General features: G+C 37.2%; 2 protein-coding genes and 1 non-coding gene across 7 annotated transcripts; 1 reads left to right on the top strand and 2 right to left on the bottom strand.

Moving 5' to 3' along the window:
* Nucleotides 1-2,993: 2,993 nt before the first annotated feature.
* CEP57 (centrosomal protein 57) lies at nucleotides 2,994-50,508 on the bottom strand. Of its 3 annotated transcripts, XR_010946246.1 has the most exons (12): nucleotides 49,989-50,508; nucleotides 37,694-37,850; nucleotides 20,938-21,117; nucleotides 20,457-20,578; nucleotides 16,955-17,071; nucleotides 15,763-15,840; nucleotides 12,876-12,983; nucleotides 12,257-12,334; nucleotides 6,848-7,086; nucleotides 5,891-6,035; nucleotides 5,226-5,381; nucleotides 4,067-4,205 (listed from the first exon to the last, which is right to left on the bottom strand). XR_010946246.1 is itself a non-coding variant. In XM_067750764.1 (11 exons), the coding sequence occupies exons 1-11, from the start codon at nucleotides 50,031-50,033 to the stop codon at nucleotides 3,975-3,977; spliced, it is 1,500 nt and encodes a 499-aa protein (XP_067606865.1). In that variant the 5' UTR covers nucleotides 50,034-50,268; the 3' UTR covers nucleotides 2,994-3,974. The 3 variants fall into 3 exon arrangements, 2 of the variants coding, with proteins under 2 accessions (XP_067606865.1, XP_067606866.1); XM_067750764.1 differs by lacking the exon at nucleotides 5,226-5,381 and having other exon boundaries at nucleotides 2,994-4,205; nucleotides 49,989-50,268; XM_067750765.1 differs by lacking the exons at nucleotides 5,226-5,381; nucleotides 16,955-17,071 and having other exon boundaries at nucleotides 2,994-4,205; nucleotides 49,989-50,268.
* Nucleotides 21,964-22,036, bottom strand: TRNAD-GUC (transfer RNA aspartic acid (anticodon GUC)). Its single transcript has one exon. It is a non-coding gene; the product is annotated as a tRNA-Asp (tRNA).
* A 401-nt stretch (nucleotides 50,509-50,909) lies between the features above and the next one.
* Nucleotides 50,910-71,037, top strand: FAM76B (family with sequence similarity 76 member B). Of its 3 annotated transcripts, XM_067750769.1 has the most exons (11): nucleotides 50,910-51,320; nucleotides 52,151-52,215; nucleotides 53,108-53,162; nucleotides 54,214-54,369; nucleotides 56,157-56,356; nucleotides 59,507-59,554; nucleotides 59,744-59,824; nucleotides 60,467-60,602; nucleotides 63,574-63,675; nucleotides 66,337-66,465; nucleotides 68,392-71,037. In XM_067750769.1, the coding sequence occupies exons 1-10, from the start codon at nucleotides 51,234-51,236 to the stop codon at nucleotides 66,421-66,423; spliced, it is 1,017 nt and encodes a 338-aa protein (XP_067606870.1). In that variant the 5' UTR covers nucleotides 50,910-51,233; the 3' UTR covers nucleotides 66,424-66,465; nucleotides 68,392-71,037. The 3 variants fall into 3 exon arrangements, with proteins under 3 accessions (XP_067606870.1, XP_067606869.1, XP_067606868.1); XM_067750768.1 differs by lacking the exon at nucleotides 66,337-66,465 and having other exon boundaries at nucleotides 60,470-60,602; XM_067750767.1 differs by lacking the exon at nucleotides 66,337-66,465.
* The last annotated feature ends 52,316 nt before the right edge of the window (nucleotides 71,038-123,353 follow it).

Below are 123,353 nucleotides of genomic sequence, written 5' to 3'. Positions count from 1 at the left end.
ATGAAATTGGATGCCTAGCTAACACCATTCACAAAAATTAACTTGAATAGTGATAAGTGCTGTGAATAAAACAGGCTAATTGGATAGTAAATGAGGAGATGAGGGGGCAATTTTTGATAATGTAATCAAGTCCTGCTTTGAATATATTAACAGAAATCATAATTTAAAAAAAAAAACTTGAAATGGATCAAAGACTTAAACATAAGACCTGACACCATAAAACTTCTAGAAGGGGAGAAGCTCCTTAATATTGGTCTTAGCAATGATTTTTTGGACATAACGCCAAAAGCACAAACAAAAGCAAAAAACAAATGGGACTACATCAAACTCAGAATTCTGCACAGCGAAAGAGACAAAAAATGAAAGGATAACCTACTGAATGGGAGAAAAATTTTTGCACACCATATATTAAATAAGGGCTTAATGTCCAAAATATATGTAAACAATACATACAAATTAATAACAACAAGAAAACCCAATCCAGCTAAAAAATGGGCATAACTAAATGGACATTTTTCCAAAGAGGATATCAGAATGGCAAACAGGTACATGAAAAAATGCTCAACATGCCTAATCTTCAGGGAAATGCAAATAAAAACCATAATAAGACACCTCATACCTGTTAGAATGGCTGTCACCAAGAAGTGACATAACGGGTGCTGGTGAGGATGTGGTGAAAAGGGAACCCTTATACAGTTGACACTTAACACAAGTTAGAACTGTGCAGGTCCACTTAGATTTTTTTTCAGTGAACTCTGAGTTTGGTTGAATCTGAATGCAGAAATGCTTTTGTTCAAGTGTTCAACTGTACATCTACAAGGTTCAACTGTACATCTACAAGTACAGTGTTCAACTGTACACTGTTGTGGGAATGTAAACTGGTCCAACTACTATGGACAACAATATGGAGGCTCATCAAAAATTTCAAAATTGGTCTTCCCTGGTGGCGCAGTGGTTGGGAGTCCGCCTGCCGATGCAGGGGACGCAGGTTCGTGCCCCGGTCCGGGAGGATCCCGCATGCGGCGGAGCGGCTGGGCCCGTGGGCCATGGCCACTGGGCCTGTGCGTCCGGAGCCTGTGCTCCGCAACGGGAGAGGCCACAGCAGTGAGAGGCCCGCGTACCACAAAAAAAAAAAATTTCAAAATTGAGCTAACATACTTCCAGGTAGATACCCAAAGGAAATGAAAATAGAATTTCAAAGAGAATATATGCATTCCCAGGTTTACTGCAGCATTATTCACAATAGCCAAGATATGGAAACAACCTAAATGCCCATCAATAGATGAATGGATACAAATGATGTGTTATATATACACAATAGAATATTATTCAGCCACGAGAAAGGAAGATATCCTGCCATTTGCAACAACATGAAGGGACCTTGAGCACATTATACTGATATAAGTAAGTCAGAGAAAAAGACTGCATGATCTCATATGTGGAATCTAAAATAGTCAAACTCAAAAACCAGTAAAATGGTGGTGACCAGGAGATGGAGCTTAGAGGGATAAGATCGATGTTAAGGGTACAAACTTGCAACAAGCAGTAAATAAGCCATAGAGATAATGTATAATATAATGAATATAGACAATATTATACTATAATTATGTGATAAATATCACTACAGTGGCAATCATTGTACACCTTGAAATTTATACAGTGTTACATGTCAAATTTGTTCAATTAAAAAGAAACCCTTATAATAAAGATGTTTCTAACACAGCTACTTGCAAGCTGTGTTCAGCACAGTGTCATTTTAGGGACTGGAAGTGATACCCACCCATTTTGTAATGCATGTTAAGAGGACATAATAAAGATACTTCCTGCAAAGCTAGCTGAAGCTGTGTTCAGCAGTGTTATTTCAGTGCATGCAAATGATACCCATTCTGTAATGCATGTAATGAAGAAAAACACTTGTAATAAAAGTGTTTCTAACAAATGTAAATCTAAAAAAAAAAAAGATAATCCATTGAGGTGTGTGGAAGCCTGGGAGGGTGGTCTTAGCACTTTTTATATATTTACACAAAACTTCTGAGTTGAGAGTTCTGTGTTTTATAACTAACTTTATATTTATCTGTGAGTATTGGTTGCATAGGTGTACCTTTTTCCTTTATGATCAGGGATATAAAATTTAGAGGCCTGTGTGGTTAAGTCGAAGCTCCTGAGCCTCCTGTCACTTGTCTGCTTACCCTTCTATTCTCATCAGCATACCTCAACTTTTATGTACTAGTACTGCTCAGCTAGTCCCAATTCTCCCATATAAGGGGCAGACTCCTGCCTCCTTGCTTTTGTTCATTTTACCTTGTTGACCTGGAACTGTTCTCCCTTGGAGTTACTCCTGTTTTGTAGAGTTTAGGCATCATTTCCTCCTCCAGGATATGATCCCTGTTCATCACTCCCTTCTCTGCCATGCCTCACCTCCCTCTGTGCCACCGCCTCTGTGGTACACATGCAACCACCACACTGTACCGAAACGTGTAATTCAGGTGTCTACAGCCCGCTTGTAAGCATACCTTGCTTGCTAAGGAAGAAAACTGTACATGTAAGCAGAGGTGTACACACAATTTTAGGAGATTCACAAATACCCCCAAATCTAAGGACACTTAATTAAAAACTTTGTAGACAATGAATTCAGTAAAAGGCCTAACAAGCTTAGTGCCCAGACAGCCACTACAATTCATGCTGTTGTCTAGATAAAATCCTAGAACTCCATTTCAATCCCAGGGGAGGCAAAAAAAGGAATTGCTTTAATATCTAGTTAACATGTTCATTAGTACTCTTAAGAGTATCTTAACATTATACCATGAGATAATCCAGTTTTGTTGGGCCTAGTATCTATGTAAGCATGAAAAAGGCAAGTAAATTATGTAGTAAATACCATATATTCTTACTGTTCCTCATAATACGTTAATGTCCTATTTAAAAGTGTATTTTTTTGATAGAATGCAACAAATAAAGCCTTTATTAACAGGCTGTTAAGGAAAATTTCAGTGTCCTTAAGAAAGCTGCTTTATTGATTTCAGTGGCAAATTTATAAAAAGTTAACATGTCTTGGTCTATTCAAAATTGCGATTTACATTATTAACACAATGACAATTGCATGTGTACAGTTAATATTGCACTCACACTGTACACCAATAAAAGTAAATAGCCAAGGGGTTCTTCTAAGTTTTAAGATTAAAAACCATAATGCCTTGAAATAAATAGCATGATTACAAACAGGTATTATCTAAAAATACAAACATAAATGCTTTACAACACCTCCCGTTCTCTCTTCATTCTAAAACCTCATTTACAATTTGTTTATAGTTTTAAACATGCTTTTGTAATCTTCACAGTTAACTGATTTAAAATGAATGCTTCGGTCTTCAAAAATTTTTAATGGTGGATTAACATCGATAAAGGTGTATTTAACACTGATCAATGTTTGAAGTGTCAAAAGAAAACAATCCTCTTAAATATGTATAAATATTTAAATATAGAAAACCTCCATCAATAGTTGAAACAAAGTACATTTAATGGTTGCATTGAAAAGGAGAAGTGGGCAATTCACGCCAGGGGAAGATTTAAAAATGAGACTTTTCAAACACTGCCTATGGGACAGCCTCATACTTTGATAATTTAAACCTCATTTTACTTAGATATATAGAGCTATTAAAAAAATCACACCCACAAGTAAAACATTGGTAATTTGTTTACAAAGTGCAATATCTCAGTACAGCAAATTCATCTCAAACAAGGAAACAGAGTACGTGTGGCTTCTTGGCCTTTAAAACTTCCCCTGGTTTCCACTTAGATGGGTTAACATTTAGTTGTGATATGTAACACAAGAAGCCTATGTAATGAAGCTTGGGCCCCTTAATACCTGCTATTAATTAATTCCAACGTAAGAGTATGAGACCTGGAAAGTAAACTGTCAACATCTGATTGATGAGGTACGGATTATGTGAGTAACATTTATGACCTGGTACCAGTCAGTAATCCCAACACAAACTATTGCTCTGTAATGAATTCTGTATGGTTTGCATGTCCTTCAATAACTGAAGATTTTTCCTGCTTTTTTCTCCAGGTCTCGGTTTGGCAAAGTCCTTCTTATTTGTGGTCCCTGTGGTTGCAGAAGAACGGCCACTGCTGTTTCCTTCTTCAAGAGTCTTTTTGGTGGTTCTTAATCCCCTCTTCTGCTTCTCCAACTTCTGTTTCTCCAGCTATACCAAAAAACCAAGGCAGGGAAAAAAGGAGAAATTAATGAAAACATATTTTTCTGAAAACTGTTATTTCTAACTCTCATACTAAAACACATATAATATATTCTGGGTTTATATTTTTAAAGGCTTCAAAAATCTATTGTACTAGTCATTTAACAGTGTTTAAAATATATAGTGACATAAACACCTGTTATCAAGAGTCAACACATCAATTCTGGTGCTGTATCAGAAGTTAAGACTTGCCAAAGTGCAGCACAGGGTGAGTGAGAAGCAAGGGAGTTCGGGGGAAGGTCTCAGGGAGGCGGCAAAAAAATCTGACATGGGAAATGGAAGACAAGATTTTAATACACGAAGGAGAAAGGCATCCTAGAAACTAGTCTGCACAGACAAAGAAGCACGTTGCAGATGGATGAAGGGATGTAATGGTAATGTATTAATACTATGAAAAGGATTTTTAATTTTATTATTTCACCTTTTAGAATAATTTAATTTCAAATAGGGAGCTTTATTTTTACTTTAGCTGCTGGCACACTGGTGTTCCATTAGAATAAAGTTAAATCTAATGTACAGGAAACAAATTAGATCATTACTCCTATAGGAATCATTTGCTTGTATTTATTGTTTTATTTTTAGTATGTGAACTTTGGAAAAAAATGCTTATAAAGCTAGGTTTTGGACCCCAGTCTGCATCATACCTCTGCCATTTACCAGTGAGCCAGTATGTCCTTGGGCCAGTTACATAGTTTCATTTTAGGGTATGCCCACTTCCCAGGACCTTGGCTCCAGTTTCCTCATTTGTAAAATGAAATATATACTCACCTCATAAGCCTTCCATGAAAATTAAATAAGATGACATAGAGCACTCAGCATTGTGCCTATTACACAGCAACCAATTAATAAATGTCTGCCAACCTGTTCTGCTACCAGTCTTCTCCGTTTCAGTCAGCTGTACCACCGTCCTCTCCCTCCACATGATACCCAGCGGCAAGCAGCCCTGATAATTCTATTTCCAAGACTCACCTCAAATCTGTCTACTTCTCCCCAACTGCAGTCACCGGTGACCTCTGATCAAGATAAGCTTAAATGGCGTAGTTGGTCTCGCAGCCTCTCTCCTGTCTCTACCCCCTCCCGGCAGTCACAGTCTTCTCTTAAATACACCAGTCATTACACTTCTCTCTGGATGGAAACCCTGGAGTGTGACTTCCCATTGCACTTAGTAGATACTAAATACATGGTTGTTTTATTAATATAATTAGTAACATAAATGTAACTAAAGATCTTTTTCACATATTTACATCCGATTTATTCCTTTAGAAATTAAGAATTTCTAGGTGTTTTTAAAAAGACTTGGGTAAACTCGGAACCATTTAAACTCATCACAGAGGTAAAGCTTGTTCATATAAGAATATGAAATATATTCAGTACTTGGAAGATGTATTTTAGATTATAAAATCTACTCTGAGACTTCAAGACAGTGTCCTCTTTCTTAGCCTGCTTAACACCATTTCTTAATAACTAATGCAATGAATTAATAAGTGTCTACAGTGAAAAATACTTCCTGTAGCTTTCTTTCTATGATACACTTACAAGGGCATCAATTAACATATTTGAAGAAAAGGGGTTATTTTGTTGTGTTTTACTCTTGTTTTTTTAATTATTAGAAACGAGTTAAGGAAAACAGTTACCTGGGCTTGATATTTTCGAACTTTAGTTATTTGATTGGCCTTTGCCTCCATCCTGCCCACTAATGCCTCCAGTTCGCACTCTAGGTTGTCTTTCAGTTCAGTGGTTGGTGATTCTTGGATAAGTTTCGCAAGCTGCTGGTGGTCACTGTATAAAAAACAGGAGAGCCTGGTTAAGTTTCCTGTGTCAGCTGGTTAAGTCCACTACATCTCACTCACCATGGGACCACTGCTCTGCGCATTAAAAAACGACTCAATTTTGGGACTTCCCTGGTGGTCCAGTGGTTAAGACTTCGCCTTCCAGTGCAGGGGGTGCAGGTTCGATCCCTGGTCAGGGAGCTAAGATCCCAATGGCCTTGCGGCCAAAAAACCAAAACATAAAAAAACAGAAGCAATTCTGTACCAAATTCAATAAAGACAATGGTCCACATAAAAACAAACCTAAAAAAAAAAAAGACTCAACTTTTAAAAATAGAGCAAAATTTTCCATATTATTAGTGATAGTGTAAAAGTTTAAAAAAGGTACTGGATGCAAATGCAAGAAGAGTTCTTAATTTCAAAGCACTTATTATTTATATCTCTACCTCCCCCACAAGAGCATTACATATGTAGAAAAGGAAAGTCTAGAGAAGGATCTTGTTCTTCAAACACTCAATTCCTAACTTATCAGTTACGTATAGCCAAAGTCAATGTAGATCAAGCTCCCAAACAAGGAAATAAAACTTAAATGTAAACCTTGGTCTCCAAAACATTTAACAGTTATAGAAAAAGGAGAGATTTCACCCAGAACAGTTGTATTGGTTAAAGTCCTAGTAACTTGTTCAGTGGTTGGTGCAAGGACTGTGTTCAACAAATATTTCTTAAAATATTGAAATATGACAGAATTAATAAAGTCACCAAGAAGTTAAATGAGGTTTTAGAACTAAATATAACTAAAAAAACAAAAAAACTGAAACTCACAAGCTCATTTGCCCAAATTCATCTTGTAAAGTCTCTAAGACTTCTGCCAGCTCTTCATTAATGCTGCTAGAGGGGGAAGGCGTTGCTGACTTCTTGCTTTTCCCACTTCGTGAAGACACTTGCTTTGCCAAAGGAACACTGCTGACTACTCGGTCATTGCACAAGACTTTACTGTGTTGCTTCATTAGATGTAAGACATGCTGAACATTGGCTACCACAGCATGGCTAGGGCTGGTGGACTGAAGGAAAATGAAGAGAAGTAATTGAAGCCACATCCTCTGGAAAAATGTTTTCTCTTTCCCCCCTAAGCCTGGGTAAAAACACCCTCTCCGCCTCTGCAGAAAAGCCTGTGATACAAACCTCCTGGTGTACAGTGCATCTCCAGTCTCCCCTTACTCTCCACCCTAGTGTTATCTACTACACACCCATCTCTATTAGCTATGGACGAACATCCCAGCTGTCCCCTGCTCCCAGTCTCTTCAGTCTCTAACTCCATAGTTCTATCAGTTATCCTCCAAAAATATTATTCTGATCACGTTCTTCCATTTGACACCCTTTAATGTTAAGCTCGTTGACTCTAATGTCCAAACTCCTCAGCACAGAAATCAAGGCCCTATAACACTAAGCTGCAACTTCTACACCTTGGCCTCATGTCCCACTATCTCCTACCTGCTCTCCACTATTTGAATGAACTGTATTTGCACATGCCATTTCTTTTGTGTGCCAATTTTTATACCTTTTTTTTTTTTTTTTTTTCAGTACGCGGGCCTCTCACTGTTGTGGCCTCTCCCATTGAGGAGCACAGGCTCCAGACGCGCAGGTTCAGCGGCCATGGCTCACGGGCCCAGCCGCCCTGTGGCATGTGGGATCTTCCTGGACTGGGGTACAAACCCATGTCCCCTGCGTCGGCAGGCGGACTCTCAACCACTGCGCCACCAGGAAGCCCCTATACCATTTTTAAAAACCCAGTTCAAATACATGATTTGTAAAGACTTTCTTAAAACATCCAGGTAATTAATTGGTCCATTCTCAGATCACCTATAGCATTTATCTCGATCACAGGATTTATCACAATATATTGTAATTGTGTTTGCATGTCTTTTTCACCTATTAAGTAGTGTAAGCACTTCCAGGTGGTACAGACTATTACCGTATTCATTTCTCTGTCCTCTAGTAGGAAGCATTAAGTTCATGTTTGTCACATAAGCAACGGGAAAAACCTGGTAGCCCTCTCAAAATTTTTGTTTTTGTTTTGAACACTGAACAAGTCTCAATGTGCAACTTCAATTTATAAACAGACGGTTGGGCCAACTTGGCTCCATAAGCTAGTTTAAAATGCAGATTCCTAGGTAGCATGCCAAACTCAATCAGTGTGTGGTCAAGGCTTAGAAATGTACATTTAAAAGTCTGCCAGTTGATTCTAATCAGCCAGGTTTACAAACCACTCAGCTAAACTAAACAGATGCTCTTTTTATCCTAGTTTTTGTTGTTAGGTAGCAAACTGAATTTAGTAATATATATACAAAGATGTATATACCACATCCAAGTGGGGTTTATTCCAGGAATGCAAGGCTAGTTCAATGTTTGAAAATGAATCTATGTAATCCAGCATATCAACAAGGTAAACAAGAAAAATCACATAACCATATCATTTGATGAAGAAAAGCATTTGAAAAAATCCAACACCCATTAAGGGTATAAACTTTCAGCAAAGCAGGAACAGAGAAATTTCCTCAAGTTGACAAAGAGCACAAAGAACCTACAGCTAATATCATACTTATCGGTGAAAGACTGAATGCTTTCCCCTGAAGATCAGCAAAACGGCAAGGATATCCACTCTCATCACTCTTACTTACAACATGATACAGGAAATCCTAGCCAGTGCAGTAAGGCAAGAAAGGAAATAAAAGGCACACAAATTAAAAAGGAAGAAATAAACTACCCTTATTTACAAATGACATGATTCTTCACATAGAAAAGCTTACGTAAATCCAAAAAATAATTCCTAGGACTAATAAGTGAATTCAGCAAGGTCACAGAATATAAGGTTAATGTAAAAACTCAAATATAATAAAATGATCATGTAGAAGCTGAAATTAAAACAACACAATTTACAATTGCTCAAAAAAATTTGTATATAAATCTGATAAAACAGGAATGGGGCTAGTATGATGAAAATCCTAATGAAAGAAATCAAAGATCTAAATAAGTATGAGATGTACCATTCTCATGGGCTGAAAGACTCAACAAGGATGTCAATCCTCCCAAATTAATACAGTTCCTATCAAAATTCCAGCAAGACCTTTTCTTTGGTAGAGAAGTTTTTTCTAAAATTCACATGGAAAGGCAAAGGAACTAGAAGAGCTAAAAGAATCTTGAAGTTATTTTTCCTGTTATTTTTCCGACTCTATTTATTAAGGAAATTTTATGTCTTGAATCTAGTAATTAAAAAAATTGGAACGTGTATTTTATCTTTTAAATTTCATTTTTTCTAGTAATTCACCTTTATTTCACTTTACAAATGTACTGGTTTATGACTCTATAAATAAAAATAAAAACTGGTCCTCCACAACAGATAAGTTTGGGAAACGCTCAGATGACAGCACATTCTTAGCTGTTTGAATATTTCACAAAAAGTACAAATTACAACTTCAAAAGAAGACCTCAGGCTGAAAAGCCCTATGTTTGAACCTGTCCTGTTCAAGTATTAATGACTTCAGTGAGAATTACCAAAGATAGGCAAATTAAGTTTGGGGATAACACATACATAACGGAAAACTGAACTAGATTCCAATCTAATGTGGGATAGGGTGAATCAATTCCTGTAGTGCTCCATTTGATTAAAAATTCCGTATAAAAAAATCAACTCCACAAGTATAGGACCTAGATAGGCTGATGCTAAGACTAAGTAGAAGACCTGTTACTTCAGATGACTCTAGAATTAATGAGTGAAAGGGATGCTGTGGCTTCCCCATAACATTAATGTGATACTAGGCTGAGTTAACAGACTATCCAGAACATGACCAAGACTCTCTATCCTGTGCTAGACACACCACATTTAGAGGACTATATTCGATTCAGGAAGGGAGTGAGGAGATGGTTAAGAAACTCATAAAGGGCTTCCCTGGTGGCACAGTGGTTGAGAGTCCGCCTGCCGATGTGGGGGACACGGGTTCGTGCCCCGGTCCAGGAGGATCCCACATGCTGCGGAGCAGCTGGGCCCGTGAGCCATGGCTGCTGAGCCTGCGCGTCCAGAGCCTATGCTGTGCAACGGGAGAGGCCACAACAGTGAGAGGCCCGCGTACCGCAAAAAAAAAAAAAAAACAAAAAAACTCATAAAGCGTATCTTATGATGAATAGCTGAAGAAAAAGAATTATTTATAACCTAGAATAAGGAGATGAGAATAAAGATACAGTTATCTGGGACTTCCCTGGTGGTCCAGTGGTAAAGAATCCGCCTTCCAATGCAGGGGACGCAGGTTCGATCCCTGGTCTGGGAACAAAGATTCCACATGCTGTGGGGCAACTAAGCCTGTGTGCCACAACTACTGAGCCCGGGCGCCTCAACTAGAGAGCCCACGGGCCGCAAACTACAGAGCCCACATGCTCTGGAGCCTGCGTGTTGCAACTAGAGAAGAGAAAACCGGCACACCACAATTAGAGTGAAGCCCGCACACTGCAATGAAGAGCCTTTGCACCACAACAAGATCCTGCATGCCTCAACAAAGATCCCACATGCTGCAACTAAGATACAACACAGCCAAAAACTAGTTAATTAAAACAAAAAAAAAACCCCTTAATCTATTATCAATATAAGGTTTAAAAAAAGATACAGCTATTTTCTAAAGTTTTAAAATTTTCCTATAGTTAAGGGTTCATTTGGTCTATGTGGCTCCCTGAGAACAGAAAAAAATACCAATGAGTAGAATTTATAGTGACAGATTTCATCTCACTTAAGAACTTTCAAATAAAGCTGTCTAGAACTGTGAAGGGCTGTTTGAGGGTATAATGAGGTCTCATCAGTAGATGTATTTGGACAGAGTACATGACCATTATTCTGGATGCTTACATAACGAAAACATTGGACAGGGAACTGTACTAAGTGGGTCCCAAATCTAAATGAACATTAGATTGAGACTCGGGAACAACTGACTATACTTTCTAGGTCCCACACCCAGAAAATTCTGATTTATCAGAACTGTGGTGGGGCCTCGTAATCTGCTTTTTCAGATGCATAGTCAATGATTCTGATGCAGCTGGTCATCCTTTGAGAAACTTTCCAGCCCAAATCAAAGATTCTGTGGCAAAGTAGAAGAACCTTGGTTAGGAACAAAGGTTCAAAGATGAACCTTTTGACCTTGGTAGGTCAAAAGATGGTCTGCAATCTAAGAAGAGGTTAAATTTAGGGTAAAGGAAAGCCAACGACAAAACTTTTTAAAAGTGATTTGGCCGCACGCATCTACAAAGGGCAAGTGGAAAAGCTAGGAAATAGTTCATTCCCTAAGCTTTCACTGAGGATTTACTGTGGGGTTAAAATAAACAAATAGGGCCTCCCTGGTGGCGCAATGGTTGAGAGTCCGCCTGCCGATGCAGGGGACATGGGTTCGTGCCCCGGTCCGGGAAGATTCCACATGCCGCAGAGCGGCTGGGCCCGTGAGCCATGGCCGCTGAGCCTGCGCGTCCGGAGCCTGTGCTCCGCAACGGGAGAGGCCACAACAGTGAGAGGCCCGCGTACCGCAAAAAACAAAAACAAAAACAAATAAATACCTAAAATTAAAATTTACTCCTCAAGCTTCTCAAATTCACAATCTAGTTGGATACTCAAGGCATCTATAACCAGCAACACAAACATTAATGAAAAAGTGGTATAAACTAACACAATGTTAAGCACTTCTTAGAAATCACCCAGTACTTGCTGATATTTGATAAAATTATCATCTCCACATTTTTAAGCACTAAAGGAACTTAAGATTCAAGTCTATGTATGACTGCTTCTTGGAGAATGAATCCTATACGTAATAAGCATGTGAGGACAAAGAGGATGTGACTTCTTTTCATTTAAATATCTATCTATATCTAAATATAAATCAACAGGGCTGATCCTAAAAATCCAGTGCTACAAATATACTACTTCCTATCTGCAACCACACCTTCTGCAAACCAGAGTCTCTGCTTTTGCTCCTAAGTTCCCTTCTGCATAGACTCTACCTGCTTTAAAGTGTCCCCCCAGTCTCCTCCCTGCTCCCCCAGTCCCATAAAACTTTCCTTCATCTCATTCTCACATCACTATGATCCAACTGGTAAAAAAGCAGAAAAATATTTCCGCCGTTTATAGGTATACAGGCAGATGAGTGGATTTAATTCAAAGATCTAAGTTGTACAAAAAAAGCCAGAGTTCGACCAACTCACCTTTCCAGCTACAAATGGCATATCACCCAAGCATAATCTATAATGTGGTTGTGCGGCAAAATAGTTCCTAGAACCTTTCTGCATGGAAAAGAAAAAAGAAGAGCAATTTTACTCACATGATGATAAAAGCTGGCCATATAGGACTAACCTGAAACTTCAGCTTACTGCTGGGCTACTGCTTGTTTTATCTCTATAGGCATTATGGTCTGGAGTTCCTAATAATGCTCGTCACCACATATCCTAGCCTAGGAAAGGCTAGGAAAGAAAAAACAGTTCCTGACAAAACATCAGTTACAGTCTCAGTAGAGAAACTGTGTGTGTGTGCACGCGCACGCGTGCATGTGTATATACACAAACTTTTAAGTGCAAAAGATAATGCGATACTGAACAATAACTAACATTTGTGCGGTGCTGTGTAGTTCTAACACTTTCATATATATTATCTCAGGGTGAAAATTTAGAAGTAGGTATTACTTATCCCCATTTTCCCAATGAAGAAACTGAGAATGAAAGAGATTTACTCATCCAAGGTTGAAGTACCACATGGTTTATAAGTGTTTTCACATAAACTACGCCAAGTAATAACCAGCACTTTGACTTAATGGTTATTTTTTCATACCTTTTCTGGTGGTTTTGACTTCTTTTTTTTAATTCTTTTTGCATTGGGAACACATGAAGTTGCCTTATCTTCAAAGATAAGTCTATTTCTTTCTAGACCAATCTGCAACTAGGAAAAATATGAGAGCCTAAAGTTAATACTGTAGAAATAAAAGCTATGATTCAAATTTGAGATCTGCCATGTAAAGGCCTGTTAAAAAAACCTACAGTAGTATCGTATAGTATAGAATGAAAAACCCATCATAGCTGTGTAGCTATATCTGGAATCAATCCGTCAACATTTATCCAATATTTTAAATCAATACCACTCTCTCAATTTACTTAAAGTGCTGTCCTATAATTTGTCCTTTCACTTAGCCTGGAAACGTTTAGCTCCTTATTTGAGGTTGGTCCTTAAATTATATCTAATGAGTTAAAGGCAGTATTTCTAACTCCAAACCAATGTTTCAACATTTTCTTCTTGTCACGCACAGCATATACAACAGCGTTAGACACAAAGCAGCTGGAGAACAAAGTACAATTTCTTCCTCTTTTAAAAACTCATACACTTAACAATGTAAGAAAAAGGAACTGGAAATCTATGTCCAAAACAACTGGGAGGTATATCAGAGAATGTTATCAAGCCCTTTTCTCTAGAAGCTTAGTAACTACATTAATTTAATATGGTAGAAATTCCATAAACAATTACTAAGGATTTCAAACAAGGACTGCTGTTTTCAACTTTCCTTAAAAAATATAATTACATACATATACACAGGTATGTGTGTGTTCGTGTGTGTCTGTGTTCATGTGTATTTGTCTAGAATAGTGGTTTTCAAACCTGCCTATGTATCAAAACTGTCTGGAGTTTATGAGAAAATTCAGATTGTTAGGTGCCTCTCCAGACGTCATGATTTTAAACATTCCAGGCTGAGGAAATTTATATTTTAAAAGTATTTTAAAGTTCTTCAGGAAATTATGATGGAGCTCAAACACTCAGAACCAATGGATTAGTTAAAAGAAATCCTGAGATCATTACTAATGCTTCCCACAATGACTGCATTCTTTAGGGACAGAATTTATTCAGTGACAAAGGAACACAGGGATTCCTACTCTCAGGAGTGTCTACATTCCCACACATCTAACGATGCTTTATACGTAGTAAACTGAATGGACATAATTCCATGAACATGAAATCACTACTCTGGAAGACCTATGAAGCCAATGAGTTTGAAGAGTATACAAAACAAAAAAAATGTGAACTATTTTAAGTTCCTAAGTTCTTCCCAGTAGCTGTCATATATTTGTGTGGCAGAGTTTTAACATTTGTAAGTGCTTTCATTATATTTCCTCTTGTTGGAACTCTCCAACATTAAGAAGATGTAAAATAAAGACCAGTATCAGTGGTAAAATCCCAAGCTCCGAATGGTTACATATCTCGCCCAGGACTACACAAATTATGGTTAGACTTGGAACCATGTATCAACCCCGGCCCCTGTTCTACCACAACAGTGTTCACTATCAGAACTCAGAACTCAAAACCTTTACTGATATATTATCAGTAATAACTGATTTGTCCCAACATTTTGCCTGCTAAATACAAAATAAAACTACCACAAAATAATTTTTTAAATTCATAAAATAATGAACTTGTTAATTCTGTATTCCATGTATAGTAGAACTCACCACCACAGTGTATATAAAGCATAACTTTAAAGTTTGCATGTTATGAGTGAGGAAACAAAGGCACAGTAAAGTGGCCTACCTACCCTAAAAAGTGGAATGGGGAGAGAAATCAAGTAATTTCAAAATTTGTTGGTGGTCAAAAATAAAGCCACATGACTATATAACTCAGAAAGCACAGAGAGGTAAAAAGTACATACGAATTGATCAGAAGGTAAATATTTGAGAAAGAAAATATATCGCGTTTAATAGAAAGAGAATATGTTAAGTCAATGAATTCTGGGAAGCACTGGAAAAAATAGACAAGATAACAAAGATGAGATAATAGATGTTTACAGTCCTGCGAGCACATTTATGAAGTGAGCCCAGGACACCGTTGGCATCTGGCCACAACCTGAACTGCAGAGCCTCCTCTCCTAATTGTTTTGGAATCAGGACCTGCTTTTTGTGTTAATATTATGAGAAAAGATACATGTAAATGTTATAAAACTTAAAGACTTTGGAAGGGGAGGGGCAATAAACAAGAGGTATTTGAATTAATAAGCTCACATGGGGAGAGTCTTCAGTTATAAACAGAAGTATTTTATTTAGCCTGTAAGATGTGTTGGATATAGAAATGTTGCTATATCTTCTAGAAATGCAGTTCTAGTTGGTATATATAAACTCAGTGATTCTGTGAATTCACACTGCCTCACCTATTCTACCTGGTGGCCACTGCATGGGATAAAAATTCAAGGCTAGAAATGAGGAGAGCTCATTTTCCTTATATGGTGGCTTTTGTAAATTAGTATGGGTCACCACCTGTTGTGTAGCCCACTACCTCAGCTACTGTCCTGGTGTCTCGAGGCCACCAAAAAAGGGAAGCACTTACAAGCAGGATACTGAATGAGGCTTTCAAACATTTCCAATAGTGACTAATGTGAAAAGTTTTAGATGATTACATATTATATTATGTACACAGTCGCTGATATTTTTTAGTCTATTGATTTAAAAAAAAATAAAGCTGATAGAAAGCCCACAATTTAAAAAACCCTAAAGAATTGCTCAGCTTTTACTTTCTGTCTGTAAAAATATGTTTATAGTTTTCCATATTAAGCTAAGCCTGCAAATTTATATATTGGATCATTCCAAATTATAAATAATCAAAGCAGCGCACATCTACATCTATTTATATATAAAGAGTAGCATGAAATGTGAGGAGCCTACCTGCTCACATTTCAACTTACCTGGGCTGCCTTAGCTTGCATACGTTTCCTTTCCTGTTCTTCTTGATGGAGTTTTGCTTCTAACTCTTGCATTTTTTTCTAGTGATAAAAATATTAAAAGTGATAATAGTGAAAAGAGTTTCAGTGTCTATTTGTAAAATTTTTATCCATGACTCTCCTTTGCAATTCCACAGAATTATGGGTAAAATTCACGGGCAAAGAACACAGCCTCTGTATGAAGCCATATAGGCTACAACAGCGGTCCCCAACCTTTTTGGCACTGGGGACCGGTTTCTCATGGAAGAAAATTTTTCTACGGATGAGGTTGGGGGGGGATGGTTCAGGCAGTAATGTGAGCCACGGGGAGCAGCAGATGACGCTTTGCTCGCTCACCCACCACTCATCTGCTGTGTGGCCCGGTTCCTCATCAGTTGGGGACCCCTGGGCTACACGGAAGCTGAATCTGAAACTTTATAGTCTCAGTGGTATTAAATACTTCCCAAATGAATCAATTAAGACTAAAATTAGGACTTCCCTGGTGGCGCAGTGGTTGGGAATACACCTGCCAAGGCAGGGGACACGGGTTTGATCCCTGGTCTGGGAAGATCCCACATGCTGCAGAGGAACTAGGCCCATGTGTCACAACTGCTGAGCCTGAGCTCTAGAGCCTGCGAGCCACAACTACTGAGCCCACATGCCACAACTACTGAAGCCCGTGTGCTCTAGGGCCCACGTGCTGCAACTACTGAGTCTGTGTGCTGTAGCTACTGAAGCCCGCGTGCCTAGCGCACATTCTCTGCAACAAGAAAAGACACTGCAATGAGAAGCCCGTGCACCACAAGGAAGAGTAGCCCCCGCTCACCACAACTAGAGAAAGCCCGCGCACAGCAACAAAGACCCAATGCAGCCAAAAATAAATAAAAATTAAAAAAAAAAAAAAAAAACTAAAATTAGTTCAGAGAACAAAAACGAAGTGATACAAGCCTTAAGGATACTCAAAAACACTTCATCTTTCAACATTTTCAAAACGAACTCCTTCCTTATGTACACTAAGATGATAAAATGTGAACTTTCTCTCCAAATTTACATTTCTTCCTTTAAAAAAAATTCCCATATGTTTCTTTGCTAAAAGGTCATTTTTTTCCTATAAAATATCCAATTTTACATAAGAACCAATATTATGCATTGATGAGTATAAAAGATTCTCACTGACTTCTGCAAGGGCCTGCATTGTGGTAAGCTTGTTATACTCCTGTTCAAGAAGATCCAATTTTTCAAGTTGGTTTTGAACATGCGTTTGATCATGTTGTCGTTCTCTTTCTAGGGAAACCTGGGAAACAATATTAAATACAGCATAATAATTTGACAAAAAACTGAAAAACTAACACTGAGAGTACTATGCTACTTGTCTGGCTTTTATTTATTTTTGATTATTCAAAGTTCTTATATTTTTAGTGTACTATTTTATACTTACATATATGTTATTATACTACAAGACTATAAAACACAATCACAGTAGTCTCTGATTTTTGTGGTCTCCACTTGCCTAGTGGAGTGGCTATAAATACTTGTTGGACAAGTGAAAATAATACTTTTAGAAAGGTGTTCCTATGAATAGTTTTTCATTCATGACGTTTCTATCCTAAGTATCTGATCTACAGGTCTTAATCAAAAGTAATCTAAATTCCCTGAAAAAATTAAAAGGAATCTGAGATTCCTTCACCATATAAAGCCTTGAAACGTAACCAGGCAAAAAACCCAATAACCTAAAATGAGACTAACCAGCTTTACTTGAGAAAAGGTAGGCTATGACCATGACAATTGTAAAACTGACTTTTACAAGTCAGTCCTTTGAAAAATCAAAAAAATACTAAGTTTCTTCAGACTCACAGACTTAGAAAACAAACTTATGGTCACCAAAGGGGAAAGGTGAGGGAGACAGATTAATTGGGAGTTTGGGATTGACATGTACACACTTCTATATTTAAAATTGATCACCAACAAGGACCTACTGTATAGCATATGAAACTCTGCTAAATATTCTATAATAACCTAAATGGGAAAATAATTTGAAAAAGAATGGATACATGTATATGTATAATTGAATCACTCTGCTGTACACCTGAAACTAACACAACATTGTCAATCAACCCCATTCCAATATAAAATAAAAATTAAAAAGTACAAACTTCCAGTTACAAGTAAAATAAGTACTAGGGATGTTGTCTGGCTTTTCATACAACTACTTAGGTACTACAGAGGAATTCCAGGAAAACAATATTAAGATGAAACCAGAGGAAAATTAACAAATACAAGTGAAATCTTGTTCTTATTATATACTATTATAACATTTGGTTCTCTATACTAAGACTTGTTAATACGCTCTGAATGAAGGTTATTTACTAGACATATAGGCTACACACAAATAGTTGTAATTAGTCTGGTTCTCTAACATAGTTAATCTCTTAATTAAGGCAATAATCACAGTTTTGGTACGTAACATTTACACTTCCTCTGAATTCTACGCAAAACATCCATCATTTTTTTTTTTTTTTCAGGCTTAGGGTCAAGGATTTGAAAAGACTGCCACCTATCAGATTTAAGGACTGACAGCCACAGGATAAACCATTAAACTAGGATAAGAAGTGGAAGTATGCTAAACTGAGGTCTACTGGTAAAAAAGCAAAACATTAAGCACGTGAACTTGTAAACAGTGTATCTTCATATACAAGTCTAGCAATAGGTATCATACTAACAGAAATTTGAATATGACAAAGTAATACAAACCAATAAATTTCTCAGGAATTTGTGTGAACTACTAATTTCCTCCTACCTACCTTAGCGGATAGTTACTGCCCTTGAAATAATACATTGAGTTAAATGTTGGCACAAATCACACTTCACTTCCAATATTGGAACCACTCATAAAATGGGCTAATCAAACTTTACTGATGAAAACAGGGCTTAATTCAAAGACATACATATATATATATATATATATATATATATATTTGTCTAACAACTATATCAATATTAGTCAAGACATCTCACGGTTGTCTTACAGATGCTTTCTAACCCGAGAACAGAAATATGCCAATGAAGAGAACTGCGTATTACTGTACGTAACGTTTTGTCATTTCCAATCAGATTTAACTCACCATCCCTTCCCCAACCCCATCCATCACATAAAAGTGTCAGAGAAAACACAGAAATAATAATAATTGCATACATAGCAAGTTTGAAGAAAGGGAACTCTTCAGATGCAAAAAAGATAAATCAAAAGCAAGTAATACTGAAGCCAAATATTACATGAGGCAAGACTATAGCCTTGGTGTATAAGATACACAAGGAACGTGACATAAATTTCAGGCAACGTACCATCTGAACGATGCAGGAGCCCAAAGCCAACAAATTATCATAAATGCAGACCAGAACCAGGGAAACCCATCAAGCCCCAGCAAAGGCAAATCCACAACCATTTCATAAGGCTGCCTACACAACTTAGAAGTATGGAATTCCCAAGATAAACAACTCCAAAGAATAAGAGTTCATCATAAAAATATATATATACGTATACAGTTCTCATAAGAAAAAAAATGATTTTAAGACTGGGAATTTTTATAGTGTTCAAAGAGATAAAATGAGGGAATAAAAAGCAAAGTAATGGTACATTAAAATAACAACAAAAATAGGTGGACTGAAGAGGACCCAACTGGAAACAAAAAAATATGGTCACAAATAAACTCAATGGCATAGTAAAGAGACCTGTAATACAAATGAAAATTGCTGAAACATCCTCTTAAATATTGTTGTGCAATCAAATATTTCTTTGATATCTCCAACTATGACTGAAAGCTGACTGAGGTGGAAAGCATTTAATTTCTTTCACACTGCAGAGTACCTAGCAAAATATTAAGCATATAAACATTCAACTTTTGCATAATAAAGTTAAGATGCCCAGAAACTATGGTATTCATGATGAAATCAAATTCTACATTCATAATAGGAAAAGGAGGTATGTTTTAAAAAAATATATTCGAGACTGATATTGCAGATGTCCTCTCGTAAATGCATAGGTTACTTAAATTAAAATACCTCTGGTTTGACAGAGCAAAATATTTTTGTTAAAATAACAACTGTAAAAAAGTCTTTCAAAGTATAAAGAACCTTGAAATGTGCTACCTGAGTTGAGTCTTTAAACAAAATTCAAGAGGCAGAGAGGTACATAATATGCTTATTTATACTTCTGATAACGTACAAAGAAGTTAACATGACCTGAAAAGAAAACACAATTAAATGTGTAGTATTTTTCCAATTTAAGTAGAACTCTACCAAATACAGCAGTAACAATGAAGACCAATCAAATCTTCAGACACCATAACTGATCCCAAGTAATTTCAGTCCTGTGCTGTTGTACTGTTCCAAAGCAGAAGCTGTTAAAGCTGTGTGTAGAGGATATGGCAGTGTGTGTGAGGGTCATCCAAAAAGGAAACTCCTCTATTTAGCTTCGCTGAAAAAACAAACCACATTTTTCTCAAAGCTTCCACTAGCAGTTTTTCAAAATGAACTACTGGTACTATTATCTTTTAAGATGGACGGAGAATTGATTACTTGTAACAGCACCATTAGTCCTCACTGAGAAAAAAGGTCTTTATATCAACTTAATTTTCTCTATAACTAACTTTTCTTGAGAGTGACTCTATGAAGTAACATACCTGTTTCTCTAATACAGATGTCCTCTCCATTTCTGCATGCTTTATCATGTTACGCATGTATTCCAATTGTTTTTCTAAAAGATTACATTTATTTTCTGCAGCTAACAGCTGAGATGTCAGCTCTAAAAAGAATTCATAAGAAAAGCAGAAATCAGCTCACTCGCAGAAGTTTTAGTTTTAAGAACCTGCTTAACATGAATCTACAGTATATATAATAAACATTTTCCAGTAGCTCTAGAAGCCTTTTCAGATGACCTAAGTCATTCTCTTTCTGTATGTTAGTCTAATCTGCCTTGAATTCTGACAGTAAATATAATACAGGACATCAGCACTTGTTCCACAAAATGCTCCCAAATATAAATGTAATTTTGTAGTGCTCGAAGACACTAACCACTAGAAAACACTAATGTGGAATTTCTTTTAGAGTGATTTTACCATACTTATTTTGATAGTGTTTCATTTCTTTCATAATTAAACAAACCTTGATTGTGCTTTGATTCCTCATTCTTTGAATTCTCCCTTTCTTGTATCTGTTCATCCAGTACTTTCTTATATTCAATTGTTTCTTTAGACAAGGTTTTCACACTTTCTTCTGCCTGAATCCTTTCAAGTTCTAAACGTCGAATTTTATCTTGAAGATTCTTCAGAGCAGAAAATATAGCTGCCAAATACAAACATGGATACTATAATACATACGGAAAAAGTTCACTGAAAAAGAATAAACTCATCTAAATAAAAAATAAAATTGATGGAGGATCACTCTTTGGGAATTATCATCACATGGTAATTGTTTAAAAAACTCCATTTAAAGACATCTTTTGAGTCTCTGAAATGTGCTAGGTACTCAAGTAAAAAATGCCATGGTAAAAACATTTCAAAGATTTTATAAAATGGTAAAAATATTTAGCTAATCATACAAAATTCATAAACTGTCCCAAGGCACATTATTAACTATAAATATTTTGTTTTACTAATAGGATCACATGCAGAATCCAATTATAGAGCTAAAAATAGTCAAGCACATAAAGGACTATTTCTTTTTGATCTCAAAAAAAACCCTAAGCACTCTGCCCCTCAAAAAGCTTTTGATTATAAAATAACACATATTCACTGTAGAAAGCACAGGAAAATACAACAAAGAAAAGAACTGATAATCCTGAGATACTGACTATCAATTTTGGTCATTTCTTTCAGTCTTTTCCTATGTGTATAACATAAATTGAGATCAAAATTGATCTAAGTGTTTTCACTTAGCATTATGGAACTGCGAGCATTCCCTCATGCAATCAGATAGACTTAAAAGATTATTTCCTTGTGACCAATTAGTAATTGAAAAACTAAGTTACTGGATCAAAGAATATTCATATTTTATTTACTTATTTTTATTTTAAACATTTATTTATTTGGCCACAGACGGTCTTAGCTGTGGCACACGGGATCCTCGTTGTGGCATGCAGGATCTTTACTTGTGGCATGCGGGCTCTTGGTTGCGGCATGCGGGATCTAGTTCCCTGGCCAGGGATTGAACCCGGGCCCCCTGCACTGACAGAGCAGAGTCTTAACCATTGGACCACCAGGGAAGCCCCAGAATATTCATATTTTAAAGACCCTTGAGCAAAGTACCTTCAAAAAGTGTTTTATCAATTTGTACTTTCATCAGAAGTACATGTCTTTGCCAATATAGACCATCACTAATTACAATATCTCTACCATTCTGATTAAGAAACCCATACTACTCTGGTTAGTTTATTTTGCATTTCTATTAAAAGTTTAAATATTTTGTTATATATTGTTGGCCGTCTTTTATGAATTTCTGTGCCCATTTTTCATTAGTCTCCCCATTCCATTTTATTGTCTTTAATTCTACTTTTGATACAAAGATGTTTTGATTTTTCATAGCTATATCTAACAATCTTTCCCATCAAGTTCTTTGTTAAGAAGTTCTTCTGTAACCTCGATTAGATAAACTTTGTATTTTCCTTTATTATAGTTTCATACACTTTTACATTTAATTCTTTAAGTCAAATAAAAGTCAATACAAACATTTTTGTATTGAAGGAAGAACTTTAAATGGCAACTTTATCATATACCAAGTTCACACATATATCTATACATACAGATATAATTATTACTTACACATACCCAAGACAGTTTCAGGACTTTCTTTTACTCTGGTTTCATTAATATTATGCCAGTATTTTCATTACTAAAACTTTATAATATAAACATCAATTCTGCCAGTCTCCCACAGTATATAAATCTTTAAAACATTTCAAAATTATTCTTACCAATTAAATATTCAGAATCATTTCACCTAAACAATGATTTAAATAAAACTTCATGTAAATTATACAATAAGTAGGAAGAACTACCATCTTTTAAAAATCGAGCTTTCTCACTAAAAACAAGGCACCCATTCCCATGTATTAACCTAATTCATTAATTCAACAAGTTTTTCAGTGCCTAGGATGTGGCAGGCCCCAAATAGGGGAATGATACATTTTATAATATAGCCAGCTTATTCTTGCTGGTATGCAATGAGACTACAATCTAATTAGAAACAACACAGATATGAAACACGAATACACACACTCAGAAATCTGAAAAACCAACTGAGAAGACTAAGAGAATAGGAAAACAGCCCAGACATAAGACTAGTATTTAAAGGAACAATAATTCTTTGATATACCTGGAATAATCAGATAAAAAATGTAATAGATTTTTTTTGTGTGTGGTACACGGGCCTCTCACTGCTGTGGCCTCTCCCGCTGCGGAGCACAGGCTCCGGACGCATAGGCTCAGTGGCCATGGCTCACGGGCCCAGCCACTCCGCGGCATGTGAGATCTTCCCGGACCAGGGCACGAACCTGTGTCCCCTGCATCGGCAAGCGGACTCTCAACCACTGCGCCACCAGGGAAGCCCCACCCAACATAGGAGCACCTCAATACATAAGGCAAATACTAACAGCCATAAAAGGGGAAATCGACAGTTAACACATTCATAGTAGGGGACTTTAACACCCTACTTTCACCAATGGACAGATCCTCCAAAATGAAAATAAATAAGGAAACACAAGCTTTAAATGATACATTAAACAAGATGGACTTAATTGATATTTATAGGACATTCCATCCAAAAACAACAGAATACACATTTTTCTCAAGTGCTCATGGAACATTCTCCAGGATAGATCACATCTTGGGTCACAAATCAAGCCTTGGTAAATTTAAGAAAACTGAAATCGTATCAAGTATCTTTTCCGACCACAACACTATGAGACTAGATATCAATTACAGAAAAAGATCTGTAAAAAATACAAACACATGGAGGCTAAACAATACACTACTTAATAATGAAGTGATCACTGAAGAAATCAAAGAGGAAATTAAAAAAATACCTAGAAACAAATGACAATGGAGACACGACGACCCAAAATCTATGGGATGCAGCAAAAGCAGTTCTAAGAGGGAAGTTTATAGCAATACAATCCTACCTTAAGAAACAGGAAACATCTCGAATAAACAACCTAATGTTGCACCTAAAGCAATTAGAGAAAGAAGAATAAAAAAAACCCAAAGTTAGCAGAAGGAAATAAATCATAAAAATCAGATTAAAAATAAATGAAAAAGAAATGAAGGAAACGATAGCAGAGATCAATAAAACTAAAAGCTGGTTCTTTGAGAAGATAAACAAAATTGATAAACCATTAGCCAGACTCACCAAGAAAAAAAGGGAGAAGACTCAAATCAATAGAATTAGAAATGAAAAAGGAGAAGTAACAACTAACACTGCAGAAATACAAAAGATCATGAGAGATTACTACAAGCAACTGTATGCCAATAAAATGGACAACCTGGAAGAAATGGACAAATTCTTGGAAAGGTACAACCTGCCAAGACTGAATCAGGAAGAAATAGAAAATATAAACAGACCAATCACAAGCACTGAAATTGAAACTGTGATTAAAAATCTTCCAACAAACAAAAGCCCAGGATCAGATGGCTTCACAGGCAAATTCTATCAAACATTTAGAGAAGAGCTAACACCTATCCTTCTCAAACTCTTCCAAAATATAGCAGAGGGGGGAACACTCCCAAACTCATTCTACGAGGCCACCATCACCTTGATACCAAAACCAGGCAAGGATGTCACAAAGAAAGAAAACTACAGGCCAATATCACTGATGAACATAGATGCAAAAATCCTCAACAAAATACTAGCAAACAGAATCCAACAGCACATTAAAAGGATCATACACCATGATCAAGTGGGGTTTATTCCAGGAATGCAAGGATTCTTCAATATATGCAAATCAATCAATGTGATAAACCATATTAACATATTGAAGGAGAAAAACCACATGATCATTTCAATAGATGCAGAGAAAGCTTTCGACAAAATTCAACACCTATTTATGATAAAAACCCTGCAGAAGGGCTTCCCTGGTGGTGCAGTGGTTGAGAGTCCGCCTGCCGATGCAGGGGACACAGGTTCGTGCCCCGGTCCGGGAACATCCCACATGACGCGGAGCGGCTGGGCCCGTGAGCCATGGCCGCTGAGCCTGCGCGTCCGCAGCCTGTGCTCCGCGATGGGAGAGGCCACAACAGTGGGAGGCCCGCGTACGACAAAAAAAAAAAAAAAAAAAAAAAACCCCTGCAGAAAGTAGGCATAGAGGGAACTTTCCTCAACATAATAAAGGCCATATATGACAAACCAACAGCCAACATCATCCTCAATGGTGAAAAATTGAAATCATTTCCACTAAGATCAGGAAAAAGACAAGGTTGCCCACTCTCACCACTCTTATTCAGCATAGTTTTGGAAGTTTTAGCCACAGCAATCAGAGAAGAAAAGGGAATAAAAGGAATCCAAATCTGAAAGAAGAAGTAAAGCTGTCACTGTTTGCAGATGACATGATACTATACATAGAGAATCCTAAAGATACTACCAGAAAACTATTAGAGCTAATCAATGAATCTGGTAAAGTAGCAGGATACAAAATTAATGCACAGAAATCTCTGGCATTCCTATACACTACTGATGAAAAATCTGAAAGTGAAATCAAGAAAACACTCCCATTTACCACTGGAACAAAAAGAATAAAATATCTAGGAATAAACCTACCTAAGGAGACAAAAGACCTGTATGCAGAAAATTATAAGACACTGATGAAAGAAATTAAAGATGATACAAATAGATGGAGAGATATACCATGTTCCTGGATGGGAAGAATCAACATTGTGAAAATGACTATACTACCCAAAGCAATCTACAGATTCAATGCAATCCCTATCAAACTACCACTGGTATTTTTCACAGAACTAGAACAAAAAATTTCACAATTTTTATGGAAACACAAAAGACCCCAAATAGCCAAAGCAATCTTGAGAACCAAAAACGGAGCTGGAGGAATCAGGCTCCCTGACTTCAGACTATACTACAAAGCTACAGTAATCAAGACAGTATGGTACTGGCACAAAAACAGAAATATAGATCAATGGAATAGGATAGAAAGCCCAGAGATAAACCCACGCACATATGGTCACCTTATCTTTGATAAAGGAGGCAGGAAGGTACAGTGGAGAAAGGTGCTGGGAAAACTGGACAGGTACATGTAAAAGTATGAGATTAGATCACTCCCTAACACCATACACAAAAATAACTCAAAATGGATTAAAGACCTAAATGTAAGGCCAGAAACTACCAAACTCTTAGAGGAAAACATAGGCAGAACACTCTATCACATAAATCACAGCAAGATCCTTTTTGACCCACCTCCTAGAGAAATGGAAATAAAAACAAAAATAAACAAATGGGACCTAATGAAACTTCAAAGTTTTTGCACAGCAAAGGAAACCATAAGACCAAAAGACAACCCTCAGAATGGGAGAAAATACTTGCAAATGAAGCAACTGACAAAGGATTAATCTCCAAAATTTACAAGCAGCTCATGCAGCTCAATAACAAAAAAAGAAACAATCCAATCCAAAAATGGGCAGAAAACCTAAACAGATATTTATCCAAAGAAGATATACAGACTGCCAACAAACACATGAAAGAATGCTCAACATCATTAATCATTAGAGAAATGCAAATCAAAACCAATGAGATATCATCTCACACCAGTCAGAATGGCCATCATCAAAAAATCTAGAAACAATAAATGCTGGAGAGGGTGTGGAGAAAAGGGAACCCTCTTGCACTGTTGGTGGGAATGTAAATTGATACAGTCACTATGGAGAACAGTATGGAGGTTCCTTAAAAAACTACAAATAGAACTACCATATGACCCAGCAAATCCACTACTGGGCATATACCCTGAGAAAACCATAATTCAGAAAGAGTCATGTACCAAAATGTTCATTGCAGCTCTATTTACAATAGCCTGGAGATGGAAACAACGTAAGTGTCCATCATCAGATGAATGGATAAAGAAGATGTGGCACATATATACAATGGAATATTACTCAGCCATAAAAAGAAACGAACTTGAGCTATTTGTAATGAGGTGGATAGACCTACAGTCTGTCATAGAGAGTGAAGTAAGTCAGAAAGAGAAAGACAAATACCGTATGCTAACACATATATATGGAATTTAAGAAAAAAAAATGTCATGAAGAGCCTAGGGGTAAGACAGGAATAAAGACACAGACCTACTAGAGAATGGACTTGAGGATATGGGGAGGGGGAAGGGTAAGCTGTGACAAAGCGAGAGAGAGGCATGGACATATATACACTACCAAACGTAAGGTAGATAGCTAGTGGGAAGCAGCCGCACAGCACAGGGAGATCAGCTTGGTGCTTTGTGTCCGCCTGGAGGGGTGGGATAGGGAGGGTGGGAGACGCATATTTATACATATGTATATGTATACATGATTCACTTTGTTATAAAGCAGAATCCAGCACACCATTGTAAAGCACTTATACTCCAATAAAGATGTAAAAAAAAAATGTAATAGAAAAAGAGAAAATTAATACAAGCCATTTGAGTTGTTTTGCCTGTTTTGAACCACTGAGTATTTACTAAACTTTGTAATAGCAAACATTTCTTGCATTCCTTCATTAAACTGTACCTAACAGTAAATGATTTTGCTAGTATTTTATTTTTGCATTTACAGTTATTATTGCAATTGGCTGGAACACTCTTTTTTGATACATCACCCACTACGATATTGCAGGGATATGCTAGATTAACGAAAAGACCCAAAAAGTATATGCTTTCCTTCACTGCATTCTGAAATGGCTAATATACCATGGAGATTGTTTATTTAAACATTTCTCAAAACTTATTCCCTAAAACTACTCGGGGCTAGAACCTTACCGAGACTTTGACAGTTTTAAGCATTTTTTTCTAGTCAACCCCCTCCCCCTCATTTCTGTTTAAAAATATTTTATTAAGACACCCAAATTTATTAACAGAGAACTGAACTTAATAGTCCTACAGTCATCTATCATATTCTCCTTATTTCTAACTATGTGAATAATTGATTTACGTTCTTTCCTTAAAATCTTAGCATTTCTTTAGAATCTTTCTCAGAAGTTCCTTGGAATCTTCAGCATTTTTATTTCAAAACAAAACAAAAGCCAAACATTACTTCTTTCTCCCACTTGTCTTAGCTCTATTGGTTCTTTAACAAACTTGAATTAATGCTTCGGTTTTCTTTTTCCAGTTTCACTGACAAATACTTGACATACATCAATGTATAAGTTTAAGGTGTCCAGCATGATGGGTTGATTTATATGTATTGTTAAATTAACACAGTAGGTTTAGTTAACTTCTATATCTCATATTCATACAGTAAAAATAAAAAGAAATTTCTCCTTGTGATGAGAACTCTTAGGATCTACTGTCTTGACAACTTTCCTATATATCATACAGCAGTGTTAACTACAATTATTTTCATTCTTTTCTTGATCGATAATGAAAGTATTTAAGATTATATGAATTTCCTTCCAAGTACTGCAATCCATAAGTTTAAGTATGTAATGCTTAACTGTTTTCTTTTGCAAAAAATCTGAATGCACATTAAGCAGGATTTAGGAAAAAACAGAAATGAAAAGGAAAACCAAGAGACCCACAATCCTATCATCTCAGTATAATAATTATAAACATTTTGTTGAAATCCTTCTGGATTTTTCTATGCTTTTATAAGTTAGTGAAATTATCCCTTTGCTAGCTGATATCACACTTATTGAAATATGAGTATTTCTCCATGTCAATCTATAGATACATTTCTAGAATTCCATCCTTATACATACTTGTCTAGGAACTTTCTGTTCCACTAATTTCTAGTTCTGAACTGGCTCAAACCACACTTCCTATTTTTATAGCTCTATAATCTGTTATTAGTTGACATGGTGAGGCCATCCTTTATATGAGTGAAGCCTTCTATTAAAAGAAAAAAATGCAGCTCTCACACATCATTCTTTAAGTGATATTCACAATATTAAGAGTTTCCACTGAGGAACATTGCACAGCTCCATTTATTCAAGTCTTCAAGTATTCTCCTCACAGAGCACACAGAACAGGCCTAGGCTGATTTACCTCAGGTGACTTTTCTACCATGGCCTCCTTCCCAGGCCAGGTGGCTGAGCGATTCCAGTTCCTTTTCTCCAATTAGATTTGCAAAGGAAGCATTATTCCAGAAGCCACTTCACCTGGGCCTAAAGCTCTGTCTCCAGTTGCTACCTAGATTTAAAATCCCAACTTCTCCCCTTCTGTACCCCAATACCTAAATAAGGCTTATATCTAATACCAAGACTCCTCGGAGTGTCCCTGAGGCTTTTGCCCTTAAATTCATTTTATTTCTGGCACCTAGCTATTTCCCTTTCTTAATTTAAAGCTGGGTTTTATTTGTTATTTATTATCATATGAAACTGCTGATATTTGTCTATGACAATTATTCTGACAGTAATACTGCCATCATCCTTTTTATTTTTTATGTTCCTAACATGTCTTCGCCAGCTTTTTACTTTTAATCTGTGTCATTCTGTTTGGCTTAAAAAGCATATACTGACTCGAGTTTTTCTTTTTCTTTTTAACATAATCAATGTCATCACATCTGATAAATGTCACCCTATTTTTTTCACTGTATTTTATTATTTCTAATTTTATTTCCTTGATTTTTCTTTATTATTATATTTTACTGTATGAAGTATATAGCATACATCTTGGGAACTGTTTGTCTGGCTTATACATGTCTTTTCCTGGTAATTTCCTCTTACCTCAACATGCCTATAAATACAACTGATGTATTCCTTTAGTACTCTCTCACAAATATGGCCACAGCTGACTGACCCACAGGGATACCCAACTGAAGCCCAGACAATGGCTTTCTTCTTGGGACTTTTGGACTCTGGCCCCAAAAGCTGAAGCCAGAATTAGTTCAACTTAAAACTCAAGCTTTTAGTAGCCATGTTTCCTGATATGTGGAAAAGCTGTTCTGTGGCTAGAGAAAATGAAGCTAGCTAGAAGAAGAATTTAAAAAATAGATGGGGAGAAAGTGTTGGTCATGTTTGAGTCCCTGATTTCTAATGTTCTTTAAGTCCACCCGTATATCTGCCTTTCTGTTCTTGGTTGTTCAATCCTCCCTTGCATGTTTGTAAACCAAAAAGATTCTTTGCCAAAGCTAGTTCAGACTGGGAATGTCTATCACTTATAGCTAAGTTTTTATTAACTGCTCTTTGTTTTCTAAGTTTTTATTAAATAAATCCAGTACCATAAAGATGCAAAATGACTTTATTCTACCAAATGGCTAATATATATTTAAAAATGTATAAACACATAAGTACATATGCACACACATCCCTGAATACATTTTCTATGTCAAAAATGAGATTCTGTATGAAAGGAAGTTCATGTACATTATATCTTCACTTTAAGAGTTACATTTGGCATAGTTTTTCAGCTTTATATTTAGTTTTCATACAAACATGCCTGCTTTATTGAGTTAAAAACATTCTAGGTGATGAAATGATGGATCTTACATTTTTTGTTTTTCCTTAGAAAAGTATGTGAGTGAGCTCTTGCTTTTTTCTCCCTTCTACTGCCCTCACATCTATGAGGTCATGCACTGCTGCATTTATGTTCAAATAACCACATTACCTAGAAATTCCCTTGAGTGAAAAATATTCTATGTAGAAATGAAAAATGAGAGATTTTTAACTTCATATATTGGGAAGGTATACAGTGGGAAATACATTTCTAGAACAAGAAGCAAATTCAAACACTGAAAGATGGAAAAAAGTGACATACTAAAATACTGTACATATTTATTTTCACAAATAGACCTTCCACAGCAAACACTAGATTTAAAATTTTTATCCTCCTTACCCACAGTATCCCTGAACATACATTTCAAAATTAAATACATTTTGGTTAGTTGAGTAGGAGAGTGCAAATTGCCTCTGGAAAACTTAGCGTCAAAGATAGATACCGAGTTTTCCTTAAACTTTAATCATCTCTGAAATGTGAACTCCGTAGAGGGAAGAGACAACCTATTATTCATAATTCAAACGCCAATGCTACATATCATGTGTGGCACATAGTTGGTATGTAGATGTTTCAATAAACGTATCTAGGAAAGTCTCCATGATTATTCATCTAAAATATAAATTAGAAGACACGGCAGCAATCTCTTTCTAACTCTTAACCTAATAAAATTAAACCTCATCTTAGTAATTTATAATTCCTTCTTTCCCTAAGACAATCAGTGATTCCCCACCTTCACTGAATTTTCTGTACTACTTGGTGAGCTTTAAAAAATCCTAATGCCCAGAATATATCCCATACAAACAAAAACAAAAAACCCCAAAACCCCCAAACAAGCAAAAACCACCACAGAATATTTGGAATGAAAGGCAGGAGTCCAAGATCCTCAGGTGATTCTAATGTGCAAAGTTTGAAAACTTTCTAGTAACATCTAGAGCACGAAAAGAATGAAAGACTTTCTCCTCTTCTCAATCTAGCTTGTCATTCATTCAGAATTTGGGGTACATTAAGCCTAGCAGACCTCAGTATCATCTCATTAACAACAAAGTGGGGTCTATCTGTTATCTGGAATACTTCTATCACTAATTTATCAGCACAAGTTTGCTGCAGATTAAGGGGGGGGGGACATTGGGGGACCCAAATCACTAGTACACATCTTTAATTTCCCTAGTATTTTTCTGTCTTTGTAGTTCTCTACCCTTCTGACTATTCCCACTAATTTTAGCTCACTATTTAAACAGTGCTATTTTCCAAAACCCTTTCCCCCTCTACTTTCTTTCCAGAGAACCCCCTCCACACACATATAGCTTCATTTACTACCGTATCCCTGTTCATGCCTGAGTTCATTAGTGCAGAGTTCTTTTACACTTCACTTTTATTTTCATTTGCTTACTATTTCATCTCCACCTAACTCATAGGCATCTCAAATTTGATACAGCCAAAACTATATTATCTTTCCTTGAAATGTTCTAGCTTTCCTGTAATTTGTCCTAATCACACTACCATTCTCCACAATAGAAATTTTGGACTTCTTCTTCACTGCCCACCAAACTATCCATAAATCTCTCCTTAATCAGTCTCCTGTTCTCTATCTCAACTGGCATTGCTTCAGTTTAGACTAATTTCTGACCTAAATTTCAGTTCAACATTTATAGAGCACATATGATGGGTAAGGCACTCTGCAAGATGAAGAAGAGAACATAAAAATAATTAGGATAGTCCTTGCTTTCAAGGAGCTATTGTCTAGTTTCTGGAGAGAGATGCTACTATCTACTCTTCCCACACCTGGTGAAAAATATTTACATCAACAAAACATGACTCTGTATGTACTCAGAGTCTTTACTATGTTGGTTCTCAAAGCATGGGGCATGGCCCCATGGGGAGGTGTGGCTCATCACCAGGGTCTGTGAGATCAACACTATTTTCATTACACTACTAAGATTTTATTTACTCTTTTCACTGTGTTGACATTTGCAAAGATGATGCAAGAGCAACGTTGGGTAGAACTACTAATTTTAGCACAAATCAAAGAACTGGCACTAAACAATAATTTTGGCGTTGTATTTGCCACAGCCACACTCAGTAAGAAAAAACAAAGCCGCTTGTTTGTTGGCCTCGATGAAGCAGTAAAAATCATTAAATCTCAAGACTTGAGTACACATCTACTTAATACTGTGTGGCAAAATGGGAAGGACACATCTGTAAAGTACGTAACAAAGGACAATGGTCTTGATGCACAAATGTTTGACTTGTGAACTGAACAAAAAACAATTCCTTCAAAAGAACACCCTTTTTATTTGAAAGAACTTTTGTTAGACTACGACTATTCAGACTTAAGGTATTTAGTCATTTTCCTAATGAGCTTGTCCTGATTCTCAAATGACATGGGCCTTCAAAGAGCTGACAGTAATTGCTGCCAATGATAAAATTCAAGTGAAAGTTAAAATTCTAAAAAAAAAAAAAGTTATCTGTTTTGTGAGCTTTATAGTTTCCCAATATAAAGGTTTTCTTCTATTGAGATCAAGTGATATTAACAAACGTAATCTTTTTGATATTGTATAAAGAAATGTCAAATTTTACAAGTGTGTATAAGTCAATACAATTAACAAGTAATGCATGGGTAAAAGAGCCATTCAAAGTTCAAAACAAACCAATGCATTTCAGTGGAATAGCACTCAAAAAAAAAAAAAAAAGTTTACAGGCTTGAACCTTGACTAACTTCTGGGAATTGGCTTTGGGAATGTTCTCTATGTTACTAACCGATAAGGTCGTTTTGTATGACTAGGGCACTGAATCCTGCTGCAGAAGTCTGCCTAGATTGTGTAAACAATATGTTTTATGGTGAATATCTTGACTGGCTGAGCAGGCACAAAGTGTCTGTGTGACCAATCCCAAATAAAAGCCCTTGTCTCTGAGCCTAGTTATGCAGTTTATTGTTGGAGGAAGAAGTGTGTTTTATGTGATCACAAGAAAAAACTATGGAAGCCTGAATCTGGATTTCTCCAGATTCCACTGCAATAAACCACAGGTGTAATTACAACTGCTTCTGAATCTTAAATCCTTCTAGTTAATATGCAACCACGTAGGTGGTTCTGAGGTCCCAGATTATGAAAAACTCAGTAATGTTTCCATAATCCACACTGCAGCTAAATTTTAAGAAACTGTATTTGCCAAGCTGTGATGTAGTGTCAAAGAATAGCCACAAATTGTTGGAAAGGCTATTAAAATTTACTCATTTTCCAACTGCATATCTGTGTAAGGCCAGATTTTCTTTCCCACATACTTCAATCAGAACAATTTATCATCACAAGTGGAATGCAAAAGTAGATATGAGAGTTAAGCTGTCTTCTATTAAGCCAGAAATAAGAGATTTACACAGTGTAAAATAAAACAATGCCACTCTTTATAATATGTTTTTTAAATTTGGAAAAATATTCTTTATTGAAATACTTATGTACACATGTAATGGGTTTCCTGGCCCCCCAAAAATTGAGAACCAATGCTTTAGAAGAACAGATGGGCAGTAAATTGTTATCAATACCTAACACAATAGCTATAACTTGACTATAACACTGGTCCCAATAACACTGAGTGTTCCAACACAAATTTGTAATAGATACGCCAAGATGTTTTTTCTCTCAGCTCTTAGGGGGATCAAGAGTAGCTTGGGACAGTAAAAGACCCCAGATTAGTTGCCACCAACCCCACCAGTTTATCTCAGTGTGCTATATATGTATTACTATTTTATTGTCCATATGTACTATGGTATGTGAAAGGTTGGAAAGCACTGGCCTAGTAGAACCGCCTTGTAGCTACTTACCTTGTTTCAAACATCCAAGCCATTCTTCACATTACTATCATGTGAAATGTACTGAACAAGTGACATGACCTATAGGTTATACTGAAAATCTTTGGAATGATGTTACCATTATTTTAAAGGACTCTCTAGAAACATTAGTACATTTTTTGATGTCAGTAATAATTTCGAATTTCTTGTTCATTTCTTTTCTAACTGAAGTTCAAAATTAATATGAGAATTACAAGAAGCACAGTTTATCTCCTTCCATGGCATTAGTCAAATTATATTTTCAAAGTCATTTTCCGATAGTGAAGTGAAATGGTAATTTATCAATGAAAATGTTAAACCATAACTAAACTAAAAAAAACAAGTTTTTCCCCCTAAAGTATTAGTGAGAAAAAAACATTTACTAAGTATAAAAGAAAAAGTTTATCATGGCAAGTATCTATTCAAAATAAGCCGTCATTCATTCAGTAAATATTTGAGGGTTCACTGAACAAATCAGGGAAAAAGTGGGAAGAGAAAATGGTTTTGATACTGCATATGTTAAAGTAATCATCTTTGAGATTTTCTTCATCAGTTAATTTTGAATATACCTACCTTATATAGTTTTCCTGAGAGGATGAAATGAAATATATTTGCTATGTCTGAAATGTTACTGCATTTCATTCCTTTCATTCTTTTTTTAAAGTTGTGTTTAATCAGTAGTGTGGCAATTATATTTACTAATGATTTTCTAGATAAAAGAAGTGTTATATTTTAGCCACATATGCGTTAAACAGCTGTTTGTAAATTAGTTTAGGAACCCTTTTGTTTCAATTGGGAAATGCATTGCAAATATCTTAAAAATCAATCTCAGAATAACACTGGTTTGTAAACTGTGTACTGGCTGTATAATAAAATACTAGGTAGGTAACGATATCTAAGTATAGTTACCAATGTAAATCCTAGCCTGTAATGGGACATTAAAAGTGTTTGCTGAAATAAATTTAACACGAGGCCTTTAAAAATTTCTTTTAAGTGTCTTTTAAGAATTTCAATAGGTGATACTCAATTTACTAACTAGAAATATCTTATTCATAAGATACTGTATCTCAAAGATGATGATAAAGAAAATACTGATTAATTTAACGGTTAATAAAACAATTGATAAAGTGCTACTCATCAGAATACAGCAGCTAAAGACTGGCAATTCAGAAAAATAACAAAAGTTGTGTAACTTTCAAACAACATAGGTTAAAAAAGCAAAACACAAATAACTGAAGCCCACAGTGGAGCAAAAATCAGTTAAATTTTAGTAATGATTTCTTTTAAAAAAATAAGCACACACAAAAACATGCAAGAGTTCTAGCAGGAACATAAGGTCTAAGAATTAGATACTAATCCTATCACGATTTTTCATCTAGTTTTGATCTTTACGTCGATCTAAAGACTTTTTTTAAAGTTCAGAGAAAAGCAAATTACTAAAGAATCCATGAATAAGAAAAATTAAATGGGGCAGATTTATTCACAAAGCAAAGGTTAGCAAGTGTTTAACCTAGTGTGTTAGCAATAAAGCTAAATTCTGCCTGTGAGTAATTTGTGGTTTTCAGGAAAATGAGAAAGGGCAGAAAAAAGGAGAGGAAGAAGAAAGTAAACGAGAAAAAATAATGTGGAAGACAGTAAATAAGCTTCTTTTATTCCTTCAGAACATGGTGTTATGAACTGTGTAGCAATGCCCCAAGATAATCATTATGATCCATTATACTTTTACAGCGTTTCTATCAATCCAATGATACCTACTTTCAGTATAGGATGGATAGACACAGAAACCACCACCCCTCGCCCCAGACAAAAAAGTAAAGGCTATGAGGTATGACCAAAGGACCAAGAGAGTTCAGAAGAGACATCTGAAGACAGCGAAGAGAGGTATGTGTTGAGGAAGCTGGTAGAAAAGAAGACTGCTATGAAGAAATAATATACAATCCAGGCTTTAGAGAAAAGAGTATAATTTTCACCGTGGCTGGTGTGGTAGGCAAAACAGACACTCAAAGATGCCTATGTCCTAATCCTAGAATCCCTGAAAACCTGTTATATGGTAAAAAGCATTTTGGGAGATGTAATTAAAGCTATGGACCTTACAGATAGGGAAATTATATCTGATTATTTGACTGGGCTCAATCTAACTAAAATACATGAACCCTTAAAAGCTGACAATTTTCTCTGGCTGTAATTAGAAAGAAGCAGTGGGGGAAGTCAGAGAAATTTGAAGCATGAGAGAGACATGACCCACCATTCCTGTAGGGGACCATAAGAAAAGCACGAGAATGCAGACAGATTCTAGGAGCAAAGACTGGTGCTGACTGAAGGTCGGCAAGACAATGGAACCTCAGTTCTACAACCACAGGGAACTGAATTTGGCCAAGAATCTGAATGAGTTAGCAACAGGTTCTTTCCTAGACTCTCCAGTAAGGAATGCAGTCCAGTCAACACTGTGATTTCAGGAGCCTAAAGAGAGTACCCTGCTAGTCCTACAGATAATACATTTTGGTTATTTAAGACTGCGAAGTTTGTAGTAATTTGTTAAGGCAGCAAGAAAACTAATACAGATGGCAAGTTTCAGGAACAACTATATTTCAAAGCAGCCAAAGCAAAGGATGTGTGGGTAAGGAAGAATGGAAGAGTGGCTAGGGATGAAGCTGGTAAAGCAGGTAGAGCCTAAGTTATAGAAAATCTAAGACTTCATTATTTAAGCCATGGAGAGGTGCTGAAACTTTTCTTTACAGTGGGAGAGATGAGTAACAGCAAATGGCAGCAATGTTGTTAACTGGGGATGAGAGGGAGACCAAGGCAGAGAAATTGGTTAAAAGTGTATTACAATTATCTATGCAATAGATGATGAGAGCCTGAACCAAACCAATGAGAATGAAGAGACAGAGAAAACCTGTAAGTTTTGGGGATATTTCAGAAGCAAAACACAAGTCTTGGTTCCTGAGTGATGCTGGAAATGACAGAACAGTCCTAGATGACTCAAAGTTACATAGTCTTGATGATCAGGTGGATGATGATGTCTAATAATCAAGGAACAAAAGAAAGGCATTATATTTTGAGGAGGTTAAAAACAGGAAGGGGGGGCTTCCCTGGCGGCACAGTGGTTGAGAGTCCGCCTGCCGATGCAGGGGACACGGGTTCGTGCCCCGGTCTGGGAAGATCCCACATGCCGCGGAGCAGCTGGGCCCGTGAGCCATGGCCGCTGAGCCTGCGCGTCCGGAGCCTGTGCTCCACAATGGGAGAGGCCACAGCAGTGGGAGGCCCGTGTACTGCCAAAAAAAAAAAAAAATTAAAAACAGGAAGGGGGAAGTATACTCTCCTCCTCTAATTTTACAATAAACGGAAGACACAATTAAGAGTTTTTAAGCAGTGAATAAACACACAAAAGAAACCTCCATTTTGTTAGGCTCTATTACCTCTGCTGTTGCTTTCTGGATAGGCAAATGTAGGCTTATTTGGGGAACGTCGCAGATCACTATTAAGGAAAGGCTTATCAGGTGGATATATTACATATGAAGATGAGCAATCGTGACCCATATTTCCATTAGACTTTGATGGTTCTGCTAAGATGTTCTGAAAAATAAAAATACAGAAATTACCTTTCAAAATTTTAAACCACAAATAGCATGTGTATATATACATATGTTCCACTGATGGAGGCAAAAACTAAAGTCCATTGACCAAACACAACAGAATTCAATCATTACTTGAAAATAATAAAACTTTTAAAGCATTTCATATGTCTAAATGTAGCCATATGCCAAATACTATAAAAAGGAAATAATGTTCACACAACTTGAATACAAATGCTGCAGAGATACTTAAATATGGTACTCACAATGAATATTGTGAGTATAGTTTAATTAATTAGTTTATTATAAAATAAATTAATTAGTCTAATTTATTAATATAGTTTATTTTAAAAATATGTACCGTAAGATATATATTCAGAAAAGTAAATATTATCTTTTTACAGTATCAGAAACTGCTAGAAAATGACTAAATTAATCTTTCCCCAATCAACTACACAATTCCTGAGTATCTATCAAATGTCCAAAACTCTGGGGTATATAGAAAGAAAATAAGGCATATTCCTTGTCTCAAAAATTTTACATTTAGGGGGAAAAAAGGAAGAAGCCATTAGAAAACATTAAAGCTTATCGAACACATAAATATAAAACTTTATTTCCACACATACACCATTCTGCATTTGTCATACTGTTCAATTTGGGATTACATTCCACATGATAATTTTCAGTGCAGGGGATGCTAACTGTTTTGCTTTTTGTAGGTGACTTCCTTTTGGTAGAAAGACCTAGAGTGGGAAAAGCTCAGGTGGAAGATATGACTGCTAGCTGCTCAAAACTCTCAGACATCCATTTTTCTTATTCAAATAGCCACAGTAAACTAGGTTCTCAACTCTTACCTTTGGGGAACTATATAGTACCAGAATATATACCAGAATAGTACCAGAATATATCTGACTATAAAGTACCAGAATAACCTGTGTCCAGAAAACTAAAAAGGAACAATGAATATTTACAATACAGTAAACCGCCTCCTGGAATAAAACGCCATCAAAAACCATACTGTATCTAAATCTTATTAAAAATTGAAGACTATATTTCCATGTTAAAAACCATGCAATTTTCCAGTTGATTTAAGAAAGCAAATACAAAACATACACTATGGCTGTGAAAACTAAAAGAGCTTGGAAAGGGTAGGAGGTAAGTCTCAAAAGCAGTACTTAAATCCATGCTACTCTACTGTGAAACGTGTGTTCACATGCAACAAGGACTAATAGTTGGCATTTTTTCAACTTTTGGGAAAACTGACATCAAGTTTTGGAGGTGGCTAGAAAATAGGGTGTTTTTCAATTCTTAAAATATATAATACTGCCAAAGCTCTTGCAAAACACCATGCATAATCAACCATATAGCTTAACTTTAAATATTGTTCTTCACAGAGTACCTCATGTCTCCATACAACCTACTAGAATCCTATCATTTAACAACTACCATTCAAAGAACAATGGTTAGGGAGCATTTAACATATCTATGAACATAAACCATGAGCAAATTCACTTATGATTTTCAAAAGGAATTGTATTAGTATTAGCAAACACTGCACAGATATTAACAGAAGGATTATGCATAAATAATTTACCAAACCCAAAAAAAAAAACACAAAACACCCAATCAAGAAATAAGAACAAACCATCTTTGCTAAATTCATTGCCTGCTAGCTCTCGTAAAATGAACAGTTCAATATTTGTCTTTCAACAAAATTTGTTACGTATACATCATCAAAATACTGCTTGGGTCAGTTGACAAATTAAGAAAAGTCTTAATATAAAAATGCAAGTTATAATGAGACTTTTTTTTGAACAGTAATTCTAAATATATTCCATTTTCTAAGTCAGTCACCTCATTTTGAATGTCAGGGTTTAAGCAATGAAAGCCATTGTTAACTATAAATGTTTTGGATCAATGTCTTCATTTGCTGCCAGAAATCTGAAGCAAAGAACAGGAACAATACATAAATCAACCCAAAGCAAAAGGAAGAAAGAAAACAAAATGGCTTTATAAAAATTATTTACAAGAACTATTTTGAAATAAAATTAAACCAAGAAATAAGAAACTGATAACTCAATTAAGTACACATAGTGTCTATTAAAAATTGTAGAGGATAAAATGTGGTACCTACATATGATATTATTCAGCCTTAAAAAGGAGGGAAATCCCACCATGTGCTACATAATGGATGAACCTTGAGGATATTATGCTTAGTGAAATAAGCCTGTCACAAAAAGACAAATATTTTATGATTCCACTTACACGAGGTAAAGTAGTTAAATTCATAGAAACAAAGTAGAAATATGGTGGTTACCAGGGGCTGGGGGGAGGTTGCAAAGGGGAGTTGTTTAATAGAGTTTCCGTTTTGCAAGATGAAAAAGTTCTGGAGATCTGTTTCAAAACAATGTGAATATGTTTAATACTACTGAACTGTACATTTAAAAATGGTTAAGATGATAAAGTACTAGGTAAACAACTAAAGATAATAAGAAAATAGTGAGTTGTCACACCAACCTGACCTCCAGTAGAATCAGGGCAATCATATTCTATGTGATTAACTGAAAAATTAACTAGCTTTCAAAAGAGAACCCACAAACCTACTTGCATCTATTCTCACACACATAACACAGGGAATGAGCTTTGTATAATAGACCTATCTCCACTTACCTACTCAGTCTTGGTTGTCCTTTCTAAAGGACATGGTATCCCTCCAGATGCCATCTACTTCTCCCTCCCTACTAGACCTTGCACACTGCCATTTGGAAAGAAAGGAAGGGAGGGAAGGAAAGAAAGGGAGAGAAAGAGGGAGGGAGGAAGGGAGAAAGGAGAGAAAGGAAGGAGGAAAGGAAGGGAGGGAAGAGACAGCAGGGAACAGAGAAAGCGGAGGGAGGTGAGGAAGGAAGGAAAGACAGACTTTTCTGAACTTTAGGGACTCCTCTCCAGCTCCTGTCTCATTTCTCAGCTTTTATAACAAAGTCCCTCAAAATACTTGTTTGTAATTGCTGCCACTTCTTAATCACCTTCCCTTTTAATCCCCTCCAGACTTCAATCCTCACCAATTCAGAGAAACAGCTCTTCAAGTTCACCAGTGACTTTTACAGGGCTGAACTCAGTGACCTCCCAGAAGCATGTGATACAGCAGATCACTTCATCCCAATACTTCCTTCAGTGGATGGAACACCACAATCGGATTTTCCTTCTAACACCCAGGCGTCTCCCTCAGAATCTCCTGGGCTCTCTCTCCTTCCTCTTTCTAAATGCTGGAGGTTCCCTAAAGCTTAGTCCTTCCTCCTCTTGTCTTCATCTACATGGATACCTTTGATGATCTCATCAACTCTCAGGGCTTTCAAAAAGCCTCTATCTGCTGATAACTTTCAAGTTTAAATATGTTATATATAGCTCTCCCTCTTGAAATTCTATATTCAAATCAACCTTCCTACTCGCTGTCTCCACTTGGATGTCAATATGAGGACCCCAAACTTAACATGTCTATAACCAAATTCTTGAATCTATTTCCCAAACCAACTCCTCAAAGCATACCACAATAATTGGCACCACCACCTACCCAGCTGCTCAGGCCAAAACCCTTGCATGAGTCATTTCTCATACACATCTCACATCCAATCTTTCAGTATACCTGGCTGGGTCTCTGTCTTTACCATATATACAGAAAGTCTTCAACTTCTCATCAATTCCACTAATTCCCTGCTTGACACCACTGTGATCTTTTTGTCTGGACTACCATAATAGCCTCCTAACCACTTCTGTCGAGGTCCCCCAGTCTGTTCTCCAAACAGTAGGTGTTATGATTCTTTAATAATTCAAGTAATGCCCCTAATCAGAACCTTCCAAAGGCTTTCCATCCCAGAATAAAAACCAAAATTCTTACCATGATCCCACATTAACTGACCCCAGGCTAACCCTGACCTCATCCCTTACCAGTCTCTCTCCACCCCACCCCCATATTTTCCAGCCATACTGACCAACTTTTGGATTTCTAAAATGCACAGTACACTGTTCTCATTTGCTATATTTACTCTGCCTGGAATGCTCCCTTCCTCCCACTACTCAGTTATCTACTCAAAAGTTTGTCAGTGAGGTTTTCCCTGACTACCCTATCTAAAGTAGCACCTTTTGTCACTCTATCTCCTTACCCTTTTAAGAAACACTATTTCTACCTGATATATTTATCATCTCTATGCCCTGTGGAAAAATTAAAAATATATTTAGTTTTTGTCCCTGAAAGAGGTTTAAAAACTCTCAGAATTTTTAGTGATAGGAGTGTCTTTGTTATGGTAATAGTGGGGGCCCTGGATAGCTTTAGGATGAGCGCAGATAGCCAGAAAAACCTACCAGGCGATTAGAGGGTTAGAAATTTCAGTCCCACCCCGTGCCCTCAAGAGAAGGAAGAGGGGCTAGAGATTGAGCTCACTCACCAATGGCTAATGATTTAGTCAATCCTACCCACATAATGAAACCTCCCTAAAAAACTCTTTGTTCAATGAGGTCCCAGGAGTGTCCAGATTGGTCATGGAAGTCCCTTTACATCTTACCCTGTGGGTCTCTTCCATTTGGTGGTTCTGGAGTTGTATTCTTTATAAGAAAAAGTTTAATAAAAGTTTTAATTGTAAGTGTAGCGTTTTCCTGAGTTCTGTGAGTCACTGTAGCAAATTACTGAACGTGGCGGGGGAAGAGTCAGAACTCCTTAATCTACCGTTGGCTGGGCAGAAGTACAGCTTCCTTGGGGACATCTGGGACTTGCAGGTGGCAACTGAAATGGGGGCAGTCTTGTGGGACCTAGTGTCTTAACCTGTGGTGTTTGCACTATCTCTAGGTAGTGTCAGAATTGAATTGTAGGACACCCAGTTGGCATGGAAAAATTGCATGTTGGAAGAATACAGTCACCCCATTAAGGGTTTAAGTTCCAAAAAGACAATAAATATGTTTAATAAATCTGTTGAACGAATTAATTATATAAATATGTTACAAAACAGGAAAACTGCATAATGCTTATAAAACTGAATAATCCTATTCAATAAAGTTACTATAATCTCTTAGAAGACAAAAGCTTTTGGTTTCTTTTGTACCAAATAATAGCACAAATGTCATAGGGAGGCTGTGTAGAAAGAGTTAACATCGCAGACTCAAGGTCTGCCTGCAAGGTTAGTTCTTGGCTGGTATTTCGGAACTTGAATTTTGGGAAGGTTCCAAATATTGTCACCATTAGAGTTAGGGGTCCCCAAGACCATCCTCGGGTTCAATGATTTGCTTGAAGAACTGACAAAACTCAGCACAGAGTTATACTTACAGCTATGATTTCTTACAACAAAAGGATACACAGCAAAATCAGAAAAGGGAGAAGCTACAAGAGATCAGGCACAAGCTTTGAAAATTCCTCTCCAGGTAGAGTCATACAGGATGTGCTTAATTCCTCGAGCAACTAATAGAGACAGCTGTGTCAAGTGGTGTCTACTAAGGAAGCTCTTTAGACTCAGTGGCCAAGGTTTTTATTTGAGGCTGGTTATATTCCTGACTCCCAGAAGGAAAACAGGTGTTCAACATTGTTTGCATAAACAGTTTAAGCACAATAAGCCACTCTTTCCTGATTTATGTTAAAGTTCTAGATCTGTGTAGGAAACTGTTTACCACTCAAGTTCACAGATGCCAATGAAGAGCTAACCTTGCAAACAGCCCTTTCTAAAAATAACAAGTCATCTGGAATTATGGAAGATTTCAAGAGAGAATTATTTTCTGTCTTCAATGCCATATGCATCCAATCATGGTACCTGAGAACTATGGAAGGGCAAAGGATCCTTTAAGCATACTGTTTATGCTATCTTCTCTCATATTAATACTAAAAACAATCCATAAACCTCAAACTCACCTTGCACTTTACAACCTACACTTTCATTATCTGGGTTGATCTTCACAACATTCCTGACAAGTAAGCAAGTAAGAAAGTATCTCCACTTTATAGTTCAGGAAAATATACTTGGATTTATTTTCAGAACAATGAACATGGTATCTTAGATTTGTTAGCACATTGTTTTCTCTAAGCACACTCATATTCTCCTTTAATTATCACAAGAACCCTATGAAGCAAGCATAGCAAATATTACTGTCCCCATTTTGTAGGTGAAAAAAGGGGCTAAGAAAACATAAACCATTTGCTTCAGGTTTCACAGCTACTAAGGAGCCCAAGTCCAGCTCCTAATCCAGTCCTCTTTCCAAATATTTTTCTGACTAAAATGATATGATTCTAGGAAAAACTTTCAGGATTAAAGGCAAAATGTTTAACCTGACCACTTTCTTTCCTGGTAGCTTTAGTTGTTAGGGCAAACATCCTACTTAGGAACACTTATAACTCAAATATTTATTTTTTATTTATTTATTTATATTTTAAAAAGACTATTGATTGATTGATTGAGGCATGCAAGCTCTTCGTTGTGGTGCCTGGGCTTCTCTCTACCTGTGGCGTGCGGGTTTTCTCTTTTTCTCTCTCTAGTTTGGCGCATGGGCTCCAGGGTGTGTGGGCTCCGTAGTCTGCGGCACCCAGGCTCTCTCCTTGAGGCACGTGAGCTCAGCAGTTGTGGCGCGTGGCCTCAGCTGCCCCACAGCATGTGGGATCTTAGTTCCCCGACCAGGGATCAAACCCATGTCCCCTGCATTGGAAGGCAGATTCTTTACCACTGGACTACCAAGGAAGTCCCCTCAAATATTTATTAAACGTCTCTGTGTGTGACACTGTGTTAAGTGTGAAGGATGATAAAAAATGTACTATTACTTGCCTTCTTTTCAAATGTAATGTGCAACACAGCTGGAAGAAATAAAAATCAGGTACATAAAAATTTAAATACCATTTAGCAGACCATACACAAATACATAGAAAAGATAAAGCAGTATGACCAACGCGGGGTTATTCCAGGAATCTAAAACTGTGTGAACATTAGGAACATCTTTTGATGCAATCCATCCCATTAAAGTGAAAATCCATATGAGCAACAAATGCAAAAGAGTAGTCAATAAAATTTAATATCTAGCCATTATTAAATAACTTTTTTCTTATGGTAATTAGAAAATTTACCAAAAAAATGGCAACATATTTAATGGTGCAAAATTTAAAACATCCCTTTAAAATTCAGGAACAAGGCAAAGATTATCTACAAGACAACTTCTTGTCAATGTTGTGCTGTTATTTCCTAGCCTGCACATTAAGATAATGAAAAGAAATAACAGATGTTAAAACTGTAAAGGAAGAATCCAAACTTCACTTATTATGACTGTCTCAACAGAGAATACCAAGAACCCTCAATTATTAGAACTGGAGTTTAGGAAAGTTGCTGAGTAAAATTAATATGCAATAATCAATAATAATTCTATATACTAGTTAGAAAATGCAACTTATGAAAACATATAAAAAATAAAGTAACTAGAAATAAATTTAATAAATATACAAGACCTGAAACTATAAAACTTTACTGAAAAATGTTCAAATAAATGTTACTCCAAAAAACTGGAATAACATGTTCAGATAGCTCAATATCCTAAAGATATCAGTTATTCCCAAAATGAACTAGAAATTCAAATCAATTTCAATCAAAATTCCAATACGAGATTCTAGAATTTCTACTGAAGAACAGCAGAGGACCAAGAATAGCTACCATTTCTTCTGAGGAACAAGGAAGATAGTTGGCCTCTCAGACCAAAAAAAAAAAAGGAAAGCATTAAGACAACGAGTATAGAAAAATACAACAGTGGAACAAAGAGCCCAGTAACATGTTCATACACATATGGAAATTAATATACTTACAGCTGGAACTGTAAACCACTGAGGAAAGGATGAGTTTAAACAATGCTGAAATGCGTATCATAAATAAAACATCCCTACCTCATAAGCACACAAATTAATTTCAAGCAAATAAAAGACAATAGGCCCCAACTTTAAAATCTGTAGAGAAAAATATAGAATATCATTAAGGCCTTGGCTATAAGGAAGAATTTAGCCAAAAAGCAATAATCATTAAAGAAAGAATTACATTAAAATAAAGAACTCTTGCTAATCAAAACATATCATAAAAAAACAAGCCAAAGAGCATTAGAAGACTCCTAATAGTTGACTCAGAATACGTAAAGAATGACTATAAATCAGTTTAAAAAAAAAAAAGACAAACCAATTGAAAAAGGCAAAAGATACTAAGAGGCATTTCACAGAACAAGAACAAAACACACAAAAGACTAGTAAAATTATGAAAAAAAAAGTGTATCTTCATCAATGATCAGAGAACACAAATAAGAATAAGAACAGGACACCACTTCACACTCATCTCTCAGCAAAAAAAAAAAAAAAAAAAAAATTGACACAACACCACGGGTTAAAGAGGATATAGATTAAAGGGGACTGTGGATGGGAATGTAAACTGGTACAATCACTTTGGGAAACAATTCAGCATTACCAAATAAAGCCAAAGATGCACACACTCTATGACCCAGCATTTCACTGAACTATTTCCTCTCTCCTCAATAAAAAAACAAAAAAAGTCAGTCCTAAGTTTCTAAACATACACTACAAGCCATTACTAAGTTGTAGCCCGCAGTACAAACCTGTGTTTCAAAAATCGCTGCTCCTCAAACTTTTTGGTCTCAGGACGCCCTTACACTCTTAAAAATTACTGAAGACCCCAAAAAGCTTTTGCTTATGTGGGTTATATCAATTGATATTTATCACATGAAAAATTAAAACAGAGAAAATTTAAAGATATTTACTAATTTAAAAATATTAAACCCATGATGTTATCATAAATATAATTTTTGAATGAAAAATAACTATGTCATCCAAAAAATTTAATGAAAAGAGTGGCACTGTTTTACATTTTTTGCAAATCTCTTTAACTCTTGGCTTAAAGAAGGCTGCTAGATTTTATTTGCTTCTGCATTCTCTCTGTTTTGGTTAATGTACATGAAGAATCTGGTCTCCCACAAAGTGGCTGGATAAGGAAGGACACTGTAGACCCCCAAAGGTCTTCAGACCACTCTCTGAGAAATGCCACGCTAGAGAAAATTTTGCACATGTGAAACATATAGAGATGATCACAACAGGACTGTTTACAATAGTTGGCAAACAAATGAACAAACCCTAAAAACCCCAAAGCCCATCAAGATACTACACTATACAGAAATATAGAAGAGGCTCTGTCATTTACTAGTTGTGTCACCTTGACTTAACCTCTTTGTCCCTCATTTTGCTCATTTAAAAATGGAAATACTAAGGCCAACCTCATAAGATTATTATGAGGATTAAATGAGTTAATATATAAAAAGTATTTAAAATGCCTGCTGGATAGTACTATACTAGTATTATATATTATTATAATCTCAAAATATGTGTGTGTGTGTGTGTGTGTGTGCGTGTGTAAGAGTAAAAGAGAAGCAGGAAGATGCACTAAGGGGCATGAAGGTATTCATTTTATTATACTCAAAAATAAATCCTTTATATATTTAACGTTATGAAATCTATGATACATTCATAAATCACTTTTAAGAGAAATACACAGCAGGTTTGTCAATGGGCCTGGCAAAAAAGCCAGGGAGACCAATTAGGAGATTAGCTTATTAATTAAGTCCAAAGTGACCTAAGAGTGTTGACCATGGTTACCGGGGAAAATTTAAAACAAAAACAGGAAAGATATTCTGTTTCAACACTAGGCTGCCTGTACTTTCATTATCATTATGTCTGATCATACTTATTTTCCTGAGGCTCTCCACTAGTGGGTTAATACATAGCAATCTTTCAATAAACGTTAGCTGCTAGTTGTTACTCTTCTTGCTGTTGTTGCAGAGAAAGAATGCTTACAAGAACAATTCAAAAGTATCACCTACTTCCATGTTGTTCACATTTGAGATTTACATTGCACCTGCTTCCCAAAGACTGTTATTTGTGAATCTACCTGATGAAAACCCTTGCCTCCTAAAAGCATTTCCACTTACTATACCTATGCTGGGTTTATCAATGTTAAATACAATAGAAATAATTAATGTTCACAACCCTGAAATCTCATTATGAGTAGCCTTCTGAGTTCATGTTGTAGTTTTAAAAGGTCTTCTTTCGTTGCCTTATTTTATGATCGGCTATCTGTTAAGCTGGAGTGCTTTTTAAATTCTGTTGGAAATGCCAGCCTTATTTCTGACAGGACAGTTAAAGTATCTAAGCAGGGCCATTTCTTATACACTGATAAGTTAAATTTAGTCATTTTTGTTTTGAGACATAGTGACTTCCAAATTAGACATTTTGATTTAGCAGGTAAAGTTAAGAAAGTTATACTTTGATTTGTAAAGGGTCCTAGGTATCCTTAGTGTACTCTGAGTATTTCGAATCCACTTAAAGCTGAGTTTAGCATATAAAAATATATATGCTTTCCTATTAAACACTCTATAGGATTTCTGTCCAGGGTATCTTAAAGACTAAGGGTTGACCACACCCCAGTAACCACTCTCAGCTAGGTGGCCTTGGCAGAGTTCAGCTCAAAACAACACTTATAGGAGTTTTCCTTGCTCAGTCTCCAAGTACTGTTTTGAGAGCGGTGAAAAGCCCTCCTTTCCCAATTATGTTTAATTATTTTTTCTCCTGATTAAATCTGATTAATCACAACTCCTATATCATCTCATCCATCTACTTAATGACATTTCTTAATAGTCTAATAGCTCGTCTTTTATCTTCCCTTTCACTCAGCTAATTCCTGGATAACTCCAATTGTTTCCTTCCTTCCTTCCTCTTAATCGTCCCTGACCACTCTACAAACTTGCTACCCCCACTGTGCTGAAACTCTGAAGATCACTTCTGGCCTCATTAACACAAATTTTAACAACAGTCACCAAAAGCTGAAACTGAGGAAAAGTGTGTTTTCACCAGGGTGACTCTGCTTTTACTGTCCCCCTAAGCTTTTCCCCGTTAACTTCTTTGACAACCTTACCCTGATATTCTACTCTCACTATCTCTCTTTTTTCATATTTTAACCTATTTTTACAATTCATGTAACCGAACTCTACCTCCACACTACCTCTGCTCAATTCAAATTTTTACAAGTTTTCTGAAAACACCTCTTGTCTTGGCACATATTCCAAAATGCCTGCGGTGAGTTTTTCTCCTTCCTTTTCTGTTCCTGGGACAAGCATTTCCGATTCCTTCACCACCCAGCTAGCTCCACCTTCTCTACCCAAGCACTGCTAATCACTCTCGCCTAGGTTATTCTAGCAGGGTGGCATTTATCAAACTGTACTGTGTAATAATCTAATTACGTGTAGTTTCTCTTCAGTGCTTTGCTCCTTCAGAGCAGGGGTTCTCCCCTATTCATCCGTGTAATCCTAGAGCCTAAAAGTACGCCAGACACTCAGCATTTGCTAGGTGAAGAGCTAATGGCTCCAGCTTGAGCTGCTTCACATTCACATTTACTGCCTATCTATTCCCAATGCGGCAGGTCCCGCTCCAATTCCACAAAATACCAGTGACTGGATAGGCTGGTGGCTCTTGTAGAGGCCAATACAATATTTAAGATTGGCTCCCCTTGTCGCCTCTCTAAAAGGGCATTTACTACACACTGAGGTCACCGTAATATAGAGGGAGGTGGGAAGCGCGCGCGCTCGAGGTAGGATGAGCACAGATCGAAGTTACTGGGAGGATGGGAGGGGGAGGCACTGCAAGCAAAGGAATCAGCAGAAGCACTCAAGACTGCGTACAATTCAACAGCTGCCCATTAAGCCGACTAGAGCGCCCACCTGGTCTCGGAGAGTTTCCAAGAGGGGCCGTTACACCCACGAGACCCAGGAGCCCTGTTCTCGCAGGCCAAGGTGTAGGTAGTCATCCCTGCGAGTCCAGGCCACTTTCGGCACCTGGGCGGCTAGGCCGAAAGATAAAAGAGGCGGCGGGGGGGGCGGGAGTGACGGGCCCGGCCTGTCTAAATGGAAGGGTGCAACCTTGACATAGGAGCGGTGGGCGCCGAGGTAGCAAGGGGCGATCTAGGCGCCCCCCGCCGCTCCCCAAGATGGAGTGAGACTCTGGGCCGAGAGCGCTCTGAAGAGTGAGAGAAAGCAAAGGGGCGCCAGGACCGACCCGGGGCCTATTCGAACGTCAACCGCTTCTTACCGAGAACTGAGAAGCCGAAGTCTCAGAGACCGACGCTGCCGCCATCTTCCTGCCGACCTCCGCAGCCCCGGGAGGGTCCGGGTCCGCGTGCTGTTCTTCAAGATTCGAGAGCCGCCCGCCAGGGGCGACCCTAAACCGAACCCCTGATGGAAGGGGCTGGTATGTTGGCCCCGGGTCTGGAAACCCCTGCCACACACCCCCACAGGGCCGCCCACACTCGGAGTGCACACCAAAAGCGCAACACGTCCTAACAGACGTCCTGGCTAGCCAATCAAAAAATCAGACGTCTTCCGGTGGTAGGAGAATCCGCCTCTTCCCTCGGTGACGTCACAAGGTAGCGCGCCGCGGGGACTGGGGTGGCTGGCTACCGGGCGGCTCTTGAACGGGTTCTGCACAGGGGCGGGCATTCTCGAAGGGGAAGCGTGGGCGAGGCGTTGTGTTGTCTCCAGTGGCGACTGAATGGGATGACTGTAATAAAAGCGAATGCGAAGCTCAAAACACTCCATCACTTCCCTTGCGTTAATCGCCGGAGAGAGCGTGAGTTTGAATCAGGGACGCCTCTCCACGTGAGGTACTTACCTTTCGACCAATAACAAATAGGAGAGGGAGCTTAAAGATTTGGTCCAATAGAAGTCAAGGGAAAAAAAAACAGTAGGAGCAGAGAGTAAACCTCCGCAAACAACTGCCCAATTGGATTCGGAAGTTTCCACCCAAACCTGGGACTGGCTGCTAGGAAAAGCCGCGACCGGGACCTTTGGGCGGGGTGAGTTTAAAGCGGCTTTCGCGCGCTGAGAGCGTCGGGCTTTTATTGGCCAGCGACTTCCTCCCTTTGTGGGAGCTCCCTGCGTAGCGGGGGTTAGGAGTTGGGCGGAGCGACCGAGTGACGCAGTAGCCGCCCCAGCCAATCAGAGGTGGGGAAGGGAGGCCGAGGAGGAAGCGGATCCGTCGCCGCGCAGCTAAACCGCAGCGAACTATCCGCTTCGTCTCCCTCCGCCGCTCTCGGGGCCTAAGCGGGAGCTGCTGGGAGGGCGTCACTGGGTGGACTGGGGCGGAAGTGGAGGCGGAGGGAGACGGCTGCGTCTCCAGTACCTTGGTCTCTCGCGTCAAGGCTCTGGTGGGCGCGGGGGAGGGGGAGGAGGAGGAGGAGGAGCCCGCGGCCCGGGCGGCGGCGGCGGCGGCGCCCGAGTTCCCCGTAGGGCCCCGCCTCGGAGCGGGCGGCGGTGGAGGAGGAGACTGAGGAGCAGGATGGCGGCCTCGGCCCTGTACGCCTGCACCAAGTGTACCCAGCGCTATCCCTTCGAGGAGCTCTCCCAGGGCCAGCAGCTTTGCAAGGTCCGTGGGCGCTGGGTGGTGGGCGGGTGGGGTTTCCTCGACCATAGCCCGAGGGAGCTGGGTGCCCGCTGCACTGCAGCCCCTCTCTCTTCGCCGGCGCCTTGGGGGTTTGGAGCCCTCGCCTCCTCACTCAGAGACCCCGTTATCCGAGGACCTGGGCATCAGCTGGGAAAGCCCCTGAGAGGAGGACGGAACCCTGCCCTCTTCCAAGCGACCCAGGAGGGGGCCGGGCCCCAGCAACGTTGAGGGGTCTCAGGGGTGGGGCTGCGTGAGGCAGCCACCTGTCTATGCCGCAGAGACCCCGGGATGGAGATGTTTTCATCTCGGTTTTCTGTCTAGTCTGTCCTCTCCTTCCACCGGGAGGCAGAGGACGGTGTTTGCACTTTCTTGCTAGGAACCTGAAGCCGCAAAGCTGATGGCATCCTTCTTCCCTGTCCAGGAAAGCGAAGCGTCTGGCTTGGGAACAGAATGCTCTATGATTTGGAGCTCCTCCCATCCCATTAAAGCCGGGATGCTGTCTGTGAGCAACGGTGCAAAATAATAAGTAGTTTCACATTTAACCAGTCCTTGGAATCGGCCCTGACAGCTTATTTTAATTTATCTGTTGCGTACCCCCCCCATCTAATAAAGACAAAGACACATAAGCCTTCTCTAAGGAATTATGCTGTAATTGGCTACTTATTTGATAAATCATTCAATTTTCTACGTTGGGGGACAGATTTTATTGATGTTTTAGGCATTTGACTAGGTTGGGTAATAATTTTCCACCAGAAACGTGAAATTTTGGGGACCTTGAGATAGATAGTGACTAACATATTGTCTTATTACAGGAATGTCGGATTGCGCATCCCATTGTAAAATGTACTTACTGCAGATCAGAATTTCAACAAGAGAGGTTTGTATATTGAACAGTTTTTGATTGTTAAAGACAAAGTATTGTCTGTAAGGAATACTTGAGGGTTGTAATCCCATATTTATGTTACAGTTTTTTTTAAAAATTAAATGGTTTAGTTTCTAAGCTTTAAGTTGTAAGCCCTTTTTGCATGGTAGGAGAGAGAATGCTGACCAAAAATTAATGGGTATTTTACAGCTAGACTTTATACCTGAGGAGATAAAAAATAAATTATTGCATGGAAAATGTACAGCCTTGCTAATGAAAAGTGCAAATATAAACTGTTACTGTTAAACTATTAAAAAATGGCAGAACGTTAATGCTGACATGGACCTGAGGAAAGGTCTATAGTGTTACCAGCTACCTTCCAAGGGTGAAATCCAGTAACTTTTTACCAGTGGAAGAACAGCACATATTTCTTAATGGAGTGATTCCTGTTAGAGCCTCAGTGCATGCACAAGAGCTTAAGAGAAGAACAAATAATTTTTTCACAAGTAGGTGTGAGCATCATAATAGTGGAGAGCACCCAGTGGAAGGTTAGATAGGCACTGGTGCTGTGCATAAATAGTGGCAAGTGTGAGGATTTTGGAACTAGATAGAAAACAATAGGGTTTTTTGATTTGTTTCCATTTAAAATACACAATAAAAATGTATGAAAACATTTATCTTAATTAAGGGGAGCAAAAAAGATCCTAAGAAGATCCTAAAAAGATCCTAAGAAGTTCCTAAAAAGATCCTTACGTTTGCATTTTTAAAAAATTCTTACTCTGTGTTAGAGTAAGTTTTAAGTACTACTAAAGCACATGGTACACTTCTACTAATAGTACACTTTGCTTGCTTTAGTTCAGCATCGTGCTGCATAAGTTTCATCATCGATATACAATTTCCTTTTCAGCAAAACTAACACGATTTGTAAGAAGTGTGCTCAAAATGTGAAGCAATTTGGCACCGTAAGTATATCTTATATTTTCATCTCATTTTATTGCTGCTGGTCAATTAATGTTTTCACAAAGATGGACCTTTTAAAAAATATGTATGCTATGTTCTTAAATATTTCAAGTACCAAAATATTTCAGGAAAGAAACTTTCTATAGAGAGTCTGATGAGAAGATGAAATTTTAAAACAGTCATATTATGTGCATGTTTATATATATTGAATTTCAGTGGGGAAGTTATGATTTTATTCTTTAAGGAGTCAAATATAGCAAACAAACTCCTGGTTGTAGAGAACCTACTTATAAAGTTTGCATAACTGTACTTTACCTCTTCCTCAGAACCTCTGACAATTTTTATATAGTGGCACAGTTCAGGCATTTAGTCACAAAAGTCAAGAAGTTATCCTAGTATAAGTTTTTTTCTTATATGTATATTATAGTTATTATTGGTATATTACAGTCATGAATAGTCAAATTTCTGGCCTTAAGGGATTCTAAAATCTTCAGTTGTCTTTTGAATATCAAAGAACATCAAGGTATGTTTGTTATAGTTATGTTGAATATGCTTGTGCCAGTTTTTTTTAGTTGAAAACTCACCTATTTCTTGCATCAGCTGTACCTATATATGATGAAAAGTTGTTAAATGTATTTTGAATAAATGATATAGTAATTAAGCTAACAGGATATTAAGTTAGTAGAAATTCACTCCCCCAAATACTGGATACATGAAACTTTTGTCAGTGTGTACCTTTGTTTTCATTTATTGAAACGTCTTTACATGTAGCTTTTGTATTATATAACATACTATGCAGGTCATAAGTACATTTTTCAGGATCTTATTTAACTAACGAAAAGTTTAATGAGTCTAGAAATAAATGTTAGCAAATGAATAGAAACATAATAAATGTCTTTGACTATGATAGGGCAACATACTTCACAGAAAACTTTTTGCCTATTAGTTTCCTTAATTAATTCCTAAAATATGTCCTGTTCACTGGGTATATTTTATGCAGCAAAATTTTAGTATTTTAAAATGTCTCAAAGAAAATATATATCTGTTTTTCAGCCTAAGCCTTGTCAATACTGTAACATAATTGCAGCATTTATTGGTACCAAGTGTCAGCGTTGCACAAATTCAGAAAAAAAATATGGACCACCTCAGACTTGTGAACAGTGCAAACAGCAATGTGCTTTTGATCGGAAGGAGGAAGGAAGAAGAAAGGTATGTTTTATTTATTTTATGACATCTGGAAATTAAATAAAACACAAACAAGTTGGAAGTTATTATACTTAATGTATTACTGAAGCTTGATGTATTCTTTGGGTCCCTGAAAGCAGGTGGTTAGAAGAAAGTGCAGGAACAGTGCATTTTCTCCTTGCTGGCATGATATGTAGATTCCTGTTGATCAGTTGAGATTACTATACTTTAAAAAACGTTCTGTGATAGCTATTCTGTACTATTTGGTTATCCAGTATTTGGTGTGGGAGAATTACTAACTGCTTTTAAATCTTTTCAGCTACTTACCTTTTTGCTGGTTACTTGAAGTTGCTGGTGTGAAAATATACCTGATGGCACTTTAACACATATGATTCAAAGTTAGTCATGTACCTTTTGATTTGGGGCTCATATTTTATACCATTGTTTGTTTTTCTCTACCTACAGTGACTTAAAAGGTATCTATATGTGTGTGACATTTCTCTGCTGAGCATTCACACAGGCCTCCTGATGACTGTCAGTTTCAGTTGATTTGGAGGATGACGGTCTCTTTGAGGGGCTCTGCCGTGTTTCTCCACAGCAATATATGTACCCTAGTTGTAAGACATGTTCCTCCAGCACTTCTCATTTGAACAAATAGAGGATAGGAACTTAATTTTAGTCTTAATTTTGGAAAGAAGTCTCTTTTCCTCCCCGTTGACACGCAGACACTGGCCTCCCATTGTCTGTGAGAGTTGTGTTCTATAAAGTTGCTGCAAACACTGAGTTAGTGAATAGAACTGTTGCTCCTACGGACAATACAGGATAGGTCCCTGCCTCTGGTCACAACGTGGTAATCAGTGGATCGGTACCTAATTTTGTTTTGTTTTGTGTATGTTTCTGTTTAAAGACACCTTAATATATATTGTTGATTGATTAAATTGAACTCATAGCAAACAGCACTATAACTATGCCTGAATGAATCTTATCTAACAGATATTTTCCACATAAAGTACATCATAGTCGCCTTATGCTTAGGAACACTGTACATCACTTTAGCACTACCTTTGGGGACCATTTTAACAGTGAAATCACTAATAAAAAGCACAAATGTGAAAAACATGATAGTAGGTAGACTGAAAAGGATACTTGTTTACGGTATGAGAGCTGAAGAAAGACAGCAAAGCATCACCGTGTTAACCTCATCTGGGAACATTTGCCGTCTAGCTACACACATTTTTTTGCTCTTCTGTTTATGTGGGTGTATGATCACAAAAGTGCTACAAATTGATTTAGGGGTGACATAAATTTTAGCTAATAGGTGGTGAATTTGCCAATACAAAATCTGCAAATGAGAGTCGATTCTATATGTCATTCAATCTCATTTTTTCTTTAACAGTTTTGCTTTCATGGGAAATACTTTGTCATTTTAGTAGTTACACAGTAATTTAAGAATTTATGATAGTGCTTAGATAAGGTTTCTTTGAAGTATATCATCAAGTTATGCTTATTTTCTAGTAATAAGAAAATAAGTTTTCCTCTCCAAATTTAAAAATGCCTCAAAACTAATGGAAGTCCATATATCATCCTTTCTAATTTTATGATCCTCTAAATAAGCATTTCCCCAAGTTTCGGAAAAGTCTACTTTTACTTCCATTTTGCAACAGTCTGTGTGTGTGTGTGTGAGAGAGAGAGAGAGAGAGAGAGAGAGTGCGCACATGCACACCAGCAGTTGAGCAGTTTATCTTCACCTGGTTTCACTTATAGCCAGTTACACGTATATTTAATCTAATATAAGCATTTTCTTTTAAAAGGTTGATGGGAAGTTATTATGCTGGCTCTGTACTTTATCGTACAAGAGAGTTTTGCAGAAGACAAAAGAACAAAGGAAGAGCCTGGGATCGTCACATTCAAATTCATCTTCTTCATCTCTTACTGAGAAAGACCAGCATCATTCAAAACATCATCACCACCATCATCACCATCACCATCGTCACAGCAGTAGCCATCACAAGTAAGTACTTTGAAATTGTGTTTTCCAAAGTCCTCACTGGCATTTTAGTGCCAGATTTTAGTGTTTAACTTTTTGTAAACGCTAGCTATGTGCTTGTCTAGTTTCCATTGTACATGGTAAGCTTCTTGTGTGTTACCATGACAGCTTCTAGGGCTGTTCCCCACTTTATTCAGTGTACAGAATTACACATAATGAGTGTAGTTGTTTACCATAAATATAAAGATAGGACTTTTAGAGATTTACAACATAAAGTTATGATCATATAATGAAGTCAGAATATAAGTACATCAGAGTTAATTGATGCTTCATTGATTCATGTTATCAAAAGCCTCAATATTCTTTTTTTGTTCAAAGAATTGTTAGGATTTTACTTGTAAAAATTTTATTTACCTCAGTTACTATTAACTTTTTTTAGTTAAAACAAATTTAAACCAGTGACTAGGAAATGTATTTTTGGAGAACAGATTGCAACACTGTCATTTGTGACCGTGATGGAAGCATTCTAAACCTTGAAGGTTCACAAAGTGTGAGAAGTAATCTTTTTGACATGGTACTTTGCTTTTTTTTAAAAACAGACAGGAACTCTTCAAATATTAACAACTACTTGATTTTTAAATTGCCTTAGGGAGAAAAGTTACATAGTAGTAGTATCTTAACCTTTTATGTGTGTAAAGTTTTTTTAAGGTGTAGTTTTAGTCTTCATGGACAAATCAAGAATATTAAAATGCAAAATAAACACAAAAATTAAAATGGAGAAGAAGGGGACATGATACCCACTGATTTTCAGGAGAATTTATTTTTTTTTCACAAATTTCTCTGAGCCTTTTTAAAGTTCTAGACAGTTAAAACAGTTTCATTTACAGAAAACTGATGCCTGCCCTAGTTAGGAACACATGAAGATATTTGTGGAATGTAATGTAGTTCTGTTTAATTAACAACATTTGATTCTGAATTATAGGCAAGCACATATTAGATTATGGGGGTTTATTGAGGCACTGAGATTGTTTGCTTCTCTAGCAATTTTTCCATTTGTCTCACTGTGTTGTAGTGCTTTCTGGATGTAACAGTGGTAGACTGCGTAATGACTTCTAATCTGGCTACTTTGAAGAAATCTTGTGGTCTCTGTATCAGTGTATCCCAAGGAACAAAGGAATGTAAACCTTCCTTGATTTTGCTTCTTGCTTTAGGAAAAAATATGAGGAAATAACTACCATGATGATAACTGTCAGACCTAAGACTCAGCTGAAATGTCCCTTTCCCTTGCCTTTTACAGATAAATTTGTTTTAGCATGATGTGAAAGGACACACTCAGATTATGTTTATAAAGATCAAATTTTGTGACAGGAACTTAATCTTTTGAAATTAAGGTTTCAGAAGTAAAGGGAAAGAGAATGGATTGACTTTTTATTTTCCTTTTGATTATTTAAGATATGCAAATACTATTTTGTATTTGATGAGTAGGCAACCAGTTTGTGGAGCCCTATCTTAAGTTCATTGGATAAGGATGATTATGAAGAGCTTACATATTGTGATATATAGTGATGGGGGAAGGAAGAAACTCAGGTTAACATGGATGCAAGAAATAGCCCACCTCAGAAAGCTGAGATTCTGTTTCTTTTAAGTCATTATTAATGTCATTTTTCTCATTTTGAGGTCTGGATAGTTCTGTTAATTCATGTGTGATTATATACCTTGCTAATGCTTTTAATGAAATTTGTAAAAGAAACAAAATGGCAACTGAATTCCTCAGTAAGGTTGCCGTTCATTGCCACAAGTAGAGAATAACTCAGGTTGAGAGAATTACAGCTGCTGTTTCCCCAGCTTGTTATTTATAGCTGATTCTTAAGAACATGGTTAAAAAGCTTCTACAGCTAAAAGAATAGTAAATTTTATATACACACACAAACATATGTACATATTTTTATTTTGTGTATGCTAGCACTGTGCTAAGTGTCTTTACATAGGTAACTCATTTAATCCTCATTTTCCCTATAAGGTATGTTTTATATCCATTTGACAGATGAGGTAACTGAGACTCAGGGATTTTAAGAACTTGCAAAAGGTCACACAGCCCAGGTCTTTTTAACATCTCTTATATTGTATATACAGTGGACCCTTGAACAACATGTTAGAACTGCATAGATCCACTTATATACTTAGATTTTTAATTTTTTTTTTACTAAATATTTACTACAGTTCTACATGATCTGTGGTTGATTGAGTCTGTGGATGCAGAACCTCCTATATGGAGGGCTGACTGTAAAGTTAAGTGCAGATTTTCAACTGCACAGAGGATCAGCACCCCCAAACCCCCATGTTGTTCAAGGGTCAGCAGTTTACGTGGTGTGCAGTACATAGGAGATGCTCTGCACCTGTTGAATGAATAAGCTAGAGGTTAATGAAGGATTGGCCAATGTGAAAGTACAGGAAAAAAGTATGGACAATTCATAGTGAGTTATAAAGTGGTTGCTAGTATTGCGGCATAGTGGAAAAGAAGTAGTACTGTAGTAGTAATTATAAGTAAAAGTAAAATCAGTAGTTACTATGAGATTTCCCAGTATTATCAGCATGACTGCTCCAGAGTACAGCCTAATGAAAGATGAGACTTTGGAAAAGATTCTTAGGAAAACTAGGAAAGAAAGAAAAACTCAGATATTTCCTGGTTCAACTTGACACACTATTGTGAGCAACTTGAGTTATTCCAAAGGAATCTCTACGTAGGCTTATTAGGAAGGCCTTAACTTTAAGATAAAACATCTGTCTGAAATAGTAAGGGTAGCCTAAGAATGATGATTTTCAGACTTTGTCATTATAGAACCCTGTTGTGGTGGTTTTCATGCTCATATACCCTAACCCTTAATATGATATTAAATTGAATTATTGAAAGTCCTGATTAAAAAGAAAATCCAGTCCCTATCATCTTACCTTTCTTAAACAACTTAAGATGGCTAGTAGTCATTTGATTAGAATTTATCTTATTGGAATGGATTTATTCAATATATATTAGCTTAGGCTGAAAACTTAGTTGAATATGCCTTTCTCAGAACAAAAGAATATAAACATATATCATTTGATTCCATTGGGAAGAATGCTGTTAAAATGTTGATGGGTTAAATAAATGTTATTAGATATCATCTGTGTATTTTTCAGAATCAGCAATCTGAGTCCAGAACAAGAGCAGGGACTGTGGAAACAGAGGTAAATATGTTAACGTATTTTATGAAGTATTTTGACATGTATTTTTTAACATGTGATATTCCTTTAACTTTGTTACTTAGGCTTTAAAAAAACTGATGTTCAGTAAAACTTTAGGGGAAGAAGAATAACTTTTCATTTGATGCCTATGCCCTTTTTACTCTAATTATTTTTATTAATGTTTGGTTTCAGCCATAAATCCTCTGCAGCAATTCAGAATGAAACTCCAAAGAAAAAGCCCAAATTGGAATCTAAGCCATCTAATGGAGATAGGTAAAAATGAATTCCTTTAGTGCTGTGAAAATTCAACTTAATTGAACAGTTATGGCTGATTGCCAATTATTACTAGGTAAAAGAATAGAACATGTATCTTCTACATTGACTTCTTTGAGTCACCTAGAAGAGTAAACATAATCAGTTAAAATTTTTAACTTAATTTTAGCAATAAGAAAGTGGCACTGAATGATGTTCTGTTTGGGGCATAAATTTGGGTTTTGAAAAAAAATCTGAATAGAGAACATTATCTTAATTATTCTTCAGTGAAACACAAAACTAATTGTGATATTTGAAATAGACCTGCTTGGAAAATGTTTTTAGATTTAAAGTATTTTGAGAGTGACTTTGTTTTAGTTCATTAGCCAAAAGTTTGCTGATGTTACTGTACAAATTGGCTGCCTATTGCTTTACACTAGAAGTATTGACCCCCTAAAAGCTAATACTGAATTATATTTCTGCAGGTGTATGTAATGTGTGCCATTAGTAAGGTAATTTGCCAGTTGCATCCATTTCTGTCAGGTACATATTTTTTTGCATTAGCCTTAAGGATGTTTGTGGAATTGTCTAATTTATGCAATTTGAACACCTGCTAATTTTCCTTCTACTTCATTTAACTGTGTTTTACTCTTTTCTTTTTAGTAGCTCTATAAATCAGTCAGCAGATAGTGGGGGAACAGACAATTTTGTCCTTATAAGTCAACTGAAAGAAGAAGTGATGTCACTTAAACGTCTCTTACAACAGAGAGACCAGACCATTTTAGAAAAAGATAAAAAGGTAAGTACATGGTTCACTGAAGCCTGGTAAGGTTTACATCTTGACTCTTGCTTGATAATTGCAAATTTTGTTAGACTTTCTTCAATAACTTGATCATGTTTGTGGTACATGATTCTTATAAGACACAGAAGCCCAAAGTGGAACGTAGGCCATCTAATTATGATATGTAAAAGCGGTACTTCAGAATTTTAGTTCTAAGAATCAATTGAGAGCTGATTAGAATTCTAATAATTTCTGAACATTAGTTTTCAGTAAGCCTGTAATCTAAAATTAGATCTATTGTCTTAATTTGAAAAAGAGATGTAAATGGAATATTATGTCAATTCTTTTGGTATAAGAAAGTAATTGAATATAGTCTAATATACCAATTATATATTTATTTCAATCAAGATCAAATAAGTGGAGAAAATTAATGCTGTGGGAATTTCCTATGTGGTAATGATTAACAATAGGTATCTAAGATAGGAAGTAAGTGTACTTATTGGGACTTTATCAGTTAGATAAAGAGGAATATCGAATATGTTGTCTGTTTAGTGAAAAGTTCTAATACTTTCTGTGTGCACTTGAGCAGAATTTTACCTGTTTGGGCCTCAGTTTTCTCATTTTAAAAATGAGAATATTAACACCATCTCATGGGAAGATGGTTGTGATTAAATGAGAATGTAAAGTGTTTACTTACAGCTTCTGGCATGTATAAGTGCTCATAGCTGCTATTACTGGGGTTTGGTCTTCTTTGAGGGTAGAACCTACTTCTGTACTTGCTTTATGATCCTAGACTGTCTGGCTTGACCTATTTCAAACATATCATTGCAATAGGAAAACATTAAAAGCGTTCTTTTAAAATTATCAACAAGTTGTGATTATGAATATGTAGTATGTAGCTATCTCTGAGATTCCATAGTAGTTCTTGAGTCTGAGTTGGCTTTTACTCTGGCTTTCATGTAAAAATGTAACTTTTATGTTACATTTTCCCACACCTTGATGATTAATGGATTTAAATTTATTTTAATACATTTGTACCTTACCTTAAGCAAATTCGATAAATGAAATTTAGGATTGACATAGACAACAATAGGATAGTTAGGAGTATTTTATTTTTTATGGTTCTTTTTGCTTAACAACAGAATATTTTAAATTAGCTTTAATGGAAATTTGTTTTACATACAAAATATTAGAAACATTTCTGTTATACAAAGACAGGTCTATCTGTACTAACCTAGATAAAAGTTGAATAAAATGGGAAGTTTACTATAAAATAGCAATGATTCCAAAACTACGTAGTAATGAATTGTGGAATTTTGGCTTTTTTAGATGTTTTTTTTTCTTCAAGTATCACTATTCTATGTTAGTGCAGTTAGTGAAAAGTTTTCTGGTTTTGTTAGTGTTCCTTTTTTCTTAAACACTAATGGGGATGGAAATTAGCAGTACTATGAGGAAAATAATTGTAAGCCTAAAATAGCTACATACTTACAGCTTTTTAAAATAATGTAAATGTAAGACAACCACGTTATTTTCTAGAATTTATTTCACTTTATTCAGTGACTTCTAGAGCCAGCGATGTACTAGATCATGAGGATAAAAAGGTGAAATAAGACATGATTCTTATCTTCCAGAAATTCATAATCTGGAGGCAACTCACAGTGTAGTGATGAAAATATCATAGCTTATCTGATGTGAACTGACATTTCAGAAAAGGAATTCCTTTGTAATGTAGAAAGCAGGATTCAGTTATTCTTTGAACTGGACAAAAAGCGAGAGCTTTTATTCAGAAAATCAGAATATAGGGCACTGTGACTTCCTTTCTCTCTTTTTGGTGTACTTCTTTGTTTACTGGCTACCGAGTAATTACAGAAAAGAACGTGCAAAACTTTAAAGCTTACATAATGAAAACCAATTAAAAATAACCAGAAGCTTTCTTCTGCCTGGTTCTTATGTTGAAGTTATATAATACCAACTTATTTTTTAGTATGAAGTCATGAGATTTTGTATCTTTATGTATGTCATTTATATTTATGAAAAAAATTGTCATATAGCTGTCTTTCCTTCCTCAAATCACCATCTTTTTTCTTACGTTGCCTAATTTAGCCCAAATTTTAAAGTAACCCCCTTTCCTTTCTTATTCTGTGTTAGTTGTATTTCTGTTCTTTGTTCTCCATTTTTACCTCAAATCTTAAGTGGTATTGGATATGGAATTCTGCACATAAATTTTAAAACAAAAGCAACATAGCTTTTGGTTGATAAGACTGTTCCTTTATGTACTTGCCCAGTGTGAAACTTTTTTCTTTTTTCATTGAAAGACTGTTGTAACCTGAAACCAGTTTTACTGTTTATTTTGTTTAGATATAATGTGAAGTATGTTTTAACTGAAGCATGTTCCAAGGTATTAACCATTAAGCTTTTCTGTTGGCATACCAGTTGCCAAACTGTGTCCAGTGAAACCACCTTTAAAAAGAAAAAAAAAAGACAAGTTCTCAAAAGTTATACTGATGTTTCAATATTATCTTAACATTAAAATTGTATTAATGTTAAAGTAGTAAATTAGATAGAATTCATCATTTCTCAAAACAAATTCGAGATAAGTTACAAAACTCAGTAAACTGCTGTTAACCTTCTCCACTTTTATAATGAATTGTGAGTTTATTGTGAAAAATATTTTTTTTTTTTTTTTTTGCGGTACGCGGGCCTCTCACTGCCGCGGCCTCTCCCGTTGCGGAGCACAGGCTCCGGACGCGCAGGCTCAGCGGCCATGGCTCACGGGCCCAGCCGCTCTGCGGCATGTGGGATCTTCCCGGACTGGGGCATGAACCCGCGTCCCCTGCATCAGCAGGCGGACTCCCAACCACTGCTCCACCAGGGAAGCCCTATTGTGAAAAATATTTAACGATGTGTTTGTGCATATGCATATATATATATATATACATGTATATACATATATATATATATATGTATTTTTTTTTCTTTAATCTTTCAGTTAACTGAACTTAAGGCAGACTTTCAGTACCAAGAGTCAAACTTGAGAACAAAGATGAACAGTATGGAAAAAGCTCACAAAGAAACTGTGGAACAACTCCAGGTAAATGAGATTATTTTTGTAAACTGTTAGGCAAGGAGGGGTAAACTTGGTTAATAGTATTCTTTCTCTTAGACTGGTATTGGTATCCCTACTTTATGCATATCTAGAGCATTTTCAGCTTTGATTTTGACTTAAAATACCTTGTAATCCTGCTCCCATTAGAAGTTATTGCCTGAAATCACTTGATAAGGGGATTCAGTAGATTAATTCTGAAACCTTTTGCCTAAAGTTCAAATGGGGTTCTCAGAGGAGGATATCACTGAAGTATGTTCAGTTGATCCTCAGGTGAAAAGCAAAAAATTAAAAATCAGATTCATGAAACTAAGGTGAAAGTAAGGTCTTCAGTACATTATGTAGTTATTCTTCCTGTTTCCTCCCAGATAATGGGAGGAGAGGTGGGGCTACAAAACCAATTTATGGGACCTCGAGTGGAGGAAATTCATGCTGCATGCAGAGATGCAAGGCCAAAGAGTGCACTTTAACCTCCGTACTGTGATTTTTAAAGTGCCAAATAGGGTTCTGCTGTATCCACAGCAGGGAGCCTCTAAGGATGTAGGCCAACCTCCTCGGAGTACTGCAGAGGATACTCAGTAAGGTGTCCATATACAAAACAACTGAATGGTGATGCCGAGAGTCACCACAGTGACGAGGGTGGTTTCTGAGGTCTGGAATGCAGAGATGGAGAGCATCAAACAGATTTAGGTTATTCCCTTATTTAAGCCTTTTTTCACCTAGGTTTCATAAATTTAGAAATCAGACTACACTAAGTTAATCATATGTTTTATCGATTTATACATTCTGACATTTGTAGAATTAAGTCTTAAAAGCATAGAAGATGGCAGCACACAGACTTTAGGCTCTTGATGGGAGAGTGTAGCTTGGGAAGGAAGGAATTAATATTGCCCTGCTTTTGTTTTTTTTTTGTTTTTTTTTGTTTTTTTAACTGTAATATCAAGGGATATTTGCTATTTCCTATCTTTTGGTTTTGTGTTCTTCATACTTTGAAAATAGCTTAAATTGAGTAAGATTGTAAAGTGGATTTAGGAACCTGTTGAAATTCAAGGTAGAGATTGCCTAGTCGTAATGCTGATCTTACTATTACAGAGAATTCTGAAGAGAAACTTCCGTAGAACCTGACACATAGTAGGAATTCAAATGGTTTGTTGAATGAGTGACGATTTATGGAAATGCCCATCTGCCCTCTGTTCTGAGAGATTGCCCATTTTATATATTAGGCTTCTTGTACATTATTGTTTCTCATCCACCAGCAAGCAGTAGTTTTATGTTATTTTACTCATTCAGTTATTAGTGCTGAATGATTACTGGAAACAAAATCTTCTGCATGGTGATCTCTTGTTTAATGTGATTTAACCAAGACATGAATAAATCCAGAATGACATGACAGAAAACCTGTGAGCAGTACTTAACTATGATAAAACTTAGTACTTCTCACTGTTCAAAAGAGCAATTTTTTGTTTCCTTTTGTAGTTGTAATCACAAGGGAACCTCTCTTTGACATCTTAGCCTGATTGGTATCTTAAGGCTACCTCTTCCTGGTTGGTAGCTGAAGTTTCATATAATTTAATAATAACTAATAATTATATAGAAGTATACATTTTCAACATAATTTTACATAGGCTCTCTTATTTGCTCCCTACAGTAACTTTAAGTTATGTGGTATCCAGATGAAGCTCTGGTCACAGAGTCAGAAGTGACATAGAAACCTATATCTTCTGACTCAGATTTAACTATACTTTTCTCCTGTTCTGCACTGACTCCCACCTCAGCTTACTCAGGTTTTCTACTTCATCCTTATTGTGAGGCCACTTCCCTTTATCATGTGTATTATTACTGGTGACATTCTGACACAGTTACGTATCCTCTTTTAACCCCACTCCCTTTAGCAACCATGTACTAGTAAGGTTCTCCACCTAAGTGAGTAAACATAGTGAACTGTTTTTCTTTTTGTCATAAGAAACTGAATGCTGAAGCAGAAAATTTATCTTGTTATAATAACTCTCAAAACATTTGAAACTACCAAACTTGAAAAATAAGCACTGAGCATCACAAGAAAAAAATTGTCCAAAATACCGAAAACAAAAAGACAAAAACCCCACAACAAATCCCAACCAACCAAACAAAAACCAAATTGTCTAAAGTATCAAGAAAGCCAAATAAAAAGTATACCTTCATTTAGGAGGTAAGTTGATAAAAGGGGAAAGGGAATTAACATTTGAGTGCCTACCATATACCAGCCACTGTGTTAGGCTAAGTGTTTTGTATATTTGATTAGTTCTTTCAACTCCTGTTGAGGTAGATGGTGAAGTTTCTGTTTTACATATGAGAAAGTAGACTCCCAAGTTACATAGCAGATAAGTGGCAGAGCCAGGATTCAAAGCAGGATCTGTGTGATTCGTAATTGACATATTCTTTTCTTGAGGCCAGCATTTCTAAACATTTTTAACTTAACTTGCTTAAGAGTTCTTAAATAATTGATTTTTGCATGGTGCATAATAAAGAAGTAATATTAGGATAAAAAATTTTAATGCATATATGTTAAATATTTCTATAAAATATATTTTAAATATACCAAAATAAGAATAAGACAGATTTGGACTTGTCCCCATTTAACAACTGACTTACTGTTTATTTTTCTTAAAGGCTTTTTTCTTACATAATTTATCAGCAAATAAATTTACTAGTGACGTGATTAGGAGACTGAATATATACATGCAGATTGAAAATTAGCTGCTAAAGAATTAAAAGGAAAAACTTCTTTCAATACCTAAGGTTTGAGTTCTTGTATTTCATACTTAGAATATGAAAATTATAAACTCATTGATTTTTTTGTTTTTTTCTTGATGAATGAGAAAAGATAGTTTGAAAATTAACTCTTTAATGATTTGCTATGTCAGTGTAAACACTTTTGTATAACAAATCTGACAGAGATCTCTTTGAGGCAAGTTTGCAGACATTTTCCTTTTTTTATGCCCTTCATTAATTTGTATTTTAAAATTTCTGTTTCTTAAGATTCCTTTTTTTAACCAGTGAGTCTATTATAGTTATATATTGAATAATATGTAGCAAACAATGAAAAGAAAACAACTTATAACTACCATGTTTACTAGGACTGGTCAGCTGAGTAATACACCAATTGATAATGGTTGCGTGCACTTGACTTCCACTAACTGCCAGGCATTCTCACTGATTTGTCGTCTGAGTTTCTCAAACTATTTCTTTTTAAAGGGAAAATAAAAATCCTTTTAAATTCTTGATGATTTTCCAAATTTGAAATTGAATTTGAAATTGAAGCCCTTAATTACCACCTTAATTATTTAATAATCGTGGAATAAAGAAATGCTATTAATCATACAGTCGAACATTAAAAAATGATTTGACTTGCAAATGTAAGATAGCTAGGATATTTGTATTTTGGAGGTCATGGGTATTAATTAGGGAGAATTTGATGGTGAAGGGTTGCGGAGGGTTGGGACGTACAAAGCCTGGGAAAGGTTTATATTCTATGAAACTGCTTTAAGATGGTATACTGAAAAGGCAGAGTGCCATACAAAGGCTAAAATTAGAGTAGAAGATAAAGCACTGAGGTTAAAAAAGTGTAGATAATAAAAAATCTTGAGACCTGTGCAGGAAAATGGTTTTCAAACGTAAACCAGAGGATATCTTCTGAAATTTTGTCAGTTCTCAGATTCCAGACTGTTGTCAACATTCTCCCTGTTTTGGCTCAAAAACTCCAAAAGCATTTGTGCATTAACATATTTGTATATATGGAGGGTCCTTTATTATCTACATTGCCACAGTTAAGAGATTACACAGGGAGATGGATGTAGTCAAAATTTGAAAATATTCACTGAAGGCCCCCATTTGTACCTTCCTCCTCACTAAGCACTAGTGACTGTCATAGCACATTGGCTTGAGGACAGTGTGTTGTCAGTGGTGGATGGAACATTTGAATGACTTGCAAATTCAGTTCAGATTGATGGCAAAATGAAATCTTGAATCTTTGAAAAGAAATTTCAGCCTTCCGTGAAAATGAAAATAGTGATGATGTGTAACTGCTCAAATTATATCAAAGCCAATACCAAGTAACTGTATGCCAATTAAAGGAACAACAACAACAACAAAAAGACCAGAAAGGGTGGTTGTGATGGGTGCTTCAAAAAGTTTTCTTTTGAATATCATTAAGAGAGTAGTCCCTTTCGGAAAGTGATAAAGTCTGAATATTTTTGCAAAAAGGACCTCTTATGCTTGCTCTATAAATATGTAAACATCAAAATGAAAGACTTTGTAGAGTTTGTCTGAAAATAGCCCTCTCAAATTATCACTTATTTGATCTTATTAATCATATAACAGTACTTATATTCATAGTTTTTGTTTCATGTTTTTCAGATAAAACAAAAATATTTTTCCCCTATTTAAAATTTTGACCCTCTTTTAAAGGGATTCACTTTAAGTTGCCTTTTGTGTAACCAATTATATCTTTGGACAACAATTACTTTAATATTGCCATTACAAAGGGGGCTGATAAACGAATCTAGCATTTTCCTTCTACATATCCAACATTAAAGAGATGAACCTAAATATATCAACTCTTTCATTTATTCTGTTAGTGTTTCAGTAAAATATTTGAAATAGTATTCTTCAGCATAACTTAATGTTTGAAACATTTTTAATCATAAATATTTTTGTCTTCCACAGGCCAAAAACAGAGAACTACTCAAACAGGTTGCAGCATTGTCAAAGGGTAAAAAGTTTGACAAAAGTGGAAGCATATTAACATCCCCTTGAGAAGTGGTTGGTTATTCATTAGTGTTTCTGCTGAAAATGTAAAATTGGAAAAAAATTCTGTGAAGCCCTTAAATTCTGTGTAGTGGAAAAATATTTTTGCACACCAAATAAATTGGCATGTTTCCTATTCACTTTTGTAACTGATATACAGCATTTTTTAAGTTGTATAACATTCAAATAAAACTTCAACTGGTTTGAAGCAACTTTTTAATTATTTGATATCCAGGAACTTTTTTGCCAGCAATAGTATTAAACAGTTGTAAGGGAGTGCATGAGTAGTGCTCTTTATAAAATACAACATGCAATAATAGAGTAGGTATGGTTTTCAGAAGTCAGAGCAGCAGGGCTTTTTGTTTTGTTTTTTGTCTTACACTATGCTAATTTCATATAAACAGTTTTCAATTTAGAAATACAAAAACTTTTAAACAAGAAAAATTGTGAACACTGGTTTTTTGGTAATTGTGTTTTTCCTTTTCATGAACATGACTTTAGGAGAGAATCATGGTGCTTTTATTAAATGGACTTCAGAGTATATGTAAATATGTTTTTTAAAGTTACATCGTTACCATTAGTTAGTAAACTAGTATTTTCATTATTGGTATAGGAATTAATGTTTATTGTACAGTATCCAAGGTAAATGTGTTTGTTTTGTAAAAACTACTGTAGATTTTTACTTACAAGTGCCTTTTTGCCACCTAATGTTTTTATTTATAGGAATGCTGATCTTTTGTACATACAGTTTGTTTTAAAATCATGTTTAATAAATGTTTGTATATAAATGCATATGTACAGAAGCCTATTTCAAAAGGAAATCAACGTTGCTAGTAAAATGTTTGAGGTTGCATTAAGAACTGATAATGCATCTAGACTTTAGATAATTTTGTGCTTTGTTTGTGTGATATGGGAAGCTGTTGGTCATTGAATTCATTGAATTATGTCAAAATACTTCCCAAAAGATTTAATTTTAAATCACTTCTGATAGAATAATTTTATTTTTTATGTCATATGGCTTCATGTTCATATTTTGTGTTACATGTTTTATTTTTCTTTTATTAAAATTTTAAAAAATTAATAATTTTTCTGCAGTGGTCCATATATCTGCTTTCCCTATAATATGTGGTTATCTAAGTTAATATTTATGTACACCATACTTAATTTGTAAGTTAAAGCAAATCTGGAAAAAAATCTCTTTTAAATAAATCTGTGATTATCTTTAAATAAATTAGAATCTACTGCAAGATTCAGGCACTATTTATAAGAAAATTATATCAGAGTCTTTAAAATTGTCTATAAAAGGTTAAGGTAGGGTGGGATAGGTTAGGAGAAGTTATTGACTAATTGTGTTCTAATCCAGTGGTTTTCAGCCTGTAATAGAATTGATCTCCTACTTAGTAAACGCCTGTTCAGAGTTTCAGTTCAATTTTAAAGCATCAAGCATTGCTAGATATACTGTATAGAGTAGAAGGCTCCTTCTCTTAGGAATTTATGGGCAAAGTAAATTTGTTTCAAGTAAACTGTTATTAAATTTATCAGTCTTGAAGCATTGATTATGAATGTCCTATCAAAGATCCTCTTTCCGCAGAACACAGGATGATTGTAATAATTGTTTTTAACATGATTCATGTTTCAGTAGATTATTCCTAGTGATTCATTATAAACAGATTTCAAATAATTCTTTGTCCAATTTGAAAACATATACCTAGGGTAATTTTCAAGTGATAGTAAAATATTGAATCAGTCAGACTTGAAAGAATTAAACCAGTTTATTTGTATGAAATCTTCATGCAGTAATCTTCCTAAACTTAGTATTCTCAACAATGATAGGTAATGCCTCCTTAACACAGATTTTAACGTTTTCAGGATTTGCTAAATTCATAATACCGTCATTACCTTTCTTTAAAACTTATAATGTTTGTATTCTGGTTTCATAGCCATTTGTCAATCCACAGTGGTCATTATGGTTTTAAACTGTGTAATAGTTCTATACCTTGTTGGAGCTGCTACAAAAGAAAGATGCCCCTTCCCCGTTTTTTAGGTAAGAGATTAAAAATTGAAATGAGTCTAAATACTTAAGCTTTGTAAATTCCAAGGCTAAAACCTTTTAGGGGCTTCACAGTATTTAGTCCTAATTAAATGCCCTCTCTTTATTCTATGACCTGGTTTTATAACCTATTATTTTGCAGTTGTATAAACTAGTAATTGAGTCCCAGTCCTGAATCTGTAGTGTATTGACATAATGACCTGATATCCTCTCAATGTGGACCTGTAAGGAGATACTATGGTGTGCCGTATTGTGCTTTCTAGCCTGTTTTCAGCTATCGATTAGCATTTACCAGTGAGGGTCATTTTGGCTCCAGTTATTTATGTATTAATAGCCTGTGAATATTGCAGTCCTTTTTAGATTGTATTGGTCTAAATATGCATTCTGCAGTGAACCTGTTAAGCTGTTCACATGTATAGACTATTGAAATACTGTACCTGTACACATTTGACTGTTGACATTTTGTACTTTTTTTCTAAATCCAATATTTCACAATAAAAACTTGTCAAAAGCTTCGTATTGATTTCCTATTGCTGCTGTTAACAACTTACCACAAATTTAGTGGCTTAAAATAGCACGGATCAATTCTCTTACAGTTCTGGAGGCCAGAAGTCCAAAATCAGTTTCACAGGGCTAAAGTCAGGGTGTTGGCAGGTCTGGTTCCTTTTGGAGGCTCTAGGGAAGTAAGTGTTTTCTTGCCTTTTCTAGCTTCTGGAGCTGCATTCCTTGCATTCTGTGGCTCTTTGCCCCCTCCTCCATCTTCAAAGCCGAAAGTACAGCATTTTCAAGTGTCTCTGCGTCTGTCGTCATATGATCTCTCTTTGGTCATAGTGTCTCTCTCTGTTCCCCCTTATAAGGACATTGTCGGGCGCACCTGGATGATCAGGATAGTCTCCCTGTCTCAGGTCCTTAATTACATCTGTATACTCCCTTTTGTCATGTAAGGTAACATAGTATTTATATAATGTTCCAGGGTTTAGGACTTGGACATTTCGGGAGAACATTATTGAGCCTACAGTAAGTTTCACCTACATTTTTCTAAAACGATAGATTTGAAGGAGTTGACTCAGGCCAAACAAATTTAATTTTCCTATCTTTTAAGACTGCTCTCATGAAATAGTTATTTTCCTGGAAAGAAATTATATAAATTTTTATTGTGCTATTTCAAAGCAACAATAGGTGAATCAAGCTATATGTAGTTGAGGTTTTTGCAAACGTTGGAACGTGACTAGAACCATGCTAGATTGTTTGATAGGATAAGAGATGAAGACCTGACTTTAATTTCTAGCCTAGCTGGGGAGACAATATACATGAAAAAATACCTGGAACTTAGTTAAAATGCAATAGAAGCTAATAGCTTTTAGCAAGGGCATTCGCAGAATTGTGGGAAAGGTTAGGCTATATCATTGTTTTCTCAAACTTGAGCGTGCGTCAGTCAGGAGTCAGGGTGTGGGGCTTGTTAAGCATGTGTTGCTGGGCCTCAGCCCCAGTTTCTTGAGTCCATAGCTCTGGGATGGGGCCCCCAAATTTGCATTTAAAACTCCCAGGTAATGCTGATGCTTCTGGCCCAAGAAGTGTACAAATAAGAAAAAAAAAAATGAGGTTTAAGAGACAGTGAGTGGAAGACATTTGGGGAAGAATAAACTTGGAAAAGTTTTTGGAGATGTGTTTTAAAAGCAGTTGGGGTAGTCCTCAGTAGATTTTTGAAAAGGAAGTGATGTAAGACCAGATAATTTGACACTTTAAGAAGACCAACTGCTTTATTTCATAGCTGAAGAAATGGAGCCAGAAAGGGCAAATGACTTAAGTATTGACTTTTATTAATGTCCTGACATTTTCCAAAAAGAATTTAAGGTAGCTTGGTTTAAGTGATTTGTACCTAGCCAGTTTGCCACACAAATGAAGTTTTAAGGAGGGATGTGTATAGTCATATCAGACATAGCTAAGAAGTTGAGGATAGTGAGAAAAGTCAGTTGGATGCAACAAGCTTATGCCTTGACATATAAGGCACAGAATTTGTTTTTTTAATTGACGAGATGGTACATGATTCAAGCCCAGTGTTCTTTCTCTCATGTTTAATGTGATATGATTGCATTTGGAATATGTGGTGCTAGTCACCACTTTTCAAGAAATGCGTAGTCTGAAAAGTTATATGATTAGAGGGTTGGAAACTGTATCTTGAGTAAAATGATTGACTTGTTTCCTAAATAGAGAAGAAAGAGACCAACAACCCTATAGCAAACTAGGCAAGAGAAATGAGTAGACAGTTCATAGGAAAAATGCACATGGTTCTTAACCATGTGAAAAGATGCTCAACTTCACCCATAATAAGAAAAATGAAAATCAAAAGTATATGGAGTTACAATTTCTCACCTGTGGGTTTGCAATATTCCAAATCTGACAACATACTTTGTTGACAAAGTTGTGGGGAAACACTTTCCTATATTCCTATTTGTCATTGCAAAACAGTCCCTATGGAGGTAAATTTTAGTAACCAGCAAAATTACATATGCAGTTGTTCTTTGACCTAGCAATCCAATTTCTAAAATTCTATCCCGAATACACACTTAGAAAAAAAAATTTAAAAAAATAGTTTCAAGGGATTGGTTAAAAAACTATGGTATGTCCATGTAATGGATACTATGTAGCTGTAAAACTAACTCAGCTACTTCTCTAGGATACATTGTTAATTGAGAGAAGCAAACTAGAGGAAAGTGTGTTGTAGCATGTTACTATTTAAGAAGGGTAGGGCTCTATACCCGCACACATACACACAAGTATATGATTATATTTTTTTTAAAATTGAAGGTTTAACCATAATTTTTAAAAAATGGTTACCAATAAGGGGGTGGGGGGAGGAATACGTTGGAAGGGACAATGTTGGAAGCTAGAATTCTTGGAATATACCATGTTTTGTTGGTTTGACTTTGGAGTCACTTAAATATCTTTACAATGTTATAATCAAAAAAAAAAAAAAAAAACACCAAATGTACCTAAATATATAAACAGTTGGTGCCACAGCCACACAGATAACTATGCCAATTGCTATAAAATGCGATAATTTGTACCTCCCTAGTGGGATATGTCCTAAAGTAAAAAAGAACTGCAAAATCATCTTACACTGTTGACAATCATATTGGTGACAGTGTCAGCATTCTGAGATTGTTGTGTGGAATAAAACATTGTGAATAAGGCAAGTGAATAATTATGTGATTTTCTAATTCTATCATTCCATTCATTGTTTAGGACTAGGATTCTTGGCTGAAGAGAAAGGAGATATAAGTTTAGGAAAATCTGTAGAGCCCTGTTTTTAATTAGAATTATCAGCATAAACTCAAGTTACTTTAAGAAGAAATAGATATATTCAGTAGGAAAAGTATAAAATGAGCCTGCATATCTTGTCAGGTCAGATAGCAAGAAAGCTATAAAGGATGATTTAGTACACTCAAAAGACTCACGAGCCAGTTGGCAGATAGCACAATTTGAACATCAATATAGAAAATAATTATCTGTAGTGGGTGGAAACGCTGAATATGTTTAAATACATGAGTTCAAAATGATACTAAATAAAGAGACACCATACAAAAACCAAAGCACTAATTGATCACCATTGGAGGATACTAGCAAGCTGACAATATTTTGAAAACTGGTAAATAAACAGAAAAGGATTCAATATTTCCTACAGTTCCCATACACACTGTACCTCTGGATAGGCAAGTAGTAAATGAAGGATACTTTTTCTTAAAAAAAAAAGTCCCATTTAATGAGTGAAAAAGGAATGATGGAATTACAGTATCATCACTTTGCAACTTCCAATGAATTAATGGAGATAATAAGCATTGGCCATGCTATTGTTCAGCTGCTAAAAGTAAACAAAGACTCACTCTTAGCATCGCGTGCTTTCTGAGGGAGGAGCACACTATGACACATAGAGTAGTTTTGCCAAAAAGAATCATACCTAAATCTGATCAAGTATCTACCAATTTACAGGAAAGAGAACAGCATATTATGTTGAATGACACTGAAGGGATGCAGTTGGCACAATTGTTTCTTCAATAATTTGCAAGGAGAAAAAAGTGATGGAGGGGAGTTGGAGGGAAACATACAAGGTGAGAGGTACTTAGAAGATATCAACCAATCACAATATGTGGATCTGATTTGGATCTTTAATCAAAACAACTTAAAAATTGAAAAAAACATATTTTAGCATTTATGACAACTGGAAGTTTGAATATTGACTGGTTATTTAATAATAGCAAGGAATTACTATTAAACTTTTAGGTGTGATAATGGCTTTACTGCAGCTATGTTTAAGACACCTACTCAGATACAGTGAAATGACATGATGTTTGGTGTTTGACTCAGAATAATATAGGGAGGGATGTGGATGGGAATATAAACAAAACAGGATTGACTGTAGTTGTTAATTATCGGAATTGAGTTCCAGAATTGGTATATGGCAGTTCATTATACTCTTCAGTTCAACTTTAGTGTAAGTTAAGGGTTTTTTTCATAATAAAAAATACCACCACCAACCCCGCTGAATTATGACTCACCTTAAACAATATACCTTCTTTGAAAAAATTAAGGATAATACCAATAAAGAGTAGAAGTAAGGGAAAAAAACCCACCCACAATTCTACCACTTGGGATCATTCGTGTTTCTGTTTCGTCCATTTTCTTCTAACATTATCTGTGAGTAAGGGCTATAATTATAAAAATTATAAATGTAATTTTTATTCCTGTTTTCATCCTTCCCTTCTCCCCTCACCTCCATAACAAAAGCAACTCCTACATTATAAAAAACCATTTGTAGTAATTTCATAGCCTTTCTTTCATAGCCATACACGTAAGGCAGTAGAGCCTAGTATTTAAGACCACTATTTTTGGAGTCAAATCTAGTTTCAAAGCCGGCTCTGCCATTTATTAACTGGAAGTTTTGGGGGTATATTTATTAATATCCCCGAGTCTCAGTTTCCTCATCTGTGTCACAATTTATAGGGTTGTTATTGACAGTTAATAAGATAAAGTATTAATATACAAAGCACTTTACATAATCTCTGGCACATTGTAGACATACAATATGACTAAGCAATTGTTTACTTAATCAACTAAATATTTTTAAAGATAACATGAAGGCTAACGGTGCCTTTTCAGTTTTCAAGCATGTCTTTTGATGAGTCTGATGACAACACACTATTAGGGTTGATTAATGTCTTCATAGTTTTTAACCATGGAACTACTTTTCTTTTATCAAATAAAATCTTATCAGGAGTACCGATATGTAAAACAAACAAAAGCTGAGACACTTTGGTAGAAGTCAAGGCAAGGATGGGGTCCCTTTCATTGTAGGATTCAGTACAGCAGATGTTGGTGGCTGAGTCCTTGATGGTGCCACATAATCTAAATATCTTAGTTATTTTAATTATGTCTGAGTTATTGCTGATTTCGAATTAATTGGGAATCTCAATGACTGTCACCTTATTGTACAGGTGATTTCATTTCGGAGGAGTGAATTTCCTATTAAACTAGAAGCATCTATTATGTACTACGTGCCAGTCACTGTGCCAGTTGCTACAAAGATGCAAAGATAGATCTTCATTCTCAGAAGCTCACAATCTAGAAGAAACAGCCAGGTAATTAAGTTATTTCAGAAAGTATGATAAATTACAGATATTCATGAATGATAACATTAAGAAGGGAGTTACTAAGATAAAACCATTTTTTTAAAGAAAAAAAAAACTAGGAATTCCCTGGTGGTGCAGTGGTTAAGAATCTGCCTGCCAATGCAAGGAACATGGGTTTGATCCCTGCTCCGGGAAGATCCCACATGCTGCGAAGCAACGAAGTCCGTGCACCACAACTACTGAGCCTGCGCTCTAGAGCCCATGAGCCTCAACTACTGAAGCCCGTGCGCCTAGAGCCCGTGCTCTGCAACAAGAGAAGCCACCACAATGAGAAGCCCGCGCACTGCAACTCGCCGCAGCTAGAGAAAGCCCACATGCAGCAACGAAGATCCAACGCAGCCAAAAAAAAAAAAAACATACAAAGACACATGACTTCCAGAACATTACACTTGCCTGTTTAACTTTTCTTGCTGCTGCTTTTGCTGGTTCTTTCGTATACCCTTACATCGAATGGTTAGAGTTGCTCAGGGCCCAGTCATTGTATCTGTCTATATATCTACTTTTTTATAAATATATAATATATGTACTTTTTTTTCATTCTTAAGCTCATTAAATATTATCTATAATATTATCTGTAAGCTAATGACTCCCAAGCTTATGGCAGCAGTCTGAACCTCTCTCCTAATTTCCAGACAGTCTATCATCTCCATTTGAGTGTCTAAAATGACTCTCAAACCTAACATCCACAATTGTGTGCTCCTGATCTAGACCCTCAAGTCCAAACAACTCCAGAGCCAGCTCCTCACGCTGTTTTCCCATCTCAGTTAACGGCAACTCAATTCTAGTTGTTCAGGCCAAAATCTTTGATGGCAGCATTGACTCTTTTTCCCTCTCACTCCATATCTGTCCTTCCAAAATTTCTGTCAGCTTTAACTTCAAAATATATCCAGGATTTGACCACTTTTCACCATCTCCAATCTTAACTGGTCTCTCTGTTGCCTGCTGGCTATTCGCAACAGAGAAGCAGAGAGTGATTTTATTAAATGATATCATATCATGTCATCCTCTACTCCAGCGGTTCTCAACTGGGAGTTATTTATAGCGCCTCCAGGGATATTTGGCAATGTGTGTGCATGTGTGGTATAGTGCTACAAACATCAGCGCGTTGGAGGTGAGGGATGCTGCTAACCATCTTACAATGCACAGTACAGCCCTACACAACAAAACACTGTCAAGCCCAAAATGTCAATAGTGCCAAGACTGAGAGACCCTACCCCACTCCAAACCCTAAAATGGCTTTACACCTCAACCCTCACGATGGCCTCAAAAGCCTTGACTTTAACATAAATCTTTCTACCAGGGCTTCCCTGGTGACGCAGTTGTTAAGAATCCGCCTGCCAACGCAGGGAACACAGGTTCAAGCCCTGGTCTGGGAAGATCCCACATGCCGCGGAGCAACTAAGCCTGTGTGCCACCACTACTGAGCCCACGCGCCTAGAGCTCGTGCTCCGCAACAAGAGAAGCCACCGCGATGAGAAGCCCGTGCACCTCAATGAGGAGTAGCCCCCGCTCGCCGCAGCTAGAGAAAGCCCGCGTGCAGCAACGAAGACTCAACACAGCCAAAAATAAAGAAATTAAATAAATAAATGTATATTAAAACACACACACACACACACACACACACAAATCTTTCTACCATATTACAGCTTTTATGGCCCACCAGTGAAGCAGCTATCCCCTATACATTTTCAATTCTATGATTTAAACGTTAAAGAGGAATGAAATATATTTGAAAGGTTTTACTGATTTTAAATTTCTACTCATGTCCACCAGGGGGTGGGCTTTACTGCTAAATAATACTACACAAGCTTCATTGGCCGTGCAGCTGTGGTGGAATCACCCTGGTAGGAGCAAGCATTCTCACAGCTACTCTTTGTGACAAAGTTTTGTCATATATAGGATACATATTGTTACAAGTGGGATAACCCATTTGCAGAAGCAAATTGCAGAAGAACTGGTTTTGCACAATTCCAAAATACACCTTTTCAATTCACTCAACCGATTAGCTCACAAAAGATGAGTTTTAAAATGTTTGTCTTGGGACAAATTGTTTTTGAATTCAGAAGTGCTATTTTAAAAAGAGTTGCTTTAAAGATTTCTGTCTTGACGTTTTGTGCACATGTCTTTCTCTTAAGCCAGTCCTGCTGATGCACTAGGGACATTTGTTTAGGCCTTCCTCCTCCTACCTGTGAGGGAGCTCCTGCACCCAAGACACTTAGGGGTGACATAATGGGTCAGGGAATCAGCAGTCCTAAGTCAGAGGCCCTCCATCCCCAACTAAGTTATGTCTCCCAGAGAGAGTTGACATGGCCACTGCATTGTTGAGCTGGTCTATGTCAAAAGTAACACCGGAGTCCTGGGTTGTATGACACACAGCTTGTGTAGCCATCAACAGTGACCTGAGACTGGGCATACCCACGGGGCTGGAATGATATGGTTTGAGTCAAGGTATGAATGTATTGAACGACTCCTAAATGACATTTCTTTGTAGCGTTTTGCTCATTTTTGCACATTTCATGTGACATGGATTTTTGTTTGAGAGGGTTATTAGGCCTCCCTTATTCCTTAGTAATGGGACAGGTCTGCCAGGGTTTCAGGAGCTCATATGGACTGGGTCATTCAGCTTCTGTTGAAAACCCCTCTTTTTAATAGTCTTAATTGTCAATGCAGCTAGAAAAATCGTTTCTCCCTTGTCCATATAACAACCAACCAAACTGCTAGCTACTTCTAACCAGGATAGGGCTTGTGAATATTCTCAGTGGGATAAAATCACTAATTTTTTTTTTGAAGCTCTAGGCCAAATATATTACATGCATTACCATTCTGAATAATAAACCTGGCATGTGGCAAGTTATTTTCAAGTACAGTTTTAGAGATTCCCTGAAAATGAATGAGTGGACCTGACAATAATGATGGAATAGAACAGGCATGAGGAGGTAATCTGAGAAGCCTAGAGTGTAGCTGGAAGGAAAGTGGAGCATTAGGAAAAGTGGAGTTCAGGTGGAAATCAAACACCATAGGCCAGCATAATTGCTGCATCCAACTTTTGTTTATGTTAAAATGACTTTATACAAGTCTGGGTTTATGGCATAACCATCCTACAGCTGGGTGCCTTTATAGTCAAACTAAAAGCCAAAACTAACAATTGGTTTAAAAAGAATGTATTTATATATTTTATATAAGATAAAAAATAGATATATTTGAATCTGCATTCTTATTACTTTACATCATTTTCAAATTGTCAAGTTCTTTCCTACTGTAAATTTTATTAATGCAAAAAGCCGAAGGTTTAAAAATGGCTGCAGGGATTCAGATACTTCTTTTAGAAATCATTCCCAAGTACCTCTCAAAAGGAATGAAAGGCTTTTTATATAATGTTTTCCTTGCCTCACCTTGTGATTTCCTTCAACATAGCAGCACTAAGCAAACAGAAGCCACGACGTAGGCTTCTGATGTCATTGGCTGCCTGCTCCTATGGTTACCAAGATGGGCCCTGGATTCCTGATCCTCTATGTCAGTGAAGTGGCCTGGTTCCTAGACTATGAATATCTGGGTAGCTGTACAGAGTAGAAGAGGAAAAGGGAACTTGTCAGTATTTAGTCTCTCCTTTGGGTAAAGAAATTTGAGGATGTTGTGATATAAATTATTTTTGAAATATAAAGCACTATGCATTCTCCATGTTCTCTAAATAACTGTTCTCAATCCACTCGTCTCAAGGTACTACTGAAGGAAGAAAACCTTTTGGGAACATTTGAATGGAAGTGCAAAACAAACATTTGAATTAGGAATCGGGCTATGAATTCAGCTTGCACATACAGATCATTTGTATTAGGATATGAGATTAAAAGTCATGATGGAGATGCCAAGATACAATAGATAGTAGATAACCAAAGTGAGATGAGCCATCTTCAGGAACTTGGGAAAAGGAGGTAACTGAAAACCCAGGACACAATTCTTTTTTTTGTTTTTTAATTGAAGTATAGTTGATTTACAATGTTGTAAATTTCTGTAATTTCTGTAATTTCTGCTGTATAGCAAAGTGATCCAGTTATATATATATATATATATATATATACATTCTTTTTCATATTCTTTTCCATTATGGTTATTGAATATAATAACCATAGGATATTGAATATAGTTATATATATATAGTTGAATATATATTCAACTATATATATATAGTTGAATATAGTTATATATATATAGTTATATATATATAGTTATATATATACATTCTTTTTCATATTCTTTTCCATTATGGTTATTGAATATAATAACCATAGGATATTGAATATAGTTCCCTGTGTTATACAGCAGGACCTTGTTGTTTATCCATTCTATATATAATAGCCTGCATCTGCTAATCCCAAACTCCCAATCCATCCCTCCCCCACTCCCTGCTCCCTTGGCAACCACAAGTCTGTTTTCTATGCAGGACACAATTCTTAAGCTCCTCCAACACTGAGGGTCTAAATGGTTGAGAGCAGTACCTAGGAGAAGATTCGTTTGGAGAGAGCAGATCTGTAAAGCCCTTCTCTCCACCCAAGGAGGTAGGTTTGGAGTGTGAACCTCATGAAAGGGATCTTCAGTGAATTTACTTGAAGAGCTTGATGTGTTCCCTGACACTGGGGCGATAAAATGGGCTTCTCCCTGGAAAAATCTAAAATCTGGGAAAGATGGCTGGCTTAGCTAGCTTCTCTGATGGTGCCAACTAAGGACATGTTCCTGCATCCAGACTGGTTTCCATTCTCAGAGATTACTGAGTCAAGGGTATGTGAGTAGTGCTTCCAGCTGTGGGAAATGTGATCTAGTCAACTTGGAGTTGGCCCGAATTTTGTCCAAGAGGACTGCTTTGTGTGAGTAGGAGATGGGTAAAGAGGGGATCCCAGCAAAGGGTCTTCATTGAAGAGTCAGAAGACAAACCTGAGCTTTAAGGGCCCAGTGAGTCACAGGAAAGTATCTTTGCTGTGGAAAGTACAATACAAAGTTCCCCGTGGCCTGGAGGGAGATCTCAAAGGAACTCAAGGAACACCAACTCTGCCCCAGCCACCGTCCTGTCGCAAGAGAAGAAATCAGTTGTAAACATTTGCCAAATTCAAAGAGCGAAGCCAACTTAGAAAAACATCATTAAAGTAAAAACTCCCACTCTGTTTACTGTTCTTGCATCTCCCTGCTTTTTTTTTTTTTTTAACATCTTTATTGGAGTATAATTGCTTTACAATGGTATGTTAGTTTCAGCTTCACAACAAAACGAATCAGTTATATATATACATATATTCCCATATCTCTTCCCGCTTGCATCTCCCTCCCTCCCACCCTCCCTATCCCACCCCTCTAGGTGGTCACAAAGCACCGAGCTGATCTCCCTGTGCTATGCGGCTGCTTCCCACTAGCTATCTACCTTACGTTTGGTAGTGTATATATGTCCATGCCTCTTTATCGCTTTGTCACCGTTTACCCTTCCCCTCCCCATAGCCTCAAGTCCATTCTCTAGTAAGTCTGTGTCTTTATTCCTGTTTCACCCCTAGGTTTTTCATGACATTTTTTTTTTCTTAAATTCCATATATATGTGTTAGCATACAGTATTTGTCTCTCTCTTTCTGACTTACTTCACTCTGTATGACAGACTCTAGGTCTATCCACCTCATTACAAATAGCTCAATTTCGTCTCTTTTTATGGCTGAGTAATATTCCATTGTATATATGTGCCACATCTTCTTTATCCATTCATCCGATGATGGACACTTAGGTTGTTTCCATCTCTGGGCTATTGTAAATAGAGCTGCAATGAACATTTTGGTTCATGACTCTTTTTGAATTATGGTTTTCTCAGGGTATATGCCCAGTAGTGGGATTGCTGGGTCATATGGTAGTTCTATTTGTAGCTTTTTAAGGAACCTCCATACTGTTCTCCACAGTGGCTGTATCAATTTACATTCCCACCAACAGTGTAAGAGGGTTCCCTTTTCTCCACACCCTCTCCAGCATTTATTGTTTCTAGATTTTTTGATGATGGCCATTCTGACTGGTGTGAGATGATATCTCATTGTAGTTTTGATTTGCATTTCTCTCATGATTAGTGATGTTGAGCATTCTTTCATGTGTTTGTTGGCACTCTGTATATCTTCTTTGGAGAAATGTCTATTTAGGTCTTCTGCCCATTTTTGGATTGGGTTGTTTGTTTTTTTGTTATTAAGCTGCATGAGCTGCTTATAAATTTTGGAGATTAATCCTTTGTCAGTTGCTTCATTTGCAAATATTTTCTCCCATTCTGAGGGTTGTCTTTTGGTCTTCTTTATGGTTTCCTTTGCTGCGCAAAAGCTTTTAAGTTTCATTAGGTCCCATTTGTTTACTTTGTTTTTATTTCCATTTCTCTAGGAGGTGGGTCAAAAAGGACCTTGCTGTGATTTATATCATAGAGTGTTCTGCCTATGTTTTCCTCTAAGAGTTTGATAGTTTCTGGCCTTACATTTAGGTCTTTAATCCATTTTGAGCTTATTTTTGTGTATGGTGTTAGGGAGTGATCTAATCTCATACTTTTACATGTAGCTGTCCAGTTTTCCCAGCACCACTTATTGAATAGGCTGTCCTTTCTCCACTGTACATTTCTGCCTCCTTTGTCAAAGATAAGGTGACCATATGTGCGTGGGTTTATCTCTGGGCTTTCTATCCTGTTCAGTTGATCTATATTTCTGTTTTTGTGCCAGTACCATACTGTCTTGATTACTGTAGCTTTGTAGTATAGTCTGAAGTCAGGAAGCCTGATTCCTCCAGCTCCATTTTTCGTTCTCAAGATTGCTTTGGCTATTCGGGGTCTTTTGTGTTTCCATACAAATTGTGAAATTTTTTGTTCTAGTTCTGTGAAAAATGCCAGTGGTAGTTTCATAGGGATTGCATTGAATCTGTAGATTGCTTTGGGTAGTAGAGTCATTTTCACAATGTTGATTCTTCCAATCCAAGAACATGGTATATCTCTCCATCTATTTGTATCATCTTTAATTTCTTTCATCAGTGTCTTATAATTTTCTGCATACAGGTCTTTTGTCTCCTTAGGTAGGTTTATTCCTAGGTATTTTATTCTTTTTGTTGCAATGGTAAATGGGCATCTCCCTGCTTTGATGCTGGCTGGGTCAGAGATGTTGGCAGGCTGGCAGAAGAGGACAAATGCTAAATGGGATAGAAAAGGCTCAGGACCTCTCTCCCCACTGAAATGGCTGGTCCACAGCAGTCCTCAGCTGGAGAGAAGACGTCTCAACGTTATAATTTTAAAGGTTTAATTAATACGTAGGTGTGGTAGATGAATTAATTTAGCCCCATGAATCACACCTTCCAGTATTCACACCCTGGTGTAGCCCCCTCCTCCAATGATTCTGGGATGACCCTTTGTCTCCCTTTAACCAACATAATGTAAAGGAAATGATGTTGTGCCAGTTCTGGGCCTCAGCCTTTAAGAAGGTCTGGCAACTTCTAATTTTGTGCTTTCAGGGTCATTCATCCAAGAAGGCCAGATCTGCTGCTAAAGAGACCACATGGAAAGGCCACATGGAGAGGAAAAGTCCGAGACTAGATAGAAAGGAAAAGGAGCTGTCCCACTCTCTCCTGATTCTCTTCAAGCAAATCCTAATCGTCATATAATTGCACCCATAAATATTTTAATATGTATCTTTACATGAAAAAGATTCTTTCTAAAAACCTAACATTTAATTCTATTATCTCATTTGATAATGAGATAATGATCAGTGTTCAAATTTTCCTTATAGATCAAAATAGGATCTGTATAGGGTTAAAATTAAGATCTATATAAGGTCCATATGTTGCACTGATTATGTCTCTTATATCTTTCTTCATCTCAAACTTCTCCTTTTATTTCCCCTCTCACACCCCACACCTCGGGGATGAGAATCTTTTTTTTTTTTTAACTTTTTATACTGGAGTATAGTTATTTAACAATGTTGTGTTAGTTTCAGGTGTACAGCAAAGTGACTCAGTTATACATATATATGTATCTATTCTTTTTCAAAATTTTTTTTTATTGGAGTATAATTGCTTTACAATGTTGTGTTAGTTTCTGCTGTACAATGAAGTGAATCAGCTATATGTATACCTATATCCCCTCCCTCTGGGACCTCCCTCCCCCCCAATCCCACCCATCTAGGTCATCGCAGAGTGCTGATCTGAGCTTCCTGTTCTTCACAGCATATTCCCGCTAGCTATCTATTTGACACATGGTAGTGTATATATGTCAACCCTAATCTCCCAATTCTTCCCACCCTCCCCTTCCCACCCTGTGTCCACATGTCTGTTCTCTACGTCTATGTCTCTATTCCTGCCCAGCAAATAGGTTCATCTATACCATTTTTCTAGATTCCACATATATGCATTAATATACGATATTTGTTTTTCTCTTTCTGGCTTACTTCACTCTGTATGACAGACTCTAGGTCCATCCACATCTCTACAAATGACCCAATTTTGCTCCTTTTTATGGCTAAGTAATATTCCATTGTATATATGTACCACATCTTCTTTATCCATTCATCTGTCATTGGACATTTAGGTTCTTTCCATGTCCTGGCTATTGTAAATAGTGCTGCAGTGAACACTGGGGTACATGTGTCCTTCTGAATTATGGTTTTACTCAGGATATATGCCCAGTAGTGGGATTGCTGGGTCATATGGTAGTTATATTTTTAGTTTTTTAAGGAAACTCCATACTGTTCTTCACAGTGGCTGTATCAATTTACATTCCCACCAACAGTGCAAGAGGGTTCCCTTTTCTCCATACCCTCTCCAGCATTTATTGTTTGTAGATTTTTTGATGATGGCCATTCTGACTGGTGTGAGGTGATACCTCATTGTAGTTTTGATTTGCATTTCTCTAATAATTAGTGATGCTGAGCCTCTTTTCATGTGCCTCTTGGCCATCTGTATGTCTTCTTTGATGAAATGTCTATTTAGGTCTTCCCCCCATTTTTTTTTTTTAACATCTTTTTTGGAGTGTAATTGCTTTACAATGGTGTGTTAGTTTCTGCTTTATAACAAAGTGAATCAGTTACACATACACATATGTTCCCATATCTCTTCCCTCTTGCATCTCCCTCCTTTCCACCCTCTGTATTCCCCCCATTTTTTAATTGGGTTGTTTGTTTTCTTGATATTGAGCTCCATGGGCTATTTGTATATTTTGAGGATTAATCCTTTGTCTGTTGCTTCATTTGCAAATATTTTTTCCCATTCTGAGGGTTGTCTTTTTGTCTTGTTTATGGTTTCCTTTGCTGTGCAAAAGCTTTTAAGTTTAATTAGGTCCCATTTGTTTATTTTTGTTTTTATTTTCATTACTCTAGGAGGTGGGTCAAAAAGATCTTGCTGTGATTTATGTCAAAGAGTGTTTTCCTCTAAGAATTTTATAGTGTCCAGTCTTACATTTAGGTCTTTAATCCGTTTTGAGTTTATTTTTGTATATGGTGTTAGGGAGTGCTCTAATTTCATTCTTTTACATGTAGTTGTCCAGTTTTCCCAGCACCACTTATTGAAGAGGCTGTCTTTTCTCCATTGTATGTTCTTGCCTTCTTTGTCATAAATTAGATGACCATATATGCATGGGTTTATCTCTGGGCTTTCTACCCTGTACCATTGATCTATATTTCTGTTTTTGTGCCAGTACCATACTGTCTTGATTACCGTAACTTTGTAGTGTAGTCTGAAGTCAGAGAGCCTGATTCCTCCAGCTCTGTTTTTCTTTCTCAAGGTTGCTTTGGCAAAGTGACTCAGTTATACATATACATGTATCTATTCTTTTTCAAACTTTTTTTTCCCAATTAGGTGGTTACATAATATTGAGCAGAGTTCCCTGTGCTATACAGTAGGTCCTTGTTGGTTGTCCATTTTAAATGTATCAGTGTGTACATGTTGATCCCAAACTCCCTAACTGTTCCTTCCCAGACCCTTCCTTCCAGGATGAGAATCTTAAAGCAGTGAATTATGAGAGGATTCAGTGAGCCAGCCACTGCTTAGGAGCCCCCAGTAACCCAACTGAGCTCCTGGGAGCTAACAAAGGACTTGCTCCCAGTGAACAGGGCCCAGCATTTAGATGGGGAAGATCAGCCAGAACAAATAACAGCACAATGAACTAGAGCTGCAGATGGGGAGAGACAAATATTTGAACAGAAAAAAAATAAAAATACACTTGAAGAACAGCCAGCATGTGGGGGGAAGGAGACTTCCTCCACCTAAAAAGATGATTTACCAACCAAACATTTGCTAAGATTGGATTAGTGGCCTAGAAGAATAATGACAAGAAATATACCCAAAATGCACAGTAGAAATGATGAGAAAAGATCACTTTTTGGTTAGATAGATTTAGGAGTTCTGACATGCTAAATAGTAATAATTTTACAGGACTTCTAGAAGAAAAAACTTACAAGAGACAAGAGTGGAACATTTATTAAGTTATAGTAGAAAACTTGCCAGAACTATGAAAGACTTGAGTCTGCATATTGGAAAGAATCAATGAGTTTCTAGTAGTATTGATTCTTTTTTTAAAGACATGTCTTGGTAAAATTTCTGAATTCTAAGGCTAAAGAGAAAATCTTACAGACTTCCAGACAGAAAAAAAACAGGTTTTCTGCAAAGGACAAAGAATCAGACTTCTCATCTGTTGTAACACTAGAAGCAACAGAGAACTAACAAACATCCCACAAACTATTTACAAAAAAAAAAAAAGCCTGCAACCTAGGAATCCTACATTAACCAAGGATCATTCTCCTGTCAAGATGAAAGAAATTTAACTGTGGTTGTGCTAGTAATCAGAGACTCTATCATCTGTGTTCTCCATATGAGGAAACTATTCTAGAAAAGACACCAAACAAAAGGACGAAAAAAAAAAATCAGTATGGAGATGTCAAGGAGAGGAAACAGTGGTGACCAATGAAGCTTGCAAGATATATTTACTTTAAATCTAAATAGATAATATTAGCCTGGGATGTTTTAATATTAGGACTCTCAAAAAGAGAAACCAATGATTTTAACTATCTCAGCAAATTCTAACAATCGGAGATAGGAAAAAGGACTAAATAATTCCATTCCCAAAGTTTCATGGTGAGCAAGGCAGGGAGTAGAGAACAGCAAGAGAAGGGGGAATGAGCATATTTTAAAAGTTTAATCTTATTAGAATCGGGAGAAAATGAAATAATAGAACTCCTGGGGTAGGGGAGAAACTGATGGCAGCTTTTCTTCAAATAAAGTAGGAAAACATGAAAGCGTGATTGTGAGCACAGGAAAGGGAAGGCAGCCATTAATGAAATGAAAGGGAGGTAGAACTTGCAAAATATCAGGAGAAAAACTGGACTGAAGGCACCTTGATCACACCAGTAAAAATAATGAAAAGGCAAAAAGGAAATATCATCAAAAACATAACTACAGGGAGAAGTGACAAGAAATGTGGAATTGTTCAAAAGAAGAGGAAGCCCCACAAAATAGGACTGTGCTGTAAGAGTGTAGCATGAAGAGAATCACATTTATTCATTTATTCATATACAAAAAATTAGGTGCGTACGTATTTTTAAAAATGAACTACTGCTCAAGAGATTTTTTATTTTTAGAAAAAATCCTTCTGCTTTATGTAAATAAAGATAATAGTGCAATCAAAATAATAATAATAAAGGTAAACTTGGGCAACGATATACAAAGTAAAAGTGGAATAACGACTCATGTGTCCTGAACTGAAAGGAAAAATGTAATTCAGGAAAGTAATTTCTCCTGACCACTAAAGTTTACTTAAGTCAAAAAATTTAAAATAGATTTATTTTTTTTTTTTTTGGCGGTACGCGGGCCTCTCACTGTTGTGGCCTCTCCCGTTGCGGAGCACAGGCTCTGGACGCGCAGGCTCAGCGTCCATGGCTCACGGGCCCAGCCGCTCCGCGGCATGTGGGATCTTCCCGGACCGGGGCACGAACCCGTGTCCCCTGCATCAGCAGGCGGACTCTCAACCACTGCGCCACCAGGGAAGCCCTAAAATAGATTTTGATCCTCCCCTGCACCCTCCTCCCCTGCCCCCTGGCTAATATATATATATAACACTTCTGGCATTCTTAGGTGTTGATTTACCTTTTCCTTAACTCAAAGACAAGACACCTCACCTGAGACTTAGCACAGTGTTGCTTACCCAGGCCACAAGGTGTGGTGGTTAAGAACCAAGCAAGGCTTTAGAGTTAGATACTGGCTCAAACTCAGACTGTCATTATCTGGCTGTGCAACACTGGGTGAGTTACTTAACCTCTCTGAGACTCAGTTTTATCATTAAAATGAAGGTCAATCGCATAGCTGTTATCAAGTTTAAATAAAGCATCTAAGATGCTGATCCCATTAAGTGCTCAGTAAATGGGCTCTTATTGTTCCTTATAAAGGCAAATGTAGGACTGAATAGGTTAAGACACTAGAACTTGCTCACTTGAAAAAGTCCTTGATAGCCACTTGCTTTTCAATTATTCGTCTCTTCCAAATAAAGGGGAGTTCTATCTCTGCCATGGCATAACTTCCAGAGCTGAGTTTCTATTCAATTAATTATTGAATCAAAGTCTGTTGTGATGTATAGAAAGAAACATGAGGTGGGGAGTCAGGAGACCTTGAGAAAATAACCTTTTCTATTTTTCATTTTAGTTTCCTCACTTCTCAAGTGTTGCAATAATACTGCTGTACTTGTCAATTCCCAGAGCCATGAGGATCAAATAAGATCATGATCATGAAAATTCCTATAAATTCCATAAACTTCCATAAATGTTGTTGTTATTAATGATCAAGTAGCAAATGCTCCCCTGGCAGCTGAACTGAGCTGAGCCCACTGGGGTACCTTACATTTGCCACTGCCTGAGTTCTGCTGTGCTCTACTTATGGAGCTGCCAAGGTTAGTAAGTTAGCTGCCCTTTCACTGAACATCCCTCTAAACCACAAGTAAGGTCCAAAGATATCTGTTTTCTTTCTTTCTTTAATAAATTTATTTTGTTTATTTACTTATTTATTTTTGGCTGTGTTTGGTCTTTGCTGCTGCGTGCAGGCTTTCTCTAGTTGCAGGGAGGAGGGGCAACTCTTCGTTGTGGTGCACGGGCTTCTCATTGCGGTGGTTTCTCTTGTTGTGGAGCATGGGCTCTAGGTGCATGGGCTCCAGTAGTTGTGGCATGTGGGCTCAGTAATTGTGGCTCGCGTGCTCTAGAGTGCAGGCTCAGTAGTTGTGGTGCACGGGCTTAGTTGCTCCTAGGCATGTGGAATCTTCCCAGACCAGGGCTTGAACCCACGTCCCCTGCATTGGCAGGCAGATTCGTAACCGCTGCGCCACCAGGGAAGCCCGATATCTGTTTTCTTTGGTTGCCAGCATTTGCTACTCTCTGACTCTTCTTCGGTCTTTCGATTTTCTCCCTCTTTTCTTTCTCCCTAGTATTTTCTGTTTTGTTATTTTTGCTTGCTTTGTTTTGTTTTAATTTTACTATGCTAGTGAGTTGCCTGACTTTCCTGGCCATCAAAGACCAAAGACAGTGCTTTTTGCACTTTTAATATCCCAACCAGCCAGCCAACAGATCCAACTCAATAAATGGAGCATCGAGAAAAGTTTATCGTGAATATGACTGGAAAATCTCAGATTTAGGAAGATCTACTATGTACCATATAATTTTGTTGAGGCCGCAAACCGCATGACACCTTGTAGTGAGGAAAGGATTTCCCCTGAAGGGAATGGATATTCTCATTGTCATGACCTGAGTTAAGCGAGGACCATGGTCTGGGGTTGGGGGAGCTTTGACTCCTCTCTGGTGCTCTGTGTCAGTTTGTTACCGAAAGTAGGGTCCAGCTGCTAGTCCCTCAAAAGCCAGTACTCGAGAGGCAAGGTTGGTGGAAAGGAAAGTTTGCTTTATTTTGGAGGCCGGCAACCAAAGGCTGATTCCCCCCTGACAATCAGTGGGCAAGAGCTTTTAAAGGGGAGTCTCAGGGGTGTCTAGGGAGAGGGAGCGGGCTACATGCAGAAACAGCACAGTCAGCTCTGACAGTTTTCTTGAAATTGGTCATGCGGTTGTTTGATCATCATCATCTTGATTGTTTTAAGTACAGTTAATCTTCGGTTCCAGGGTCGGTTTGTTCCCATTTCTTTGAGGCCAGTTCTCTGAATTGTGGCAGCCTATGTCATAGCTACAGTCTGGTCGTCATGTGGTTAACTTCTTCCACCTGGTGGGATTTCAGTATCTGCAAAACAGCTCACAGGATATAGCTCAGAATATTATCTATAGCCCTTGAGAAGGAACTAAAGGTCCTTGGCTTTGTTTAATGGCTAAACTATTATTATTTGGTCTTGTTTGATTGCTTTCCTTTGCTTCTGCATTTCCTCACTTCTTTGATTAAACTTATTCTTTGGCTAAACTTTTTCTACAGAAAAAAGGCAGGTGGAGGACATGGAGTGGGGTCTGTCCTGGGAAGGCCCCATAGAGACCTGCTCTGTTTCAAGCTGGGCCTGGTCTCTGAGGAGTGGGAGGCCTGGAGCAGAATGAGCTGCACCGGCAACAAGAACAACAAGTAAGGAGAGACCAGAGCAAACAAATAACTGCTTTCCCACGGCAGAGGCAGGAAGAGCAGCAACAATAAGTGCAGAGGCTATAGCCTCAGGCAGCAGGGGGGCCTTTGAATCTCCAGGGCTCCTGTTTGTTTTCCACTGGACCCAAAGCAGCAAGAGATAACCCAACAAGAACACATCTTCAGCAAGACTAGACTTCTTACTAATCTGATCGAGAGGCAGCTTACTTTTTACATCTTGCCAATGGTGTGATGTTTGCACTTCCAGCTGGCCATACTCTTCATTCTGGTTGCAGATTGTTCAGCAGCTTCAGATGAGAGGTTTCCATGCTGTGCGTGCCACAGAAGTAGCAGGAGTTGCAAACATAGGAAAAATTCATTTAAGACGTTTTGAATACTTCAAAAACTCGTAAAAAGTAAAAAGCACACCCATGGGCTGATACTAAATTTTAACCCATGATACTAATTTTTTTTTTTTTTTTTTTTGCGGTACGCGGGCTTCTCACTCTTGTGGCCTCTCCCGTTGCGGAGCACAGGCTCCGGATGTGCAGGCTCAGAGACCATGGCTCATGGGCCCAGCCGCTCCGCGGCATGTGGGATCTTCCCGGACCGGGGCACGAACCCGTGTCCCCTGCATCGGCAGGCGGACTCTCAACCACTGAGCCACCAGGGAAGCCCCATGATACTAAATTTTAATCCTATAAGTTAGGATTATGATTTAAAGCAATATAAACCAACCGAACTAGCTCAAGCCAAAATGGAATATTTTATTTGAAGGACTCAGGACTTTGTCCTAGACCAAGGTTTAGAAGGCAGCCAGGTCTCACAAAGGAACCTAAGCCAGGTACCAGAGGTCAACAGGGCTGTTTCTCATCTCTGTGTGTTTCTTCATTCTTTTCTCTCAAGACATGCTTCCTGTGCTCCTCAGGCCTTGTAGCCAAAAATATCGCCACTACACACCCTCTGCATCTGTGTATCTGCAGACACTGACTCAATGTGCAGTACCAATTCCAAATGCTTAGGAGAGAGGATCCAGCTGGCTAACTTGACCCAGGTATCAACTGTAGAGCCAATCAACCATGGCCAAGGGCACAGAATCATGCAGTATAAATACGGTTGCCAGGAGCCCCTTCCTGTATGTGCTGGCCCTGGGACACCTCTGCAAAGTCTACTATATGGGCCACAAATTAGGTGTTGACTTGTGATACCTAGTTTAACTAGCTTTTGTGCAAACTTTGGAATAAAATTTTTCTGACAGCTTTTGTACTTGTACTTTAAAAAATGCATTCTATAGGAGATTTGTCATCCTACCCCAGTGTAGGGGTAGGATGAATTCAGCTTGCTGTATGTGCCTCCTCACAAAGTTGTATAGACAAGTACATTATAACGAGCTACTGTATGCTGTGCTCAATTAAATCTTAGGCAACACTCAAATGCTTCCACTGGATGCATGGCATTTTCATGGAGAAACAGCTGGTTTTAAAAGATATGTGAATGGGTAACTTGTGATCCAATTATATGACAGCTTTAGCATTTGTGAGTTTTGGTGCTTTCTGTCTGACTTTTAATAAATTGAATAAGCTCAATTTACAGTGCAGTCTCTCAGTATTTTCTAGCTTAAGCAAATACAGATGAAATATCATCAATAAAAGTGAACCTTAAAGTTTGAATTCTACATGCAAAACAAAATGAATATAGCCGTTTGGAAACAGCCTCAGTCTGGTAAAGCAGTTATAAGATTCTAGAGTTAACTGCCCGAGTCCCACATGTAGCTTTACCACTTATTAGCTGAGAAACCTTGGGCATAATATTAACTTTTCTGTGCCGCAGTTTCTTCATCTGGATATAGTACAGATTTAATAAGGTTGTTGTCAGGATTAAATGGGACAATACCTAGTAAGGTGCTTAAAAATACATTGTTTGGGGCTTCCCTGGTGGCACAGTGGTTGAGAGTCCGCCTGCCGATGCAGGGGACATGGGTTCGTGCCCCGGTCCGGGAAGATCCCACATGCCGCAGAGCGGCTGGGCCCGTGAGCCATGGCCGCTGAGCCTGCGCGTCCGGAGCCTGTGCTCCGCAACGCGAGAGGCCACAACAGTGAGAGGTCCGCGTACTGCAAAAAAACCAACCAAACAAAGAAAACAAACATTGTTTGGCACGTAGTAAGCGCTCGACAAAACTCATCCATGATAATTATCAACTCCTGACTCTGGTGTGTATCACTACTAAAGCTGACCAGCCCTCTGCCTCAGCCACATTGGGACATGCTCAGAGCTGGAGTGCCATCTGCTCTTGCTCCTCCATGGGAATCACATCACCTAGATTCTGTCTTATGGAAATTTACCAATGCCTTTTGGTAAATTACATTGATACCCGCCTTCCCAATTCCAGCTCCCAATTCCAGGAGTTTCTCCTCTTCTTTGCTTATTGTCACTCCAATTGGTTTTCAAGAACAAGGGGAGGGAAGTGTGTGCTTCATTTACAACCCTGAACAGAAATCTTTCTGAGATTTTTAAAGACATTATTGGATATCTCATTATGTTCCCAATTATGTGCTGTTCAAAAAATTGTCGCACCAACTCACTCCAAACTGAATACTTACCGATGACAAGATGTGAAGTATTATTAGTGCATCAACTTAAAAAAAAGATATCTTTTAAAAAAAATTTATTGGAGTGTAGTTAATTTACAATGTTGTGTTAGTTTCAGGTGTATAGCAAAGTGAATCAGTTATACTATACATATATACACTTTTTTCTTTTTTGTTTTAGATTCTTTTCCCATATAGGTCATTACAGAGTATTGAGTAGAGTTCCCTGTGCTATATAGCAGGTTCTTCTTAGTTATCTATTTTATATATAGTAGTGTGTATATGTCAATTCCTATCTCCTACTTTATCCCTCCTTCTCTTATCTCCTGGTAAACATAAGCTTGTTTTCTACGTCCGTGACTCTACTTCTGTTTTGTAAATAAGTTCATTTGTACTCCCTTTATTTTTTTAAGATTCCACGTATAAGCAATATCATATGATATTTGTCTTTCTGTGTCTGACTTACTTCACTCAGTGTGACAATCTCTAGGTCCATCCATGTTGCTGCAAATGGCATTATTTTGTTCTTTTTATGGCTGAGTAATATTCCATTGTATATATGTACCACATCTTCTTTATCCATTCCTCTGTCGATGGACATCTAGGTTGTTTCAATGTTCTGGCTATTGTAAATAGTGCTGTAATGAACATTGGGGTGCGTGTATCTTTTCAAATTATGGTTTTCTCCAGATATATGCCCAGGAGTGGGATTGCTGGGTCATATGGTAGTTCTACTTTTAGTTTTTTAAGGAACCTCCATACTGTTCTTCATAGTGGCTATACCAATTTATATTCCCACCAACAGTGTAGGAGGGTTCCCTTTTCTCCACACCTTCTCCAGCATTTATTGTTTGTAGATAAAACATATCTTGCAGCTCCTTTTTCAAGCTTTTGGATCAGTTATATTGAGTATCAGAAGACTTCTGGGTAATCCGGTAAAAACATTATTGTTTGCAACTATTTTTCTCCATGAAATAGAAGCCTCTCAATATTCTGCAACCCAATAAAAAGAAAGAAGTACATTAGACAGTGAGTATGATATAAAATAGCAACTACTATATGATTTCTGATTTTTGTCTTAGCAAACCTTCATTATTCATTGGTGACTTTCTAAGTAAATATTGACAATTTTCAATTTATTAAACTTAGTATATTGACCACATAGGTTTATATCCTCTTCCTTCTAAGACCTAAAGAAATTTAAAAGCTATAGACCCAGGAAGAAAATGGTACTTTAGGGGGGAATGATACATTTTTGAGAGACAGAAAGTGGACAGAGAAGTGATGACTGACATAGTAGCATCTGAAAAGGGGGAAACTTACAAGTGGTGAGCTTGTCCACTCCACAGAGACCATACAAGGCTCAGAACTTGGAGGTGTCAGGTACTGTGGAAGTTGGGAACAAGGCACAGGACTGAGAATAAGAAGATTGGTTGAGAGTCTGCAACACACAGAAGAAAGCTTGAGCTTAGAACTCAGCAGTATTGGGCATCGTGTTTGGCTAGGGTGAGAGGCAGGCCAGAAAGCAGGGACTGAGTGAGAGTCCACATCCAGAAAACATGGCCAGCCCTCCAGCAACTTTCCCTGATCTGCTTCTAGGAGATCAGAAGCCTGAGGATGAATAAAACAAGATACAAATACACAAGGACAGAGAAAAGAGGGTGGGAAACCACAGCAGACGTGTTATGCCAACAAATACTGTAGAAGAGAGAATGCTGGTGGAGTCCAACTTAGCCAAGTGAAAACAGTGGAAATATAAGTACCTCCAAAAAAGATGCCAACAGTGAAGCTTGACTCTGCAAGACCCAGGAAAGACGGAAGGATCGGAGGCAGGGTGAGAATGGGCTTAATGTAGGAAGACTGATTGAAATTCAGACTATTTAAACCCTTCTCCCACAACCATAAAGCCAGTCATCTGGATATTTATTCTCCAGAAAAATGGAACCAAGACACTCTGGACTTAATGATGACAGATACAGCCTGAGGTCAGAGTGAGTCACTTTACTAGAAATGAGGATTACATTAAATTCTGCAGGGTGAATGGTAAGATCTCTTAGTCCATTTCTTTAGCTGGTCTCCCAAGTCATGGCAATTCAGTGGATTGAACTGAGGCAGAAGTCTGGGGGGATTTAGTGCTCCAAGGAAACAAACATGCAGGAACTAGGGTGCTTATTAATGTTGTATGTAACAAATTACCATGAAATTTAGTGGCAAAAACATTCGCCATTTTATTATGCTGAATCCATTATTCTATGGGTAAGGATTTCAGATGGGTCACTCTCTAATAAAAATTAAGTGGTGATGGCATGTCTCTGCTTTATAATACCTCAAGTCTCAGTTGGGAAGATTCGGACATCTAGAATGACTCAAATAATAATGGACTGAAATCAGCTAGAAACTTCTTCAACCACAGATATGGTGTCTGGTGGGGTGGTGAAAAGACTGGGTTCAGTCGGGATTATCAACCGGAAGGCCCACATGTGACGTCTCCATGTGGGTTGTGCTTCCTCACAGTATGGTGAACTGGTGCAGCAAAAAAGACCAGAGCTCCCTGGCCATTTATGACCAGCCTTGTAAGTCACATTGTATCATTTTGCTACACTTTGTTGATCAAAACAGTTAAAACTCATCTCAATTCAACTGGGGCATAGACATCATTTCTCAATAGAAAGGGTGTCAAAGAATTTGTAGCCAGATTTTAAAACCACCACAGGTAGTCATGAGTGCAGTAGTCAAATGGTCAGAAACTTATCAGGGAAATAAAGCAGAAGCACAAAGGAAAATCAGGCTCAACTATAGTTGATAGATGCTATGGTAAGAAAGATAATTTCCCGATCCACCTGCTGGTGGTTAACACTGCTGCTGCAATCCTGGCCTGATCAGCTCGGGCTCAGGAGCTGCAGGGGAAGGGAACTGAGGACTCTAAATAGGAGGGTTTGGACAGGTCAGTAAGGAGTAAACTTCTGGAGCCCTCTCAACCCAGAGGCTCAGGGTGGACTTTGGACTCTTACTCAGGGAAATTTGTACACTGATGGTACTGAGTATTTACTGTCATTTTGGGGGTGTAATAATGATATTGCTGGTATGTTAAAAATGGTAATGTCATTTTGTTTTTAATCGTCCAGTGAGAAAAGGGGGTATAGGTGAAACAAGATTGGCTATCTATTGATAATTATGGACAGTAGTACATGGGCGGTTACTATACAATTTTGTCTCCTTTTGTGTTACTTTCCCTTGTATTTCTTACAATGTACCCAGTTCAAAACTGCCCCAATTCTGAAAGGTTCAGATATATTGACCATAATCTACTACTGAAATGATACTCCCTCTGGGTTGCTCTTCCCAGGCATGGAGAATTACTCCTTTTTCTGTGCTCCTGCAGCTCTCTGAGCATATCTCCATAAAATGAGTTCACTATATTATAATGATCCAGTTACACATCTTGCTCCTTTAGGGGACTCTGAGAATCTTGGGAAGAGTCACCATCTCCAGCCACCACTAGGGAATGGCTAGGACAAAGCATGACACATAGTAAGAGTGAAGTAAATGTTTCTGAATTAATAAATAAATAAAAATACCATTGAACAAATTACTTAAAAGAGCAAAACCAAAACAACAACAAACACCTGGTCTGTAAATACTTGCCAGGTATAACTGTATCATCAATTGGAGATCAATTAAGTAGGAATCGTTTTGAATGCTTCCTTCGATTGCTCTTCTGCATACTGGAAGGAGAGAAATATATTTTGGTTAAACGTCATTGAAAGTTCTCTTGTTTTATTAACTGCCCACCTGGAGACATTTAAATACCTGATCTAATTAAAATGTTCACTTCCAATGACTGGCCAAGAGGTCTTTGTTCTTCCTGGATTGATTAAGTGTACTCTTTTGGGTTAAACAACAAAGGCAGAACTGTTTCTCCAGAAGCGGTCTGCTGATAATAACAGACATTACCTTGGTCAAAGGCTACAAACCCTGAGTTAGTCTCCCACCACCCCTGAAGTGTGTCCCACATGTATGGTCCCTGTATGGGGAGCTGGACTCTGAGCAGATGGATAATTAGGCAGAAAATTCTGTTGAGAGACATTTTGAAAAAAGTGAGGAGCACGGTGTACTACATGGGGAATCCAGAACCCAGAATGTAAATGAAGAAAAGTGGTGAGACAGAGGTTTGTTGCTAAGTGAAGTGAGTACGTACATACATTTTTAAATGGAAATCCTGACAACATAACCATATTAGGATTTCTTTGACCATTTGTTCTTTTCTCTTCCTCAAATTTTGTCGATGATGAAAAGGGATTACCGTGATCTTTGAAGGGGAAGGTTAAGTCTTTTGTAGATTAACGTGAACTTTACTTAAATCAGAAAACAGTTTTGCCTAAAGTATAACAGCAATCAAAACACAGCATTTGACTTCCACTTCCAGATACGATGATGTGACATATTGGGCTTGCTCTCCCACCAAAAACACTAGAAAATTAGACAAAAATACATTAAATAACTGCCTTCAGACTTTGGACAACTGGCAGTGCAGGACTGTGACCCTTAAGAGATGACAAAAAAGCAGTGTGGGGTCATTCTTTCAATGACCCCAGCTTGTAGAGTGAGAGCCTAAGCAGAATGCAGTGGTCCTATTGCACTGAGGACACAGAAACCAGTGGTTGAGAAGGCTGAGGAAGATGCAGTTTGTAGGTCAGGGAATTGGACAGTAGGGAACCATGCAGAGAAAGAGCACCAGAAACCTGCACAGAGGTCCACCTGAGTCTGTTGATGAATTGTAAGCTATGCAAGCAGAGGATGAAAACTCCTCAAAGCCAAACAAGGAACAATGAGGGAGGTGTAAAATAAACAATTTCCAGAGATCTTACTTGACTGGAAGATATTTGAGTTCCAACTAACCAAAGTAGTGAGACCTCAATGAATGATAAATGGGGACCCCAGAAGGTTCACACTTTAGTACTAGATCTAGACTAAGCCTAGAGTAAAGGCTACTCTAGACATTCCTAAAAATTTGAAAACAAACCTCAAAAAGATCAAGGTGATCACAAATAATTTAATTGCCTGTCAAAACAAACTTAAACACACTTTAATGGAAAACAACAAAATCTTGGCATTCAAAATATAACAATCACAATTCCCAGGATCCAATAAAAATTACTAGCTGTGTATAAAGAAGCCAGAAAATGTGACCCATAACCAGGAAAAAGTAAATCAGTAAACCTAGAAATGACAAAGAAGACGGAATTAACATATAACAGCTTTAAAATTGCTATGACAAATATGCTGAAGGATTTAAAGAGAACATGAAGTTAGTGAGGAGAGAACTATATTTCAAAAAAAGCAAATGGAACTTCTAGGAATAAAAAAATCAATATCTAACATAAACATGCTACAGGATGAACATAACAGAAGATTAGATTGTGTAGAAGAACAGATCAGTTAAGTTGAAGATGTAGGAATAGAAACTATCCAAATGGAAGCAGAGAAAGAAAAAAGACTAAAATAAATGAATGATGCCTCAGTGATCTTTACAAGAATTTCAAGTACTCTATATACATATAACTGGAATCCAACAAGAAAGGAAGGGGTAGAAAAAGTAGAAAAATTCCAAATTTGATATAAACCATAAAATTTTACACTCAAGAAATTCAACAAACCCCAACCAAAATGAACAAACAATCACATAAACAAACAAACAAAAACCCATCAAGGCATATCTTAATCAAATTGCTGAATATCATTGATAAAGAGAAGATCTTAAAACAGCCAGAGGGGGGCTTCCCTGGTGGCCCAGTGGTTAAGAATCCACCTTCCAATGCAGGGCACATGGGTTCAATCCCTGGTTGGGGAACTAAGATCCCACATGCTGCGGGGCAACTAAGCCCGTGTGCTGCAACTACTGAGCCCGCGAGCTCTAGAGCCTACGTGCCACAATGAAAAATTCTGCATGCCGCAACAAAGATCCCGCATGCTGCAACTGACCTGATGCAGCCAAATAAATAAATATTAAAAAAAACCCCAGAGGATATAAGAATATCGTATTATATAAAAGAGAACAAAGATAACAGTGATGTCAGACTTCCTGTCAGAAACAGTACAAGCCAATACATAATGGAAAAACAGATTTAAAGTACTGAAAAAAGTAAAAAAAAAAACCAAAAAACACCCTGTTAACCTAAAATTCTATATTAAGCAAAAATGTGCTTCAGAAATAAATGAGAAAACGATTTATTCAGACAAACATAAACAGCACATGGCAAGATTATGGATTTAAACTCAACTATATCAATAATTCATGGACTGTAAATGGACTAAAGGCCCTAAATAAAAGACCAAGATTGTCAAATTGGATTAAAAAAAGCAATACTCAACTCTATGATACCTGTAAGAAACCTATTTTTAAATATCAAAACCTAGGTTAAAAGTAAAAGAAGGAAAAAAATACCAAGGAGAAACTAATCAAAAGAAAGAATGGCTGTATTAATAGTAGATAAAGTAGACTCAGGGCAAGGAATATTATCAGGATAAAGAAGGGCATTATGATCTAGGCTTCCACTTTAAGAAGATGCATATTGTACACTATAGAGGAAATGAAACCCAAAGTAAGCAGAAGAAAGGGAATAATAAAGACAAAAACAAAAGTAATTAAATAGAAAGTGGGCTAACTGAGAAAATAAATAAAACCAAAAGCTGATGCTTTGAAAAATAATCAATAAAATAAATAAGCCTTTAGCCAGACTGATCAGGAAAAAAAAAGCTACAACTTACAAATATCAAGAATAAAAAGATTTATCACTGTAGATCCTGCAGCATTAAAAGGAAAATAAGGAAATATTATGAACAACTTTATGTCAAAAAATTGACAACTAAGATGAAATAAACATTTCTTGAAAAGCACAAATTATCAAAATCGACATAGGTAAAAATAGAATATCCATATAGTCCTATATCTATAGAAGATATTGCATTCAAAATGAAAAGATTTCTTACAAAAAAAAAAAAACCTACAGATTTGCTAGATGGCTTCATTGGTGAATTCTGTCAGACATTTATGGAAGAAATAACAAATCCTACACAAACTTTTTTGAAAAACAGAGGAAGAGGAAATACATCCTAACATGTTTTATGAGGCCAGCCTTACCCTGAAACAAAACCAGACTAAGACATTACAAGAAAACTGTTGACCCATGTCCCTCATGAATATTGAAGAAAAGTTACTCTACAAATTATCAGCAAATGGAATCCAGCAATACATGAAAGAAATAATACAAAATTAACAAATAAGATTTATCTGAGGAACGCAAAGTTGGTTTATATTAAAAGAATCAATATCAATCACCATGTCAACAGAATAAAGAAGAAAAACAATATAAGCATCATTAGATGCAGAAAAAGCATTGGACAAAATTCAACACATATTCATGGTAAAATATCTCAGCAAATTAGGAATAGAAGGAAACTTTCCAATCTGATAAAGAACATCTACAAAAAACAACAACAAAGAAATCACAGCTAACATCATACTTAATGGTGAAAGACTCAATGTAAAATTGGGAGCATAACAAGGAGGTCTGTTTTTATCAATTCTATTCAACACTGCATTTGTCCTTGTACATGGTCCTACTCTGTGCAATAAAGCCAGACCAAAAAAAAAAAAAAAAAAGCATACAAATTAGAATGGAAGAAGTAAAGCTGCCTTTATTCACATATGACATGATCATACATGTATAAAAGCCCTAAAGAATCTACAAGAAAGCTACTAGAATTAACAAGTGGATTTAGCAAGGTCATAAGATAAAAGGTAGCATGCAAAAAACAATTGCATTTTTATATACTAGCAATGAACCACTGGAGCGTTCAACAAAAAAGTGATTCCATTTAGAACAGAATAAAGTACATAAAATAATAAAGGATAAATTTAACAAGAGATATTAAGACTGTACACTATGAGAGTTGAAAACTATAAAACCTTGTTGAGAGAAATGAAGGAACACCTAAATAAATGGTAAGATATAGCATGTTTATGAATTGGAAGACTCCTTATTGGTAAGATATCAATTCTCCTTGTGTAGAATTTTACCTCAATCATAGCATGACATTTTTTGCAGGGGAGGGGGAGAAATTATCAAGTTGATTCTACAATTTATATGGAAATACAAAGGACTTAGAAGGTCAAAACAATTTTGAAGAAGAACAAGAGTGGAGAACTTACACTACCTGCTTTCAAGATTAACAAAAATGATGATAATCAAGATAACATGGTACTGATGTAAGGATAGACACATTGATCAACAGAACAGAAGATAGTGTGTGTGTGTGTGTGTGTGTGTGTGTGTGTGTGTGTGTACTGAATTCACTTTGCAGCAAATCTTTTTCACAAATGATGCTGGAACAACTGGGTGTCCACTTAGAAAAAAATGAACACTGTATTTTACTTCCCATCATTCTCATGTAGTATCCTGAAATGATTCATAGACCTAAATGTAAATGCCAAAACTATTAAATTGTTAAAGGAAAAATATAAGAAAATCTTTGCGAACTTGTGTTGGCATAAAGATTTCTTAGGAACACAAAAAGCATGAAATGTGAAGAAAAAAATTGAAAAATTTAACTTTACCATAATCAAAATTTTCTGATCTTCATAAGACACCATTAAGAAAATGAAAAGGTAAACATAGGATAAAGTATTTTCAAAATACATATCTGGCAAAACACTTATATTCTGAACATATAAAGAACTCTTGGATTTCAATAATAAGAAGACAAAAGAAACCCAAGTAGAAAATGGGTAAAAGAGTTGAACAGATACTCTACCAAAGAAGATATACAGATGGCCAGTAAGGACGATGCCAAACATCACTAATCATTAGGGAATGAAAATTAAAACACAGTAAGATATAATCGCATATCTACTAGAATTACTAAAAATTTAAAAGGTTGATAGTATCAAGAATTGACAAGAATGTGGAGTAACTGTAACACTTGTAAATTACTTATGGGAACATAAAATGGTGAAGCACTTTGGAAAACAATCTGGCAGATTCTTATAAAGTTAAACACACAACTACCATAGGACTAGCAATCATGCAATCATGCCTAGGAATCTACACAAGAGAAATAAAAGTGTATGCCACACCAAAAATTGTACATGAATGTTCATAAAAGCTTTATTTGTAACAGCCAAAAACTGCACGTAATTCAAATGTCCATCAACAGGTGAATAAAACAAATTATAATAGATCCATACACTGGAATACTACTTAGCAATAAAAAGAAGCAAACTACTGAAATATGTAACAACATGAATAACTCTTGAAAACATGTTGAATAAAAGAGAATACAAGAAAGTGAATTTATATGAAATTCTAGCAAAGGCAAAACTCATCAGTAGTGGTAAATGAGTGGTTGCTTGGGGATTGGTGTGGGGATAATTGACTACCAAGTGGTACAGGGAAATTTGGGGAGGGGGAGGGAAATGTATCGATGATGGTAGTAGTTACACAGGTGTATACATTTATCAAATCTCATTAAACTGAACACTTAAAATGGGCACATTTTATTACATATAATTTGTACCTCAATTAAGTTGATTTTTAAAAAAGCACTTTTCAGTGAGAAAAAGGAAGGCGACTATGAAGCATGGGTCCCTGAGATGACCACTGGTCAGCCAGCAACAGTCATCCTACTGGTTGTATGAATTCATGTTAACACTGACTCAATATCCAAGCTAGGATGTGAATACAGTTTTTCTGGTGAGACTGTGGGAGTTTTGCATGGCTAGAATTTATTATGGTCTCTGGGGGTAGAAGGTATGAATGAGAGACCCACAGGATAGAGAAAAGGGAAGGCCAGAGGGCACAAGTCTACCATGTGGTAGATAGTGTCCTTGACTAGATGCCACTTTTACTAGAGAGATCTGACTAAAGGGCAAGGCCAGACAAATATATACATGCTGTTCCTTGCTAGGTTCTTGGCCCCTGATGCTGCCTCCGCCTTGTGAGAAGTGAATTCTAAGAGATGCAGAAAAAGGGAACAGCGTGTTAAGAGAGAGCAATTGACATGGGAACAAGGGTCCATAAACTCATTACTGCTCTACTCCTAGTCCTTCAGGCTTACATAGTGTTTACCACGTACCAGACATTCTACATATATAGATAGGCAGATAGGTAGATATAGATATTATATAAACTATATTTACTCCTCATGCTATCATCCCTATCTGAGAGTTTAGAAACTAAGACAAAGAGAGGCTAAATAACTCCCCCAAAGTCACACAGCTACTAAGAGACATCCAAAAATTTTAACCCACATAGTATGGTGCAGCCCACTTTGAGTTGTTACATTATTCTACCAGTTTTACTCTGAAGTTATCAGTACAGAATTTCAGATTCACAGGTAGAATCAAGCAAAAAGAGCCTTCCTCTGCCTTCAGACAGGGAAGTGTAAAAAAGAAAAAGCCATTCTCTCTTCCCTCACTCTTTCCTTCCTTCCCTTCCCTTCCCTTTCCCTTCCTTTCCTTTCCCTTCCTTTCCTTTCCTTTCCTTTCCTTTCCTCTCCTCTCCTCTCCTCTCTCCTCTCCTCTCCTTCCCTCCCCTCCCCTCCCCTCCCCTCCCCTCCCCTCTCCTCTCCTCTCCTCTCCTCTCCTCTCCTCTCCTTTCCTTTCCTTTCCTTTCCTTCTGCTTCCTTCCCTTCCCTTCCCTTCCCTTTCTTCTTTCTTTCCCCTCCTCTTTTCTAAGGGTAAATTACTGTCATTTATTTGAGTTTTCATTTAACAAATGTATTTTGTGTGACCTCTATGTGCCTGATACTATGCCCACCACTGGCGATTCAGAAATAAATAATATGTAATACTTGCTTTCAAAGGACTGGACGTTCCTCCAAGATGAGTTGGTGAAAGACATACAGTGAAATGAGAGTTTGGAACACCTGCCACCCTAGCGTAAAGCAGGTATCGGGGCAGCAAGACTTGCATCCACATTATCAGGAGACTGTCTGCACTTGACTAACTGAAGGTCACACCTGGGTGTCCCTGGGGGGTCGTCTCAGCTTTACCATTAAGCAATCTGAAGCCATAAAATGATTAGGGTTGGCACGCTTTTAGAGGATTAATGTTCTAACAAATTGGGTGATTTTGCTCAGCATGGCTATTGAGGCTAACATATTGTGAATTTACTGAGCTCATCTGTGACCAGATTCCTCTGCAGGGTAATTGAAAGTGAATGGAAATGGCTATTTATGTATTCGCAGCCATTAGATGTTGCTTTCATCTCTGATTTCGTGGGATGATGAGTCAAAATAGACACTGAGATCGTTGCCTGTGGGCGGCACTTTGCATGTTCAATTAACTAAGGCCTGTGCATAGCACTGGTCATGAAAAGGCAGATGGTGAGGGAAGCTGCACACTGTTCGACCTCAGAGATGCCTCACCAGCCAAATGGGGGTATATGTCTGAATTTTTTTAGAGCTTGATGGCCACTAGGGGTGTTTGTGTCCCTTAGCTATATTCACATCCTATGGCAGTGTTGCATAAAGTTTTTGCATGGATGTTAAGAAAAAAATTTAAAGCCACAAAAAAAGAGTTCATGGTGAAATACACTTAGGAAGTCAAGGCATATTGCAGGGTATTTCAGAGCCCTGAGTGTACTTCTGCCAATTGTGAATCTCTAACAGAGGGAGGTAATAAATTTATCAAATGTATGCAAGGAAGCCAGCATTTGCTGAGCACCTCTGTACTATTTACCACATTAAATGCTTTACATAGGTTACCTCATTTAATCCATATAACTATTGTATGACATGTCCTTAGTTTTGGGAATGATGGTCCTGAGGCCTGGAATGTTTCAATAACTGCCTAGGACATTATGAGCGAGTGGCTTTGTTGCGATTTGAACCCAAGCGTTTGGCAGCAGAACTCACAATCTTGACCACGATGCTCTATTTTCTTCCTTTTTTATTTTTCCAAAGAGTATCTTGCTCAAGCAGAATCCTACAGAACACACTTTTAGAAGGGCATCCCCAGGATAAAGACATCAGGTATTGCTGGGACCTGCCCCAGCTCAGCCTCAAGACATTAATGATATAATGATATAATAATAAGGAAACACAGAGCCAAGGTTAGACATTTTTTACCTCACCCTAGCCTGCTCCTATTCCTCTAAGTACCAAATAAATGAATGAGTCCTGGACTTTGGAATCAGAGCTGACTCCCCATTTTCCTGAGCATTGGAGTTGCCTTGTGTTTATCTAGCTCATCCTTCACATTTCTAGACAAGCATCACAAAGACCCCGACAACATTATTTCATTAAACTCTCTGATTTTTGAGTGCATATGATGAGCCAGGCCCAGTGTCAGCTGTGGTGTTCAGAGGATTCAGGCATAGCTGCGGGAATTTAACAGAGATACAAAACTCGCTTTGTTGGTAAGGCTGACTAGAGACCATGGTTTAGAAATGGCGTCCCCAGTCGGCCACCTAAGAATTTACTCCTGGATTAGGCCAACTTACTCACCCAGGCCTGGAAGAACAGTACCACCCCCTCACTCTCCAGCCTACCCCATATGCTTGCTCCATGGCCGTGACAGAGAATATGGATGTTCTGAGGGCAGGTCAACCCAAAAGGGGAGGTAAATGGGGCTGAGTGGAGCACGTGTGGTTTCTTCCCCTGCATTTCCTGATGAAGTGAGCAGCCTGGACAGGAGTGAGGGAGGGCTGGGAGAGACATTAGAAGATCCCCTTGTATTTTTCTCTTCTGAGAAGGAAGACAGACATTCCTGCTCCTCTCTGGCTGGAAACAAGTAGTGGGGAGACAAGTGTTCTTCCATCCTGGATGTTGCTGACAGGAGATAAAACAGCTAAACACGTAGAATCTCTCAAGGAGTTCAGAGTAAGGTGGAAGAGACAGGCAGACAAACAAACAAGTAAAACATTATGAAATAAAAGTACGTATGAGTAGGGGATAAAGCAGAAGATTGGAGGAGAGATGTGGTCCTTATTTCAACCACTTAAACAAAATTCACATTGTTCCTTCCCTCTGACAGGATTACATTTTCATGTATTGGTGTTAATCATTCATTCATTCATTCATCAAACATACATTGAGTACTAACATACATTGAGCCCTGAAGATACAAGGCTGAATAAGATGAGGCCAAACACCCCTCCCCACTTCAAAAAAATTTTTACTTTGCTTGGATTAAGTAAGTCTGAATTAACTTATTACCAACCACTGGTGTACAGGTTAAGTGGAAAGTCCTCAGGGAAGTGGCACACAGGGGGTAAACTTGGGTGCGTGGTGGGTGAGATTTGTAGTGCGTGGTGGGTGAGATTTGTAGTGCGGGGTGGGACTGCCAGCAGAGCACTATATTTTGGAAGGGAGGGGGAGAAGGAAAGTACAGTAATAAATGGGTGAAGAGCCTCAGAAATGAGTTGTGGAGGGTCTCCCTTTCAGTTTTCACTTGCTCCACAATTTTGCCACATAATAATAGTATGTCTTTTATTAAGATGGGCTTGTACCCATGGAAGTTCAAATGAGGTCCCGGGAAAGTCTTAGAATTGAATTGGTAAAACACTGACTGATTGGACTATTCTGACCTCAAAGGATGTGAACTGGTAATCTGTTTGTGAAGGGAAGATGGAAAGTTGAGGGCTTGGAGATGGAGAAGCTAAATTAGCCCTAATGAAATATAATGGATGTAGAAACTAGGGTATCCTAATATGTCATCCCATAAAATCAGATGTGGAAATTAAAAGAGTGAAAACAACTATGTAAAATTTCCATTGCTTGCTTGAATTGAAAGGGAACAAAGCTATTACTTGCCAGTATGAAATGCTGTTCCAGAAGAAAGGCTTTGTGTCTTTACGGAATCCTCACTCTTTAAATGCTAACGGTTGAGAGGACAGGGGATAACTTTCTGCCCCTCTCCCCAAACCCAACTCAGCAGTTTTGATCCTGCTGACTTTGCTCTACCGTTCATAACACTTATCTCCTAATGTGTTATCACCTAACACATTATACAGCTTACTTCCTTATTATATTTCTTATTGTCTGTCTACCCCACTAGAATATAAGCTCCACAAGGGCATGGACCTTTGTTTATTCCTTAATGTATCCCAAGAGCCTAGATGAGTGCATGGCAACTGTAGGTCTTTAACTATTTGTTGTATGATGAATTCCTTGCCAAATATCTCCAAGGGACTAAACTGGAGGTAATTTTATGAAAAAAAGGAAAAGTACTTTTATGGAAAAAAAAGATCGTTTGAAAAGAAGAGTGAGTGGGTTGTAATAGATCATTCTCAGGGTCTGAACTAGAGAGGAAGACAAAGCAATGAAGTGGAAACCAATTTGGTGATTTGGTTAGACAAACTGTTTCCCAGGCGGTATTTAAATAAGAAAATTGCTGCAAGATACTTGGACTTACAAAAGAAAATATTTCCTACTAGGTGTCAGTTATTTTAAGACAAAGATGTCCAGGTGATCTTCATTTCTTCTTCTGATTACTTAGTCCACCGTTTTGTGGGAAATCATTGGTTAACTTGTTTCATGGCTTACCAGACCCAGGCGAGCCCTGCACATCTGGACTATTTAGGGCTGTAAAGATTCAATAAAATAGATGGGGGCCATCAGTGAGCTTGAAGGTCTTCATTTAGCTGCTGCAGTGGAGAAGGCATAGAAAATTGTCTGTGTTTTTCCTTCTCTAATCCTGTAATTGTTTTCTCTTCTGGAGACTAGGTTAATTATATAGTGGCTATTTTAGGTTGCTTCTGACTACATAATGTTTGTGTTCCGTGTTTTTTCATGCGGTACAAGGAAGGCTCATTCTTGGGTCCCTGAAATAAAAAGGACAACAACAGTAGCCAACATTTGTGCAATAATGGTCAGCAACTTTATTTCTTTAAATCATCATCATGACCCTAAATGGTACCATGAGTGTATTATTATTTGCAATGACCCGAGGCTCAGAGTTGTCAAGTTCTTTGTCTAAAAATACACAGCTAGGAAGGTACTCCAGGTGACACTCAGACCCATGTGTTGGAACTCAAATCCCTGGGCAGTCCCTACTGTTCCTAAGTTATCTTAGTCTTCATGCAATAATGGCCTGCTAGTTAGTCTTCTCATAACATTCTGCCTGGCAAATTATAGATTATTGACTCTTGAACTTTATGGCACAATCTTTCTTCAAATATTTTTTTAATCATTGAAATAACTTTACAACGTCAAGAAGAAGAAAAAGGAACTTAATCTTCAAATATTATTTACTAGTTTCACTTCTCTAAAAATACAAACCTTTGAGGTTAATATCAAGATAAGATCTGAACTATTACTGTTTTTTTTTTTCCCTATGCTGAAACTGGAGTAGCCAGAAATAACATGGAAACTTCTAACCTTCTCTTATGCCATAAAGACAAAGAGAATAGGATTATTGTGTGCTGGAATCCAACAGGAACCCATTTTCAAGCTTTGCTTGAGTATTTATCTATTCTAATAATGCCTTTTCAAAACATTTATTTATTTATTTTTGGCTGCGTTGGGTCTCTGTTGCTGCACGCGGGCTTTCTCTAGTTGTGGTGAGCAGGGTCTACAGTGCAGGTACAGTAGTTGTGGCACATGGGCTTAGTTTCTCCACGGCATGTGGAGCCCAGACAGACCAGAGCTCGAACCCGTGTCCCCAACCAGTGTCTCCTGCAATTGGCAGGTGGAGTCTTAACCACTGCACCACCAGGGAAGTCCCTATTCTAATAATGTTTTACCATTAGGTAGTTTTTCTTTCTTTCCTTCCTTCCTTTCTTTCTTTCTTTCTTTTTTGTTTTTTTTTTTGAAACTAAGGGAGCATAAGCCATTTACTCTTGCTTATGTTAAAACATGCATTTTGAAATGTTCTGAAATAGCATCTACTCCGATAGAAATTATTGAACATTTTTCAAATTCTGCTATATGTGTTTTTTTTGTGTGTGTGTGGTACGCGAGCCTCTCACTGTTGTGGCCTCTCCCGTTGTGGAGCACAGGCACCGGACGCGCAGGCTCAGCGGCCATGGCTCACGGGCCCAGCCGCTCCGCGGCATGTGGGATCCTCCCGGACCGGGGCACGAACACACGTCCCCTGCATCGGCAGGCGGACTCTCAACCACTGCGCCACCAGGGAAGCCCTGCTATATGTATTTATTCTAGCTTTGGTGCAGTGCTGATTGCTGCCCTCAGATCTAATCCTTGCCCTGCCCCTGCTTGAGTGGGCTGATCCCTCCAGGCTGTTTCCCAGGTTCATGTGTCACCTGGCTTCTGGCTCAGTGTGATAGATGGGAAGCCCTGCAGGAAATGGGAGGGTGAGAGAAATGGAGATGTCGGGATGTAATAGGGAAGAACAAATCTAACTCCACATTAGATCTGTTCATTTTACTTTGTGCTCTGTTGCCTGTGCTTAGTCATGCTGGCTCTGTACCCGTTTGTAAAAGAATGTTGCCTATAGCCTGAAACATTCAAGATAACCTATTCTCAAGGCTCTGCCCTTTAAGAGTCCATTTATATAGAGATAAAATTTGCGGAACAGGGAATAACATTTGTCTTGTTGGAGGTTTACAGGAACATCATGATCTGACATACGTGGACAGCTGCAAGAACAAAGGATTCCGACACCAAGAAGTTTGCAGCAACCAACTTTGCCCCTCCCTCATCTTGCCTTTAAAAGTGCTTTGCTGAAACCCTTCAAGGAGTTTGGGGTCTTTCGGGCATGAGCTAGCCATCTCCTTGCATGGACTTGCAATAAACTTTTCTCTGCTCCAAACTCATGTTTCGGTTTGTTTGGCCGCAATGTGCATCAGGCACACAAACTTGCATTCGGTAACAAGGGTATTTCTCTTTGTTCATCTCTTTCTGGTGGGTGTCTCAGGCAGGGCTATATATTTTCCGTGGCACTAGATTCTGTCTTCCAGGCTTGCCATGAAGCCAGCCTCTGCTGAGTGACCCTGGCACCCGGGTTCTGATAACTTTGCTTCCTCCCTTTGTCTTTCCAGCCTAGGGATAGTAGTGGTTCCCTGATGTTGCTAATATCTAGATTCCCTCTCACCATTTCATTTGGCTTCTCGGTTTTTTCATTATCTGTGGAACCAACTTTCAACATTATGTATCTTCTGTTGTAAATACTTTAAGTGAATTGTGTTTTTCTGGTTACACCCTGACCAAAATAGGCATTGATAACCACTTTAAGATTACTGAGACAAACAACTTTTTAATATTTATTAATATTAATAATATTTCATTAATAAATAAAATATTATTTAATATCAATAAATAATAAACAGAAAATAAAAATAATTAATAAATAATAATATTAATAAACATTGAGGGAATTTGCTTAAAGTCTGAATGAGTTCACATTCACTTTACTGGACTAACAGGAAGATGAATGGGCAGTGATTTTTACATAAATCCACTGTTATTTGTAAGGCAGAGCTATACTTTTATTTTTAATTAATAAGCTTAATTTTTTGAGAAGTTTTAGGTTCACAGTGAAATTGAGCAGAAAGTACAGTGAGTTCTCATAACCCCTATCCCCATACATGCCCATCATTTCATTTTTTATATTCTCAAATGAAGAAGATGTAATAAATGAATAGCAATCCTAGTCCTGTTGTTCTATTTGTGAGGGCTGATACTGAGAGGGCAAAACAAATGTAGCTTTCTAGAATTTCCCACCAGGTAATGTAGCAAATAATAGCTACATTGTATGTATGAGTGCTCTGAAGAGAAATACAAGCCAGGAGTCTCTTCAGCTGAAGGAATTCTGGGCATGGAGTATATGAGTGCCTTCTGGGTTTGAGGAAATGGACGAGGGGGTGAGGCTGAGGTTGGGTGCTGCTTATGGAAGAGGGGAAGGAAGTCGGAGACTCCCCTCACAATTAGGTGGGGTATGCTGGGGGGTGGGGGGCGAGGACGGAGAATGCATAGATACATCAAGACACAGCAAGGGGGAAGCCAAGCAGGTTAACGCCTGATGAGTAAAACATTTTAGCAACTCCATCAAGATATAGAGGCTTTTTGCATAAGTGAACACCTGGCATGTGCTGAAGAGAAAGATTGGGAAGTCCATGAATAGGGCAGATGGGACAGAGTCCCATGACCGAAATTCCATGGGGACAATGGGGTGCTGCGTCAGCAGCTTGGGGGACCTGGGGAGTCACATAGAATAGAGGTGGCTTGGTATTTTGAGAGACACCTTAGACATTGTCCTCTTGCTTCTGACATCTTCCTTCTTTCCTTGCTTCCATTTAACAATTATTTATAAGTGTCTACTTAAGTGTTAGGCACTGTTCTAGGCAGTGGTGATACATTAATAAATAAAACAGACAGCACTGCCCCACCCCGCCTTCAAAAGAAAACAGTCAATAAATATAACAAAAAAGTTATTTAAAAAATTCAACATTTACAATTTGCAATTCAGAAGCATGCTTCTATGTTATTATTTTTTATGGAGGTAAAATTGATAGAGAACATTATATAAGTCTCAGGTGTACAACAATATATTTTGGCATCTGTGTACACTACCACCAAAATCTAGTTACCATCCATCACCATAAGATCGATCCTTTTTACTTATTTGGCTCACCCCCATCCCCCTTCCCCTCTGGTAACGATGTATCTGTTCTTGGTATCTATGAGTTTGTTTTTGTTTTATTTTATTTGTTCATTCGTTTTAACTTTTTATTATTACATTTTTAAGATTCCACATGAGTAAAATCATATGGTATTTGTCTGTCTCTGTATGACTCATTTCAGTAAGCATAATACCCTCAGGGTCCATCCATGTTATCACAAATGTCAAGATTGCATTCTTATATAGGGTTGAGTAGTATTCCATTGCATATATATATATATATATATACTGCATCTTTTTTTCTTTTAACTGAAGTATAGTTGATTTACAATATTCTGTTAGTTTAAGGGGTACAGCAAAGTGATTCAGTGATATATATATATACATATATATGTATAAATATATATATGTATATATATATTTCACATTATTTTCCATTATAGTTATTACAAGATATTTGAATATAGTTCCCTGTGCTATAGAGTAAATGCTTGTTGCTTATCTATTTTATGTATAGAAGTTTATATCTATTAATCTCATACTCCTAATTTATCCCTCCTTTCCTTCCTTTCCCTTTTGCAACCACAAGTTTGTTTCCTATGTCTGTGAGTCTGTTTCTGTTTTGTATATAGATTCATTTATACTATTTTTTAGATTCCACATATAAGTGATACAATATAATATTTGTCTTTGTCTGACTTACTTCAGTTAGTATGCTATTCTCTAAGCCCATCCATGCTGCTGCAAATGGCAATATCTTATTTTTTTATGGCTGAGTAATATTCCATTGTATATGTACACCACATCTTTATCCATTCATCTGCTGATGGGCACTTGGGTTGTTTCTATGTCTTGGCTATTGTAAATAGTGCAGCAATGAACATTGGGGTGCACATATCTTTTCAAATTAGAGTTTTCATCTTTTCCAGATACCACATCTTCTCTATTCATTCATCCATCCAATTAAGAAAAAATATGTGCCTGGAGTGTTTGTTGAAGACAAGCAGGTGTGCAGTGAGCAAGGAGGAATGTGGCTGAATATGAGTCCAAAGGCATAATAGGGGAAGAGGGGAATCATGGAAGGCCTGGTAGGCTGTCGTAAGGCCTCTGGCTTTTATTCTGGATGAAATAGGGACTCTTTGCAGGATTTTGAGCAGAGGTGTGAAATGATTTGATATACTTAAAAAAATTTTTTTTATTTAAGTGTAGTTGATTTACAATGCTGTGTTAATTTCTGCTGTACTGCAAAGTGACTCAGATCACTTTGAGTCACAGATTTATACATATGTATATATAAATATATATTTATATATACATATATATATATTCTTTTTCATATTCTTTTCCATTATGGTTTATCACAGGATATTGAATATAGTTCCCTGTGCTATACAGTAGGACCTTGTTGTTTATCCATCCTATATATACTAGTTTGCATCTGCTAATCCCAAACTCCCAATCCTTCCACCAGCCCCCCTTGGCAACCACAAGTCTGTTCTCTATGTCTGTGAGTCTGTTTCTGTTTCATAGATATGTTCATCTGTGTCATATTTAATATTCCACATATGTGATATGATCTGATATATGTTTTAACAAGATTGCTCTGGTTGCTGTTGAGAAAGACTGTGGAAAGCAAGGCAGATACATTAAAAGTCAATTGCAATAATCTGGGTGAGAGCCAGTGATGACTGGGATGAGGATGGCAGCATGGAAGGTGGTAAGAGGAGTTTGAATCCTGGATATAATTTTGAAGGAGAGATGATGGAATTTGTGGAAAGATTGAATGTGGAGTAAGAGAAGAAGAAAGGAATAAAACTGACTCCAAATTTTGGCTTGTGCAACTAGAAAGATGGAGTTGCTGTGAGCTGAGATGGGGAGATGGCAGGTGGAGCAGGCTTTGTGGCCATGTTCAGTTCGAGATGCCTACTGAGCATCCAAGTAGAGATGAGGATCAGGCAGCTGGATGTTGGGAGTTTTTAGTTTATAGAAGTTATTAAAGCTACCAGACTGGGTGAGATCACCAGTGAAACAAGTGTAAATAAATAAAAGGGGAGGTCCAAGGGTATTTGAATGTCAGCCATACTGAATGGATTTCTGGCCTGCCCATATAAGGCAAGAAAGGAGAATCCACCAACAGGAAGAAGTTGGAAACCTCGTGATGAGCAGGATCAGAATAGGAGGCTTGGTCTCTTGTCCCTTTCTCTCCTCCCTACTTCAATACTGGAGGAGTACAGGAAGCAGGAAGATGAGAGGTGAAAAGGGGGGAAGTCAACCAATGTGCTCCTCATTCTCCTCCAAGTTTCTAGAGTCATGAGTTTAGTCTGTGCAGGGCAGAGAGACAGAGGACCTAGGATCAAATTTGAGATTAAAGTCAAGTGAGCAGCACTTGATTTTAAAGATCCAAAATGTGACGGTTTTAATAACTGAAAGTGGCTACAAAGTTATGTAACCAGAATGCGATACCTGAAGGGAGCCTGCTCCCCAGGCTGGAAAACTGTGTGGGGCTATGACCAAACCAAATTTGGGTCCACTTGCCTTCACACAGTAAAGCTAATCTACTGACACCAGCTTGTGGGGAAGGAAAGTGCAGCGTTTATTTCAGGGTGCAAAGCAGGTAGTCCAGGTAGCTAGTGCTTAAAAGGCCTGAACTCCCTGAAGGCTTTCAGGGTAAGGTTTTTAAAGACAGGGTGAGGGAGGGGTGTTGTGGGGTGTGTGATCAGCTCGTGGATAGTCTTCTGATTGGTTGGTGGTGAGCTAATTGGGAATCAACATCATCAACCTTCTGGGGTCCACGTACTTGTGGGCAGCATGCAGTTAACTTCTTTCACCTGGTGGGGTTTTCAGTGTCTGCAAAACAGCTTGAAGGATATGGCTCATAATATTATCTATAGCCTTCAAGGAGGAACTAAATGTCCTTGACTTTTTTTTAATGGCTAAACTATTATTATTTTGTCTTGCTTGACTGTTTTCCTTTCTTTTTGCATTTTCTCTCTTCTCTGATTAAATTTACTCTTTGGAACTCGGGGAAGGCCTAGGAGGGTAAAGTTTTTCTACAGCCAAGAGGCAGGTGGAGAACATTGGGGGGGTCTGTTATGGGAAGTTCCCATAGGGTCCTGCTCAGTTACAGGGTGAGAACACAGCTAGTGCCACTTATTAGGGAAAAAACCTTTTAATGTTCACAACCTGTGAGAGAATACTCACAAAACTGGGGCATGTCAGTGTCTGATGCTATGAGATCTACAAGAGAGACTGTGATGGGCTTTAATTCACTCATCTATAACAGAAGTAGGTTGGAAAATATGATAATCTCCAAGGTCATTTCCAAATCTCAAATTCTATCCTTTGATTTGAAGCACCTGAGGTCAGTGGTCGCACACTGACTAGTGTGAAACCAATATTTTGCTAACAGTGATTTTTTTTCTTTGAAACTACGTTTGTGATAACAGGATTTGACCGCTCAAGTAAGAATGAAACTAAAGAGTTTTTCAATCCAGTTCCTAAAATACTCTTAAGATTCTGCTTTTAAGGCCAGCATTACCAATAATAAGGAGCAATGTAATTTCTATCCATATGCATAGCAAGCGTATCAATGAAATTTCAGTTTACGCAGACACTTGCTTTACTGGGTTTAATGAGAATCTAAAAATAAGAACTAATGTCCCATGTGGAGGTAAACACTGACAGATTTGTTTGACACAAAGTGTTCCCAACATTGAGGAACATATTCTTCCAACTCATGTTTTGGCCTCTTTAAGCCCACAAACAGCTATCTTCTAGCAAAGTTAATGACGGATGTGTTCTAGAAACGATTCCTGTAATTCTACCACATTAGTGTAGAAATCAGCTAAGGTCATAGAATGCAAATCAGTGATTTTACCATATAAAATTTATTCTAATTTTCCTCTTGGGAAAAACCTTGCAATTGAAACACATTGGTTTTTGAGCATATTTGAGGCCCATTTTGCACCTGCAAATATACAAATGTTGAAAGTTGAGCAGCAACTAATGGTCATGGTATCTGAGTGACTGTATTATAAAACATATAAAACATGGCATCTGGGTGACTATGTTATAAAAGAAGAAAAGCCATCTGAAATTTACTCTTGGATTCATTGCTATTTTGAGCAAACTTTTTCCTAAAATTTAGAGGATAGATAAAATTACCAAAAATAAGATATTGGGGAAGCGGGGTGTATCATTTCAGTGGAAAAAAAGGTGCTTAATTAATATCTGATCTGATATGCTCAGTACAGTCTTGTGTCCTTGGCCGGTATGGACTGATCATTTGATTGAGATTCTTACAGAGGTGGAGGGATCCAATGAAAGAAAAGTGCATCTCAATTATTAATTTTTTCATTTGGTAGGAACTGAGGTGAAAATTTCAACTTTATTTAAATAGTAATTTCAGTCAAATTAGAAATGGTTAAAAATTATAAATTTAAGTATGCAGAATATTGAGGAGTTGTGATGGTTTGCCTGTCTTGCATAGTTTTTAAACTTTTATTGCTGCAAATATACTTTAAAAATTCTAGAAATGCTATTTTCTTTGGAAACAAAAGTGTGGGTATTATATATATTATATATGTATAGATATGTATTATATATGTATAGATTTTTATATATGTATATATGTGTGTATGTATATATGTGTGTGTGTGTATATATATATATATATATATATATGGAGAGAGAGAGAGAGAGAGAGAAATATAAAACATGCCACATATAACTATATGAGCATTTACTATGAACAAGTTCCTTACATGGTTCCTCACAGTAAGTTGTGAGATTAGTAATAGCTTTACTTACAGATGAGAAAACTGAAGCTCAACAAATCTTAGAAACTTGTTTACAGTCATGCAGCTAGTTAATGGCAGATAAAGATTGATTTTTGACCTATTTGATTTTAATCCCATGCTCCTTTCACTCTGCTGTGCCATTCCTTTTCTGCAATCCTACTATGGAGGCAAGACAAATCTACAAAAGAAATGAATGTGAGGTGATTATTTCCTTTACAAATGAATTCACTCTAGATTTTTTTTCAATGATCAGTGTTTAAAATACCATTTGCTTTTTTTTATAACTAGATTTTTTTCTTTATTTCGAGAAGCAATTCATTTATAAGGATAAATTACAAAACTAAAAGAAAAAAAAGGTTGGAAACACAGGGTACCAGATCCTAAGTATATTTTAAAAGAAACAATTATCAGAATATGTTACATTGACACATTATTCAGACAATGAATACAAAAGAACTGAATTTCCCAAAATTGTTATATTTGGATGTGTATAGGAGTATGACATTGAAGAGATACAGTCACCTTCTATTTAAGATCATTAATCCATATCTGAAAATCAGATATTCAGTGCAAAAGACCTAACCAAGGATATTTAACTGCAATATTGGAAATAACTGCAATATTTCCAGTTCTTTAAATGGGAAAAATTTATAGTGCAATATACTTTACTAAAAACCCTCAACCAATTTCCTAAAATAAAACTACTACACAGTAAAACTATCATATTATGATATAAACTGTTTAAAACATTGATTCCTAATCACCAGAAAAATTTACATGATTGATAACAAACCACTGCATTTTTTAAAAAAAATTAATTTAATTTATTTTTTTATACAGCAGGTTCATATTAGTTATCCATTTTATACATATTAGTGTATACATGTCAATCCCAATCTCCCAATTCATAACATCCCCCCACCACGTTCCCCCCTTGGTGTCCATATGTTTGTTCTCTACATCTGTGTCTCTATTTCTGCCCTGCAAACTGGTTCATCTCTACCATTTTTCTAGGTTCCGCATATATCCGTTAATATACGATATCTGTTTTTCTCTTTCCTACTTACTTCACTCTGTATGACAGTCTCTAGATCCATCCACCTCTCTATATATGACACAGTTTTGTTCCTTTTTATGGCTGAGTAATATTCCATTGTGTGTATATATATATATATATATATATATATATATATATATATATATATATACCACATCTTCTTTATCCATTCATCTGTTGATGGGCATTTAGGTGACTTCCATGACCTGGCTATTGTAAATAGTGCTGCAATGAACATCGGGGTGCATGTGTCTTTTTGAATTACGGTTTTCTGGGGTATATGCCCAGTAGTGGGATTACTGGGTCATATGGTAATTCTAGTTTTTTTTTTCTTTTTCTTTTGCGGTATGCGGGCCTCTCACTGTTGTGGCCCCTCCTGTTGCGGAGCACAGGCTCCAGATGCACAGGCTCAGCAGCCATGGCTCACAGGCCCAGCCGCTCTGCAGAACGTGGATTCCTCCCGGACCAGGGCATGAACCTGTGTCTCCTGCATCGGCAGGCCACTGCGCCACCAGGAAAGCCCTATTTTTAATTTTTTAAGGAACCTCCATACCTTCTCCATAGTGGCTGTATCAATTTACATTCCCACCAACAGTGTAAGAGGGTTCCCTTTTCTCCATACCCTCTCCAGCATTTGTTGTTTGTAGATTTTCTGATGATGCCCATTCTAACTGGTGTGAGGTGATACCTCATTGTAGTTTTGATTTGCATTTCTCTAATAATTAGTAATATTGGGCAGCTTTTCATGTCCTTCTTGGCCATCTTTATGTCTCCTTTGGAGAAATGTCTATTTAGGTCTTCTGCTCCTTTTTTTTGATTGAGTAGTGGTTTTTTTTTTTAATATTGAGCTGCATGAGCTGTTTACATATTTTGGAGATGAATCCTTTGTCTGTTGATTCATTTGTAAATATTTTCTCCCATTCCAAGGGTTGTCTTTTCGTCTTGTTTATGGTTTCCTTTGCTTTGCAAAAGCTTTTAAGTTTCATTAGGTCCCATTTGTTTATTTTTGTTTTTATTTCCATTACTCTAGGAGGTGGATCAAAAAGGATCTTTCTGTGATTTATGTCAAAGAGTGTTCTTCCTATGTTTTCCTCTAAGAGTTTTATAGTCTCCAGTCTTACATTTAGGTCTCTAATCCATTTTGAGTTTATTTTTGTGTATGGTATTAGGGAGCGTTCTTATTTCATTCTTTTACATGTAGCTGTCCACTTTTCCCAGCACCACTTATTGAAGAGACTGTCTTTTCTCCATTTATATCCTTGCCTCCTTTGTCATAGATTAGTTGACCATAGGTATGTGGGTTTATCTCTGGCCTTTCTATTCTGTTCCACTGATCTATATTTCTGTTTTTGTGCCAGCACCATATTGTCTTGACTACTGTAGCTTTGTAATATAGTCTGAAGTCAGGGAGTCTGATTCTTCCAGCTCCGTTTTTTCCCCTCAAGTTTGCTTTGGCTATTTTGGGTCTTTTGTGTCTCCATACAAATTTTAAGATTTTTTGTTCTAGTTCTGCAGAAAATGCTGTTGGTAATTTGATAGGGATTGCAGTGAATCTGTAGATTGCTTTGAGTAGTACAGTCATTTTCACAATATTGATTCTTCCAATCCAAGAACATGGTATGCCTCTCCATCTGTTTATATAATCTTTAATTTCTTTCATCAGTGTCTTATAGTTTTCTGCATACAGGTCTTTTTTCTCCCTAGGTATGTTTATTCCTAGGTATTTTATTCTTTTTGTTGCAGTGGTAAATGGGAGTGCTTCCTTAATTTCTCTTTCAGATTTTTCATCCTTAGTGTATAGGAATGCAAGAGATTTCTGTGCATTAATTTTGTATCCTGCAACTTTACTAAATTCATTCATTAGTTCTAGTAGTTTTCTGGTGGCATCCTTAGGATTCTCTAAGTATAGTATCATGTCATCTGCAAACAGTGATAGTTTTACTTCTTCCTTCCCAATTTGTATTTCTTTTATTTATTTTTCTTCTCTCATTGCTGTGGTTAGGACTTCCAAATCTATGTTGACTAACAGTGGTAAGAGTGGACATCCTTGTCTTGCTCCTGATCTTAGAGGAAATGCTTTCAGTTTTTTACCATTGAGAATGATGTTGGCTGTGGGATTGTTATAAATGGCCTTTATTATGTTGAGGTAGGTTCCCCTCTATTCCCACCTTCTTTAGAGTTTTTGTCATAAATGTGTGTTGAATTTTGTTAAAAGATTTTTCTGCATCTATTGAGTTGATCATATGTTTTTTATTCTTCAGTTTGTTAATATGGTATATCTCGTTCATTGATTTGCATATATTGAAGAATTCTTGCGTCCCTGGGATAAATCCCACTATATCATGTTGTGTGATCGTTTTAATATGTTGTTGAATTCTGTTTGCTAGTATTATGTTGAGGATTTTTGCATCTATATTCATAAGTGGTATTGGTCTGTAATTTTTTTTTTGTAGTATCTTTGTCTGGTTTTGGTATCAGGTTGATGGTGGTCTCATAGAATGAGTTTGGGAATGTTCCTTCCTCTGCAGTTTTTGGGAAGAGTTTGAGAAGGATGGGTGTTTGCTCTTCTCTATATGTTTGATAGAATTCACCTGTGTATCCATTTGGTCCTGGAGTTTTGTTTGTTGGAAGATTTTTAACCACAGTTTCAATTTCATTACTTGTGATTAGTCTGTTCATATTTTCTATTTCTTCCTGGTTCAGTCTTTGAAGGCTATACCTTTCTAAGCATTTTTCCATTTCTTCCTGGTTGTCCATTTTATTGGCACAGAGTTGCTTGTAGTAGTCTCTTAGGATGCCTTGTATTTCTGTGGTGTCTCTTGTAACTCCTCTTTTTTCATATTTAATTTTATTGACTTGAGTCTTCTCCTTCTTTTTCTTGATGAATGTGGCTAATGGTTTATCAATTTTGTTTATCTTTTCAAAGAACCAGATTTTAGTTTTATTGATCTTTGCTATTGTTTTCTTTGTTTCTATTTCATTTATTTCTGCTCTGATCTTTTTGACTTCTTTACTTCTACTAACCTTGGGTTTTGTTTGTTTTTCTTTCTCTAGTTCCTTTAGGTGTAAGGTTAGTTTGTTTATTTGAAGTTTTTCTTGTTTCTTGTGGTGGGCTTGTATTGCTATAAACTTCCCTCTTATAACTTCTTTTGCTGCATCCCATAGGTTTTGGATCGTCGTGTTTTTGTTTTAATTTGTCTCTAGGTATTTTTTCATTTCCTCTTTGATTTCTTCAGTGATGTCTTTGTTATTTAGTAATGTATTGTTTAGCCTCATGTGTTTGTATTTTTTCCCCTGTAATTGACTTCTAATCTCATAGCGTTGTGGTCAAAAAAGATGTTTGATATGATTTCAATTTTCTTCAATTTACTGAGGCTTGATTTGTGACCCAAGATGTGATCTAGCCTGTAGAATGTTCCATGTGCACTTGAGAAGAAAGTGTAATCTGCTGTTTCTGGATGGAATGTCCTATAAATATCAATTAATTCTATCTGGTCTATTGTGTCATTTAAAGCTTGAGTTTCCTTACTAATTTTCTGCTTGGATGATCTGTCCATTGGTGTAAGTGAGGTGTTAAAATCCCCCACTATTACTGTGTTACTGTTGATTTCCTCTTTTATAGCTGTTAGCAGTTGACTTATGTATTGAGGTGCTCCTATGTTGAATGCATATATATTTATAATTGTTATATCTTCTTCTTGGATTGATCCCTTGATCATTTTGTAGCATCCTTCCTTGTCTCTTATAATAGTCTTTATTTTAAAGTCTATTTTCTCTGATGTGAGAATTGCTACTCTAGCTTTCTTTTGATTTCCATTTGCATGGAATATCTTTTTCTATCTGCTTACTTTCAGTCTGTATGTGTCCCTAGATCTGAAGTGGGTGTCTTGTAGACAGCATATATATGGGTCTTGTTTTTGTATCCATTCAGCAAGCCTGTGTGTTTTGGTTGGAGCATTTAATCCATTCACGTTTAAGGTAATTATCGATATGTATGTTCCTATTACCATTTACTTAATTGTTATGGGTTTGTTTTTGCACGTGCTTTTCTTCTCTTGTGTTTCCCACTTAGAGAAGTTCCTTTAGCATTTGTTGTAGAGCTGGTTTGGTGGTGCTGAATTCTCTTAGCTTTTGCTTGTCTGCAAAGTTTTTGATTTCTCAGTTGAATCTGAATGAGATCCTTGCTGGGTAGAGTAATATTGGTTGTAGGTTCTTCCCTTTCATCACTTTAAATATATCATGCCACTCCCTTCTGGCTTGTAGAGTTTCTGCTGAGAAATCAGCTGTTAACCTTATGGGAGTTCCCTTGTATGTTATTTGTCATTTTTCCCTTGCTGCTTTCAAAAATTTTTCTTTGTCTTTAATTTTTGCCAGTTTGATTACTATGTGTCTTGGAGTGTTCCTCCTTGGGTTTATCCTGTATTGGACTCTCTGCGCTTCTTGGGGTTGATTAGCTATTTCCTTTCCCATGTTAGGGAAGTTTTCCACTATAATCTCTTCAAATATTTTCTCGGGTCCTTCTCTCTCTCTTCTCCTTCTGGGACCCCTGTATGCGAATGTTTTTGCATTTAATGTTGTCCCAGAAGTCTCTTAGGCTGTCTTCATTTCTTTTCATACTTTTTTCTTTATTCTGTTCCGTGGCTGTGAATTCTGCCATTCTGTCTTCCAGGTCACTTATCCATTCTTCTGCCTCAGTTATTCTGCTTGAATCCTTCTAGTGTATTTTTCATTTCTGTTATTGTACTGTTCATCTCTGTTTGTTTGTTCTTTAATTCTTCTAGGTGTTTTTTCTTTTATTCTTCTTGGTCTCTCTTAAAAATTTCTTGCATCTTCTCGATCTTTGCTTCCATTCTTTTTCCAAGGCCCTGGATCATCTTCACTATCATTATTCTGAATTATTTTTCTGGAAGGTTTCCTATCTCCACTTCATTTAGGTGTTTTTCTAGGGTTTTATCTTGTTACTTCATCTGGTACCTAGCACTCTGCCTTTTCATCTTGTCTATTTTTCTGTGAATGTGGTTTTTGCTCCACAGGCTGCAGGATTGTAGTTCTTATTTATTCTGCTGTCTGTCCCCTGGTGCATGAGGCTATCTACACCATTTGCTTTTACATGCAATTCACTGCAAAGGGTTTTCAGGAATGTAAGTATTACATATTATGAGACATGTCCTTTAAAATGAATGTAGTAGATATGTTCTGGGTTTTAAAAAAAACTTTGTTGCCATATTCCATGTTTTATTTCGTGACATCTTGACTAATATCATGGGTAGAATCCTTTTCAGAGAATAGAAGTGACACTGAAATAAGCCCATATATGTGAGGCATCAGGATTGTCATAAGCGGCAATGGTTTATTAAGTCCCTACAGTGTGTCAGATAGTGTTCAGGCAAGGGCAGACAAATGTACAAAACAACTTTTCTACCATCAAGTCCCTTGAAGTAGTATGGTTCCAAGGTAATAATGAGAGATTTCTATAGATATAGAGTGATAGAGTCACATATTTCTAGTGATGTATTATACACCATGTTTCCCAAGCCACACTAAGAGGTAAAAATAAGAGGATC

This window comes from Pseudorca crassidens, chromosome 9 (assembly GCF_039906515.1).
Source record: "Pseudorca crassidens isolate mPseCra1 chromosome 9, mPseCra1.hap1, whole genome shotgun sequence".
Classification (NCBI taxonomy): domain Eukaryota; kingdom Metazoa; phylum Chordata; class Mammalia; order Artiodactyla; family Delphinidae; genus Pseudorca; species Pseudorca crassidens.
Note: the sequence above shows the minus strand (reverse complement) of the source record. Positions and strands in the feature narration are given on the sequence as shown.

Coding starts and splice junctions, on each gene's coding strand:
- CEP57 (XM_067750764.1), bottom strand. CDS start 50,033: ATGGCGGCAGCGTCGGTCTCTGAGACTTCGGCTTCTCAGTTCTCG. Junction 21,118..37,693: donor TCCAGAAAGCAACAGCAGAG/GTAATAGAGCCT, acceptor TGTATTTGGCAG/CTATATTTTCTGCTCTGAAG. Junction 17,072..20,456: donor CATCTGTATTAGAGAAACAG/GTATGTTACTTC, acceptor ATTGTTTCCCAG/GTTTCCCTAGAAAGAGAACG.
- FAM76B (XM_067750767.1), top strand. CDS start 51,234: ATGGCGGCCTCGGCCCTGTACGCCTGCACCAAGTGTACCCAGCGCTAT. Junction 59,825..60,466: donor AAGCCATCTAATGGAGATAG/GTAAAAATGAAT, acceptor TTTTCTTTTTAG/TAGCTCTATAAATCAGTCAG. Junction 63,676..68,391: donor AAACTGTGGAACAACTCCAG/GTAAATGAGATT, acceptor TGTCTTCCACAG/GCCAAAAACAGAGAACTACT.